At 34.9% G+C, this 144,179-nt stretch overlaps 1 protein-coding gene across 5 annotated transcripts; it reads right to left on the bottom strand.

The window, feature by feature from the left end:
• Positions 1-48,646: 48,646 nt before the first annotated feature.
• LOC149569689 (type I inositol polyphosphate 5-phosphatase 2-like) lies at positions 48,647-130,951 on the bottom strand. Of its 5 annotated transcripts, none has more exons than XM_089822413.1 (12): positions 130,539-130,951; positions 129,072-129,277; positions 128,812-128,965; positions 128,588-128,662; positions 128,100-128,187; positions 127,904-128,008; positions 126,589-127,423; positions 50,963-51,147; positions 49,703-49,811; positions 49,453-49,598; positions 49,159-49,357; positions 48,647-49,050 (listed from the first exon to the last, which is right to left on the bottom strand). In XM_089822413.1, exons 2-12 carry the CDS (start codon positions 129,093-129,095, stop codon positions 49,027-49,029), a joined length of 1,944 nt encoding a protein of 647 aa, XP_089678539.1. In that variant the 5' UTR covers positions 129,096-129,277; positions 130,539-130,951; the 3' UTR covers positions 48,647-49,026. The 5 variants fall into 5 exon arrangements, with proteins under 5 accessions (XP_089678539.1, XP_089678541.1, XP_089678543.1 ...); XM_089822415.1 differs by having other exon boundaries at positions 128,812-128,917; XM_089822417.1 differs by having other exon boundaries at positions 128,812-128,917; positions 129,072-129,234; positions 130,539-130,677.
• Between the last annotated feature and the right edge of the window lie 13,228 nt (positions 130,952-144,179).

The following is a 144,179-nucleotide window of genomic DNA, read 5'->3' as shown; positions in this document are numbered from 1 at the left end:
ATAATCAAACTTGGGAATAATAATCTCTTCATCAAGATTGATATCACTGTAGTGAATTACCTTTTCAGCTTTTGAATAGCTTGATCCTAGCACTAAGATTTGCAATGATATAGCTTATGTTCTCTTCTTCAAAAGAACTTTTGTAGGAGAAGTACTAGATGTTGGTAGAGTTAGTAGTGCCTGGATGGCTTCTTGCTCTATTACCTTAGGTGTTTTCTTGGTTTCTTTAGATTGGCTCTTGTCTAATACAATGACATGAATAACACCTTATCCTTGTTCTTTAGGTACAGAAGAATATGTTTATCCTACATTGTATTTCTCTTCTTCCTGCTTCTTCTCAAGAGTAACAACTTTTACAAGTGTATCAACCTTACTAAGTGTATCTACTTTAGTTTGAATCAAAGGTTGCACTTGAGTAACTAAAGGGATGGTAGAAGGTGGTTCTTGTGGTTTCACCTTGTCCCTTGTGATATCTATTACTACCTTTTGGAGCTCATCTACACTAACCAAAATTGGATTATCACATAACTTTTCTTGTAGTGTAGATTGGTCCAGTCTTTTCTTCAAGTCATTTGCAGTCAGTGGATTGTTGTTCTGAGCTAATGCATTAGGAACATCCTTGCTAATAATAGTTTTTGTTGACATGATTATGTCATGTGAGGGACTAACACTTGGCACTTGTGTGTCTTGCACACTTTTTTTGTCTTGTTGTTGATTATCTATAGCCATGTCATCAGTTTGTTTTTCAGTTTCCTCCCCCATTGTATCATCTTTCTTATCATCTTCTTGTTTTCCATCATCTTATTTTTCATCTTCATCTTTATCAACATCTTTACCCTCAAAAGGGTCAGCTTCTCCTTATTTTATAATGGTCAACCCATAGATTTGTTTCCATATTTGGGTAGATTTCTTAACCACATCTTCAATATTGTTTTGAAGTATGTTGAAGGCTCTATACTTAGGTGTTAACCTAACTCCATATTTCTTAATAGCCTTAGAAATATACCCTTTTGTCAGTTCTAGCATACCTGAGGCCAAAGTAGTTTTCCTTATTTATTTTTCCAAATTTAAACAATAATGCCATTTTTGCTCAACTAAATCATATAACTTCTTGGGTACTAAGTTAGCAAATTCTAATGGTGCAGTCTTAAATTTAGACATCATTGCATATAGGGCTTCTTCAACTAACATCTATTCTTCTATCTCAAGTTTCTCAAAATCAATATGCTTAAATCCAAAAAATCCTATATTATTTATGACATTTTCACACACACATTTTCAATATCAGAATGTGGTTTGTGACTTACCACTTTAAATTGACTTAAATCATCTGATTCAGTCTTTTCTTCATCCAAGTCTGGTTGTGCAACATACTTTCTTCTTTGTTTCTTTTGCACTTGGCCTCCTTGATCTGTAGCCTTAGTCTTCTCCTTGACCTTCTGTGTGTTTACACATGTGTTGGCTCTGGTGGTAGGAGCAGTAGGTTTGGTTGGGTAAGGTTTGACAACTTTCTTTGCCTTAGCCTTTCTCTTCTTTGGCTTGGCTTGCGTGGGTGCTTTCTTAGCTCCTTCTTCCTTGACACCTTCTATTTCTTCTTCTTCCTTGTCCTCTCTCATGCCTTGGGTCAATGCAAGAGGTCCTTGCGTTTGTTCTTTCTCTTCTTCTTCATCTTCTTCCTCTTTTTCCTCACCTGCACCTTCACCAAATTTAGCCTTTAGCTTCTTTACCAGGTTATCTTTCTTCTTAAGTTTGGAGGAAATTTTTAATTCAATTTCAATCTTTGATTTCATCACATCATATTTCCCAAATATTTTTTCAGTCTTGTCAACTTCCTCTGCTAGGAGTGTTGTGATTGTTGTTGATGCTTCACCAACATTAACCTCATATCCAAGTGGTCTTAACCATTTGACCCTTGGTGTGGCAGCCTGTATAAAGGTGTAATCAACATTAACTAGAAAACATATATCATTGTAGTGTTGCTCAACCAATGAAAAAAGTATCCTCATTCTTTGCTTCATTGACCTCTTAAAGTCCTCAAAGTAGCTAGTCATCATTGTTTCAAAATTTTCACCCATTTGTTCAATATACTCATTAATTTGAACTGCAATTCACCTATTGGTCTTCCATCCAACTGTACCAAAAGAGGGAATGTATTTTGTAAATAGAAGAATATGCAAATAAGTATTGCACCAAATTTGCATTGTGCACTTTTGGATTTCCTTATAGCTCCAAGGTTCTACATCAATTGTTGTAGTTGGAGTTCTGCCAGATCATATGTGTGATCTTTCTTCACAATTTTATAACCAACATCTATTGTAATATAAGATACACTATTCAATCTACTAGATTGATAGAATTTGTGTGAGATTACCCTAATAGCCAAGTCCAGTAGTGGATCAGTGATAATATCAATTTTCATTCTTCTCTTGTTCCATTTTGCCCCTGTGTTTTTCTCTATCACCTCCTCGGAGTATTGGGTCAATCTAGGGTTGGGTAGCCAGTAACCCTGTGAATTATCCTCTTTGATATCTTAATCAGTCCACCTTCTAGCCATAAGGATCCATTATGTATTTGGCTTAGCAAAATTTTAATTCACTCAATTTTGAAAATAATAGGAAAATCTAGGGCATAGGTCAAACTCTTTCTCTCAAAAATTTTATATTCTTCTTTCACAACACCATTATCACATAATCTATCATAAGCTTCTCTGATTTCTAGGTCTCCAATGCTACCAATTTTACAATTATAACATTTCCTTACCTCCTGAACAATAATAACATTTGGTAGGATCATTGAAAGTGGGCTAGAAGGATCTTGTTTGCATGTTATGTCAAGGATGGCCTTGAATATGGGTTGTTTGACTTCATTACTTACAAGTTGAATATTTAAAACCTCTCTCCCTTCTACATTCCTCGAACTAAATGTCATTTGTCAAACTAGGGTTTGTGCAAATTAAAATTGCATAGCTCGACTTGTAATAAATACCTTATAAAATATGTATGCTGGTGTGAGATCATTGCTAAAATCTTTGCAAATGATTCAAACAAGTTTTTGAGTTGTCTTCTTCTCTATTTTCTCTTACTTGAATTTGAAATGATGAAGAATGGGTGAAAAATGACCATATACCCTTCAAAACCCTTACATTTAATGCTTGGTGCTTGTACAATTGTAAACTCAGCATCAACTTGATTTTAGAGTCATTCTACATCCATTAATATTACCATCACTTGGTAGCTTCTACAAACTTAGCATCAGCTAGCAGTCTAGTTGTTCGGCATCAACTAAGATTCCACTTGGCATCCATTGCAAACTTTCCATGCTTGGAAACAACATGAAAACTTAATGATTTGATCTTGAATTTTCAACACCATCTTGCATCTTCATTCATGCTAATGTAGTCCTTTTAGTACTAACTTCTTTTGGAACTGATGTATGACATAACACTTAAAATATCAATCCCACATACCTCTTGATTGTTCAGTTTGATGAGGTGTGATCACTTGACCCATTGGGTGAAGTGATCCCTTCTCCATTTGATGTGCTAAAGCTTCTTTCTTTTTGGAGGAAGAGCCAGCATATGATGGGTAACGACCCCCGAATGGGGAACTACCATCACATGGATAACCACCAGGTCCTTGGATAAGAATGGGTTGTCATTGGACTTACTTGTCGGCTAACATTCATGTGCCCAGCTGCTATAGTGAAAGCACCCCTTCTGCATGCACAGTCCTAGGTCGAGAGCTATAAGCACCAGTTTAAGTAGCAACATTAGTACCAGTCCCAGTAGCCTATAGAATTTTAGGGGCATAACCCAATGAACTAGTTGCCTATAGGGGGCAACACCAGTGGAAAAGGCAGGTACAGGGTCAGGTGTTCCATACCCAACATCTAGACTTAGTAGATTCTTATGTTTCTTATGAGTGAATAATCTATTTTAAGGGCTATTCTAAAAAAGGGATCCAGTAGCATCAGTACGATGCATGTAGAGTCAGTCTGTACAGTTCCTGATTCTTATGTTCCAGATCGAGATACAGTAGCAGAGGAAGCAGATGGTGAGTCAGTATAGCGAGATGGAGATTCTGTCTTTCTAGATCGATACCCTGGCAGCCCATCTCTGCATGCACACCTAGGGGTTTCAACCAATATGCAGGGGGGCCAGCAAGCAAGAGCAGTTCCATATGCAGCAGAGCTTCCAATAGTGGACTTAGCTAGCCAGTAGTTGACCTAGTAGTATACGAGTGAACACAAGCATCAAAGGCAAAACCTTTGGCAGCTAAGACAAAGACATAGCTTGTTGGGATAGAGGCAATGGTTTATCCATAGTTCTACTCGGCGGGCAAAGGCAAAGGCAACTTCAGGATAAGAGGTGAGGGCAGTAATTACCACTCTGGATCTAGTTCTAGATAAAGATCGATAAGCACCAACTAGGCCAATAGAGGCAGAGGCATATCTATCTATATACAAGATGTCGTTAATACAATACGGTACCCTATTGCTAAGATGCCTCCTCCATTGGTGGTTCAACATCTCGATCTTGCTCTTGGTTTCGAAACCGAAAGTTTGTTGCTGCTACCATTACCTATGCTTATGTGTCCTATACCGTAACCTCTGTTGGAACAACTGTTGCTTTAACAAGGAAGGTCAAAAGAATAACCCTGTGCATTCAACTCATATGAATACTTGACAATAATCTCCCTACTATTCTAAAGGTAGGGTCGGTGGGCTAACCCTGTCCTGGGTAGTGCCGGGAGGGTTCACCACTAGTTTTGGCCCCTATAGGTGACTGGATTTCGATCTTATACTCTATCTCCATCCCCCTATAGAATTTTAGGCTGGAAGTGGATATGCCTAAGTGGGTGATGGCGCCTCTCCCACTGCTATTGGTGGGTTTGGATATGGCACAGGAGCTGCTGTTTGGACTACTGCAATTATGTATCAATTTGCTGGCTAAAGGTGACTTGTACACTGACTATAACGCTGCTAGCTTAGAAGCTGGTGGATCAACAATGGTTGGTAACTTGAACTGGCGAAGATGCTGGCTTTGTTGGGGGTGAAACTGGCCTAAAGTAAAAAAGCATATTTCTATTTATTGGATTGGTGAAAAGTACAAGTAAACAACTAATTCCCGTAGGGGCAACTCGGTTAGCTTCCTCTGCTTTTGGTGGTGGTCCTGCTACTAGTGCATATTACCTATATTAGTATGGAATGAATGCTAGGCTAGGTCATGTCTCTACAACTAGCTCTGCCTTAGCCACTAGGTAAACAATTGGCAGTTCTTCGATTGTAACTGGAATAGATCTTGGGTGAGGTGGTGGGAAAGCTACTAGTACTAGCACTGGAACCATAAGGGGCACTTATGCTAGCACTTAAGCTATTATAAGCTAGGATGGGTAGGTAGGCCCATAAAATTGTAGGGGGTTTGGAAGGCAGGGTTCATATCATATTATATCTGCCTGGTGTTGATCTACTACCGTTGCGGGTGCTACTATTCTGGCTATTGGTTCTGGTGGTTCGTGCTAATGATGGTGCTTGTCGTCATCACTTCTTCCAAGGCTGGTGCCAAGGTTGTTTCTTGCATAGGGCTAGATATATATAGAGGGGCACTTTTTTTTTTCATTATAGATGATGCATTCTACTCAATCGAATGCCTATGATGCTGGCTACGGCCCATCACCAATCATATTATAGAATCTGGCATCGACTACATCACCAGTTCACCTTTCTTTCATAACTAGTTCCCTACCATTCTATAGATGGGTGGGAGGCCCATAGAGGCCCGGCCCCTAGACCAAAACCCATATTATAGACGTAACATGGTGCAGTGGGAGTGTAGGTCAAACCCCCTCTCCCATCCATTTTTGGCTGGAGGCTTTAGGGCAGGCCAAACGGTTATTGATACGTAATAGGGTTGTATCTTTGGGAGTGTGTTTAGGCAGGTTAAGGTGGGGAGTGTTGAGGTGTAGGGCTAGGGTTGTTGGCAACAAAGAGAAATGGTGGTTGGCATTGCTATGTAGGGGGGTAATTAAGTTAAAGTGTGTTAGTGATAGTGGTTGGTGCATCAGTGGTATCGGTTGTGGGGTTTGTTAAGTTTGCTTCTATCTCTATCTGCGAAAGGTCGGTCAAAAGCCCAATATCATAAAGGGGTGTCTAGGTAGGTGGGTTTGTTTAAACTAGATATGGTATAAGTGTTCGATGGTTGGCGTTGCTATGTAGCTACTAGGAAAGGAGGGGAATTGTAAAGGGTAAGTCCGTGAGTGGTATCGGTGGTTGCGGTGGTGTTCTGGTTCTGGTGGTTTGTGGCAGGTCCTTGGGCTAATCTAGAATAAGATGCCCGTGTTGAACTCGTGTGAATGCACGGCTCATCTCTGATGTGTTCAAAATTTACCTTATCTTTTCCTATATCAGATTCACAACTCAGTGCCTTTGACCTAGTTGGAAAATGCTTACTACTGTGACCAGTCTTCAAACAGCTAAAGCATGTGATTTTACTCAACCATCTTCTATAGTTACCACTAAAGTGTGTCCTAATACAATTTTCAAGAACATGTCCATATTCTTGACAATAGTAACAACTATATATTGTATTGTAATCCCAATTATAAGAGTTTCCATAGCTTCTTACCTTTGTTGGGTTGGTTGATGACCACATAGATTTTGATCTACATTCAAAGGCTCTATGTCCATACTTCTAACAGTTATAGCAATAACCTTCAAATCTTTGTGTGTTCATGGTCTTGATTTCGCATTCATGTGCCTAATTACCTTGTTTTTTTCACTTATGACAATGAACCATGTTCTTAGGCTTGACATTCTTATTTGCATTGTTGCTCCTACACACATTAGTAGTATGTCCTTTCTTTCCACAACTATGACAAGTAGGTTTGGAATTCTTACCTCTATTGTTCCTTTCTTCAGCAACTTTGGATAATTCTCCTTATTCAATGGTTGTGTAGCCCAATCCTGATGTATCTTTGTTAGATCTAGGGGATCTCAATAAATTCTCAAAGTATTTGATGGCATCATTTGGCTTGTTAAGACTTTCAACAAATTCCTTTTCTCTTTTTAGATCATTCTATAATTGTTCATTCTGCAACTTCAATGTGGTTATTTCAATGTCCTTGACATTCAGTTCATAATTGATATTCATCATTTGACTTAGAGTATTTAATTGAATGTTGGAGATCTTGGTTGGCTCTGTTGACTTTCCTCCAATCTGTTTACTAGTATTCTTTTGTCTTCTTCAATCATGGCTTTTTCTTCCATGGCTTTCTTCTTTTGTTCAGTCACCTTACATAGTAGTATAGCTTGTGATTCTTGCTCCAATTTGAGATTTCTAATTTCTTTAGATTGGATTATGTTCTTCTCCATTAGATCTACAATTGTTGCATCGAATTCACTAGAGTTACCATCTGCAAATAGCTTGGCAGGGTCTATCTCTTTGTATAGTGTGGCATTCTCTACAATAGCAATCCCTTTCCTTCTCTTCAAGGATTTTCTTAGTTCCTCTCTTACCTTATTCAGCTAATATAGTATGAGATGTATTTCAATCTCCTATTTCTCAATAGTCTTTCCCAATTTGTAGACTTCCATTTCAAGATCTTTCCTCTAAGTTGCAAATTTTCTCTTTCAGAGAACAAGGCTCTGATACCAATTACTAGAATTACAAGTGGGAAAGGAGTAAACTTCTAGTGGGGGCGGTGTTGAATCAAGAATTTAATCTTGGACCCATAAAACCTTCTCTATTCACAGTGTGGGGGGGTAGGGGGGGTGATGGATTAGGAGTTTAATCTTGTAATTACTGGAATTACAAGTGAGAAACCCTCCAAGTGAGAAGGTAAAATTGTGGTGAGGATGACACCCACAAATATTCACTACTACAGCAATAAACTATATCCAATTAAGGTTACAATGGTTTGACCATGAATCATGATCTGCCATGTTAAAGGCTTACAAAGACTGTTAAGTCCCACCTTGTTAGAGGATTCCAACACCCTATTAGAAGTGTGTCTAGTTAGAGGACTTCAACTTACAATTAATTAAGCACCATGTTAAAGGATTTCATACAACCTATTAAGACTACTCAGTTAATAGATTTAATTGAAATCACCTATCAAAATGTCTCAACATAGATCCTGTAGTTGGCACTTGCTTGCCTGATAATAGATCACCTTTATCCAATCTCTAATTGATCCTTCATGATCTAATGTATCAATTTTGTATCCTCTATCCTTTTTTCTTCACTTAATTGATTCTACAATTCAATCTTACTACTAAGTCACCTTGAATGCTCTGCAAACTATCTTGTTTGCTCCTCCAATTCAATCACTCACCCCTTTGCAATGCTCTCAACATCATTAAAAATTTAAGGCTTCATCCTCCTTAAGAAGACTTAGGTGGCTTAAGGTTAGGTATGAATCTACAGCTAAGATTCATCCATTTTTCCGCTTAAACCTTCCCATTTTTTGATTGGCTGCATGTAATTGCATAGGGAATCTGCATATAGATTCGTCCTTATCTCTAAAATATTGAAATCTATCTTTAGTTGGCTTAAAAATAGTTTACATAGTTGTTTGTTCCATTACAAACAAATATGTCCAATTTGTGTTACTTGGCATATGAAGTCTTTGATGCTCGATAGACACTGTAATTCTGTTCTGACTCGGAACCTGAACTGCTTGGCATCTACTGTTCACTTGGCACTTGAATCACTCAGCATCTATTGTTCACTCAACACTTGAATCACTTGGCATGGTTTATCTGTTTGGCACTTGAGTGACTCGACACATGAGTGACTTGGCACTCATTGCAACTCGACATGGTCTAATATTTACATGTTGTACTCAACATGCATTACTAGTTTGGCATGAACTAAGTAAATGATTTAGGTATGTTAACACTCACTTGTCAAAACCACCTAAAGCCACTTCCAACCATATGGATTAGGCTTTGACCTCCACATGAGGACATCCATTACTAGTAGGGGCCTCCAGGTTTCCCTTCAAATCTCCCTTAGGTGATGGTCCCGCTTCTTTGGTAACTAGTATATTGACTTTACTTTTCCCAACATCAATTTTATAATTTATTTTGTTATTCTTATTAATCTTAGTCCACTAACTTTCCTCAATAATTTCACTCTCAAGAACAAGGTTAGCATCCCAAAGAGAAGAAGGATAATTAGACCTTCAACGGTCTCTACACATCTAGTTTATTTCTTCCATTGAAAGAGATTTAGGGAAAGGAAGAATCACCACAATACCTGAGTCGATGTCTAAAAGGGGAGGACTAATAGCCTTCTCTAAAGAAGGTGAGGAGGAAGAAAGGAGGGATCTAATAGATTCATCCAAAACAAATTGTTGAGCATAAGTGAGAAGAGGGATAGCATTAGGAGGAGAGAGTAAAGCAACTTTAGAACCCTCCACACCCAACAGGATAGAAGGTTCCTTACTACTAGGATGAAGCTCTAAATCCAAAGGAGATATCAAAGGCAAAACCTTGAGCTCTATGACTTCCTTGGGTACCTCCTATGATCTTGGGGGAAAGGAAAAATAAGAAAGGTCAAGATGGCCAAAATGTCTACATTTCACAGAGAAGAGGCCTTCTTCCTCAAAAACCAATGATTGCACATAGGACCCCAACTTTGAGTCTAGCATAATAGACGAAGGAAGATTCTTGTTCACTAAAACACTAACACAAATTCTAGAAAACAAAGAGAGAGAGAGAGAGAGAGAGAGAGAGAGAGAGAGAGAGAGAGAGATATATATATATATATATTTTGTTAGAGTAACTTTATCTACTGACAAACCAGACCCAAAGATTTTCATTACTCCTTTGAAAACCTCAACATTCCAAAATTCTAGAAGAAGCCCTAGCAACCTAACCCATGTTGGCATAGCAGCTCCTAGATCAACAACTAGGTCCAATTTAGCTTTCCATTTACAAATATTAAGAATGTTCTTGTTTGACCCTAGGAACCACAAACCATTAGAAAGAACATATAGAAAATCCTCCTTAATAGTAAAGGAGAAGACAAACAACCCATTAAGAAGAGCATTAAGCTTAGTGCTTCCTTTAAGAGACCAGGAAGATGCTTCCCATTTCCTTAGATAATCAACAGTCAGCCTGAAGAGAAAGAACTAGCCTACTAGGGATAAGACTAGACCTCCCACTAAGTCATCTATAATATCGTTAGGGACTTGGAAAGTACTACCATTAACTGTGCAAGAATTGAAAGATTTAGTAGGCAAAGATCCCCCTACAATAGCACCCAAAAAAAAATTGCAAAGGAGTAGTTGCCAGGTTGAGCCACTAAGGATGAGCTATCCTCACCAACTAAAGAAAGGAGAGGGAAACAATATGGTCAACAAAAGAAACCATACTACCAACAAAGAGAAGTGGAGATACATGGAAACCCCCATGCCCTACCAAGAGAGGCATAAGAACAGGACAAGTTGAGATGGACATGGATGGAGAGGCCAAAGGTAGGATAGGGGCCAATTTTATTTTCTTAGATGCAACAATATGTTAGTAATAACAGTGTTATAAGATGAAATGAAAGTTGTTGTTTTTGTCCTCTTTTTATTGGTGTTACAACAATTGCAGTGGGCCATATTTGTTTGTTGTTCCATACTAGCATATTTCAATTCAATTTTTTCCAACCACATGTCCACTTGTTCATCTTCTTCACTTGGGAAAATTTTGAAGGATTTTACCACATTGTTGTCCATTCCCTTTATCTCCTTCAAATTATTAGCAATCTCTTTCTAGAATAGTTATTCTCTAATAAGTCTCAATTCTTTTTGAATTATTTTCTTTATTTGATTTTCTTTGGCATTCATTGTCTCCATGTCATTAAATAGACTTGATTCTTGCCCATTCATATGATTAACCCAATCATTCACCATTTTTTTTCATATGTTTGACATTTCTGCATACTTTTAATTGTGTTTTTGTTAAACACCTTTTTAGGATCAATGATCACTTCCATAGAAGAAAACTCAAGAGATGGAAATGAATCACCAACAACTGATCGCAAACATGAGGATAAAGATCAAACCTAATATTTTAGTCAATCTTTGGTATTTTTGTTCTTATTTGATAGCTCAACTAAAATAGATGTTAATACCTTAAAGTTACAAACTTTACCTTCACGTGTCAGCTGACCCAGATCCACTTGAGATGCATTCAAATCAGATTCATTGGCCTCATCAACATCCTTTTTTTATAGCATGTGCAACTTCAAAAAATAGGTTAACTACAATAAGGTTCAATGCTAACTTATAATCTACCTTAATTTTCTTCATTTTTGCATCTCTATGCATCAAACTAGCTACGACATCAATGTTTGGTGCTTCCATTTATATGACACTCTTCTTTTTCCTTTCCAAACTCTATTGCAACCAATAGATTTAGAATGTTGATGACATTTCTATTATTGCTAGAGTATTCAAAATCATAGGTTAGGATACTTGATCATTTGTATTTCCTAAGATTGGGACCTTGTGGTAACATCAACTTCATGTGGAGAATGGGTTCTTGTAAGGGAAGTTATAAAATGAAACATTTGGTGTACAAATGATGATGGTAGAGTGTTTATTTTATGGGCTTTATTTATCATCTCTTATATGGGATTCAAGGCCTTTTCTTTGGGCTTATATCTCTTCTTTTTGGTAACAACACTAAGCTCACATGCTAAAGCCAAATCTATTGCCTTGTTGAGATACTCATCATCACCTTCACCTTGTACATTATGTTGTGAGATGATAAAAATTGGTTAAGCATGGGAGGTAGTTGTCCTAGAAGTTATTTCTTGTAAACTATTTCCTCTGGAAGAGCTACCTTTATTTGTTGGCCTAGTGGGTGTGATTTATTTGATTTTTTTTTGTAGCCATCTTTTTTTTTTTTCTCTAGATAACGTAGAAATTTTTTCCCTTAGATTCTTCAATTCTAGTAAGGACCAATTGATAAATGATAACTCCAATAGTTGTATTCTCTCAAAATAAAAAGGTTTAACCAAATCAGATCCATCCTCTTGTATACCTATTACTTTCAACCCTATCTTGAAGTCAACTATCTTTTGGATTGTAAACCTCATTCAGTCATGTTTCTTCACCTCAAAATCATCTTTACAATCTTCCCAATAATCTTCCATATGTAGAAAGTCAAGATATCCAAGCTCGAGTTCCAAGTTATTATCAATGTACCTTTAATTGTCAAAGAGAACTGACTCTCGTAAGAGTAAAAGGTCAACTTCATAATGGACCTTTCAATATTCTATGCATCCATTGAAGAGGTGCAGCTATAATAGCCTAAGCCAACAAGAAAAGGAATAAGGTCCATGCTCTTATTTCTATAGCTTTTTATTTATTTTTTACCAACTTTCTTGCAAACTTCTATAAGTACCAACGTATCATCAGCAAAACAAAGAAGCATAAGTGGACATTCCTAGAATCTCCCAATTCAAATATAAGTGAATGTTACTCCCATGTATAATCATATTGGTAATTGGTGTCTTAAATAATGAAGTGGAATAGAATATGTTAGTCGGTGAGCATAGTAACTGAGCCACTATATTGATCGAGCAATGAAGGAGGAGAAAATTGAGTTTTATAGTTATACCCGAGCTTAATACTTCTAAATGTTTCTATATACACTAAGAAGAATACATCACCAAGCCATATGGAGATCATTGAGTAGAGATACAACCAAGTGATAGCATAAAGTTCAAAAATATTTACTAAGTGAAATAGCAGACATCTAAATGCTTCAATTAGTACATAAAACAATGTGTAATGATCTTACTAAGTGGGAAAGATGATTCCAATAGATCAAGAAAAATATTTGAAAAGATTTCTTGAAGAATGTGATTTGATTTTTTTATAATTTCAAGGCAGAAAAGACCAATGAAAAAGAAGAAAGGAAAATATGGAACTATGGATTATTCTAGATCATTGGTTTCTATCAGGGAAGTATTCTAGAAAGTCCATCAACCCTAATTAGGTTAGAGATCGAAGAGGCAAAGGAAAACTATAAAAGGACCTATAAGGAACCATTTTAAAGTTGTTGATAAAGTGAAAAAGAGGGGTACTATTGCTAATGCTATTGCAAAATTTTTATGATAGAGCGAAGTGTTGAGTATATCAGAAGTCATAGATTCAAATGATGTAAAGAGGAATTGAAGGTCAATCACAAGAGGTGATAAACAGATGAGAAGAAGTGAGATCTAATCAAGAAAAGTAAATTGTTATCATACAAATCATTTGCTACTACTTTCTAATCATTGTAGTGGTCTAAATCCTTGAAGAAGGTAGACCTAATAGTCTTTTATGTAAACCTCTTAACTGAGTACACACTTAGGATAGTGTTGTTAAATCCTTGAAGATGGTAGATCTTAGCATATCTGATTGTGTACTCTGAATAGGGTAATGTTGGAATCACTATGGTTGTTACACCAAAAGATTGAGCTATTAATGAACGTCACAATAGCTAGAGACATGACCCATGGGAGGTGGTTAAGTACATGTCACAAATCCATCAGTCTATGTTGAATGGCACCTTCACCTAGAGGGGATGGAGGCACCAACCTACCAACAATCCCTCCTTAGCATGACATGAGGGATTTGAATCCGTAACCCAATGCTCTAATACCACTTGTTGGAATCACTAATGTCATTACACCAAAATCTCAAGTTGTTAATGAATGTCACAACAACTAGAGATAAGGATCCATAGGAGGCAGTTAAGCACATGTCGCAAATCCATCGGTCTATGTTGAATGGTACCTTCACCTAGGGGGGATGAAGGCACCAACCTCCCAACAAGTAAGTCACCAGAAGTGACAAATACATTGTAGCCCTAACAATGCACCCTCTTACTATAGTAGTGATGAACTTATGAGTATCATCCCCACTGCAGTATCCCCTCTAACCAATGGTTTTTGTGTGACCAAATAGTTGTGTTATGTGTTATGATTTTATGTTTATGGTTTACAAGTTGGTGCAAATTAGAATAGATAAAGCTATTTCATTTACAAAGTATTGTGGTTATTGTTATGAGCTTACTGAGTTGTGAAAAGGATAAAGGCATCACTAAATTTGTTTAAGGTCAAAATTTTTAGAGGATATTGATTCACCCCCCTGCCCTCTCTTACTTATCATCCTACCTTTCCTAATATTCCAATAGTGAAGAAATAAATTGAATAAAATAACCTTCATACTAGCATACCAAGGTAGTTTGTTCATCAGATATATGAAGCCCAATGTTTCTTTTTGGATCCCAAACAATTAGCATTGTGAAGACATCATTTACTCTATGAAAATGCACATAACTTTTTTTTAGTTGCAACTAAGTATAATAATTATAAATTTGATTTATTTTGTAATGCCCCACCCAGAGATCCTTGGAACACAAGGATAAAACATGCATTGAATAATTTTGTTATTAAGAAAAATTATTTAACAACAACATGTAGTAACCGAGTGCAAGAATGAAACATCTATACAAGGTAATATGGGTAGGGAACATGGCAAAACTCAAATGTTCACCTACACCAATAGAAGTCTTACAAACACTTCCAAAGATCCCCAAGCACCAAAAGATAATACAAATCATGAGAATACCCAAATGAACTTTGGATAACATCTACAGATTCAAAGAGGGAATGCGGAACTAACAGTCTCAAACAAGATATTCTTTTTAAGCCCAAAAAACAAGTTCCTAGCATGATTAAACATACAAGTACATTACATTTCCAACTAACCATAGCATAATCAAGAATTATAGGCAGAGACCATCAAACATCCATGCACAAGATGAGGGCTCATGGTTACAACCACTCATCTACTGGAAACCATGCTGAAAGACAAATGTTGAATCCTAAAATCGGCTAAGTCTGGAATCTTGAAGCCCTGAAATCTAAGTCTAAATTCCTAAAGCTCTAAAATCTAACTAAGTCTTAATTCTTGAAGCCCTGAGACTTTCTAGATTCTTTATCTTAACTCAGAGAGGTATGAAACCTATCTAAAATGAATCGTCTCATATATATATATATATATATATATATATATATATATATATCTTAAGTATAAGTGATAGAATGTTTCTTATACTTAAATGATATCTTTTATATATAAGAAGCAAGAACCCCCAAAAGGTTACCCAAATCTCCTTCAAGACCACATCTAACAAGTCGAAAAGTCGTTGCCTGCTCGAGCACATTTTCCCACAAACCTCGCATGATACTTTTTACTAAAACCAAGTAATACTTTTTACCAATCAGATACTTCCTACTATAGTCATGCAATACTCTTACTATAGCCATGCAATACTTTCTACTATGCCCATGCCATACTTTATTAGTATCGTACAATATTATTCACTACTATAGTGCGATACTTATCTAGTATCATCCAATGTTGGACAAATATCACCCAGGTTTTGAACATAAGGCCAATTAGCCATTTAAGAGGCAAAGTAGGGTTAGAACATCCACACTTGGGAGTACTAGAACCACCATAGTCGAGGAGTAAACACTCCAAAGCATAAAGAAGATCAAATAACTCTAGCATCTAATCCATAGCATCTAATGTAATCATGCAGAAAGAAACATCTCAATGAACATACATGTGCATAAATCAACTATCACAAGAAGGAAAACACAAGCAATGAAACCACCAAACTAAAAACAACTGTTCTCATTTCCTCCCAACCATAATGGCATCATGAGACCTCAAAGGCCCTAACCATACCCCCGAGCATGAATCTCAAATTGCCAACAAGATAGTTGGAGTTGTCTCATGAGATAATTCTTACCAATAACCATAAATTAACATCATAGGAACAAGTACATCCAACATGCTAATCTACCAATAGCATCACTAATCCAAGTAGTGGTAAGAAACATCATCTAGCAATATGATACAACATCATGATAAAGGAATGCATCAAGTAATAAACTAACATTATCTAAACATGATATCCATGCATCCAAAGTAAGCATAAATCACAAGGAAACATATTCTGGATACATCAAAGTACCATGTGGACATCTATCACAGGCCTCAAACTAGAAGTAGACCATCTCTATACATTGGTCCCTAGCCGTGGTATAGGTAGCTATGCCTCCCAACCATGTGGTACCCTTAGGCCCACTCTTGTTGTGTTGATGGATATAATGATCTGACCACAAATACACAACAAAATCATCCATGGCTAACATCATGCCAAATAGTACAGAGGACTGAAACCAAGATTGTGAGACAATATAATATACTAGGTCCTCGTCAAATGCTCTATGGGTCCACTTTGTAGGGACTCTAATGGAGAGTAGATCGCTTGGGACTCCCAAGATAAACATCATGCGAAAACTCTCCTTCGGGAGGCCATCACACTGTGTCCTTGGATCAAACAATACAAACACCTTCCCTCAGATGAATTGTACAGGCTTGTGTGCTCAGATCAAACTGTACAGGTACTCACGTTTTAATTATCTTAGTTTTATTACACATTTATTCATTTAGTTATCACTTATTTAGAAACTTCTTCACATCAACCTTGTTGGGAACATGACTTAAGATTACAAGAGAAGCCCCTTCACTTGTCTGCCTACATAGCCATGCTCATCAAATGATGAGTTCCCATAGGAAATGTAGTTTCCCAACCCAACCCTAATGTAACATAGCTCTACCGATATCAACTAGAAGTTCGAGTCTCACAAGAACCTGATAAGTACACGCTCACGTGATCATGTGTGGGCACACCAACTACATGAAGATCAAAAACAACAAGGATTGGATGAGAAACAATTAAAATACCAAGTATAACAAGATCACTCAACTAGCCTATATCTGAGAGTATGGATTCTACATGAATCTGAATGATGCAACAAAACTATACATCATGAACTCACTCAACCTGTGGCCTAAATCTAGGATTATGGATTCTACACAAATCCTAGTGCCCATGAAATAACAACATAACATGCAAGGAAACATGGAATACAATCCATTTCCACCATCGAAGGAGACAATGCCAAAATCCCAACAAAATATTGGTGGCATGCAAATTGAGGCAAGACTAAAAAGCCCAAAACTCAAAGTTCTTGAATAACAATGAAATTGAAACCTCTGTTCAAGAATAGGGTCACAAGACAAAGTGTCCAATAAAGTTCACTAAACAGGCTTAGATTCCCAATCCGAAAAATCCAGCAAAAGACACAAGTCCACAAAATCCACTATGGAAACATGATTTTGGATTGAAAAATAAAATACCCAAGAATGTCCTATAACCATTCTAATTCCACAATCCTCATTGTTAAGGCAAGGGCTAGAAGATCAAATCTCTAAATAAGACAGACAAATAAACGGGTGAAAACTTAGATGGCATGTAAAACGAGAAAATGCCAAAACACCCAAAACTAAAACATGTCAGAATTCGACAAAATCAAAAACCCACTTATCAAATAGTCCCAAACTAAGGAATATCAAATAAAATTTGACTTCCAAGTAACCACATAAAAATTGGCAACATAATAGTGCCTAAACTTGCATTTCTAATTTCTCACAAAATAGAAATGCTCACCCCCATCCAACTAGGTGATATGGATACATAAAAACGGAAGGAAACACTAGTTCTCCACTCTCTAAAATTTAGTAACACGAAACAGAAGCTGAAATGGAGTAAAACCAATAAAACTCAAAAGCTCTACCTCACAGCCAAGAGGGCAAAACAAGAATTATCATTGTAAAGTAATGGGGATGCCCAATTGGATGAGACCATCGGCATAGTGGAGAAATCCTAATGAATCCAATGAGACTGATCTCGCAATGAGCAAAACATTGATTTCTCACAAGAGGGTTTGGAGGAATTTCCCCCAAAACCATAAAATAGCAAAGTGAGAAGTGAGAATAAACTCACTTTTAGCCAATATATGCACTTTTGGAAAGTGGCATATAAACTAGACTATTTAAATTAAATAATTAGAATTGGCTCTCTTAACCCAAATTAAATTAGGTGATTCCAATTGAATTGGAGTCCAACTACAAAAAATTAGCAGACAATAAAAAAAAAGATTAAATCAAATAATTAAACCCTTCAACCCATTAAACAACATTTAATTTAATCTTTTATGTGACCATTACAAAATCCTAAATGCACAGACACACTCACAAGTCTAATCACATAATGCATTATGAATCCAGATTTACCAATTATCGAAGGATTAAAATAACAATAAAAGATACATCGTTCATAGAAGGACGATATTGGCTCAATATGAAAGGTCCAATCACTAACTCCATGTGCCACTACTAGGGATATAAGTCTTGCACAATAAATGAACACAATCAAGTGTAGATGTACAACAATAATAGTAGAAGTGACAATAACGTGAAATCGTGTAATTCAAGCATTTAATCAATTTCATTTAAATAGTCCATTTTGCATAAATTATTGAAATGAACAAGGTAAATATCCTTAGCACATAACCAATGAGCCCAACATGGATAATTCATTTCAAATTATTTAAGTACTTAATAATGGAATTAATAATAGTTGTTCAACAACTTAAATGACAATATGCACATTTAAGTCAACATAGTCAAACACATAAGTAAACACTACTGCAGGAACCTAGTCAAATATAGTAGGACAAATAAAACACAATGCAACCATTATTCACATCTTAGGGTAATTATAGAACAACATCATGATACCAAATCAATCTAGGTAACCATTGGCACAAACCTCAATAACCTCATCTAATACATCATAATCTCATAAATCAACCATAAGCATAATCAATCCAACTAATACAATAACATAAATCCAATCACCCCAAGGTGTTGACCACTCATGGGTCCTAGCACAGTCATTCACAAAGAAAGAGCATCAAGGTTGCACCCATTAGGATGACTTACATAAATCGAATGGAAGAGGCACTACATGTTTCATTATACTTTCCATGGGGTTAAGCCTGGGTCATGCTTGCTAAAATATGAAAACATATGAAACCTTTGGTTAAGGTTAATTGATTATGAACACTATTACTAATAGTTTCGCCCTAGTCAATGAATTGCATATTGGCAATTATAGTGTTGATGTATAAGAACATTCAATTTTGAAAATACTCAGCACTTTCATGCTTGATCAGCCTATGATGCAGGAGCATTCTGGGGTAGTCAAAAATCTTGTATATAGGGGCATCAAGCTCAAATTTGTGGACCCATGGTTTGCACGATTAGGGTTATGCTAGAGACATATTGGACAACCTTGTCCTTAGTGTGCATAATGATTGGAGAAATTGTCTTGAAGTTAGAGCCTTTTTTGGTGGTTGTTGGTAACATGTTCTTGATTTATTGACAAACTATGGAGATTATATTCACGATCTGAAGGAGTTGGCGTTTGTGCTCTTGAATTTCGATAGTTGGTTAGCATGTAGACCTATGTCTTAGTGCATGTGCTTTGATTTTTTCATATAAGTTAGTTATGATTGTAAAGTTGGGGTTTGTCCTAAGTATTTAGTTATTTCATGTATTTAATATTTGTTGCCAAGCCGACTTGTCACTTGAGGGTTTATTTAGTGTAAGGGTTTATTTAATGTAACTTGCTAGGTCGAGTTGTAGCTTGGTTCTTGAGTCATTCAATCATTCACCATGGAGAGTATGGAGTAGATAAGAAGAACGATGTTTGCAGAGCTAGTAGTTGAGTGTGGGCTTGGGAAACAAGAAGGTTGCTTGGTGACTTGCAAGCACAAGTATAGATTCTTCTTAGGGTTTCTACCAGATTGCAAGTTTGGACTAGCTAGAGTTGGGATCTTTGTGAGGTCTTGCAGAACTGCTATTGTCGATATATTTGGTCGTAATTTGGAAGACCTTACAGTCGGGCATGTTGGAGGTAAATATTATGATTCTATTATGAGAATTGGTATTATTTTAGACTTAAATCTCTATGTTATTACTTCTCTTCCACTGTGTGGTTATTTGTTGGGGGCTAGGATATCTCCTTTGGGGATTCTCCTGCCTTGTATTGCATCATCATACTAAGAAGGACTACCATATTTGAGATGTCTTTAATGAAGTGTGTCCTACGAAGTGCCCTTGGTAATTGTGACTAACCACTCTTATGTGTATCTAATCTAACCAACTCTTTGCTCTTGTATTCAAGCGCCTTTTTCTTATTTTGATCAAAATATGCTTCTATACTTTGTTAGATTGTGGTGACTGATCAGGAAAGTACTGTACATACTTCATAAATAGTGGGGTTCGGGGCATCACCCCGAAAAAAAAAAAATTTGGAAATGGCCGACATATGGCCGACATGTTATAACCCTAAAGCGGTTTAATACTTGTATAAAAAGGGCTTAGGGTTGGGTATTTTTTATGGGTGGTGATACGAAATTGGTTCTTGCGGCGGTATTGAGCTGTAAGGGATTACGGATTGTAATTAGGTTGTAATCACTGGATTGTAATAAGATCGGACTTGCTGTTTGGTGGACATAGCCCAGGGATTGGGTGAACCACGTTAAATCTTGGTGCCTTGTGTTCATTTCTGTGTGTTCTATTATTTTTGTTATTGGTTATATTTGCATGTAGTTTTTATTTCTGTCTGTGGTTTATCCTAACAAGTGGTATCCGAGCCAGGTTGTGTTTCAGTTATCCTCTGCAGGAAAGTCTCATGGTTAAGTGGGAGTCTCACAGTTGAGTGGGAGCGATGGCAGATGAGGGTAAGTTGAGGGTTGACAGGTTTAATGGGCAGAACTTCTAGTTATAGAAGATGCAAATGGAAGACTATTTATATCAGAAGGATTTATGGAAGTCGTTGGAAGGAAAAGCCAAGAATCAGGGAACTATGTCAGAGGCTGAATGGGATCTTTTGGACAGAAAGGCACTCGGAAGCATTCGGTTATGCTTGGCACCATCGGTGGCATTTAATATCACAAAAGCAAAGATGACAGAAGATTTGATGAAAACCCTAGCGACACTGTATGAAAAGCCCTCCGCTTCAAATAAGGTATTTCTCATGAAGCGTTTATTTAATATGAAAATGGCAGAAGGTGGATCTGTTGCAGATCATTTAAATGAGTTTAATACTATTACTAGTCAATTATCTTCTGTGGGTATCAATTTTGATGAAGAAATTAGGGCTCTCTTAATTTTGTGTTCTTTACCTGAAAGCTGGAATGGCTTGGTAATGGCAGTGAGTAATTCTGTTCCTGGATCTAGTACCCTAAAATATGATGATGTGATCGGTGTTATTTTAAGTGAGGAAACTCGTAGAAAATCCTCAGGTGGATCTACATCAGGAAGTGCTTTAAATGCACAAAGCAGGGGCAGAACGACTGAAAGAGGAAATAACTCTGGAAATCATGGGAAATCAAGAGGAAAGTCAAAGGGGAGGAGGTCTCAATTGAGAGGACCAAATGATTGCTGGTACTGTGGGAAACCAGGGCACAAAAAGAAAGATTGCTGGACTCGAAAGAAAAATGAAGGAGATAAATCAGATGGAGACAAAGAGGCAAATGTGGTAAGTAACAAATCCGAAGAGGATGCTTTGCTTCTGTCTTTAGAGAGTGTTGATGATTCATGGGTTTTAGATTCTGGTGCTTCTTTTCATGCTACACCTCATAGAGGTTATTTCATTGATTATGTCCAAGGGGATTTTGGGCTTGTTTATTTGGGGGATAATGAACCCTGTCAGATTGTTGGAAAGGGAAAAATTAAGATTAAGTTGCAGAATGGAATCATTGGCTACTACATGAGGTAAGACATGTTCCAAAGCTGAGTAGGAATTTAATTTCAGCAGGGCAACTCGGTGATGAGGGTTGTGTAATTACTTTTAATAATAAAAATTGGAAGGTTTCAAAAGGTTCCCTTGTAGTAGCAAAAGGTGTGAAAGTAGGCACCTTATATCTTTGTACAGGTCATATTGTTCCTTCTACTTTGATTGTTTCAGAGAAAAATGAATATTCAGGAACAATTACTGCAGTTGAGCAGGGAGAACAAATAGCTGCTGTAGATTCTGATACAGCGATGTGGCACAATAGACTTGGGCACATGAGTGAGAAAGGTATGAAAGTACTTCATTCAAGGAAAGTTTTACCAGGTCTAAAATGTGTGAATATGGATTTCTGTGAAAGTTGTGTGTATGGAAAACAAAAGAGAGTGAGTTTTGTAAAGACAGGGAAGGAAAACAAAAAGGAGAAATTAGAGCTTGTGCATACAGATGTATGGGGACCGGCTCAGGTATCTTCCCTTGGTGGCTCTCATTATTATGTTACATTTATTGATGACGCAACTAGAAAAGTATGGGTTTATTTCCTTAGACAGAAATCTGATGTATTTCAAACTTTTAAGAAATGGAAATGCTTGGTTGAAAATGAGACTGGTAAGAAATTAAAATGTCTCAGATCTGATAATGGTGGTGAGTATTGCAGTCATGAATTTGAAGATTATTGCTCCACTAATGGTATTCGTAGACAAAAAACTGTTCCAAGGACTCCATAGGAAAATGGAGTGGCTGAACGCATGAACAGGACTATAATGGAGCGCGCAAGGAGCATGAGGTTGCATGTTGGGTTGCCCTTACACATGTGGGCGGAGGCTGTCAATACTGCAGTATATTTGATTAATAGAGGTCCCTCTACTCCTTTGGGCTATGGTATTCCAGAGGAAGCATGGACTGGTAAGAAGGTGAGTTATTCTTTTCTCAAGACCTTCGGTTGTGAAGCTTTTGCTCATATAGACTCTGAAAATAGAACCAAGCTAGAAGCAAAATCAAAGAAATGTGTCTTTGTTGGATATGGCATTAATGAATTTGGCTATAGGCTTTGGGATTTTGAAAATCATAAAATTATAAGAAGTCGGGATGTCATATTCAATGAAAAAGTGTTGTACAAAGATCTGTTGCAGCAACATGAGAAGAAAGAAGATGATTATGTAGTGTTGGATGATACTCCAAAAGTTGATGTTCCAGCCATTCCTCATGATGTGCAACAACTACAATAACAAATACCACACACACCAGTGAATGTTAGACGGTCAACAAGGCCAATTAGACCTCCACAAAGGTTTTCTCCCTCTTTGTATTCTATTTTACTTACTGATGCTGGTGAACCTGAAAGTTATGATGAAGCTGTGCAGGTGGATACTAAGATTCAGTGGGAGTCTGCAATGAAAGATGAAATGGACTCTTTGCTGAAAAATAAGACATGGGATTTGTGCAAGTTGCCTGCAGGTAAAAAAGCTTTACAGAATAAATGGGTTTACAGGTTGAAAGAAGAGGAAGGAGGTAAGAAAAGATTTAAGGCCAGGTTAGTTGTAAAAGGATTTGCACAGAAAAAGGGAATTGATTTTGATGAGATATTTTCTCTTGTTGTTAAAATGACTTCTATTCGTACTGTTTTAAGTCTTGTGGCTACTGAAGATTTGCATTTAGAGCAGATAGATGTTAAAACAGCCTTTCTTCATGGTGATTTGGATGAAGAAATATATATGGCTCAGCCACAGAGTTTTGAGGTCAAAGGTAAGGAGAACTTAGTGTGCAAATTGAAGAAAAGTTTATATGGCCTGAAGCAAGCACCTCGGCAATGGTATCTGAAATTTGACAGTTTTATGCATGAGCATGGATATAACAGGTGTCATTCAGATTACTGTGTTTATTTTAAGAGGTTGGATGATGATAGCTACATTATTTTATGTCTATATGTTGATGATATGCTTATAGTTGGGTCTAACATGCATCATATTAAGGGGCTAAAATGCCAGTTAGCACATGCATTTGCTATGAAGGATTTGGGGGCAGCAAAACAAATCCTTGGTATGAAGATTTGCAGAGATAGGAAGAACAGAACATTGACGCTATCTCAAGCTGATTATATTGAGAAGGTGTTGCAACGTTTCTCTATGGAGAATGCTAAAGCTGTCAGCACACCTTTACCTGGTCATTTGAAATTGACTAAGGAGATGTGTCCCAAGACACAGGAAGAGGAGGATAAGATGTCCAAGGTACCCTATGCTTTAGCTGTAGGAAGTTTGATGTATGCTATGGTATGCACTAGGCCAGATATTGCACATGCAGTGGGAGTCGTTAGCAGGTATATGAGTCATCCAGGTTTTGAGCATTGGAATGTTGTCAAGTGGATTCTCAGATATTTGAGAGGAACATCCAATAAGTGTTTACACTTTTGGGGCTCTACTATTGATTTACAGGGCTATGTTGACTCAGATTTGGCTGGGGATATTGATACCAGGCGGAGTACTACAGGTTATGTCTTTACTGTTGGTGGGGCAGCCGTGAGCTGGGTTTCTAGGCTACAGAAGATTAATGCTCTCTCCACTACAGAGGCAGAGTATGTTGCTGCTACAGAGGCAGCCAAAGAGATGATATGGCTTCAGTTCTTCTTGGAAGAATTGGGACATCCTCAGAAAGATAATTATTTGTTCACAGATAGTCAGAGTGCCATTCATCTTGCTAAGAATTCAGCTCTGCATTCTAAGACCAAACACATACAGTTGCGGTACCATTTCATTCGGTCAGTTTTGGAGGATGGACAGTTAAAGCTGGAGAAGATACATACCAATGAAAATCCAGCAGATATGTTGACAAAGGTTGTCACAAGGGAGAAGCTGAACTCCTCTTCAGCTTTAGTTGGTCTTTTAGACTAAATGTGAATAAAAGAACAGTAGAGTCTAGGTTGGTTTGATCCAGTGGGAGACCCATGCGGTAGTTGTATTGCTACAGGATCAGTCTCCAAGTGGGAGATTGTTGTTTAGTGTGGAGCCTGATCAGTCCCCAAGTGGGAGATTGTTAGATTGTGGTGACTGATCAGGAAAGTACTGTACATACTTCATAAATAGTGGAAAAAAAAAAAATTGGAAATGGCCGACATATGGCCGACATGTTATAACCCTAAAGCGGTTTAATACTTGTATAAAAAGGGCTTAGGGTTGGGTATTTTTTATGGGTGGTGATACGAAATTGGTTCTTGCGGCGGTATTGAGCTGTAAGGGATTACGGATTGTAATCAGGTTGTAATCACTGGATTGTAATAAGATCGGACTTGCTGTTTGGTGGATGTAGCCCAGGGATTGGGTGAACCACTTTAAATCTTGGTGCCTTGTGTTCATTTCTGTGTGTTCTATTATTTTTGTTATTGGTTATATTTGCATGTAATTTTTATTTCTGTCCGTGGTTTATCCTAACATACTTTCCTTATAGATGCTTGTGAATTCATTTCTCATTGATAATCTGAATGAGAGAGAAATAGATATGGGATCAAGCCTTGCTACAATGTTACTTCCAGCTGTCTTGATCTCTTTTGTTGCAGGGTTATATGCCTTCATGCATTCTAAAATTAACTTTGTACGCTAAACAACCATGGATTCCCTATAGCGCATGCCAAACCACTTTCTAATATTCGATGCATCAATGGGGGTTTATATCCTTTACTCGTTGATTTCTAGAAATTTGTAATACCTATGTGACCAAGTTTTGTGTATTTCAGGAAGAGAACATCTGGGAATGGAAGCTAGCTCCCATCCGTAGCAATTGAATTTCATGACTTCCACTTTTTATTTCTTTACCAATGTAGTGGCAAGAATACGGACTAAATACTACCCCAAAGGAACCTTTGAACATATTCATTTATATGTATTGTTGCCTTAAATTGACCCTACTGCAAAGCTAAGCACTTATTTGGCTTATCTTTGGGTTCGCCATTATAGCATGTTCATACATGGCAATTTCCAACTTAATGCTGATCACCAAACTTGTCATCAACATCTTTTATCCCCATCAATGATAGCTCTTGATCATCTATGGCTTCAACTAAAGAAAAAGATCTGCTCATGTTATTTGAAATGATACAAAATCTTGAAATAAACAATTTCGACCTTAACCAGGGAATAAAGTTAACACGCCTCTGCAGATATCTTGAATCATCATTTTTCTTCCAGTGGAAAGCTTATGAGAACGTCCTCCAATTTTCAACCTTTACTGAGTTTTTCCATAAATTGAGCAATATTGTCAGCTTTATAACTCGGGAAAAATGGGATATTTTGGTCTATTCTTCAAATATTTGCTTACAATTAATAAATATATGAATTTTCTCGATGATTACCACCAGGCTGCACCTACTGCACTTTTCAATTCTCCTGTGTTTGGGCCTTGGATGACATTTCGATGGGGCATTTTGTCAAATAGTTTTCATGCCTTCCCTGTGCTTCCAAATTTTCTATTTATACCAACATGGGCAGTCACAAATTCAAAGTTTCACAGCTACGTCCACTTTAAAAATTTCAAGATTTAGTAAACAAGCCTGTTCTTGATACATTTAACAATAAAAAGTTTCAAGATTTAGTAAACAAGCCTGTTCTTGATGCATCCAACAACCAAAGTAATCCATGAAATCTTATTTCACTACATTTGTGCCAAGTAAATTTGCACCTTGGTCGGCGTTCCACATTCCAGCGTCCATTTACTGAGAGACTTTGTCAAATGGTTTGACACATCACGTAAGAATTCACGTTTACATGTTTAACAACAGCATTTGATCGAGCCTTTGATTAAACGACGAGTGCACACATATTGCACTACTGTCATTGCATTGCATGAGAACATAGCACGGGTTAGGGGTTAGCAAATGAACATCACATGCTAAAAAAGAAATTAAGTTTACAAAATAAGTCAGTTTTGACTATTTAACACTTTTAGCTTAAGAATTAAATCTTAATATGGGATGTTTAAGCTGTTTTACATAGATGCTATGATGTTTCACTGTAACCTTGGACACTTTTTTTTTTCATTTAATGATACTTACTATTAGTTAGTTGAACATGTCAATGATTAACTTGATTCCGTATAACACATGAACAAGTTTATAATTCCAATTTTAACTTGTTAGAAAGTTAAGAATTTTAAAACCTTAAAAATCTAATATTTAAAATATTTAAAAAATACTAACTCTCGGATTTTAAATAAGCATAAGTTTTGATTTATAACTCCATTTTAAAAAAATTGAAGTGTAGGACAAAGTTAAGAACAAGTTAGAGAGTTTGGAAACATGAAACTACCCATAATTGGAAGAATGATTGACCATTTTAAAACTTGAAATGTACTATTCTTTTGGCCATTTTGATGTAAAAAAATGGTGAAATTTTAGAAAACTGACTAATGCAAAGCATGGGAAATGCAAGCAATTATGCAGGGACAGTGAATAGACATGTGACCTCACTTGACGTGATGAAAATTTTTAAAAACTTGGTGAGGGAGAATATTATGGCAACATAAAGTAAAATTGTGCATGATAAGGAGGCCTAATAGGCCAACATTGGGGCAAATAATTAAGAAATAATTAACAATTTATGATGAAATTCAGCTTGGTCTATTCGTGTCAATCCAAGAGCGTAAGCTTGTGAAAGGTGTATGAGCAATATGCCATCAAGGAATGTTGGTTATGAGATGAAGGATTATGAATGCATCTAGAAAACACAAGAATAAATCTGCAACAAACTAAAATAATTATGGCGATAGGAGCTGTCACTTCCTGGTGACAGGAACTATAATTTTCTAGCAATAACAGTTTTAATAGATCTAATAATCTAAAAACAAAACTCTCAAATACAAATCAAACTGATCTACAAACCATGAACGTGCATAAGATATGGATGGTTAATCTGGTAAAATAATTCCTTAATGCACAATTCTTTCTCTTCTAATTCTGTGATTAAAATTCTATAAGAACTACAATACAGAAATGCAACAGGAACTACAGTACAGAAATTAAGACAGATTATAATAGAAATCAAATCTAAAAGCTATATCAACTAAATCTGCAACATTGAAATAAAAATAGATTATTAACACTCATTGAATATAGAAATATAATATTAACTAACAAAAATTATTAAACTATCAAACATAACAATATAAAACATAATAAACAAATGTCAAAACACACTAGAATAAATTATTTACAGTCTATCAGTTGCTGGAGAGTGGGCGCCCTTCCTCCCATCAGATGATAGAGATAAAACTTACAAAACTATGATGGAAACAATCAACACAATGATTTTATTTCTTAACAAGTTGATACCAATGAATTACATTCAATGTTTACATATGTTGCTTATATTATTGTAGCTTGTAAAAAATAATAGTAAAATAGGTAATTTGTTTTTGAACATGGCCAACAAATTGAAAATAATTGGTTTATGTAATATTATTTGTTGGCCACATAATAAAACAACTTTATTATAATTGTGCCTAGAAATAAGAAAAGATGTCATAATAATCTATACAAAATCTTGGATACTAGCCACCTATTAAAGCAAATAATAATAGGATACTATAATATTTGGAGATCCTCCTTAAAGCCAATAAATGCATTCTTTTCCGTAATCCTCAACAAAGTTGTTGAAATAATTGGGTAATCAAACAACATGCATGACAATATACGAAATGTTGAAGTGGATAATCAAATAAATCCACGTGGAAAATGATAGGAACAATCATTTAGATAACAGATTCTGGTGAAGAAGGTGACAAGAAGACCAAAAAGCTCCTATAACAGAAAGTTCCTATAATTTGTATGTTGCAAGCTTGGTTTTCTAAAGGCTTAGGATTATAATATTTATTAGTAAAAACAATCAATAATATATTTTCTATATTTTAATCCCAAAACTATAATAAATACTACTTATATATATTAAATCATATGCAATGTAAAATAGGAAAATGGAACAAAATGGGATGGAAATGGAATAGGGAAGTACGTATGAAACTCAATGAAATGGATTAAAATATGGCATAGAATGGGTCATAAATGGCTCTCATCATTCTCCCCAACTTAGCATATTGCACGCCCTCATGCAACTAATATTATCAAGGGATCTCTGGTTTGAACTAGAAGTACTTTGGATTTATCGTTTTGGCTTTGTCTCCACGCCGAACCATGATAACCCATATATAAACACAAATCTCTTTCTTTTTTTCACATGATGAGTTTTTTTATTTCTTTCTTCTTCAAATAAGGATATCTCTTTTAATTTTTTATAAGTTGTTTCTCTTTTCTCTTTTCTTTTTATTTTTTATAGCATCATGGTTCAAAAGCTTACATATAGGGGAAATTTATTTCAATTTGCACAAGAGGAGTTTAAATGGGTGAAATAGAAGAGATGAGAGACAAAATAAAGGTTAAATTGTATGATGGATATAATGGATAGCATGATGGAATTATTAAGGGAGATGGATGGAAGATAATAGGATGACATTCCTCCCCCCAACTTAAAGGTTGACCATCCATGAGAAACAAGGAGAGGATAGGGAAGGGTGTTGCATAGTGATTAACATAGTAAGTAATATAAATAAAGTTAAGAGATAAAATGATGAAAAACAAAATTGATTGTTTTACCAACATGCATGTGCAGAGAAACCAAGGGTGGAACATAGAGAAACTCAACTACCGGTGCCTCCAAAATGGATGAACCAACAACAAGGAACAAAGAGAGGCATCCAGAACTACAATACCACAAAAGACCACCATCGACTTGAAATCACCAAAGAGTATACCATTGGAAGGAACCAAAAATTTAGATAGAGAATGCAACTGTAGGAGCCACAACCATCAAACTGGAGTAGTGTAGAACAAATAGTGGTTAAACCATTCCACTAAAACATCTTAATTGAGTAGGTAGCACATACTATAGGTGATCAAAGTGTTAATGACCACACTAAAGAAGAAATTCAAGAGGGAACGACATTATGTCCCAAGAGCTAAAGAACCACAAAATCCATTGAGTGTTCCTAAAAATAATGATTAGCAGAAAAATCAAGAACACCAATTATTGCATTTTTTTATTTTCATTTATTTTCAATATTTTTTCTTTTTTTTTCTTTTTTGTATTTTTCTTTTGTTTCAAATTTAGATAACGACAAGAGATTGCTAGCAAGCCAGTTTTCAATTACTCACCGCTTAATGGTGTTGTAAAAATAGTTTTCACCACTAAGAATTTATTTTGCAATAATATCTGCTAGAAACTAATTTTCAGATATTAATTGGCCAACAACACCCAAAGGTTTCCATTGTTGGATCTGTTATTGTTTTCTCTTTTTTCCCCTTTTTTCCTATTTTTTCATTGTTTTTCATTTTTTCATTTTTTTCTTTTTCAATAACTGCATAGAATGACCAATGAACAAGAAATGCTTACATGGATGATAAAAAATGATACCATCCAAAACTTGAATTTTGTCTATAACCTCACAGAAGACACTGTTGAAACTTAATTGCATAATAAACTTGGAATGATGACTACAAATAATTTTCACAAACTTGGGAATACTGAAACACTTCACAAATAAACCTTGATCTATGTATCTCACAACACCGAATCTAAAATTTGTTTGGAGAAATTGGAACACACTAGCACGTTGAGGTAAGAGAATCACGATGATAGAATGAGATGACATTTCCTTCATTACCAAAGACATGAATATGGAGTGAAAACCAATAGTAGTCACCAATGTGTCTGTAAAACATCAGAGAAGAGGAGACACATCTTGAGGATGAAGTGTGGCAGTGGGCAATATGTTCAACATTATTGTACTTGTCATCAAAGAGTTTTTCAGATGTGTAGCACAATAAAATAGTAGTGCATTGTGCATGGATCTCATAGACTAAGTTGCACATTATCCTATACTTTACCAAGCACCAAATAAATCTCATCTCAAGACGGTGAACACCTTATACCAAAATATGCATGTGAGCTCCAATAGTAAAGCACAACCAAAACTTATATGTGCCAGATAGCTAGAAAGCCCACTCAATGTTAACAAAGCTAACATAGTGTGTTATATGATTCTGGTGTAGAGAAGCATCACCAACTGGCATTGGTACTAAGATTTTCGAACTACAACAAGAAAGTTGTAACCATATTATCAAAACCAAGCATATCAAGTATAGTAAAGCAATATTTATCCAATTAATAACCCTATCATTAAGTGAGTAATGCATTTATACAAATGGTAGGTAGAGTCATTAATATAAATAAACACTTGATAAAAACTAAAGAATGTCATTACAATGATTATACCAATGTCAATCAACATAAGAATACATACCTAGAATTGTTGAGATGTCACATGGGTGAAGTTTGCTAAAAAGGACCAATGAAACAATCAATGAATCCTGATCGAAAATCATCCTAGCACCACAAAGTTAGAAGGATTCCACCCCCCCACCCCCAACTTAACTTCATGCCACAAGGTCACAAAATCATTTGGATAACCAAACAAATTAGGTAGCCCATAGAGAGTAATACATCTTTAGAATTTTGCGAGCCTTTTTGAATGATAGATAAATCAAATATTCAATAATTCAATGGATGTACTCCCAAATTAGCTATAGGATATAAAAGCATAGGGAGGTAGAATTATCCAAGGAATCAAGAAATGGATTTAGTATTTGTTATCAATGAATGATCATCTAGATATACAAGAACCAAGAATGAAGAATATATGGATATTAATACTTTGATCCTTGTTAAATAAATGAATCATCCATAGTTTATTTGGCCATCTTAGGACAATGGAAAGAATCAACAATGAGAAATAACAATAATCTAGTTTTAACATTTTGGCCATTAATGCATAGAATCCCTTATAATTGTGCTTAATTAATTATTGGTCCTAAATCAACAAGTATGTGAGGGATGCACATTTTAACCATAGGCTTCCAAATATCAATATGTACAAGTACAAAAAGAAAATATAGATCTTGGAGGATTTGGCAACACATTTGTGGAATGAGGAATGCATATGGTTTAATATTACTTAGTGTATGAGTAATGTTTACACACATATTTATGAGTCCAAAAATTAGAATTGGTGCAATTTGAAGTATGGGCTCATTTGTGGGCATTTGGAATTCACTAAGTGGAAAAGAATAACAAAGTTGATTATAATTCAATAAATGATATTGTTGTTCTAATTTAATTAAACCAAAATCACATCCCTTATATGCATCAATGCATTCCAATGTTGATTTATCAATTTCAAGCACATTATTAGATTGTAAAGAGATATGTGACAGTTTATATGTTCTATTAACCACCTTATTATGAAGTGTTGTATGAGGAAATGTAGTTTCCTTTGGTGGATATGGTAGAGTGGATATAATATGATGTGAATGAGATAATGAATATGGTAAGAATTTTGAAGGAGATAAAGTAGATGGGAATAAGTAGGATGGATGGAATGAAGATGGTAAAGATGGGTATAGTGTTTGTTGTGAGTATTCTTGATTCCATTTATCATGCTTATTATGTAAAGAACTATGTTTTGAAGAAACATGTTGGCTTTGTAATGAAGTAGAGTGACAATACATATTACCAACATAATTCATACCTTGATCTTTGTGAGTTGGCATTTGAAATGGTTCATAAGTTACAAGGAACACTTGTTCACTTCCACTCTCATGGTAAGGATCACAAATATATTGTACCTCATTCACCGTGTGCTCTTGGTTGTCCAAGCATATGCATTGGTCATCTTTCCTGTAGCAATTATAACAACAAATGGTTAAATTTTCATCCTCAAAATCACATTTCTCTAAGAATTCATCAATTATTTTCTCATGTTCAAACATAGAGATAGAATTCTTGTATACCTATGATAATGAAAGATCAAGATCATTTAAGTTTCATTCATTAGGTAAAGAGGATGTAAAAATATCACCTTTGGTCGGTGCAATTTCCCCACCAATTTCTTCTTTTGTTTTTAAATTTGAAGCCATGGGTTTGGGGGTGGCAACCACCACTATGGTCAAGGGGCAATGTCCCTTGCGAGATCCTGGGGCAGTACCCATGCACATTTTTCCTCTTGTGTTCCCTTCAAATTTTGCATTTTTGAAACAATTTTCACCCAAAATTGATGTACTTGAACAACCCTGGAAATATATCATTTTTAACATATTTTCTTCAAAATAGCTTCTTTTCTTTACCAATAACTCACAACTAGTGATAATGTAAAATTGAATTTAATTTCTAAAGTAACTAATGAATCTAATTTCTACAGCCTTCTTGCAAACTCTAAAACAAAACTCTAAACCAATGCATATATATGATTTAAGCAATGCAAATTAAGATTAATGACTTAAGCAAAGCTAGCAATTGCAAATGCTTTCATCCTAACGCATTGTTCCTAACTCAATTCATCAAGCTAATATGCCTTTCACACCTTTCCCCGACAACGGTGCCAAAATAATAGGCTAACACTGGGGCAAAGAATTAAGAAATAATTAACAATTTATGATGAAATTCAACTTGGTCTATTCGTGTCAATCCGAGAGCATAAGCTTGTGAAAGGTGTCTGAGCAATATGCCATCAAGGGATGTTGGTTATGAGATGAGGGATTATGAATGCATCTAAAACACACAAGAATAAATCTGCAACAAACTAAAATAATTTTGGTGATAGGAGCTGTCACTTCTTGACAACAAGAACTGTAATTTTCTAGCAATAACAGTTTCAATAGATTTAATAATCTAAAAACAAAACTTTCAAATACAAATCAAACTGATCTATAGACCATAAACGTGCATAAGATATGGATGGTTAATCTGATAAAATAATTCCTTAATGCACGATTCTTTCTCTTCTAATTCTGTGATTAAAATTCCATAGGAACTACTATACAGAAATGTGATAGGAACTACAGTATAGAAATTAAGACAGATTATAATAGAAATCAAATCCGAAAGCCATATCAACTAGATCTTCAACATTGAAATAAAAATAGATTATTAACACTCATTGAATATAGAAATATAATATTAACTAACAAAAATTATTAAACTATCAAACATAACAATATAAAACATAATAAACAAATGTCAAAATACACTAGAATAAATTATTTACAGTCTATCAGCTACTGGAGAGTGGGTGTCCTTCCTCCCATTAGATGACAAAGATAAAGCTTACAAAACTATGATGGAAACAATCAGCTCAATGATTTTATTTCTTAACAATTTGATACCAATGAATTACATTCAATGTTTACATATGTTGTTTATATTATTGTAGCTTGTAACAAATGATATTAAAATAGGTAATTTGTTTTTGAACATGGCCAACAAATTGAAAATAATTGGTTTATGTAATATTATTTGTTGGCCACATAATAAAACAAATTTTTTATAACTATGGCTAGAAATAATGATGGGGACACAACCCAAGCACAGAATGGACACAACAAGAAAGGGAAAATTTTATTCACTGTGTAAATATGCTAATACATTCAGTACAGAGAAAATAGACTTCAAATCATGCCCTAACGGCTTACAATATCATAAATCTAAGAATAAATTCTTCTCCCAGTACCTTCTCTCAAACTCCACTCCGAACTGCCTTTTACAATGCCAGAAATGTTCTTATATAGACTCTGGAGGGTTAAGGATTAGGAATACATTATAAAAAGTGCTAGTTGGCATCCACCAACCAAATAGAAGGCTCTAGAAGTCGCATTAGAAGTCGTCACAAAATTAGAAGAACCCAAAAACAGTAACCGAACTTTCGGGAGGCATAACTTTTGAACCGTAGCTCTGATTGACGAACCTTTTACATTTTCGAAAAGCTCTCGAAGCGCTCTATAGCCCTCTGGACAAGCCTCACTTGTCCCCCATTTTTGGCCCTATTCGAGTTCATTTAATGCCCCTAACTTGACTTTGAAGCATTCTTAGGAGGTCTCCAAAAATCAAAAAATTGCAATAACTTTCAAACCATGGGGCCTTTCGACCTGATTCTTTTTCTGGAATGCTCTAAATTATAATTATAATTTTTTGACCAATTTACACCTTCTAGTTCACCAAAATGATGGCTCAATTACATACTCCTATTTTTTTGGCATTTACACGTATCCCAAGTGTTCAAATACTCTATCCTAGAACACTAATAGTGGAACTGTGAGAGTTGGAACCTTTATTTGACGCAAATGGGTATCCAAAAATGAAAACACATGAAACAGAAACTAAGTCTAAGTACATTTTTTTTTGTTGACACAGGATTGCCCTTATACCTCTAGATGCTCCTGCATCAAATAAGAAAAGATGTCATAATAATCTATACAAAATCTTGGACACTAGCCACCTATTAAAGAAAATAATAATAGGATATTATAATATTTGGAGATCCTCCTTAAAGCCAATAAATACATTATTTTCTGTAATCCTCAACAAAGCTGTTGAAATAATTGGGTAATCAAACAACATGCATGACAATATACAAAATGCTGAAGTGGATAATCAAATAAATCCATGTGGGAAATGAAAGGAACAATCATTTAGATAGCAAATTCTGGTGAAGAAGGTAACAGGAAGACCAAAAAGCTCCTGTAGCAGAAAGTTCATGTAATTTGTATGCTACAAGCTTGGTTTTCTAAAGGCTTAGGATTATAATTTTTATTAGTAAAAATAATCAATAATATATTTTCTATATTTTAATCCAAAAATATAATAAATACTACTTATATATATTAAATCATATGCAACGTAAAATAGGAAAATGGAACAAAATGAGATGGAAATGGAATAGGGAAGTAAGTATGAAACTCAATGAAATGGATTAAAATATGGCATAGAATGGGTTGTAAATGGCTCTCATCAAGTCCCACCAATGCATAAGGAAGGGGTTGATTAAGATAGTCATGTCATCCTAAATTCACTTGAGTTGATATCCTGCTTCTAGGAGCATGTTTATAGAAATCTCATACTTGCCAATGCTATTCTTCAAAATGCACATGTCATCATTTTCTAGGCTTGTCCTATCTACAATAATCTTAGGGGCTACCATGAAATGGAGGTTACCAATAGTAACTTGTCATTTCATCCAAGAATTAGTAAAACTAGAGGTTTGTTTGGCATCATTATAACCCTACATGATATGAGAGAATGTCATTAAGCCAACTCTCACAATAGGGTTCCACAAATCCACATTTTATTATACAGTAACAATTAACTAGCTCAAATCACTTTCATGGCCACATATACTCTCTATTCTGCAATACTTAGACTTACTCTCCTAGAGATTATTAGAGGCTATTTTGATTTTTTCACATAGTAGATTGAAAGCTCTTTCATATATTAAACGCTAAAAGGAAAAGATTCTTACAACCTATGACTTATCTTGGACACGACTAGTATAATGGCATTAATATTTCTCCTTTATGTTTCAGGATTTTATGTACTAGTACTTCTTTGTATCTTTCTATTATTATAAATTGTATACTCATTTACCCTTTCAATATATCTAATTGTCCATGTGTGAGAAATGACAAGTTGAGTTTTCAAGCATTTGTTACCCTCTCTCTCTCTCTCTCTCTCTCTCTCTCTCTCTCTCTCTCTCTGTGTGTGTGTGTGTGTGTGTGTGAGAGAGAGAGAGAGAGAGAGAGAGAGAGAGAGTATAAGCCTCTATATCTATGTCTGTTCATCTTTGGACTAAAGAAATCCCTAAATCATTCTCTTATTGTGTTCCATTAAGTCTCTAATTACCCAAGGCCCATTAACACAAGGGGTGGTAGAAGGCATAAGTGGAATAGACTCAACTTAAACCTACTAACACCCTGCTAGAGTACACACAGAAGCCAAACATAGAATTACAACAAAGAGACCATAGAATTCATAGATTATTGATAAACATCAAACATGTCCGACTATGATCTTCTAGCTTGTGGCCTTATACAAAGAATTACAACATCAAAATCCAAATGTGAAATCTTATATACCATTGTACTTGATCAATACTACTTTCCTATAGAAAATCCATTTTCTTATATAGCCATTTGAGCCACAAGTTGGCTAGTCAGACATTTTATTATAATATAGGTCCAATCTTGGAGATAGAAACCATAACCCAAGCAATTGGCATCAATTTTTCATGCACTCTTAAGGATAGTTCCAAACACAAGCTAGGAGTTAGCTCCCAGCTGTAAAAGATGCCATGTCATAATAGGAAAATGCACCAAAAGAAACAACTACACAATGAATAGAAAACAAGAAATGTTTTTGGGTCATGCAAGATTTCTCTTTGACAGAAGATGCTCCTACATCAGACACTTGGGGTAAGTATCCCTTTGTTTTCTCTCTGTTTATATCCAAGGTTACTATCCTCTAGATTCTTTCTTACTTCATCATGCAAATTCCTCTTATTCAACACTTATTTTCATCTTATTAGTCAAATCCCTTAATTCTATAGTCCCTTTAGGATTCAATCCATTACCAATCTCCAATGATGTCTTCTTGGTGCTTCTATTCACACACTTGTTATATGTGAACTCTACTTGTGCTAGAATGAAATCCCAATTACCAGGTTTATTCCCAACCAAACATCTCAACAAGTTACCCAAACTTTTATTCACAACCTCAATCTTTCCATCAATCTACGGATGGAATGTAGAACTAGGCTTCAACTCTATACCCATTTTCCTCCAAAGTGTTCTCCAAAAATGACTAGTAAACTTAGTATCTCTATTTGAAATAGTAGTCTTAGGTAATCAATGAAATCTCACTATCTTCTTGAAGAATAATTCAGCCACATGAACTGCATCAAATTTCTTCTTACAAGGTATGAATGAACCATTTTAAAAAATCTATCCACTACTACCAAAATGGAATCATTACCTCTCTGAGTTCTCAGTAAACCAAGAAAAATGTCCATACTAATATCTTCCCAAGGTTTATTAGGTACAAGAAATGGTGAATACAATCCCAAATTTTGACTAAGTCTTATCATTGTTTGACAAAATCTACAACTTCTAACCATCTTGTGTACATCCCTATAAATCGAAGGCCAAAGGTACATATCGAAAATACACTTCACTGTCTTATCAATTCCAAAATGTCCAACAACTCCACCACTATGTTTCTCCTCCATGATATTATCTCTCATAGATCCTCTAGGTATGCATAATTGACTTCCTTTAAACAACATGTCTTCCTAAATGAAATAATCAGCCAATTTATTCTTCTCACTCATCAACTGGTTCATACAAGCTTTCCAAGGTTATGCAAAATCAAGATTAACTTCATACAAATGTTTCAAATCATCAAGACCAAGTACCTTATCTCTCATTTATGTCAATAAATTTATTATTCTACTCAAAGCATCAGCAATATTATTTGACTATCCACTTTTATGTTTCAGTACAAAGGAAAAGTTTTGCAAGTACTCAACCCAGTTCATATGTCTTTGATTCAACTTATTCTGACTTCCCAAATACTACAAATATTTATGGTCAATGAACAACACAAAATTTTTAGGCATCAAATAATGTACCCTCTTTTTCAAAGCTTGAATAATGGCATAGAATTCTTGATCATAAATTGAATATCTTTTCTTAGCATCATTCAACTTCTCACTATAGAAAGCTACAGGTCTTCCTTCCTGAATCAAAACAACTCCAATGACACTTCCACTAGCATCACAATCAACTTGAAAAACTTTATTGAAATCAAGCAAAGCAAGTGTAGGCAATTCTACTACTCTTAGTTTCAATGTTTCAAAACTCTTATGTGCTCCATGTGTCCATGTGAATCTTTTTTATCACCCCTCATAGTTTATGTGATAGCATTGCATAGTGAACTGAGATTCCTTATAAACTTCATGTAGAAACTTTCCAATCCATGAAATGATCTAATTTCTCCTACATTCTTCGATGTAGGCCAATCAAGAATAACTTTTACCTTTTCAGGATCCATCTTCAAATTGTCATATGAAATAACAAAGCCAAGATACAAAATCTCCTCATTTATGAATGAACATTTCTTCAAGTTAATCAATAACTTTTCTTCCTTCAATCTCTACAATACTTGTCTGATATGCTCAACGTGTTCTTCTTTAGTCTTACTAAATATCATAATGTCATCAAGATACACAATCACAAACTTACGCAAGAATTTCTTCAAAACTTTGTTCATCATCCTAACGAAAGTACTACGTGCGTTAGTTAAACCAAAAGGCATAACCAACCATTCATACAAACCTTCATTTTTCTTAAAAGGAGTTCTCCATTCATCTCCTTCTCTAAATTTGATTTGATGATAGCCACTTTTCAAATCAATCTCTGTAAAATACTTTGCTCCACTCAAACAACCCATTATGTCATCCATCCTAGGCAAGGGAAAACTATACTTCATTGTGATCTTATTAATAGCTCTAGATTGAATACACATTCTCCAGTCCCCATTCTCCTTAGGTGCCAATACAATAGGTACAACACAAGGGCTCAAAATTTCTCTAATCACACCCTTTACAAGAAATTCTTGCACTTGTATATTCAATTCAACATTTTCAGCAGGTGTTAATCAATGTGGTGCTTTATTAGATAAACTAATTCGATGTATTAAATCCATACAGTGACTAATACTTCTCATAAGAGGTAAACCATTAGGTACATTATGAGAAATAATGTCTTGAAACTTCACCAACAAAGATTCAATCTCAAGTGCATGTTCAAGTTCATCTTGTTTCTTAGTCTTTCTAGCAATCAAAGAAAAACAAACATTTTGTTCATTTACATCTTTAGCAAACTATTTTCCTTCAACTAAACATACTCTAACTATGGTATAGTGATTCTCATCAGGATTTTTCACCCAAATGAAATAAAATTGGTTTCTTCCCATCAACCCAAATAGTATACTGATTCAATATATCCATCATACAAAGCTTGTCTATCATACTATTAAGGTCTACCCAAAAGAATATGAAAAAAATCCATAGGCATAATATCACATAAGAATTCATCATGATAGTTTTTGATTTTGAACTTAACAAGACATTGCTCACTTGAAAGTAATTTATGCTCCTTCTAGATCCAAGAAACATGATATGGTTTAGGATGTCTTAATCTCTACAACTATAAATTTTTAACCTTCTCATTAAATGTCAAATTATCATAACTTCCATTATCAATGATTACCTTGCAACATTTTCCAAAGATCTTACACTTGGTCTTGAACAAACTTCTTCTCAAAAAAGGTTCTTCATCAACTTCCTCATTCCACAAAACTCTTCTTACCATCAACGTCTTACCATGCTCGATTTCATTAGGTTTGTCAACAACTTCTTCACAAGCCAATGTATTTCTACTGCCACCTCCAATCTTCTTATCATAATTATTGTATTTGAAAGTTCTATGTCCTCCACATTTGAAACAAGTGCATTTAAACCAAGATCTCTCTTCTCTCTTACCACCATTATTATTCCTAGAATAACCAGTATAGTTACCTCTAGTGTAGTTACCTCTTTTTTCTATGAAGTTCTTCTTTCCATTTTGTTGTTCCTTTATCTTGTATTGCATTGTTAGATCTACTACTTTCTCCAAAGGTTCTGCCTCTGATTCTTTGAAATCTGCTACATCTACCTCTTTGTCTTTGATCATGTTTCTTCATTAATATTTCTTCAGCTTTCAAGCCATACTAATATTCTTCTTCCACAATTTCCATTTTAACATAATTGATCTCATCTTGAATTGATGTCCTTAAACCATTCAGGTATCTAGCCACATATTAAACTTCATCATCCACATGTCTAGATCTAATATTCAATTAATAAAATTCCTCAATATATTCCTTCACACTCATGTCCTTTTGTCTCAAGTTCTACATTCTTCTCAACAAATTAACTTGGTAATCTATAGGAAGGAACTTCTTCATTTTGTCAATCATATTTACCCATGTTTGATCTTTTCTTTTCATCTTTTATGTCTTTCAGTTTGCAGTGATCCCACCAAAGTGAAGCATGACCCTTCAACTGTGTGACTACTATCTTCACCTTCTTGTTATCAAGAGTTCTTTCATACTCAAAGTATTTATCCATTTCATAGATCCAATCCAATATTGCATTAGTCTCAAGTCTTCCATCATAACAAGCAACTTCAATGGCAAGTCTAGAATTTTCCCTAGATAAGACATTAAGAAGTCTTTCCTTGTCTTGTTCCCCCTTAGGTTCAGGGTTAGGATTAGGTATTGCTTCTTCGTCATCACTAACATCCTCAAGATGTACACCTCTTCTCTGGGTTGTCTCAACAGCTTCAAGCCTCATTGCAGTCTATCTTAACATGTCCATTATAAAATTATTTGCATTTCCTCTCCTTGAACCATTTTGGAAATAATTCCTACAAGAATGTAACATTCTGTAAGCTATAGGTCAAATTTTAGATCTTCCACCCTACAACCAATCCAATTAAGGTTTTGCATGACCCAATTCACCAGAAAGAACTCAAGCTTTGATACCACCTGACGTAGGGGATGGTTGGAGGCATAAGTGGAATAGACTCAACTTAAACCTACTAATACCCTATTATAGTAGAAACAAAATCCAAACACGAAATTGCAACAAAAAGACCATAAAATTCATAGATTATTGATAAACATCAAACATGCCTAACTATGTGGCCTTCCAAGTTGCAGCCTTATACAAAGAATTGCAACATCAAATTCAAAATGCACAGTCTTACCTACCATTCTACTTACTCCTTGCCACTTTCCTAAATCAAATCCAAGTGTTTATATAGCCAACTAAGCTACGAGTCGGCCAATTAGGTATTTAATTACAATATAGGTCCAGTCTTGGATATGTGAACCATAACCCAAGCAATGTGGCATCAATTTTTCATGCATTCTTAAGGATAGTTCCAAACACAAGTTATCAATCAGCTCTCAACTAGGCAAGGCACCATGTCATCATAGTAAACTACACCAAAAGATATAACATGCCTCATAGGATGAAACAACAAGAAAAAAAGACCAGAAGCAATGACACAAAACTTGAGCAATATGAAACCTCAATACTTGCGCTCCTAGGGTAAGGATTGAATATAGGTCCTTAACAACATGCTAAATGTGCATAGCACAAAACTCAAGGTAGCAATGGCTACACCACAAACATCAAACAAGTATAGAAAATAAGAAGTGTTTTTAGGTGATGCAAGATTTCTGATTAACCTAAGATGCTCCTGCATCACCCATTTTCCACTCCATTGAGAGAGAGAGAGAGAGAGAGAGAGAGAGAGAGAGAGAGAGAGAGAGAGAGAGAGAGACTTTGGACATAACAAGTCTTTGAATCATTATTTTACTATGGTCCATTGAATCTTTAACTACCCAAGGCCCATTTACCACTTCATTCAACATTTTTTTTTTTGTGTGTGGAACTTTAGACTAAAGAAAGCTTTAAATCATTCTTTTACTATGTTCCATTAAATCTCTAGTTACGCATGACCCATTTTCCACTCTATTTAAAGTGTCAATTATAAATTTAGGATCACCTCCAATCATAACTTTGGGGAGTCCGAACTCTTGCATCCTTCTAATTCTCATCTAAGTCATCCTGGCTTTAATTTTATGGTTGGTTTCCTTTCCATAACTTTTACCATAACTATAAATTAAATTCCCCTTATGTTCTCCTAAAATTTGTCTTCCACCAACTAAACCAAGGTTTCCTTTGGAAAAACGATTAAAGTTTTATTTGATCTAGCCTATATGAGGAGGAGACTGTACAATATTCTTTTACAGTCTTCTTCAACCAATTAAATTTTGTTAAGGCCTATTTTAGTCCCCGTAATTATTTTGCTTATGTGATCTTAACAAGTAGGTAGGTCCTTTGATTAGCCATAGCTACTGCCATTGTATTTTCTTGAATTTTTTGGTATAATGACATAAACACTTGTGTTATTCCTTTTATGGTTTCTAAAAAAAATTATACCTTCTTCCACAAACCCTATATAATAAAATGAGTATTTACATCCATAAATTAACTATAAATTTGTGTTTATAAGTATAATTGTTCCATCTTTCGATGAATTATAAGATGGACTTAGAAAAACCCTTTTCAACTTAGAGAATGGAAAGGGTAAGGGTCACGCTTCTTGGGAAAACACTTGGTGAGAGAATAAGTGATAAACAATTACCATAATCTCAAAGCATGGAGAACACCAAGTGAGGAATTTGAAGCCCCTTCTATTGAGCTTGTCATTAGTAAGGATATTATTATGAGCAACGGTCCATCAAAAAGAGTTAACTTTTGAGATAAGTTTAGAATGTCAAACCTTATTCCTCTATCTCTTTATATCTTGAGTTAGTCCCCATTTGCAACTCACTTTTTTTTTTGTAGCTCTTGCTCTCTCATCCTGATGATGAATCACATAGTAGTGTGATTCAAAATGTTGATGGTAAAAAAATCAACACAGTCTAATCCATAAACCTTACCAAAAGTTCTAATGGATTTTGGAAATTTGATCTCTCTAATAAACCTTATTACAATCAAAATCTTATTGTTTAATAAGAGGATTTTCATATATGGACTAGACATACTTGGTCAAGAGATCACCATATGATATAAAGGACCAATAAAAGTAAAGGGGTGAAGTATAAATCCTTGGATTAATAAATTGCATTGCTTCTTTACTATGTTAGTTCATTTCTTACTAAACATACTTTCATCCAGTTATACCTATTTTGTAATACAAAATAAATTGACTTGAGTATAAACCTTTATTTCTTTCTTAAGAGGATGTATTTGCTTCTCATTTGGATGAGAGCACTCATTGAAAGTCATTAACAAGACCTAAAAGTAAAACAACATGAGATATAATAATATAACTATATTTTTAAACAAATAAGCAATTGAGTCGTAATCCATTGTGTATTCTAACACTTTGTGATGGTTAGGTACCAAATGAAATGAGGGGGGCTTCCTTTCTATGAAGTTGAAGAACAAAATAATTGACAAATTAATATAAAAAGGAGAATCAATAAACAAAAAAATCAAGAATATATTGTTGTGGCAAGTCTAATTAGACAAATTTAATATTGGATTGGATTTCATTATAAGGAGTCATTTTTTATTTCAATAGATATGTCTTGTCATAGAATTTCTTTGATTATGATTGAGAAAAATGAAAACATAAACAAATCATAATTATATAACCTTCTAGTGAAATATTGATCCAAGAGCATTAGAGTTCATGATCAATCATTTATCAAGTAGAAATCTTTTTAGTTTTTCTCTCAATTAGTTCAATTTTGTTGTGTTTCTCTTGATTTTTGGTAGTTGCTTCAAGATGATTTTCTAATTCAACTAGTCAAGGACATTACCTATTAGAGTAATTATTTGTTTGCACTTATTAATTAAATCGCTTTGATTTAATTAATTAAGTTGCCTATTACTCTAGTTTGCTTAAGCTATCTTGTAGGTGCATATAATTAATATTTTATTAATTATATTGTGCAACCTAGCTTTTTTAGGCTTTAGGTTACCCTTTTCGGGTTTCGATCTCCTTTTATAAGGATTGATCTCTTTGTATTTTTCATTATGAAGATCCATTGAATAATATTTTCTTCATCTGAGTTTTTTAGATCAAACCCTTGCCTCTTCTTGTCCTTTTCTTCTCCGTGACAGGTTTTTTGCATGCAGGTTTTCTTGGGCTTCGTGGATTTGTTATGCACTTTTGCTCAAATCCTACATTACCTTGTACAAGATCTTAATGGGTATAAGTGTGATTTCAATTTGGTAAACAATGGGTAAATTTTGATTAAGGGATGAGAAAGTGAGGTGTTAATCTATAATTTTAAAAATGCAGTTGGTTCCAAGTTATTTTCTTACCATTAGTTTTGAATAGGTTTTATGCATTAACTACTTTGTGGGAACATCATGTGTAAATTGGATTTCCAAAACCTCATTAACAAATTGGACGTGTAGAGCATTTTTTGTGGCTTCAGCTAGGTGTTTATGGAATCTCATAAATAAATTATACATATGAAGTGTCTTGCCTGAACCAAATATTTGGAGTTTCTTGATTGAACTAGATATTTGGGACCTAGTTATCAAATTGGTCATGTTGAGTTTCCTACTTAAGCTAGACATTTGTGTAATAACTACCTTCAACAAACTAGACACATGTTAAGCTTCCTATTTGAAATGGATGTTTGCAAAATTTCAATTAGCAAATTGAACATGTAAGATTATTTTTAACTAGATTTTCTTGTTACAATGATTCAATTACTTGTAATTGTTGATCTAGAATGATTTGACTCCCTTTAGGCATGAAGAATCTTAAAAAGTTGTTGTAAAGGGGCTTTTTGAAGTTCTTAAAAGTGAATTCTATATAAATTGGCATTTTATGATATTCATTGGGATTGTTGCAAAGATTTAGTTTTGAGATTTGAAATAAACTCTAAATAATGGAAATTTGAAATAAACTCCAAATATATTTTTCTTGTGTGAAAGTCTAGTTGGATTTGGATCGCCTGACAAGAAACCCAAATCTAAACTATGTTTGAGAGAAGAGTTTTAATAAATTTGTTGTGGGGATATAAAAAGAGACAATCTTGCAATCATAGGGGATTCAAGTGGAAGCATTGCACAGAGGATGAGGAATCCCTACATCGCCATGAACATTTTATAGATGTTGCAAGATATCATAACATGATTGGATACAATGGAAGTAGCACAAAGGAAAGGAGTACATGTAGAAGATGTCAGTGAGAATTAAAATAAAGAGAGACAAAATTCTAATAGAAGATGAAATGGATGCTCTAGAAAGAGATTTTGGAAGTAATGTCTAAGATCAATGGGGAAGGGAGGTTGGACCTACTTAGTTACAATGATAGTTTAAATTTAAGACTTTTATAGACTAGATTTATGAAATAGAACAATATTTTTATTTTGAAACAATTTGATGATGTACATTGTTGAAGGCACATGTATCTCTATGGTAGGATTAATTATAGTGAGAGGGAGAGATGGGAGGGGGCGTTGGGGGGACAGAGGGAGAATCATGGAAGAGAATGGTAATGACATTAAAGGCCTTTTTTTGGGAACAAACCATCAAATTAGCCTACTTAGAAAATTTTAAAAGTAGAAAGAAATGAATGTCAAGGAATATATAAAAGAATTCAGCAAATTAAGTATTCAAGTTGGGCAATGTTAAAAGATTATAACGAAAGCATAACAATATACATTAATGTCTTGTGAGTCCTCAATTTAAATAAAATCAGGGTGGTTAACATAAGAAATTATAAGTGCCTATTATTATGCTTTGCAGGTGGAATAAAAAGTGACAAGAAAGAAACAAAATAGATCATAATAAGAACAATTAAATATGCTTATAATTATGCTTTCAAGGTGGAATAAAAAGTGGGAAGAAAGCAACAAAATAACGCAAGAGCTAGGGCAAGATACTCTCACAATATACAATATATCATCTTACAAGAGAGGACAGTCTAGTAGTGGAAGTGGATATCAAATAAAAATTAGGTTAAGCTAACACTTCTCAAACATGTACTTACTCCATAGGCAAATGGCATTTTAGAAGAGGAAGTGATTCACAAGTATAGGCTACTAATGTGTAGAGATTGTCAAAGAGAATTTGAATGTCCTCAAGTGCATTAAATTAATGCAAACAAAACTGAAATCATATTGCACATGAAGAAGAGAGAATCAACCTTACATAAGAATGGAGAAGCACCTAAAGGAAGCAAAGGTTGTGGTGTTAAAAAATATTGATTTGTTTAAGCCTAAAAAAGAAACTATTCAAAGGAAAAATAATTTAGAACTAAGTGTAAGGAAAGTGTAAAGTGTTGTAAGGTAGTTGTGGATAGTGGAAGTGGTGACAATCTACTGTCAAAAGTGATAGTGGAAAATCCAAAGTTGGAAAAGATGAAACTTCCAGACCCCTCCAAAATTATTGATTTCAAAAAGGACAAGTTCTATAAGGATGAAATACTTTGTGATGTATTATCTATTGAGGCATGCCCTTTCTTATTAGGTAGACCTTGAAAATACGGCATTAAAGTTTTGTATGATGGTAGGATAAATGTCTACAAGATAATGCAAGATACAAATGAATATATTCTAAATCCACTGTATAGAGGAAGAAGTGCAAAGCAATGCAAGGGTAGGTTTGATTTTCAGAATATATTTTTTAATGGGCTAGAGAGACAAGTTTTTATTTCACTCCTTGTCATGTAGAGGATAGGAAAGGCAAGAAGAATGATATTTCAATGAAAAATATTTTTCCTTGGATGAATACGGAAAAATATTTACTATAAGAAGTCATTGTATGGAAAGACTGAAATTTCAATGATAAATCTTTTTCCTTGGATGAATATGGAAAAATATTTCCTATAAGAAATCATTTTATGGACTTGATATTCAAGGCTAGTTTCCAAATAAAGCACCATAGAGAATGATATGTGGCAAATGAAGAGATAAATAAACATGTGCAGGAAGGGAAACTTTGAGCCCATCTATTTCCTTCGACACCTAAAAAGGATGGAAAACAGTGAATGCCTAAAAAAGATAGCTGTAAGTTATAGATTTACATTAGTTTGAATAAATGGCATGATAAATTGTCTCGAGTGGTGCCAAATACTAAAATATATTTCTAGTGTGTATATTAGTAGATAAATATTGAAGAACGAGGTTATTGGAAACAATATTTGAGATTGGATGGTTTGAGTGAGTAGTTGATAATGCAATTTAGATTGACAAACACACACTAACTTTTAATTATGCTTATGAATGAAGTGTTAGAAACCATTCTTCAGGTTTGTTGTTTCCACACAAGGATTGTAAGGGCCCTAAAAATGTTGAGACAATTATAGATTGGTGTTCAACCAGGAGTATATTTGTGACATTTAACTCCTTTGCACGAAATTCATGTCCAGCTGGGATTGCGAAATTTTGTCAATGAACTAGACATTTGTGGAATCTCATCAGCAAGTTGTACGTGCATAGCATCTTTCTTGAAATGTACATTTGCGAAATCCCATCAACAGCCTGGACAAGTGAGGTTTCCTGCTCAAACTGGATATCTGCCAAATCTTGTCAGCAAACTAGACATGCAGACTCCAGATTTTCTTATGTGAACTAAATTCTCTTTTTTGTGCAACAATTAAGTTACCTGTAATTAGCATTATCAGATTTCCACAATCCATTTGTCATGAAATTTTTGCTTCAGGATTCGATTGTGTGTTTTTAGCATCAACATTCGAATCCCAGAATTTCATTACCTGTCATTGTCAATCTTGCAATGATTTAACTTCCTCTGAATTCAAAGTATTTAAAAAAAGGGCTCTTGAAAGTTCTTATAGAATATTTCTATTAAAGTTGGTATTCAATTATATGCTTCAACATTACAGACAAGACTATTAGTTTTCAGATTTGAAAATAAATCCCAAGTAAATTTGTTGTGTGAAAAATTGTTGGGTGTTATATCTAGACTGCACCATTTATGTTGAACTAACAAAACAAATTGCAACATCTATGTGCTTGTCCACTTCACTATTGCCAATCCTAGCCTACTGAGAATTGAGATCCTTTCAATTATTGAAACTACTAGTTTTGAATAATGCAAAGCATGTAAGAGATTATATTGTAAATCCTACCAACCTACTCACAACGTCATTTTAAACTTGTTCTAGAATAACAATGCATCTCTTCTAGCTTCGCTGCCTACCCAAGTTATATAAACAAATTTCATCCACCTTGGAGAGCAAATCGTACGTGCAAACCTGTAGCTTTTATTATCATTTAAATATGAATTCTACCTGATTTTTAACCAAGCAAGGCCCAATTCCATACCGTGTATCACATTAGAAAAGCAAGATAGAAAAAAAAAAATTCATTTAATACTAGTACAAATAGTATACAAATATTGACTTTTGGAACACTCTCCAAGAAAAGAAAAATTAATGAAGAAAATTACCCTGAAAGGGACAAAGAAGGATTGACAAGAAAGAAACTCTCTCTGCTCAATTAAGCAGGGATTTGATGGAAGCATTATTCATAACTCGCTATTGGAAAGGAAATGTAATGTTAAATATAAGGATACAAAGGAAATATCAAAGAACCATCAAGATATCAACCATTCAGATTGCCTGCAAAGGCTATACAAAACAGTAACTTCTTCAATAAAGGGTACACTGAACCAAGACTTCTATCTCGCACCAATTACAGGTATTCAAGGCATACAGTGCTAGAACATTCCTATTGTTGCAACATCGGAAATTCCTGTAATCAGACACAATCAACCAATTAATAATTTGGAAGTTAAATTATTGTTTCTCAATCAAAATAACAAAACTTGTTAAGTCACTGAACATGTAGCCCAACTACAACCTCTATTTCAATTGGTAACTCTTCTGCCTCCAACTCTGCATCTGTGAATGTCAAAGCCCTTTGAAGCTTCCGCCGACAAAATATTTCAACTTCAACTAAGAAAGTTGCATTCACTGGCCTATGATCTGACAGCTTTTGTTCAACTCTCTTATATGAAAGTTGCTTTATTCCCTTTCCAAATGAAAGGATACGATCACACCTGTAGATTTGACTATTGATAATAAGTTCATATATTTCAGAAAAGAAATATACAACTAACGCAAGCTTGAACACAGGCACTGCACAAAAGCTTACCATGCAGGGGTTCGTCTTTTCTCTCCTTTTAAATTTTCACCAAAGTATTTGTTGGAATTAAATTCATATTTGTAAGTTGGGGCAAAATTTATCAATCCTTCAAACCATCCATCAAAGACAAACCCCTTCCGTATCTGCTTTCTTAGCTGCCATACAAAAGATCCCAATACCAAATTAAGCAGATTTACTAGCATTTATGTAAGGTGGATATCTTTAAGAGCAGAAGGATCCAATCCATGGTAGTGGTTACCTGATCATGGCTACCAAGCTCTTCCCAATCTTGCTTGGCAATAAGTTCTCGTGTCTTATCATCTGACATATTGAGGCGATAGTTCAAGTCTCCAAACCAGATTACTCGGCTGCAAAAAAAATACAGAATCAGTCTAGCAAGATGTCTACTGACTAGGAAATAAAGCAATGCATGAGCTCCCTTTTGTCCTATGATGCATGAATGATAGTATCGATACTGAAATGAATACAAAATTTGAGAGGACTCCCTGAATCTGCTTCTTGACATATTGCTAGCTATGATCCATAAGTATCATTTGAGAAGACAACATATTTAAAAGGAATTTCATTCTACTTCCTCTCTTAAAGAAATGAACAAATGAACAATGATAAAAAGAAAATCATTTTGGAGAATTAAATTTCATTATTTCTGGTGATGACAACATGAGTGACTCCAATTTGAAACACAAATTACAAACAGAATTATGAATTGTCCATGCTTATATAGACTTTATCCATATGGAGCTAAGGCAGAAGAGATGTAACATTTTGAGTAACGAGACGTTACATTCTGGAACATGTGTAAGGATTGCATTGAGGGATACCATCACTGCATTTTGTAGAATAAATTGAAACTGGGTAAAGTTACAATTGCAGATATCTTCTTGTATGGAATCAATGCATTTTGAAGAATTAATAATTCAAACTAAAGAGGTTTTATATTTTAATTTTATTTACAATTGCAAGCTACTTCTTATGTACAGGGAAGAAGACACCAAGTTAACAGTATTAATGTATTATTAAATTTTAAAGCAGTATTTTCCTGGAAACAAAATCTCTGCATTTAAGGCCATAAATTTTTAACTGGTTAAGGATTGCTTTTACTGTACATTCTCTATAAAGGTTAGAAAAGAGTGGGTTTTTCTTCAACACTTTCACTTTTAAAGAATACAAATGGAGTGGATTTTATTTTTAAGGACAAGCAGCACCTTTCCACAAAATGCACATGGATGAAAGGAATACTGATGGAGTGTGACACTAGTTTAACTTCTTACAGATTAGGAAAAAAAAATATTTTCATATTCTTCACATTGATGAAAAGCTTTGCTTAATGCAACTAATTAAAACAAGAAAAGTAACATCCATTGCATTTTTGTTTAACCTCCAATCAAAAAAAATCAAAAGAGAGGTCTTTAGTTTCTCCCGCTGTACCAAAGTGTTAAAATTCTGATATCATGTGTACTTTAATGTAAAGTGTAAAGACCTATTCTGTAGCACTTACTCATGATCAAGAATTGTCTGAGGAAGTTTAATTCCAGAAACAGAAGGGAAATGCGTCCTACGCAATATTTCTAATACATCAGAATTTCTTCTTAACACATCTCCTGTCCTCTCACCAGACGTTAAGTGTGAACATACAAAGCAAAAGCTTGTCTGGTAAATGGACAAGCTAACTGATATAGATCCCTGCATCATAAATCCACAAAAGTATTGATCAATAAATCATCATATTAAAATGACAAAGATATAATGTGAATTTTTTATAATGTTGTGCATAAGTTCACTAGACAATTATAATTTAAGGGACTGTTAAAAAAATGTGACGTGTGATCATCTCAGCAACTACTGAGAAAGCTGCTTCTAAGTGATATTTATAGTTTGTCAAGGTTCCCAACAATTTGAACCTGTAAAACTAAAACTACAAAGTTATCTTAGTAATTAATACATTTAATTAAGTTAAAGGATAGGTACGCACAATTCTCAAAATCTTTTCCATCTCTGCCAAATTTCAAAACTTAGCTTTATTGTTGAGAACAATCTGAACATTACAGATTATTTTGAATTGGAGTAGAACAAACAAACAGTGTAGTAATTATTCTTTGGTCAAAATGGCATGTAATTGACCATTTTCATTTTAAAGCCTAGAAAAGAAACAGGAAATTAAAAGGAGGCTTTGAGTTTCATTCAGCAAATCGGCTTGATCCAAGGGTGTCAAGACAGGAACACAAGAGATGGTGCATAATTGGTTGATAACAGCACACACTAAACAATTTTTATTTGAAAGTTTATAGAAGAAATGTGAAATCATACAATCTCCCAAGGACTTCAATTTATCAAATGAGTTAACTTGATCCACAGGCTTTAGAATAGGAACAGTAAAGATGGTGCATAGTTGGATGGAAAATCAGATTCCATGCATTCAGAGAACAAGCAGAGACTGAGGATGTAAGAACTCAGGGGATGCATTTCCCTTGTTTGGCTTGTTTGGGTCTGTTGACATCTCCCTACCATCCACAAAAAAATTGGGTTAGCTTGATGCAAGAGCATCTTGGGTGTAAGGGCAATCTTTGCATCACCCAAAAATATTTTATTTTCAGTCTTTTCTATTTTAATAAGGACTAGTAGACAAGGTGGTTACTATTTATGGGAACTTGCTATGTTTAGTAAGTTTGTCATATGAGCTCAGAATGTTCTCATTTTCTACAGGAAGGTTCATTTTAGAGATATAAGTCTACTATAAAAATCTCATTGCTCTAGCTTAAGTATTGGGGAAGTTATTGCAGATTTTCGGTGGAACAATTTGCAGAAAAATCTTCAAACTCACCGTTGGAGGCTTTAGAGTGCCCGGATGAGGTCCAAAAACTAGCTGGCATTTCCGAAAAGTGGTTATAATAGCCAATCGGAGCAACGGTTCGTGAGTTATGGCCTTCCGAAGTTGGGCTACCAGAAACTTCTAAAATAATTGTCAAAAATGTATTTGGCCAACTCTATATGTTTTGTTAGGGTCTGTCAGCCCTAGGTATTAAGTTTGAGCATCTAGAACCTTCTTGAGTGGCATATAACTGCCTATTTAAGAAAGGCCCGAACATTGTCTAGGACAGCTCTAGGTGATAGTTCGCAGCTTGTCTTGCAATTTATTGTACTGAAGGTGCCCATGTGGGTTAACATATTGTACTTATGAATTCTGTAATTCCGTATTTGCGGCGCAAATAATAAGTCCATATTTTGTTCTCACATTTGCTATTGTTTTTTTGTTTCTGTTATGAGTTTATGGTATTAAGGGGAGCACCCTGCATCATAATCACTACATCAAATGCATAAATTTCAGTTTAAAAACATTTCTACAACAAATTAATGCCTGAAAGGTAGGCCCAACAAGGCCTCCCAACCCAAAATATAGCTTTTGTAGCTCATGACCATTATTTTTGCATTCAACAAAAGTTTTAAGTACAAATGGGAAGAGAAAGAGTAACAATTTCCAAAAAAAATCAGATGGCGACTTTGATTACCAAGCTTCTTGCTCGATGTACCTATGTCACTATACATGACACAAGAAGTCTTTTTTTCCCCTCTCTCAAATGAAACCATGTTTCATACTAAGTTATTAGCTTGGTTTTAGGCTCAAGTTTGGGTACATCAGTCTAGAAAAAACAATTTCTGAGGGTAGGCTGATTTTAGGTATGTTTATGCATGCATGCATATGTACATCCCTACATATATATATCTTTGAAAAAAGAACTAAGTTATAAACATGCATATTGAAAACAAAACTACAATAAAATAAAAAATACTACTCAATGTCAATTTGATCCATTGTTCAATGTTAAATAATAAAAAGTTCGCATATATCACACTAGTTTTTGTATTGTAGTGTTGTAAATTGCACACCCTTGCAACTTCACATTGCATAATGTCCTTTCTTTAGCCCATGATGCAAAATGCTTTACATGTAAAATGTTAGCACTAGAATATCACCTAGCAATTTTATAATACTTTTGGCTTTCGGAGTCTGAATCTTCCAGAGGGGAGTGTTGCACATAGACTTCTGTACAGTGCACAAAAATCTTTGGTCCTAATAGCCATTGGAACATTACCTTTCTGCAAATATTCTGGAAGTAATGCCTCTACATGCAATCAGGTTGAACAAAACCAAACCAACTTGCAATTTTGAGGGAACTTCAGATTTTTCACCCTCATGCTCACACTCACAGTCTCACATACGATACTCTAAAACTTCATGAAGAAGCCATTGAATTTTAAATGCATAGCAAGCTCTCTGGTCTACTGCATGTAACCTTTTGGAAGTGGGATTGAGAAGTATGACATTATGGTAAGTCTCAATATTCCCTTTGGAGGTTCTTTGCAACTTCCTGATGATCAAGTTTCATTTTGTCTCCTTCCTGCTCTTATGTGATTCTCTATGCTAGAATATTGACATATCTGAAGACTGATGTTAGCATAATGCAATTAAACAATTTTTTATCATTGGAAACATTTATTTGTTTTGGTGCAATCATCTATCATTTTTACAGTATAAATCTTGGCTGTCTGGAGTTATAAATACCAAGACAGAAGTTTGACTGAAGCAAGCCCCTTAAAAACCAAACCCAAATATTTTATTTCTGTGTGCAGGTTTTTATTCAAACGAAAATGGCGACTTTTGGTAATATCTATCACCTTTTCATTATCTTATTTGATTTTGTTAGTTAAGGTTTTCTCTATTCCTGTCATTTTAAATATATTTTGTACACAACAAGTTCATGATACTTGTTTTGATACTTGTTTTGTACGTGTAAGCAAAAATCTTAGAACATTCCCTACTCTCTATTCCATGTCTGTGTTGGATGACAATGTGGCAAGAGGACGTCCATAATATGTGTTGGTGTAAAGAATAATGGGATACACCCTTCCTTCAAATGGTAGGGGCCTGATTATGTTTGCAACATGCCAATGCTTCCTATTCTCCCCAAACAGATATATGAATGGTATGAGAGACTAGGATGGTACAATGAATGTTTCTCGGGAATTGGTGGACCAAGGAATTGAATCAATAGGCACCTGGACCAGCTGATTGATAATTAAGCGGCCCTACTCTATATTGGGGCTCACTAAATAGGTAGGGGTCTCCCTTGGTGATAGGCACGTGTCTAATCCCAACCTTGAGTCAAGATAGCGGTGAACCCTGTTTCCCCTGAGCTTCACAAAGAACTCGTATGCTTGCCTCAAGAAAGTCATAAAATCATCTCTGATACCTATACTTCTCATTTCTAGATATATTAGTCTGTAATTGTTGTAATGAAGAAAGATAATTTTACTGGTTTACTACAAGATCTACTGAATTGTAATCAAATTTATTCTATATATATTAAATTTTCAGCTATATAAATATATATATATTGTGAAAATGATTGATTAAGCAGTGGCTAGAAGGCTAGAACTATTGATTTAGTCATGTAATGTAGGATGCTAGTTCTTAAGGAATCAATTTAATTCCTTGGTAACAGCACATTATAGTGAACCCATCTTCTTGAACATAGAACCTTTCTATTGCAAACACTTGAGGAACTTTAAAAGAATCTTTTTCTCTCATTATTTGAATGAAAAGTAGATTGTGACTTCTAAAGCCTCTTATGAAATTTACAACCCAATTTCTTCATTCAGGTAACATAATGAGGAGAAGCAATCAAACATATAGAAAAACATTCTGGACAATTCAAGACACATATTTGGACTGGTCTAAACATTTCTAAAATGCAGTTCACTAAGGAAATGCCTGATGCCCCTCCCATAGCACTTGATCCATGTTCCCCATCTTAGACATCTTATCCTTTTGATGGTGGATTTGATCACTAGGCCTCCTTGCAAGTTCCCTTTACACATATTCAATTGTTAGATGAAAACTTGATCAATCTTTGAAATTTTTAGCTAACTACAATATTAAACAAGCAGCACCAATTGTTGATACAATACATAGCATGTTAGTTTCAAATTCTAAAACAGCTGAATTTCTTAGAGGATTGGGGCACATTGTACAAAAAAAATTAATTTCTATTATGATTAACCTGATGAAAGTATTGTCATTGATGCCAAAGATCTTCAGAATGACATTGTTGGGAGTTGTCATTGATGCCATAGAAGTTATACTTAGTTGTCCATGAGAATGTTAGTTCTTGATGTTAAAATAATTTTCCAAGATGCAAAAGGACCTAAAAAGAAGTCACGTTTATATTCTCAGTTAAAGAAAGAGGAATCAATAAATGTGCATCGCATTTATACAAATCAAATACAAATATATGCAATGGGCAAAGAAGAGTATATCAGTAATGAATAAATTATAGAAGAGTATTTACAGATGTTAAAAAAAGATATAGAAGAATATATATAAAAGGGGAGGATAAGAAGTAAATGAAATGAAAATGCAATGCTTGCAATAGAAGTTGGGAGTTGTCATTGATGCCATAGAAGTTATACTTAGTTGTCCATGAGAATGTTAGTTCTTGATGTTAAAATAATTTTCCAAGATGCAAAAGGACCTAAAAAGAAGTCACGTTTATATTCTCAGTTAAAGAAAGAGGAATCAATAAATGTGCATTGCATTTATACAAATCAAATACAATATATGCAATGGGCAAAGAAGAGTACATCAGTAATGAATAAATTATAGAAGAGTATTTACAGATGTTAAAAAAAGATATAGAAGAATATATATAAAAGAGGAGCATAAGAAGTAAATGAAATGAAAATGCAATGCTTGAAAAGGACCAAGATCAAGTTATCAAATGTTGCCTCCATTGAATTCATTGCATATAAGAAAATCAGAAATCAACAGCAATAATAATGGTGTAAAGATTAAAGAGGGCAGAAATTATAATGGCACATGTTTATATAAACAAATATGAAAGAAAATCTGCATGTTAATGAATCATACTTAGTGATGAATACAGAGACATAGAGAGAGAACGATAAGGCATGAGTGAGAAGGAGAACTTTCACATAGATTGGTCCCAATGATCAGCATTTCAAAGCAGCCAACATGGTCAAAAATAAGGAAACTAGAGTAAGCGTTTGTTGGAAAATCTAGTGGAGAGTTGACAGAAATGGAGATATTATATAAATCATATGAAATATGTAAAACTGATAATTCATAAAAAGATATATTTTCAGCAGCGACCATATTTTAATGGAGAGATGTTGTTTTTGATAACTATGTGTATCAAGTAAATCAAATAGAATGCCACATATGAAGAATGTCATGTGAGCCAGCAGCCACATATGAAGAATGTCATGTGAGCCAGCAATAAACAATATGAAGAAATTAAGGAGTATATATCTGTCTTACATCTCCAGGGATATACCAGTCCACGTCATATGGAGTGCACAGTTGTGTGCCTAATGCAAACAACGATGGAAATCTCAATGTAAGGGTGTGAAGGTCAGCCATACCAGAACGTATATTCAGCAAAGAAGACATTATATTTATTGCAAGGAATGGAAAATTCCAGTAATTAATTTATTAACTTACGAGGAATGGTGGAAATAAAATGATGAAGTTGAAACTCCATTTTGTGAGGAAATATTGATTTAATAAAATTGCAGTACACTAACAAACATAGACCTATAGAACAGCAAAAATAAAAGCCACGATGATTAATTAAGTATTTATAAAGATGCTAAATGATACGATATATATCAGAGCAGAACTCATCAAAATATTCATTATTAAATAAAGGGTGTGATCCCAGTGCAAAGACTGCAGTCAAATATTAAATCATTAAGTGTAATTGATACTATAGTGGGCCAGTCAACAACAGAAGTTATGGAATACAAAAACAGGGTTCTCAAATTTAATATTTTTTATGAAGTCGACTATATCCAGAGGTGTGTCTCAAGGTGTATATCACCAGTGCAAACATAGAGAATGGAACATACTATGCAGATGGCACGAGTAGCCACAATATGCCAAATGGGAAAGAAATTATAAAGCCGCAATTATAATTTTTGAAGCCAACAATTATCGGTGATTCATTAAACAGAGAATAAGATTAAAGAAAGGATGCGTCTTTTGGTCAATAGACATACCATTTTATTTGAATAGAAAGATATAAATAAAGATAATATACATCATTTGCAATATCAAGGAAGTGTGATATAAAAAAATGAATAGATAAAAGGAGAAGAAAAGAAAGTGTGTACACTGGGAAAGAAAATATCTAATCAAAATATTTTATATATAAGTGAGAGATAGATACGTGGAGAAATATATTAAAGAAAGAAGTTAGTAGTTGAGAGGAGATAGAAGAACAGAGATATAAGTGGAATGAATAAAGGATAAGAAAGTATGCAGTTTTATTGAAAATATAAAAGAAGAATTTGTGCAGAGATAAATGACAAGTTTTACAGATATAAATATCAGATTGAAGAAGATGAATTAATTTTCTGTCATGAGTTGAGTAAGCAAAGTAGTCTAGGTGGAAAAGAAGTTTGTGTGCAATGGGTTGGTACTCATGAAGACAGCAGTGGAGGTTAGTGCTTCTAATAGGTCAGTGCCTATGAAGTGTGGGAGTTGGAGCTTCCAGTGAATTGACGCTCATAAACATAGGGGTTGGAGCCTCTAGGAGGTTGTAGCCAACAAATCTTTGTAAAAGATCAAGTTTATATAAAAAACAATTTTTTCCATGGTTTTCTCCCGTATTGAGTTTCCATGCAAATCTTGTGTCATTGTGTTCATGTGCATAATTATTGATTTCAGCATTTAAAGTAATTATTTGGATAAAACGTTTTAAATTGGCAAAGTTGTTATTATATTGATTCACCACCCCCCCCCCCCCCCTCAATATAATCATGTGCTCTTCATAACCTACTTGATTCACAGAACTATTGCTGGCACACAAATTTCTTGGTTGATGCCAATGCTCACTGTATGCATGGTGAGTACTGCACCCATGGCTACAATGTGTGTTCCTGCTAGTGGCTTATCTTCCAGTCTCTTCAGAACAAACTCCAGGACCACTCAACCTCAGATTTCTATTGCATTTACATCTGCTGGCCCTCAAAACTTTACTATTCACACACATATTGCAGAACCAGTTCTAAATCAGCTCATGCATAATGTTGGCCATTTGTAAACCCAAGCTACTAACCTAACTAGCAGATCCTCCAACAATTAATCATGCCATATAATAGACACCATCCTCCATCCGTACATATTCTTGCTACATTCCTCCCTTTGGACTTCAAGGTGTCTACATTTGCAAAATATAATGGTAAAGGAGACCATCAAAGTTATGATTCTGCTTTGACTGGTTTATACAGTGATTTCTTATTTCAGGATGCCCTGTTAGCGAAATTATTACTGTGGTCTTTGAAAGCTACCACATTGGCTTGATTTTGCTTGCTTCCTGATCATTCAATAAATACATTTTAGATGATCAATCACTTTCTCTAGTACTTTCAGGCAAACATTGGACTGCACCGTAACCAAGAGCCTATTCAGAGGTTTACTGATTTTATCTTTCAATGTCAATCATTATTAATTTATTTTCAAAAAGCCCCTGCACTTCTTGACTTGCTGTGCAACAAGTGTTCATAGGAAACTAGCAGCCACTAAGGGATAAAATATAACTAATAAAATATAATTCATTCACTCATCTGTGCAATACATTTTGTGAACTCGCTGATAACCAACTGCGGTGCATCTTCTTCAGGAAATTATAAAAGGAAAAAAAAAATCCAACAAGCAAACGAGTGAGTGAGTGCATCAAAAAATTCTAATGTTGCAGCTATAGCAGCTCAGAAGCACAAACAATTTACAAAATTGTCTGAGACCTTGTACAACATAATGCAAAAGCCCCTCAGAGATAATCTAATCATGCTTCCTCCTATTAGACTGCTTCCAACTGATCAGCCTTTTTCAGCTTTGTATGACCCAGAATCCTTTTGTAAATTTCATTGCATTCTTGGCCATGATTATGAATAGTGTGTGTGTCTTTGCCACTAAGTGCAAGACGCCAACAACAAAAGATCCATTCAAATACAACATAGAAAAGAAAGCACTAACAAGTCAAATGGAAAAGCCAAATCAAAATTTCACATTTACATAGACCCTTTCCCATCACATCCTACTAATATGATTTCAGCTAATACTTCTTGATCAACCTTTGCTAAGTCTGCATCTGATGACATCACAAACATGGTCAATGCTTTCCCCCAATTACCTCACATGTATGACATCACTATGCCTACCATATAGTTTTTTTCCAATAACTTACCAATTGACATAGAAGATGGGCCTCTTTACATACATGTCCATCTCAAGAAAGGACCATTAGCGATGTTCTCATTGACCCTTCTAAAAAGGTCAATGCTATAATAGAAGAAACCATCTTTATAAATGGATTCCAAAAAGATATAGATGATAGCATTCATTAAACTATTCAAATACATGATGGTCTTTCTCTTCCTCCAATTGGTTCCACTACTTCGATGATCTAGGTTGGACCCATGTATAAGGAAACTACATATGTTGTTATTTTTAGCATGAATGTTGATGGTATTCCTTTGGGGGAGTATCCTAAGCATTGGAGAGCATGTAGCATGCTTGACATGTTGCATTCATGATTGTATTTGTCATTGATGACAACATAGTATGGTTTCTGTGAAGACTGACAAAATAGCAAACAAAGATTGTGGTCGTACGGACAGAGGTTTGAGGTTCAGGTAAAGAGCGGTTAAGGACATGTTCTATACTATGTCCTGATGACAAGGTTAAGTGCGCATGACATAAGTCGAAGACATATAGAAGATATGTTTGATTTAAAAAAGCAGTACAAAGACAGAGTACCTAATAAGTAGATTCTGATGATTGGATTGTATCTCCTAACAGAGATAGAATCAGGATGTGTGAAGCTATACAATGATAGAGGACAGTCTGATGATGATGTCAGCAAGTGCGCAAAGTCTATAGTCGCATGTGTGAGAAGTTGTTAAGACTATGAGCCAACAGTGTTATGTGATTGCAAAATAATTAATTATCTTATTGTGGTCCTATTATAATTAATTGGGAAAGCCTCAAGGCCGACTCAAGTAATTGTTTTGAGGACATGGTATAAAGGAAAGGTGTTTTCCTTGTTTGATATAGGAATGAAGTGTGAAGTGTGCGAACAAGAGTTGAGTGTTTGGTAAATGCGAGTAAGTGATCCAAGGGATTATTGGATGCGAAGTTAGTGATTTGGTATCGAGATTAGGAGCAGAAGTCTGGTTGACAAGACAAAGGAAGAGGAAGTACAAGTACAGTTCAATTCTATTATTTTGCAAGGAATAATACAAAGATCATTTGGATAATGGGTTCATTGGTCTTGCCCCTGAAGTTGTTTGGACGATGGGTCCATCTGCCTTCTACAACTCCTAATAGGGTTGGCACAGCTCCTAACATGTTGGAATCTCCTAACAAGGATTCAAAGTCTCTTAATAAGGACTGATATGTACTGAATGTAGTTCATAGACTCTTAACAGGGTCCATCCTCTAACAATGAATATTTGTATTCGTACATCATTTTGTGGGTACCATCCCCACCAAGGTTTTCCATCTGATCAAGGGTTTCCCTAGTTAACATATCTGGTGTTATTGTGCATGAGTTTCTTGCTATGGTTACTGATTAAATTGCTCATATGGTTAACGATTAATAAGGATGATAATTATGATAATAGTTGGATAACTGATTCACCCCCCCCCCCGACAATTATATTGGTGTACTATATATTCTAACAGTTTTCCTAGATTTAACTTGTTCAGGGCGAATTTAGGCATTCCATGTAACTTTCATGAATGCAATTACTTCCCTAGTATACAACTATTTCAAATTTCCTCCTGATGGCATAGTGCATTCCTTTAGCATATTAGATATAAACCACTTGTGTCTTGTGAGGTATTCTCTCATGATTATTTCTAGCCTACATTTATCGAGCCTTGACAACCTAGTGAATACTTGTCCTCTAAAGCATATTTTAAGTTTAAAGTAGGTTGTTCAACATCCCCTTCTTTATCTACATCTAAGTCCTTTATGGTGGTTGCTACCCCTAATCATTCGATTGCAATGTCTCCATCCCTATGCCTACCTCTTTAGTGGCTAAGGATAAGAGTGTTGCATTGGGTAGACCTCTCACCCTACATCTCCTAGCCTTCAACAATGTCTTTTGTCCCTCCTATCACTACCACATTTATAGGAAAGGTATATGTTTTGTCTAGATCCTCTTCCCAAGTTTTACATCCCATAGTGGCTCTTGATATTCCTAAGCCTACGCTACTTGTAGAAAAGGGAGAGAAAGTTTCTGGGTGGAAATCCTCTTGCGCCTAGCCTACACCTCATCCCCTAGTGGTACCTTTAATTCCTCTAACTCCATGACATAAAGAGGAAAGACACCCATGATGCAAGCTAAATCATGAGCACCTTATGCCTCTCAACCTCCACCCACTATGCATATTCCTCCTCTCATTAAAAAAATTAAGACAACCTCATAATGGAAGCAAAAATGCTCGTGTTCCTACTCCCACAATTATACCTAATGCTCATGATTAATGAAATAACTTGTGCATGAAGGAAAGCATTCTTGTCGTGCATTGGCTGGTGAACAAGATGCTATGGAGATTCTTGATACTAAGCATCCTCCTCCAATGTAGCCACCTCCAACTCCCATTTCTCTTCTGGATTCTGACAAACCTCACCTAAACATGTGCAAGTGTTTCTAGCACCTTTGATGGAATCAACTCTAATTCTATATCTCCCTAATATTTCACCACATTCTCTAAGCAATTGGATATGCCCAATACAAAGGTGATCCCTAATAGCACTCTTGTTGAATTCCCTCTATCCTAGTACACTCGCCATCAGTTTTTTCTAGATATCATTTTCCATACCACCATCAACATAATCATGCCTAAAATAAAATGTAAGCACCTTCCAACCCCTCCAAATAGGGAAAAAAAACTAAATCTGCCTTCTTTGCCTCTTGCCCCTCTAAACAAATCTATATTTTTTTTCTTTTATAGAATAAGTTCCAACTTCTTTTCTCCCTATAAATGCGCCCATTGACGGAATTAGCAGTGATAGTCCTCTTGTAAAATATTTTTCTACTGATTCACCAAACTCCTCCACGAAAAGAGTCTGCTGAAACCCTTTAAAGATATTATGGCATTGTCTACGATCTTCATAGGATCATTGACAATAGCCTCCCAAGATGTTCAAGATGATGCTATAATTGCAGTTATTTCTTCATCTCTTTCTTCAAGAGAGACACCTCATACTGCTTTAATCATATTCTTTGCAAGATAAATCTCCTCTTATGACAAGATTGGGAGGCCAATGAACACTTTGGCCATGATCTCTAAAAGGGTGACTTTTTATTTGTAGAATTTAGATATTTGAATGATTGTTCTATGTCCTACATGCTTGTAAGTATTGTTTGTTGGGTGGTAATTTTGCAACTAATTGTGACCACAAATTACAAAACCATGTATAGTTGCAACTAATACTTTTTAAGAGTCAATTGCAAAACAATGGCTCTAGCCACATCATGTGATAAAAAGTCTATCCTACTTCTCAAGGAAGGATCCCCTCTCTTCTTGCTACTGGAATCAACAAAACACTTAACTACTTATTTACAGCAAGCTAAATCAAGGCGAGACATTCACCCTATTCTCTTATTTCAAAATAGATATTACTATCTTAAAGAAATAGTATATTTCACTTACAAAGCATTTATTGGAGTAGTCATTCTGATAAACAAATGATCAAGTGTAAGAATAACCTTCATCGCACCCACATTTTATGTAACCAAGAAACTCATGAAAAATGAAAGTCTTCCCATGACTCCTTATAAGATTTTAAGATTAAGAATGAAGCGCATGTGTAGCTTAAAGTCTCCAACATGTGTTTCACCTTGTATGCACAAATGAAGAAAACAAAACAGCACAAGTTTTGCAAGCTATTCCCTTCCTGGAGTGTCCTATGTTAATTTCAGGCTTGATAGACAGCCCAAAGTCTTCAAGGTCAAACTTGAAACCACACTATATTTCTAAACACAATATCTAGCTCAAAGTCTGCAAGATTGAGTTCAAACCCCTCTTGATCAAAGCAAAAAAAAAAAACTCATGATCAACTCAATAAAATGTCACCACATAACAGTTTGAATTGACACAGTCTCAAAATAAAGTATAAAGTCTTAGAATGCACATATAGACTAGTAGAGCTTTCTTGCATTGCCATAGGAAGAAAATTACAATGAGTACCCTCCTTTATTTATAGGTGAGGGGTCGAGAAAAAGGTAGAGAAAGAAGGGGATGCCCTTAACTACATTTGACTTATTCAAGACTACTAAGCCCAATCCATTTGTAGTTTAATTACATGTTACAACATTGCACATGATACTATCACATGCAGTTACAACTTGTTACCCAAGTACATGTAATTTGTCAACAAAGCTACACCGATTTATAAAGCATTTGAAAATGACTAAGTGTCTGACACGACACAACTTCTACTATATTATCCTTTTTCGGTCTTCATGTTACTACATGCTCTATGTTTAAAATGTTCAAGTTCGGGATCATCTTGAATTGGATGAGAACCTGCATCCTTGATTATCTTGCATCATAATGGATGTTACTAGGAAATTACCTTTTCATGACAATTCCAGACTTGAAAGCATTCTATGCTCTGATCATTCCATTGCTCATCTCTTTCTTTGAATGGCTCCATCACGTTGTCATTCTTTAGCTACTAGAAAATCCATAACATGATCTTTCTAGAACATTATAGATATGGAAGAGGATGCATATAGGATATGCCCGGAAGGTGTTTGCGCAACATCAGGGGCAAAAAAGTGAATGAAACCAGCTATTTAGATGGGAGAAAAGCTGAAAAGTAGGGTTTTCTGGGAGTACTGCATATGAATGGATGACAAGCTTTGAGCAAGGAAATGAGGTGCATATGTGTATATATACAAATGGGAAGGTTATTTACTCATAAGTGGGGTTTTTATGTCTCGTTACAAGTATTGTGAAAGGTGCTTGCTGCATGCAGAAGGTTTTTTAAAGCTCACTTGCATGTTGGAAAGAGACTTCATTTTGTGTTTGGAAGACACAAGCAAAGTCCACTTGTAGGTAAGGGAAAATATTCTCTCTTTTTGGCAAAATTCTTGCAAACAGGGTTTTTAGTTTCGTTTGCAAGTGGCGAACATATGCACTCTTGAAGTTTCCTCTTTGTGGGAAGAAAATGCATTTCAACTTGTATTCTTTCTCTTGTTGAGAACCAAAATGTGAAGAAAAAGATGCTTTAACTTTAAAGAAAAACTCCAAATCTTTGCTGGTTCGAATTTGGGAAAAGATCCCAAAGTTTTAGCCATATAGGCAACCAAATTTGACCAAATATTTGCAAGAATGAATGCAAAAGTCGGTCTTCTTTGAATCCTTGATAAATGGCCATGAATGAGAGGAAAAATGCTTGAGAATAGCTTCCTTGTGACTGGTTCAATATTTTAATACGGACTTTTGTTTGAAGATGCAAGACAATACAAATAGATGCTAAAAACGGTGCCCTAAGTGGAAAAACACTGGTTTTGGTGAAGAAAGAAAACTGCAAATCCAACCATTTACCTTGGGACAGTACTTGGACTTACTATAGCAATTTAAAACAATTCCCTCCTAATGCCCTAGACAGGCTTTGGATTTAAAGCTGCAAGTTTAGACTGTGTATGTGGCTCATAAAACTCACATTTTTGCTCTAGACGGACTTTTAAGAAGATGCTTCAAGTATTGGGAATGAGAACTCATAACAATAATGCATTTTGATGCCTCATAACGGGCTTTAGAAGCCATGATGCAAGTCCAAAAAATGCCAAGGCAGTGACAGGTTTCTAAAACAAGTTCGCTTATGTTAAAATCCCCTATCAAACCAATAATGGGTTTTTGTGTGCCTTGCACAAAGACATCAGAATAGCGTTTTCAATACAAACATATTTTTACATGCCTTTTGCAAGTCAATTTCTTATTTAAACCAAAGTAACAAGAATCGGAATCAGCAAGGCCGAATTGAATTGCGAATCGGCAATGGATCGGAATCGAATCAACCACAAATCGGCAAATTAAAAAAACCCTTGAAATTTAGAGATTTTAACAATTTAAAACTTATTTCATACACCCTTTATTGAATATAACTTAAACACACTATAATATCATCAAACAGAAGTTAACATACATAAATGTGGAGCATAAATGATAAATTCATCACATACGTAACTATGTTACACGTAAAATGTAAATTGTAGGTTGTAGTTGAAGTAAATAGAAATCATAGGATCATAATGATTCAAATCATAGAATGTATGTAAGATGAAGATCTATAAGACATCAAATCATAAATGTATGTAAGAATCTAAGATGAAGATCCATAAGACATCAAATCATAAATGTATGTAAAAATTTAAGTTGAAGATCCTCCCTTCTACTCATGCTAAACAATTAGAGGGCCCTTTAAGGTTAACACAAAGAGGGAAAAAAACCATGTGTTTTTATTAAAAAATGTCTTCACTTTTGGCTACCTGCATCGATTCATCAGGCCGATTCATGCGATTCTTTGCATGAATTGGTGATTCATGCTATTCATGACAAAAAAATGGTGATTCGATTCACCGGCTCCAAAAAAATCGCTTGGCATGAATTGAATCGCCAAACCGGCGATTCTGGTGATTTTAGGGCGATTCTCGAAACTATGATTTAAACAGCCTTATTAGCATGTTTTACATTAAAAAATTGCTACTTTTATCTGTTAAAGCCAACCATGGGATTCTCATCTCGATTTGCAAGGCATTAGATGATTAAAGACTAGCTTTTTAGCATGTATTGCAAGTAAAAAAGACATTACTGCTCTTTATAGCTGCCAATAAGCTTTAGCATTAATGCAGCAAGTCCTTTGGTGATTAAAAATGGGTTTCTATATATGCATTACTTAAAAAACGACGTCTTTATCCAGTGATGGGAACTACCTTTGCTTTAGCAAGTCAAAAATATGTTTAAAAAGAGTAGGGAAATCCTTTTGAACATATACATGGGTTTTAGAAGATGCAATGTGAATAAAAAATGCCACCATATCTTTCTAAAGCAAAATGATGAGCTTTTTGAATTGATTTGCAATTGAAACATGATTCCATTTTAAAACAAAAATAACACTTGCAAATACGCTTAAAAAGCATAGTAAACAAGTGCTTATTTAATTAAAAATATCATTTGTTTTTAAAAAGGTTTCTCATGCACATTTCCACGCATTTAAACCTTTTAAAGAGATGATATGCAGTAAGGCTTAAAAAGTCCACTTGCATATGAAAATCTTTTTAAAAGTTCACATATTCTCTTGCAAATGCATACGGTGGAGATTTAATTCTAGATTACATGCAAATCATACCCAACATGTCATGTAAAGACCAACAAAAAGTCTACTTTTGCAAGATTTTAAGAAGGAATGAAGACATGCAGTCAGGCTTAAAAACCCACCTACAATATACATAATTCCTCATTATATCTTGAATACAGCTCCAATTGAGGCCAACAATAGCTCAAAACAATTTCAAATGAACATAGCACAATTCTATGGAAAAATCAAACAAAACAACTAAGAAAATGCCTTGAAGAGCTTATCCTACTAGATTTTCCATAGGTTGCCCCAATTTTGTGAATACAAAATTGTGGACAACAATTGGCTTTAACTAGGGAATGTAGCTTGTTTGTTCTTAGAAATAACAAGGAATGTAGAATCCAGAATTTCCAAGAGCCTTAGTATCCATTGGGCTACAAAAGTCAAGAATTAAAGCACAAAATGACAAAAAGGATGACACAACCGACACAAAGAAATCCTAGTTAAAAATCAAATGAACATGTGCATCCACACTTATTGAAAACAAATAATTAAAACTAGCCAACAATGCAACTTTTCAGATGAGACCATTTACCAGCTCAGCAAAATAACTACCTTTTTCAGCAGCTTGCAGTACCTTACATGCTCACAGGCAACTTTTTAGATGAAACACGAACAGTTGAAGCAATGATGTCACTGCTTGATGTAACACCTCCTGGAAGAGATGAACAAATTCACTTTCTTGAGATGAATCATATGTATTTCTGCCCCAAAGTAGGTCTAGAAACTCAGGCTGTTCCTGCTGAATGGAAAATGCATGTTTAACCACTTCTTCAATTGTATCTTCATGCTTAGGTACAAGTGGAGCATATGCATTTCCGTTGGCTCCAACCAAGAGAGAGGTCTTATGGGACATCCTCTTCATCAAACAAATACAAATATTTTCTTGCCACCTAATTGGGAAAGCACTTCTCATGTGATTCAGGTGATAAGATGACTGATCTGCATACCTTAGTATGTTGTTCACAAAATCTAAACTTGGGAAAGTCTTGATTGTTTATGAGAAGTTCCTTTTTGAGCTCTAGGGTAGGATATTCATGCAAATTACATTCAAGCTCATGACCTTGAGACACAAGTGCATCATTTTCACCTTGACTAGGACTTGCTTGCATGTCCGTCTTTTCATGTCTTTTGACACGATTGTTATCATTCGCTTGAACATTAGAAGAATGATTTTCATCAATGTCTTTCAGAGACTGTGTGGACCAGAAACAAGAGTTGGCAGCTATGTCTGCTCCCTTCTCGAGGAAAAGAATAGAAAAAGCACAATCTTTGGATCCAGCCTACTACATAAGTATAACAGACCTACAATTCCCCACCATAAATGCAAGCCCTCTACTATGCTTCTGCAACTTGGACACAATAAATAATACATCAGTACAGTCCATTCCACCAAGTTCCAAGAGTTTTCATTGGTCGAATGGTGATTCATGCATTTTATTTGATCCTTGGATGCCCTGTGTAGGGTTTGTACCTGCCTAGAAGACATGTTCATTTCTCAGTGAATACTTAATGAAATCAGGTGTCACCAGATGTAAATGAAAGGTGATTCAATTTAGCTTCAGTCTCAAACACTTGCAAGGCATTATCAATCCATACAAATGCATGCTAAATAGAGAAACAGCAGTGTTACAGGAGAAATCTGGGAGTGGCAGTCTCCAATTTAATCATAACTTTCATGAAACATAATGAAATCAACCAAACCAAGTGTAAATGAAAGCTAACTCAATCTTCTATCACACCCAATCATGTACAGGTTGAGATGAGTCTTGATAGGAACATGAGTTTCAAGAAAACAACAACCTACATGTTTGGATTTGCAAAAGTAGTGAATTTGTTGATTGTTTTTCCACCTCCAAATCTCTGATCAACCTTCAACAACCTTTTTGGTCGTGGGTACAAGGAATTCTTTCTGTATTACAATCAGTTTTTAACTTCCAACCACCCCAAACCAGCTCTTTAACAACTTTTGAAAAGTTGAAAGTTGTCATGCAACATTGACAACAAAGTAATGATTTTTACATCTTTTCATTGAATGACCCGAAAACTTCAAAAATGGTCTTGTTTGGTCAATAATGGTCAAATATGACATTAATTACATCAAATAAATCAAAACAAGGAAAAAAATTAAAATGAAATATATTTCCCAACCCAATCTACAATGATTTGAGAAATGCTATTCCAAAGTTTTCAGGGAATGGAGTGGAATCTGTTGAACAACATGTGATTAACTTAAAAAATACAATTGAAGACCTTGAAAAGGATCATGAGGATGTACTCATGAATCTCTTCATGCAATCATTAACTGAGGACGCTACATAATGGTATAGAAGTCTACCGGATTGATCTATAACTGGATGGTGTGATTTTGCTGATCAGTTCATTGAACAATTTGGAGATTACAATGATATGTCCTTTGCTTCACATGAATTGACAAGTATCAAGGAGAATGCCAATGAGTCAGTATCAGAGTTAAATAAAATATTTAACAAAGTTTTAAACACAATTTTGAGAGAGACCAGACTAGTAGATTCCTTCTTGATTGATTTCTACTTGAGTGGATTCAACAGTAAAACTCATTATGAGATAAGATCTCAAAGGCCCTCATCACTACCACAAGCTTTCAAAGTTGCTACAAGAATTGAAAATGATAGGAAAGCGGAGGTAGAGTTATCAAACAAGATGAATCAAAGTTGTACAATCCTAAAACCCCCAAGAAAGATGAGTTAAAAGAGATTATGGACATGCTCAAAGATATAAAGATGAAACAGAATAGGAATGAGAGGTCACCATTCCTAAGAAATGAGAGACCGAGACTTTAGGACATGCCATACACTACAAATTGTTAAGATGGAAAACCAGAAAAACCGAATCGTGTCAAGGATAACCCGGATCCTTTAAAGAAAATCAACATGATCGATGATGGGCCATGGTGTGATATATGTAGACTTCCTCATGATCCTGAACATTGTATTGTTGTACAATCTGCCCTTGAGGAAGAGAACCAAGAAAGAGAAGAACAACATGTTGTTAACGCTATATCATCGGAACCACTGTGGGGTAGAGATGATGATGACTCTTCAGAAGAAGATCAAAATTCTGATTATTACTCAAGGAGAGTAAATCAGCAACGTTATGTCCAACAAGTGCTTTCAGATGAGGAAGAGACACCTATCTTGCGGAGATTGACAGCTAAGGAAAGGAAGGCCAATACTATTGCAGCAGTAGAACAAGCTAAACATACTTACCAGCGGAGAAACAGAGCTATAGGTGCAGATCAAGGTAATATTGCTAGCATGTTTGCAAACAATCTGCAATAGGGAGAAACATCTAAAAAGGGTGGTAATCAAATTCAGGCTAAAAAAGGTAGAAACTAACCAGCCTCCAAAATTAACCAAACAGCCAGTCAAGCATAATAATGGTAAGAAAGTATTTGATTGTCATACTTTCATTAGTCATGCATTATCTCAATTGAAAAATGTTGTTTCACTAATGGAGATGATGAAATTTCCTAATTACAGGGAGGAAACTGTGAAGATCTTGTCTAGCATAGAAGATGTTAATAATGAAAATGATGAAAGGAATAATGAAGATCCACCTATTGTATATTTAGGGACAACATTAAATAAGAATTCAAGTCAAGTAGACCAATTTTATTTAACTTTATTAAATAACAAGTTGGTGAAAAATTGTATGATTGATTCTGGTGCAGCAGTTAATATCAGGTATGCTGATGTTATGAAAGAAATTGGTCTTAAAGTAGATACTCCTTATGGAAAATGTTATGCTATGGATAATAGATTTGTTCCAGTACTAGGCATTATTAAAAATGTTGAATTTTGTTTTCCTGCATTTCCTCAAATATCATATAGGATCGACATTACTGTGGTTGAGATTTCAGCGAGTTATGGCATGTTATTATCTCGACAATGGTCAAATTTGGTCGTGGCCATGTGCAACTAGATTTATCCTACACTACTATACCACTAGGAGGCAAAGAAATCAGGATTGAAAGAGAACCCTGATCAAACTACCTTATCGAAGATTACAATCCGGATTCTGAAGTTAACTTCTGCCAGTTTGACATAGATAGATTTTAGGTAAGTATAACCAAACCTACTTTAGAAGTCATTGACCCTATTTCAATACATGCACAGGAAAATTGTGATAACATTTGGCGAATGTACTTTGATGGTGCTTGTAGTAAGGAAGGAAATGGGGCCAATGTCACATTCATTTCACCATTAGGTAAAACATTTAAACATTCATTTCTATTGAACTTTGAGTGTACTAACAATATTGTGAATATGAAGCTTTGATTATTGGTCCTGATATTGCTAAGGCTTATGGGATTAAATTACTCAGACTTGATTGTATCCCAATTTAGGCATAAGTTTTCGACTAGGAAGCCAAGATTGAAGCAATATCGAAACTATGTGTGAGATTTGATTGAGTATTTTGATGTCTTTTCTATTAAATGGATAAATAGGTCAAATAACTATTTGGTTGATGACCAACTTTTCTATTTGACAAACTGATTTCCCACTCAACAAGGTCCTTCAAGTAGAGATGAAAAACGGACCTTCAATACCGGATAATGTGCAAGACTGGCAAGTCTTTGAAGATGATAAAGACCTTATTAGGTTTTTGACTTGCGAGGAGGATTATGAAAATCAAATCATTGATTGGAATGGATGTGTAGAAGAAAAAGATGGTAAGGAAACATTATTTGGAAAAGAAATAGTTCAATTAAAGATGAATAAAATACCTAAGGGTCTTGTAGCCTTAGAAAGAATCTTCGACGAGAGAGAAAGTGCGAGGCCTAGCAAGTCGACTAAGATCCAAAACGACATCGAGAAAATAAACCTAGGAAACGGAAATTCTCCTAAAAATGTTTATATAGGAAAGAAATTGTCATCCAAGATTAGGACTTTGATTTGCCTATTAAGGAAATATAGACATGTTTTTGCTTGGAGTTACGATGAGTTGAAAGCTTATAGGGAAGACTTATTCCAACATGAGATACCCTTGAAGCCTAATGCTAAACATTTTAGGCAAAAACAAAGACCAATCAATCCAACTCTAGCCCCAAAAATGAAGGATGAATTAATTAAACTAAGAGATGCTGGAATCATCAAACTCATTAGGCACTCAACCTGGGTTTCAAACTTAGTTCCAGTTAGAAAAGAGAACAGTGATATCAGATTATGTGTAGATTTTAGAAATTTAATCATATCCTCTCTAAAAGATAACTACGCATTACCTAATATGGAGATTTTGTTACAGAAGGTGACTGGAAATGAACTATTATCTATAATGGATGGATTATTGAGGTATATTCAAGTTAAAGTCAGTGACTCCAAAAAATATAAGACAACATTCACAACTCCTTGGGGTACTTACGTCTATGCTAGGATGTCTTTTGGGTTAACCAATGCAAGAGCTACTTTTCAAAGAGCAATGGCTGTCACTTTTGATGGATTATTGATCTAATTATGGTAGTTTATCAAGACAATCTTACCACTTATTCTAAAAGAGCAGACGATCATTGCAAACACTTGGAGAAATTTTTTATCAGAGCTCTCGATTATGGGATTTCCCTTAATCCTAAAAAGTGTCATTTCAGAGTCACTAAAGGGAAGTTTTTAGGGCACATTGTCTCTTAAAAAGGGGTAAGGATAGATCCGGAAAGAGTAGTTGCCATTGACAACATTCAAATTCCTAAAATGGTTAAGGGCATCCAGTCATTTTTTAGTCAGATTAATTTTCTGAGGAGATTTATTTCTAACTTCACTAAGATTATTAAGCCTATCATTAAAATGCTTAAGAAGGGAGCAAAGATAGCATGGGATAATGAAGTTATAGGAGCATTTGCTAAATAAAGAAAGCTATAAAGGAAGCTCCAATTCTCAAATCCCCTGATTTTAAGAAACCTTTCCAAATCTATTTGTTCACCTCTTATCATACCAGAGTTGTCGTGATGTTACAAAAGAATGATGAAGGCCATGAGAAACCGATTGCATTCTTTAATAAAATCTTACAAGTTGCTGAGCTTAATTATGATATCAACGAAAAGCAGGCTTATGACCTTGTTAAAGCAGTTAAGTCTTTCAGACCATATTTGGTTGGAGCCGAGAGCATTGCCTATGTGCCTAATGTTGCTATTATAAATATATTTAGACAATCTGAGACCACTGGACGAAGATGTCGATGCATAAATCAAATTCAAGAATTCAATATAGATATTCAGATCACCAAATTAGTCAAAGGGCAAGGATTGGCTAAGCTCCGTAATTCTCATTAGCTATCATCTTCTCCTCAACATGCTTGTGCTAGAAGAAATTATGATACTCTTTTCCTCCTACAAAAAGAAATTAGTCTTTCCTTCCTCTTATGGTAGAATGTCATGACCCCTGATTGGTACAAATCTATCCAAAGTTATATATGTCACTTAAATATTACTCTAACAATAAAATAGAGACATTCTTACTTAATCCATTATAAATCACTTATTCTTGATTATATCGAATATAATTGTAATAAATGTTAATAATTAATCATCTATAAATAAATAAGAAATAAGCTCTAAATAATTGGCTTCATAATGACTAACATATTATTATAAATAATTGATAAACAATTTCTTATGATCACAAACAAATAGCATAATAACTAATAATAATTAAAGATTTTCTTACAAGAAATTAGTACAAAATAATCTATTTTGTATATACTCTTATAATATCTTGTACTACTCTTGATATTCACCTATATATATGAACTCTTAATATATGAAACCAAACAAAACTAAATAATTAATAACTATACCAAATAACCCCATGATACATCCTATCATATGACGCGACTGATCAAACAAATATCTCATACTATAAGTAAGGCACAGAAAATGGTCTACTACGAAGGAAAAACATCCAACTCATTATCGAATGAAGGGACTGCTAATATTTAATACATGAGATTGTTGCACAGTTTGATGAGTTTAAGCCCCACCATCAATTACAAAGGAAATATTAAAAAGGGACGGTTAGTAAGATGACACACCGAATATTACATGTCAAGATACAAAAAAAACATTGCCCTAAGGAACTCCAATTGCAGCCACAAATGGAAAATGAGAAAATTAAATATGAAGTAAAATGAGGGAGAACTAGTAGATAAGGCATTTTCCATATTAAGGATGTCATATGTGGATTCTATATTATATTCACACCTTGACTCTAAAAAAGTGGGATATAAAGGATGAAACCCGAAATTATAGGAAGTCAAATATAGCAGGTATGCAATGTAAAGGTAAGTGTTTATTTAATTAGAAAAGTAGTTTTTGGTAAAGATATTTATTATATGATTTTCTTTTATATTCATTATATTATAAATATAAGCATATTTATGGGTGGGAATTTATTTAAATGTTGGAACAATAATTTTCAATTCAAGAATATAATTAAATATTTGATTTATCAAATAGATCTTATACATATATTCTAATTAAGACTTAGTTGAGTTTATTAAGATGTTGGGCATTTCTAACATGTTATAAGGTTATGATTAATGAATGAAATCAATTATTTGTTATAAGCATTTCCACTATTTTAAATATAAATAATTCTATGTATATAGATGTATTAAGATATTATTTGTATGGAAAAATAATGGAAACTAAATAATAATGTATTAATCTATTAGGAGAATTATAAGACTTGAAGCATGGGGGTAGCCAGGTATTAACACCTTGAACTGACCACCATGGCCGAGAATTCTCCGTGATGCCAGAATATTTTGATGTTGTCAAACATATGCATATGTCGTTGGCCTTGGATAGAGGATGCCCATCCAAGAAGAATCTTAAGGAGTGCACTCCCGAGATGACGGCGAAGTAGCTATGAGCTATGAAGCCCAATTTGGAGATGTCCTTAAGATTGGGGTTAACTTGGAAGGTAGAATAATATAGTTAGTTTTATTATTATTGTGATTCTAACATTTATTTTTGCAGGTATTACTGGTCCCTAACTAACCCTATTAGTGGGGACATTACATAGAAGCAAATTTGGAAGTTGTGCAAGTTAATCAAAACACTAATGAACACACTGAGATTAGTCTAGAAAGGTGTCCTTGGTATAGTGATATTGTTTATTATCTAAGGCATACGAGACACAAAGATAATCTAAATGACATCAAAAAAGGACCATTAAGTTACAAGCTGCTAAATATGTTCTAGTTCAAGGAGATTTGTATTGGAATAACCAAGATGGTATTCTACTTTTCTATTTAGATATAGCTCAGTCTAAAGTCATTCTAAAAGAAATGCATGAAAGAGTATGTGGTGGTTATTTTTCAGTAATAACCACGGCACATAATTTTGCGAGCAGGTTATTATTGGCCCCAACTTTTTAAGGATTGTCATGCATATATACAAAAATGTGAAGCATGCCAAAAAAATTCAGGCAAACTAAAGTATGACGGCGCCCTTCCCTTAAGAACACTATGTTAAGTAACTTGGATCTTTTCTGCAAATGTAATAATATTGTCATTGTTATAGATATGTTCCAAATGCAGATCCCAATGTCTTATAAATATAAGAGTAGGAGATATGTCTCATGAAGAGACATGTCTCTATGATTAATCATTATTAGTTAACATATATTAACAATATAAATCACAATATATCATATGTATTATATATAATATATATGTATAATATAATATATATTTATAATATTATATATATGTGTGTGTATGTAGTATAATTATAATTTATATATATATATATATATCAACATTGCATCTTAAGATTTAATCAATCCAGCTGTAGCTATAATCTTAACTCTCTCTTAGCTAGGGAGGATTTGTTATGGAACACAATATGCTCTCAAGCATATGGAGATATATCATCTCAATGTGATATTCCTAGAATGGCATATTTATGAATATCAACATAAATTCATTAACACACAAACATATATATATATATATATACTAATATATATTACATATGGAATTTGCTTCAATTCAATACAAGGCTAAATTTCTCAACACTCCCCTTTTAACAAAGAGAGAATTAAAACAATTATAATACAAGATTTGAACACCACCTTAAGTGTGGTCTATGATAGATTTAAGTTATGGTGTCTAAAAAGATCTGGTTTGAAGAACCATGATGAGTTGATTATCAAGCTGTCCAGCACAATTCGGCCCAAAGAACAATGATAAGTTGATTATCAAGCTGTCCAGCAAAATCCGGCCCGAAGAACCATGATAACACTTGCCCCAACACATTTTGGTGTTAGGAGATGGATTAGCTATTGATAAAGTTGTAACCTTACAATACTTACCTTCTATTCATTATCATGACTTCCAACACTCTAGGACAACAATCTAATGAAGTCTGTCATAATAACAGGTCTACCATTTATAAGATCGTTACCATACAATGGTTACCTTCTATTTATCTATGTCAATGAAAAATCATCACCTTTCATTACATATCATATGTTAAATAGTAACCACCATGAACCAAGTCAAAAGGTGGTATAAAGTCTTTCACCTCAATTCTATCTCAAAAAGAAGAATATATTACAATAAATTTTACTTAGAACTTCTCCTCATAGAGAAGATATCATTTACAAAGGATTGCACCTCAAAATTCTCCCTCTGTACATCAATCCTGGGAAGTCAGGTTCTCTACTTCTTCCTTAGAAGCTCTCTTCACCCAAGGATGCCTATCGAACTCACTCTGAATCTTATATCAATCTTTTGATTTTCTAGTGATAAGTCAATACATCCTCATGATGCACTCAAGAGTAGGCCCATCAAAATCATGCAGTCACACACATGTATTTATAGACTCCCTCTGAGTATCAATCTTCTAAGCTCTTGTATTGCCTTCGAAGAAGTGTCATACTCCCTTTTAATGTAGAAGAATCTCATTATCTCAATCATCAAAGATGTTTGCTTCAAGAGCCTCATTTTATCCATCTTGATCACTAGGGTCTTTGGAGCTACTATCATTAAGTTGAGTCTGCACAATATCTAATAGCATGTGTAAAGTACCAACTTTCTTTTCCTGTAAGAACACCCTCAAACATAAAGGAAAAGATCAAGGCAAATAACCTTTATAGTATGTATAGAAATTACAATTAAGAGAGATAAAATGTAAAAAATAAGAATACTAATCTGCACATCAATATTCAAAATTGTCTTCTTAGATTATTTGAGAATGGAACATCTCCCTCTAAAAGTGGGAATGGAACATTGACTATTATTCCCCCCACAATGTGAAGTATGGAAAACTTCATTCTGTCCTTGTTTGTAAAGAGTCATTCTTGAGGTCAAGGAAAAGAACAAGAGCATAATAATAAAGAAAGTGTCTAATGATCATCATGAGATGCACTGTGAACCCCTTAATGAATGCCTTCAATTAAGAAGTTGTTGCTCCCACCAAACTGAATTGATCTCAAAAGGAAGACATCCTCCAATGTTCCAATATAAGTAATTTTGTCTATCATCATTTCATTTTTGGTCTCTACAATCCTGAGACGTTATATCTAATTTGCTAATACACATTTGTGTTTTGTATTTGATATAAAATGTTTCCAGTGGGCATGTCTATTCCTACTTCCATCTCTTCTCAAAGGATCACATCCCTTTATAATATAATATTGGCTATTTAAGCAATATATCTTATATTAAGATGAGTTAGCCTTAAGAGACTTCATCGATATCCTAAAGTAATCGATCTTCTCAGTTATAAATAGAAGCATGAGAGTATTCTTCATAGACATCTTCCTTAGTATTCCTTATGCCAATCTTCATTGTGAGTTTGTGTTGACCCTCTCCTTAGCCGTGTTCCCTTTATTAATTATTATGGATCCCACACTCGTAACATTCTGTCCATGACTGAAAGAATGTACAATAGCCTTCCAATCTACAATTGCCCCAATATTGTGTGCTATCATTTTAAGATTGCTCAGATGATTTTCTGAAGAAGATTCACATCTAGTGTTTTCAATCATCTTTCTTTATAGTGGATGACACTCAAGAGCATATAGGAAGAAATAAATAAATAAGGAGAGGTTGAATGTATTATTTTATTTTATTTTTCTGAAAGTCTCCTTCCTTGTATCGCCCTTGGGACATCCTTCTCCATCATTTTCTTTCATAAGGCATTGTAATTAGTTTATCGTAACTCCTTACTGGCTTTAAGAGTGTTATTGATTCTCTCTTATCAGCTCTTTTTTGAGAATTGACTCCTCATTATCTTTTCCTGATTCTATATCTAGTGTATGCAGCATCTTTGTGAGAAGTCTTTTCTAAGTGGTGATTAAGATGAGTATGATTACGTGTGGACTATATTGTCAGATCTGTTGAAGCAATGTCCACGATAAGGCTGTCAGAATATTGTTGTATGTCAATCCAATGATGGCATCAAATGTTCGTAAGATCATAGAAACCAAATGGCGGGATATGAGAGTTGCTAAATAATATTCACCAACTTTTCGGATATCGAAGAGCTGCAACTGATGGCAGTACATTTGACAAGAGCCACATTTGAATTGGAAAGTTGGTGAAAGGGCATTGAGTCTTCCATAGACACTTTATTGGAGTTGTATGGTCAAGATCATCTACAGAATATCAGCAAGCCCTTTAGAAGATCGATCACTTCTTACATGATTTGTTTTATACTCTCTTTCTATATAATATAACTCTTTAAATCACTTATTTTATAGTGCCAATTGTACACGTCTTCTCACTTTAATGCCCCTTCTTGAATCATGCGAGGTTGCAGACTTGCATCATTGTATCATCAATTCTCCTTACCAATTTACACTTTATTAGCCTCGTGTATCTTTTCCCCACCTGATACTCTCTACTCCTTGGGTGTGGGTGGTTCCCCCTTTGCTAGCTCGTTTTGTGTTTAAAATCTATAAACTCTCTTTGGGTCCTCTTATAGAAAGGACACAACAACCTGAAGAAAAGTTACAGTGAAATATATGTTAAGAGACATGCAAAGATGAAGAACCCAGTTGCAGGAGTTATGGAGGCAAGAGCTCATTAGAATTAAATCATTTCAGTCGGACTCAGCAGGTTAGTGATTTGTCTTCACTGAGAGAATCATTGTCCGATAATGTTATTGCAGATATTTCCTTGTTACTCTTTGTTAGCAGTGTAGATTCTATAGGAAAGTAATGGCTCAGTTTAATGACCTGATTTCCTTTTTAACTTCTTCCAAGTCTTGTCAATTGTGAGGTATCCTATTACGGTCTTATCTAATTTCAAGCTTCCTACTTTACCCTTCCTCTCATCATTGGTTCATTTTTATTCTTCATTTCCCTTGAGGGATATTACCTTTAACAATATAATTATGAGGCGAAGACCAAATCTTTCCTAGGGATATCTAGCAACCCTGGCACGATCTCGATGGGAGTGCCTGCCTACATATACAGCTGACACAATGTCTGTAGTACAGTCAATGTCTCCTTGTATCATATGTATTTTACTTTAACCTGATCACGATTGGTGGTAAACCCTTCTCATTTGATAATCGTTGCTCGATTTCCTCCCTTCTTCATTTCACAAGGATCGCTTCGAATTTGTAGCTTTTTGATGTAATTGAAACGCTTTGTTTGTGGCTTGTTAAAAAAAATCTATTGTGTTCCAATCTCCGAAGACCCTAGCCATTGAAAGTGCAGCAATTTGCAAGATTTCATCAACACTGCTTGGACTTCGAATCTAATCTTGTTATGGAACTTTTGTTTCAATTAGAAGCTTTTGTTGTCTTATAAACTTTATCAACCTTATCGTTGATTGATGTCTGATATGAAAAAACACTAATTTAATCTTATTGCCTTTTGAGGTATATCACTTATGTTTAGCTATGACACATCTCTGATTATATGTGTGTTTTCTTACTTCCCGCCTCTCACTACAAGGACATTTTAGATCTTAAGTACATATTCTTAAATACTTCATTTGGTTTCAAGAATCAGGATGCATCTCCTCTCTATAATCTATGTATATAACTTGTCTTTTACAAATACTTTCTTCAAGATGTTCAAACAATTATAATTTCCGTCATTTTTATTTTATTTTCTACATTTGTAGCATGGCTCTGATACCATGTTAAGTAACTTGGATATTTTCTGCAAATGTAATAATATCACCATTGTTATAGATATGTTCCAAATGCAGATCCCAATCTCTTATAAATATAAGAGTAGGAGACATGTCTCTATGATTAATCATTACTAGTTAATATATATTAACAATATAAATCGCAATATAACATATGTATTATATATAATATAATATATATTTATAATATTATATATGTAGTATAATTATAATATTATATATATATATATATATATATATATCAACATTGCATCTTAAGATTAAATCAATCTGACTGCAGCAATAATCTTAACACATTACAAGCAGATGAACCTTTTCAGATGTGGGGAATAGATTTCATCGAAGAAATTAGCAAAAAGTCAAGTGGAGGTCACAACTGGATCCTGGTTACAACTGATTATTTCACCAAATGGGTGGAGGCTATACCTACCCAACAGTCTACAAGAAAAGTTGTAATTAAGTTCCTCACAGATAACATCTTGACTAGGTTTGGAGTTCCACGAAAGATCATAGTAGATAATGGTATGTGTTTTTTATCTAACGAGTTTGCTGACTTTTGTATGGTATAATTGTGTCATATTCATCACCTTATCATCCTCAGGGCAACGGACAAGCTAAGTCCAGTAAAAAAAATATTCTGAAGATTATTAGAAGAATGTTGGACAACAATAGGCACGCTTGGGATTCAAAGCTAAACTTGGCATTATGGGCAAATAGAATCACTGTGAAGAGGTCTACTGGTTTTTCTCCTTTTAATTTAGTTTACAACAAGGAAGCAAGACTTTCTCTAAACAATTTACTTCTGGTTTATAAGTTTATTACTGAAGAACAATTGGATGATATTGATTTTATAGAAGATAGAATGAATGTGTTGGTTGAGCTCGACGAAATCGAGAGGCTTGTGCAAGAAAATAAATGATAAGTAGCAACAAGTCAAGTCTCTTCATGATAAAAGAGCTCAAAACAAGTCTTTTGAAATAGGTGATTGGGTTCTTAAATGGAACATGGTATGGCAGCCCATTAGGCAGTTTTGAGAAATTTATTATTGTGCCCAATCGAGGACTCTGTAACTTCCATAGCCGCTTAATCTTGGAGTTTATTCCTTATTAATCTGTATTTAATGCTTCTTTAAAACGTGTTGCAGGAACGCACATGAAGCCAGTATGAGCGTAAACGGTGACACTAGATGGATGTGGCTCCTCCTAATATGTTGCATATCTTGGTTGGAAAAATTTTCAACCCTTTGCAAGAAATTGGCCATGTCAACACGACCAATCTCCGTATCCGAGATTTGATCAAGGGTAGATGAAACATGTGACAAAGTTGCGTGGGCTAGCTCCTTATCAAATTGGTACTTCATTTTTCCTTTGGCCTTTGGAGGTGTGGACATATCTCACGCTGCAACATGGAAATTTCAAAAAGTAAATACATCATTTGAAGGGATTGGATCCATGAAGGCTTTGAAATTTGAGTTGTAATGGAGGATCTATGAAGAATAGGTGTTTGAAGCATGGATTATATACTTATTGAACTCATTTGATGGCTGGAAATGAATGGGATTGCATGTATTTTGGACTAAAAAGGCTGAAAATAGGTTTAGAATGATAGATTGCATGTAGGTAAAGTAGGGCTTTTGTTTTAAATGGCCAAGAATACAAGTTGGATGTATATGGATATGTACAAAATGATAATTTTGGTATTTAAAAGTGTGACGTTTCACCGAATCAGGTTTATGAGAGGTGATTACTTGTGGTAAAAATTCATCATTTTTTATTGAGGTAAAAATGCAATCAGGTTTGGAAGATACAATTGCATATGTAGAAAGATGGAGTTGGAATGTATTTGGAAAATGGAATGAGAATGAAAGATGAAAGCATGGATATGCACTTGTACTCTTTGGTAAAAATCTTCAACTTTTTTCCAAAAATAAACCAAAACAAGCAACAAGATATATACAAAAACTTAAAAACAAAAAGAAAGACATATCTCTTGCTTTGACTCAAAACTTTGACAACTCCAAAATTTCACTTTCCATGCAATTTCGTTTTTGAGATGAAAGAGCTTTGCATTTGCAACAAAGATAAAGATTTCAAGCTTATTTAATAACTTAATGCAAAAAACTAGGGCTGCAGTGGAAAAAACGGATAGCAATGAGCCAAAGAATGCAGCAAATTAGCAAAACAATCAAGAAATACAAGCAAAATCAAATCCTTGCACTTACTTAGAGATCAATGAGAAAAATGTGGAAGAAAGAGAAGTTAGGATGAACTTGTTTTCTCCAAAGTTGGGTTCTCCAAGTGCGTTTGCATATGGTAACCAAATATCTTTGAAAAATTCAAAGATTAGCATCAAATCATGGTCTCCAAGGGCAAACACATATGCAAGTATTTGGGCAAATGTAGATGCAAGTCCCCCCTTCCCTCAAACATTTCATGTGAAGTCAGGTTTAGAAGGCCCTAAGACATGTTTTTACCTTTGGAAAGGCAAATCATGGTCTTTGGAGTTGAAAAGCATTATTCTTGGCAAATCGGGTTCTTGGAAGCCCTTTACATGCCATGTATTTACCTCTAGTGAAAAAATAGGTTCTCAAAAAATGCAATAAACCTAAGCGTTTTTCCTTGGAGAGCAAAAAGGGAACTCTTAAGAGGTATTTTGCATGCCATGCATTTGCCTTTAGAAGGAAATCACACCCCCAAGAGGCATTTGCATAACATGTTTTTGCTGGAAATGCATGCCTTCCATGTAAATCGGTTTCTCCAAGCCTCTTGAAATGTTTTAAAATGTGCTTATGTTTTGTCCAAGTCCAAACGTTTTCACTTGAAGAGCAAAATCGGGGTCTTGAGATGCAATCGCATGTTTCAAAAATGCAATATCAATGCATGTTGACCACTTAAAGAGCAAATCGGGGACTTGAGGAGACATTACTTGCCATACATGTGCCCCTTTAGAGAGAAAACGAACTCTTGAGAGGTATTTGCAAGTTTTAAAATGTGCTTTGCCTTTACATGCATTTGGGCATCCAAGCAAAAATCTCACTTTGTAAAGGCATTTGCATATTTTGGTCTCTAGATGCATTTGCATGTAAGAAGAAAACCAAGTTCTCTAGATGCATTTGCATGTAACCTTTTTCAAAAAAGAACATACAATGGAGCTATATCACTTAAGTTTTCTATTTAGCACATGTCCGATTGAGAAAATATCACTCAAAGGTGTCAAATACAATATTTACACTATATAGTTTACATATTATGAGTAGATATATTCAAAAAGTAACATTTCATTTAAATATTTTAAAATAAAACATTAAATTAGATTATATGGTACATAAAGTCACTTATGTGAAAAATCAAAAAGCAACCCAACATTAAACTATAACATAAAGTCATTTTAAGTTATATTTTACAAAAAGTGCAACTCAACATTAGAATATAAGGCCAATATTTTAAATATGCAATTGGTCTAGGAGAACCCACTTTTTAGGCACTTATAAGTTAAAACTTTGATATCTTTTGACTGATAACTCTGATTAAGCCCCACAAGATATCTGTAATGTTCCCACTTGGGATAGTTTTTATTGAATTCTTATTTTTATATTTGTATAGATAATTCAAGTAAATATTTTTTATATTTCCTCCAATTGAAATATAAGAAACTATTTCTCAAATACGTCAATTCTTTCCTTCTATTCTTTCATTTCATCTTTCCTTATTTTTTAATTTCTCTTGCCCAATATGTCTAAAATCACTTTATTTTATATGCTTCTTGCTATTATTTTCTTTTATTAAAATTAGATTCATTATTAATTTGAATTCTCATCTAAATCTCTTTATATAGTAATAATAATTTCACCCAAATCACCTTATATAATAATTTTGTGTCTTTAGCACCTCTTATTTGGTTTCCACTTTATTCTCCTACACTCTAGAGATATCCCTATTAGTTAGGCTACTTTTTAGTTGTCCTCTTCTTACTTTATTATTCAAATAGAAAAATGACATTTTGTATTTTTCTAAATTATTTTTTTGTTACTTTTTAATCCTCCAACTCCTATATCCTTTCTTATTAATGGGACTATTTTCCTTTTTTTTTTATTCCATTCCACGTATCCAAAATGAGAAATGTGCTTTTGTTCCTTCTTCCAATAGTAAACTACTAATAATTTGGTATCTGCCAATGCTATTCGATGCACTATACCATGTAATGAATGAATGTTTATCCTTTTTCAAGATTGATTTTTTTAGATATTTTTCCCATGTCTCAGTAACTCCCGCCTGGCCCACTTAAATAGGGTGGGCTTTCCATGTTAGAAGGTTGCGTCTAGTTGCCATTCCTTTAATTATTTATTTTCATTAAGGGTGTTAGCTCTTTTATTAACATTTATGATGCTAGTTATTTTGAAGATTATATATTTATTTAGTCTACCCTCATGAGATTGATTTTAATATTTAACAATTTGTAGCGGTCATATTATTTATGCTTAGTAGTATTAATTGTGTTTTCCATTTATACAAGAAATGATATCATTTGTTAGGTATATTAACTTCTTATTATAACTTATCATTCCATTACCTTTATATGTTTAATATTTATTTATCTAGTAATCAATATACATCTTTTAGTTAATTACGAATATCAATATCAATATTAGATTATGTATTTAGAGGGGATATTACAATATCAAATTGAAGGAAAAATTGAAAGAAAGAGATTGAAGGAAACCAAAAGATTAAAACAATCTAAACAAACACTCAAAAACGCAAAAACAAAAAACCTTTAAGGCTTCAAAAATCACATAGGTTAAAAAAACTGAAAAAATGCAAAAAAGAATTAATGATAGTGTTCAATAAAAGGAATCATTACATCAATTGGGAACGACTGGTTGATCAATCTTGGCCAACTAAATAATGAATTATCTTGGAGAAATGCAAAACTCTATTGGAAAAGATTCATATTGTTACCTACATTTTGTAGTAACAAAATGCAGGACAACAAAATGAAGCTCAGCAATTGCATTCAATTTGCGTATTTTGTACTTAGAATTAGGTAAATGTGTTTGTTTTTGAGTCATCAGTTGTTTTAAGGCAATTTTTTGGTTTAGGATTATTCTATTATGTTGACCAATCAATTTGAATGCTCAAAAAAGAAAAGAAAAATGTTTAATAACTTGATTTTAGTGACTAGTTTTGTTCGAGTGCCCAAGGAAGGAATCTATAGAAACAAGAAGCCCATGCTACAACCTCGATAGGCCATGTATTGAACCCTATTGTCCTCAATTTTGTATTCAAAATACAAAATTGGGCAACCCTACGGAAATTTTCGTAGGGATTATCTAAGGCATTTTCTTAGTTGTTTTACCTAGTCGGGTGCTTGGTTTTATGTTTTCTTTTTGTCCTAGATTGATGGAATTTTGAATTCTACTCTTTCGAGCTATCTTAGGCCTCAAATAGAGTTGTCTAGCCAGAGCTATTAAGGAATTAAGCGTTCTAAAAGTGAGATTTTTTGGCCTGGCTGCATATCCTTGTTCCTTAATTAAAATCTCTCATGGGTGAGATTTTTATTGATATTTGCACAAAATAAAAAATGTCATTTATATATAAGATGGATTTAGAACCTCATTTTAAAATTTCACATCATTTCGATGAGATTTAAATATAGTCCAATAACATATCTCTCTATTAAAACTATAATTAGATGTAAATTTAATACATGAGATCATTTTTGTGCAATAGAGTGGGGTTTTTATTTAATATTGCATGTCATCATGCATGCAAGTCATTCCTAAAACTTCACTATCAATATTTTTAACTCAAAAATAGAGGGGAATTTTAAAATTCAAATAAATGCACTAAAATCAAAGTTGTGAACAGATGAAAAAGGATCAAAACAGCCCATCAGCACTTAGGAGGCCTGTTTAAACATGATTGCATATGTTAAAATACTTTGATATGCATATGTATTCAGTCTAGAAGCACATTACGACTTCTCACATATGTAAAAGACATTAAAAACCATATAAAGTGTCCAAATTGTATTTTACATTCCTAGACACAAAGGTGGCAATTTATTGTAGGATTACATGTGTAATGATGTTTTATAAACATATGTATTCTCATCTTAAAATCCCATTATGACTCCAGAAGCATGTTATAAGAGCATTTTTAATTTATGCGTAGCTCATTAAAAGAACATTTTTAACATTTTAACTTGAATCCAAGTCTTGGGCAACAATTTTTAGGCCCATTAAATGTTTTAAAAACACATGGAATCTCCTTTCACAAGCTCATTTAAGAGCTCTATCTGCATCGTTTTTATCTTCCAAGTTGGGGCAATCATTTTAGCTTTATTTGCATGCTTTTTATACATGTGTATTGTTCTAAACAGCCAGTTTAGGGCATCATATGAGTGAAAATGGCTTTGAAGAAGCTTTTTACAAGAATTTCATACCTTCATTTTGGATTTGGAAGCGTGTCTACAACACATTCTGTGGAAAAACGAGATTTAGTGAAGTTATTGCAAGCATTTAAACTTTGAAGTTTGATATGCATCTAGGTCATAAAAATGGTTATTACAGCTTGTGATCATCATCAAAAACCATGTTGTTATCTCTAAGGGCACCATTTTTCTTTTCTATTGCATCTTGCATTAAACTCAAATATTTTCAGGTATGAAGCTTTTAGTCTTATTGCTAAATTTATGTATAAATTTATTTCTATATCATCTACATTTGTCAAGCATTCAATCTTGACTTCAATATGCATTCATTCCTCAACATGATTGAGTCAGTCTTTGTTTGTATAAAATTTTTGTGAGGGTCTTTCTCTCAATCCGAAAATCATTAGGATTTATTTTCAGATTTTCTCCAAGATTTTGAGAACTTTTCTCTTGTTTTTCCAAAGGAGGTAAATTTTCTTGTACAATTTTTTGGGCTTTTCTTGTGTATATTTTTGTTCATGTATATAAATGCAAGTCTTTCATTTCTTTTTCAGATTTGCATGCTTTTTATTTGGTTGTTGATTCTTCTAATTCTGTCTAAATTCTTCAATTTGCATATGCAAGAGCTTCATATTCTTCTAATTCTGTCTAAATTCTTCAATTTGCATATGCAAGAGCTTCATCTCACTTGCATATAATGTTGGAATTGAAAACCCCATTCTAAGATTGTGAAGTATTCCAAGGAAGCAAGTTATTTTCCTATTATGCAAATGCAAGCTAAAAACCCACTTTTTGAGTGTTTTGCATGCACTTTTCCCATCTTTGTCAAGGTTGCAAATGGACTTAAAAATCATGTTTATATGCATCAAGTGTAATGTCCCCACTATTAGGGTTAGCACAAATCTGCAAAATATTTGTTAGAATCATAATAATAACAAATCTCACTATACTATTGTACCCTCTATCTTAACCCCAACCTTAAGGGTGTCTCCAGATTGGGTGTCCTAACCCTTTAGTTATTCGACTATCTTCTCTAGAGTGCACCCCTTAAGGTTCTTCTAGGATGGGATATTCTCTACCCAAGGCCAATCAAATATGCATGTGTTGATGTAATTAGAATATTCTGGTCATTATCTATTTCTCATCTTGTCATTCATACAAAGTTACTAATCTCTCACACTAGCACAAAAGGTATTCATACGAGGATCTAACCTCCTCTATTGGCAGTATGAGATTCCATTTATTACTCATCTAGCTATTCATACGGGATTGTACTAATCTCTTGCACTAGCACAATAGGCATTCATATGAGGATTGCACTACTAACCTCTTGCATTGGCACTACGAAATTCCAACTATTACTCATCTAGCCATTCATATGGGGTTGTACTAATCTCTCGCACTGGCATGATAGCCATTCATATGAGGATTGCACTAACCTCTTGCACTAGCACTATGAGATTACATCTAGCCATTCATATAGAGACGACCTCAAACTCTACATTGGCACGTAGCCATTTGGTTAGAGATGAGTGCGGACTCTTACAGGCACTATGGAAGTTGATCAATCATTTTCCCATGAGAAATTATATTGATTTATTATAACATATGTCAATTAACTCTATATGTCTAATGAACATGTCATCCTTATTGAATTAATGAAAGTTTATATATATGAATAAATAACTTGTATGGATAAGCCCACATAATTTATTTCTTAACATAATGATACAGTTAGTTTATTTATTAATCATAAACTAATTTCCATATTATTTATTCGCTTAAAACCTATTCTCATCCATCTATTTAATTCTCTTGTTTTACTAATTCTTTATATCACATTTATTATTAATTAATGTAGACAAGTTATACTTATCTCCCTTTACCTTTATCATGTGTCGACTATTCTGATTGGGCAGTTCATCACCTTCACACTTGACCAATCACAATATGTATTTCAGTCCCCTTTTGATTTTAATATACTGTTCAATCTTTACTTTACCTCTATCATGAATGCCCTATGATTCTCTTATTCATTCATGAACACGGTTCGAAGATTCTCCTCTTATCAATGCTAGCACACTTGACCCAACTATTATGAATGGAACGTGATGCGTGATTTGGTTTGGTCATTGTTTATGTCTAACTCATATGTTTGCATGTAACTTCAAATCTGATTCCCCCTCTGTGCTAGCCAATTCAATTTCCATGCATGTACTTCCCTTATTGCGAATGGTGACACTTGCAGTTAATAATTGGTTCGGTCTTATGGAGTGAAGTAAAGAAGGTATCAAATTAAGTTGTACGTTGGTAATAATGCTCACTTTGCTTGCTAATACCAATGAGAATTTTTAATAAGGTTTTTTCCTTTTTTCGCTTCCAATTATTCATGTTCCCATTCTATGGGTTGTGGGTCCTTTGACTTGTTGTCCTGCATTTTCGTCATCACAAAATGTTGGTAACAGCACGAAGCTTTTTCAAACTAGTTTTGCGTATCTCTAAGTTTGAATTTGATATTCAATTGTTTAATGTTGATCGATCAATCAACTTCAATTCATCTATCAAATTGTTTTACTACATACTTTCGTCAAATCTTTTTCATTTTGCTTGTTGTTGAGCATTTGCTTGATTTTTGAGGCCTTCATCGTCCTATTCCTTGCTTTTGAGTTTGTGTTTGTTGGTGTTTAATCTTTTGGTTTCGCTCATGTCATGGCTTTTGGTTTTCCCTTCAATTTGGTCTAACATAGAGTGTGATCGGAGTTGTCAGTCAAGAGTTATGGTCGTTTTAGTGTCTCAAAAGTGGACCTTTTTGACGCAACAACACGAATTAAAAATATCATGTTATATTTTTAATTTGACATTCACTTTTTGAAAACTATAACTTAATTCACTTTATGTTATGTTTTTAAGTTACTTTATCATTTAAATTTTCACCTAAAGTAACTATAGTGCACTTTATGTTAAAATTTTTAGTTCAATTACTTTTGATTTTTCACTTAAAGTCACTATATAAACCATATTGTTTCAGTTTAATTTTTTATCTTTAAATCAAATGCTCATTTAAATGTTACTTTTTAAATGATATTTATGTGTTATAATTTTAATATGATATATAAATATTGCTTATGTCCCATTAAAGTAACATTTTAATGAAATTAAATTTATATATGTTCGTTAAATGACTTTAAGTTATCAAAAGTTGACATTTTATATGCAATTACATATAAAATCCATCAAAAATGGACATTTTACATATCACTGCATATAAAGTTCAACTTAAAAGTATAAGACTATCAAAAGTGGACCTTTTTGGTGTCATTACATCAAAAGTGAGTTTTATATGTCAGTACATCAAAAACATGAGATTTTCCTTAAAATATGCAGCCCTTCCTGAAAGGTCCGATTTTGATCAAATGCATGTTTTAAGATGTGTTATGCACTCTAAAAGGTTCGATTTACCTTGTTGAGAGTTTTTAAAATGTGCATTTCACCCCAAAAGGTCTGATTTTGACTAAAAGCATATTTTGAAATATGTTGTGCCTCCTAAAAGGTCCGATTTTGGAAGAACACATGCATTTGCTCTCCAAGAACCCGATTTTTCTCATTGTGAGAGATTTTCTTGATGTTTTTGCATGAGATTTTCTCCAATAGAGTCGTTTTTGCTTGGCAATGAATTTTCTAGCATCAAAAATGGATTCATCTTGCTGAAAATCATTTTCCTAAGCTCTCTCCTAGGGCATGTTTTTGAGAAAAACTTCATAATGCATCATTTTTTATCAACGTTCTTGCTCCAGAAAGAATCGATTTGGTCTTATTTGGTGATTACATTGCATATTGGTAAATATTTTGGTGTTTAAACACCAAATTGATTTGATCTCTTGTCTTGGTGAAAAACATTTTTCACCAAAAACAGCAAAAATGTTGGATCATGGAGCGAGTTTAGGGCACGTTTTGGCATCTTCCAAAAACACTTTGTTTGCTGCCCTCTCCCATTTGAATTTGCAAAGTTGGAAAAAGTCTAAGTGTTTTTGAAGACATTTTCAACATTAGAGCATCTTTTTCCTTCATTTTTGGCACTTAATCTTCATGTAAGTGGACTTATTCTTTCTTGCTATTTAATTTGCGCTTATCTTGCTGATTTTATACACATTATTGCTTGATGATTGTCGTTTGTCGAAATCATTGCCATGGAAAGTGCATTTTTCCTTTAAAAATAACGAAATTGTTCATTTTCATGTTTTTGGTTTTTCCCCAATTTCCAAATTTGAATTTGTGTGTTGAAATTTTTTGCATCTTGACATGTTTGAGTCACTTCCCAAAGGTATGTTTTTCTTTTGAGTTTTTGTGGTTTGTGCTTGCTTGTCGGTTTTCTCCACTTTGGAAAAGTCACAAGTTCTTTCCCAAGAACTTGTTGTTTCACTTCGTGCAAAAGCATCATCACATTTCACTTCCATCTTCCATGTCACAACACTTCGCATCTCATCCAACAAATGCAATTACATGTTTTCCATCTCCTTCACTATTCACACATGCATGTAATCCCATTTTTCGCTTCCATTTTCACTAATCTCACTTTTTGCATTCACTCGCATGGCACGATTACACGAAAAGCCTTATGTGTACTAGTATCTCAAAACTTCGATTTTGACTAAAAGTCACTTTTTGAAAAGTTAAAAAGATGTCATTTTCATCTTCCATGTACTTTGACTTCACCTTTTCACCAAAGATGACTATAAAGCTCATTATCCCTCTTCCATTTTCCATTTCTATCTCTCCATATGCATTTGCACCTTCGTAAGCAAATACATGTCTCCACATCTTTCCATGCTTTGGACCTCATCCTCCATTCGCACTTGCATGTAAAGTGCATCCTCCATCCGCATTTGCATCTCGTCTCATCTTTCATCTCCTGTTACATGTTGCACTTACATGTACTCATTTTTCATGCAATAATGCCTTGAAAACCCTAAGTCACGTTCGAAATCAGCAATCTTCATTCGCATGCATTTCCATGCATTCCACCTTCATACATTTTTATTTCATTTCATTTCTTTCCATCTTCCATTTTCCACCTTCATAACACTTCATTCCGCATTTCGTTCATTTCATCTTCATTTACTGCATATGCATGATGATTTCTTTTTGAGATCATTTCATTGGATCTACAAAGTCTCCAATCCGTTTTCAAACCTTCGTTGCTGATTGCAAATCAACTTGTATAGTGATTCCTTCTGATGATGTGTTTATGTTTTGAGATTTTTGTCTTGCAACGCAAACACAAGAGATGCCCTCATCATCAAAATCCCAAAGAAAGATGAAATATCAATGTGATAAAAAGTTGGCTCATGCAACTCCATCATCAATTGCATTTGTTCTTGATAATGTAATGGACACAATGATTGGTCATATGGACGTGTCTAATTTTCTACGAAGAGTTGAAAATCTTGTTGGTCATGAGATGAAGTGCATCAAAATAAGTAACATTCACTTGGTGTCTGCATTTCCTATGGCAGCCATAGAACCTAATTTTTTTCTTGGATGTGCACAGCATTTTAGTCCAAAATCAAAGACTATCAAGGACGTTGATGGCAAGGTTGTCATTAGCCTTGATCCAAAGGTCACTGAGCAGATCTTTAAAGTGCCACATAAAGCAGAGTGTGCAGATCTAACCAAGGAATCATCTTTGGTATGTTGGAATGGGCGGAAAGGTGATTATCAAAAGTATGTCAAACAATACTGGTTAGACAATAGAAGGAACAACTTCTCAAGATGGCCAAAGACCGTTCATTGGTCTAACTTTAAACAAGAGTACAAGGATCTCATCATCCTTCTCAACAGAGTTTGCAGTCTCAAAGATTCTACTGATTTTAAGCCATAGATGTACAAGTTCATCTTTCAAATCATGGAAAACAAAGAACACATCTTTTAGGGAGAGCTGATCAGCACTGCACTTTGCCAGCAGTTAGTTAATGTGGGAACATCAACACACTTCTACATGAACTCATATTTTGTCTACATTGCTTCTGCCATGGGATCTTTGAACTCATATCTTGTCTACATTGTTGTCGCCATGGGATCTTTCTTTGGTCTCTCAACCAAGGGAGATCGTCTTCAAATTTTTGTTTGGGATTACTCTGACCAAATCACTCTAGCAAATAGTATTTCTTCTTTGGGTATTTCTAGTGCTTGTTCGATAGACAATTATCTGTCAAGAGGGTATCTGATGTAGCATTGGAAAAGGTGAATCAATATGGCTGTATTTTCATTCAATTTCCAACTTTTACATATTTAAGAGTTCGGTATTTCAAAGGCGAACCATATACCTTACCTAAATATGGTATAGATCGAATAATCTTGATGGAGCTAGCTTGACAGCTTATGGATGTGTAAAGTGATCAGCATGCTATGCATAGGCCTGGTTTCAGGGTTACTTCAACCAAATCCCTAGCGATTGGCAACTATTCAGTCAATTCTGTGTCCAAAGCAAAGAACATGGAAGCAGAGTTGTAGTTGATCACCTTGAAGAGGTTCAAGGCTAGATTTGACTTTGATTACCCAGAGATGAATTCTCAAATGAAAAGAGCTTACACTCACCTTCATCGCATCGAGGATATTTGGATTGATAAGAGAACAGAGCTTGACATCATGAAGATGGACTACTGCAGATTAACCCTACAGTAGATAATCGATCTCAACATGTTGGACGTCCCTTCAGATTTCCAAGTTGAAAATGACAGCAACATCCTTAATCTGGAGTTTGATCAAGCTGACTTTGATAAAAAGTGCCCTTTTCCTATTCAATGGCAACAAAAGGAAAGTACATCTATCACGGATAGATTTCAATCCATCTTGCTAAACACTAACAAATGACTGAAAAATAAAAGCCTTAAAAGAGTTAATCCTTAGATGGGTTTGGATTGTGGAAGCTTTGGCCCTCCTGACAAGAAGTCATAGCTGGAAATTACAAGGAAAGATAGTGCCTCATCTTTTGATGCTAAGGGTTCCCTCAAATGCAAATTGAAGGGTGGAAAAGGCTCTAAGTCTTCTCAAATCTCTAACCCAATTCAATAATCAAAGAAAGAATTGCAGGAGGAATTGGAGACAGAATCGGATAAAGAAAATACAGACGAAGAAGGGGAAGTCGTGATCATATCTCCCCCAAAGCCTATACAAACTCGTGCACCGTCGATACATGAAGCACCTTTTCTAGATGAGGTAGATGACGATGTGGATTCATTCTCCATGGTTTTCAGTCTTATTCTAGTCTCGAAAGTTAATACAATGGCCCTTCCTATTTCTTCCATTGCTCCTCTTATTCCCGCAAATGAACAATATGACCATTTGGCAAATGTATTTGAGGATTTTCCAACTCTTACAAGTGGTCAAGTTTCCCAACTTGATACCACTTTAACAGGTTTTGAGCTTTTCATGATAGAATCCTTTCAGCATGCTCCTATGCCTTCAATTGTGTAGATTGAATCTTGCTCAGTCATGACAGAAATACAATCTAGATCAATGCCAATGGTTTCCACTGCACCTGCTTCTACGGATGAAGGTTTAAGCTTGCCTACATGGTTGAGTAGAATCACAACAAAGAGAAGAAAAGTGGTTGTACCACCGAATAATCTCCCTGTCAAGAAGACCAAATCCAAATCTTTGAAGGATAAGATTGTTTCAAGAATTTTGGTTGATTCAAATAAGATCAAGTTTGTTGAAGTTGTTGAGCCCTTGGTGGACAAACCTGCAGAAGAACTTACTCGTTCTTATTACAAGTTCGCTAAGGTTGAAATCGGAAAACAGTCACGTCTGAGTTCTTTACAAGATTGTAATGTCCCCAATTTAGCAAGTCTCCGGAGTGTGGGTTTGTCAGATCATTATTGCAACCCTTGTGAGCTGATGTTTGGTTTTGGGGATCTTTGTCGTGAGATTGCTATTTTTGGACTTACTATTTTTAGTAAGTCACTCTTGGTCAGTTACTATTTTTGGATTCAGCAATTCAGGTAGAATGGTCCTCTAGTTCTAGATATTTGATCTTTCTCTGGGATTTCTTTATTAAAAGTGTTTATTGGTGAGCTTGTTGGCTTAATGATTATTTAATTCGCATTTAATAAGCATAGTACTTTATATTATAAAGTCTCATAACTTTATATTATAAAGTTGCCTTTTAAGCAGAAAGTGTGAGAGTGAAGTTGGATGGCTCAATTAGTGTTATAAATGCAGCTTTTTGTTGAGGAGAGATCATCTCGAATTTATATATTTAATTTTCTCATATTGCCTGGCTGAGGGTTTGAAGAATTTCTATGATTTTTCTAGATAATTGTGCTAAGGTAAACAATTATCGACTTTCTCCTACTGTGGCTTGGAGATACTGGATAGTTGAAGTGACATTTCCTACTGAGAAGCTACTTTGTCTTGCTAATTAAATCTCGTGAGGTCTGCGTTTTTATTCCAATTGATACAAGCAATTGTGATTGGAGAGTATAGGCAGATTCCTTTAAGGAATTGGACAGCAGCACATTGGTGATTCTTAATAATACCCAGGACTGCGTTTGAGGGCGGACGGCTATTGAGAAGCCAACATTGGTCATAACTGGGGACTGCTTTTCATATTTCCAGTTGGGATGATTGTGTGAAGCCAAATCTTTGCACTTACCATCTTGCATGTGATTACCCACAGCAACAGCAAAGGAGACAATTATCTATTGTGTTTGGGCAAGGTTATAAGGAGGCTGCCATGAGCAACAGAAGGCTGATTTGGGAGGCATCGTTGGTTGAATTGATGAACTCCAAGGTTCTCAATTTATTTTTATGTATTTCTGAATTCCCAATAAATGCAATGACGTCTATTTAGTTTAAATCTATTTGTTTCATGAAACTGTTGATTCTCTATACATGGGAAAAAAGCAAAAAAATTTAGAAAATTCTAAAAACTATTGATAAACATACATAGTCCAATTTTTAACTGAGGGCCAGTAAGGATCTTTATAGTGGTATCAAACCGGTTTCGTGCTAGCCTACAAGAATTGGGCTTAGAATTTTCAAAGGCATATTTTTGTTATTTTGCATCTTGAGATATGGATGGTGATTGTAGGTTTGTGCCAGGCATGCACTACACCTAACGGAATCAGAATGTACCTCCCGAAGAGGGCGAGTCGGAGATTCAGTTTGGCTCAGTGGGTAGTCCGAGTGGTTCTAGTGGAAGCAGGAAACGTGCTACAGATGCTCAGGTTGATAGAGATGCCTTGCAGGCATTTAGGAATATCACAATCGGGCAACAACAGATGACAGGTGTTCTCTAATAGTTGTCTAACACATTGCAGCAGTTAGCTTTGCCTCGAGATCGGGGTAGAGAGAGAGATCGAGATGTTTCCGTTGGTTCCCATAGGTCATGTGTGGATACGAGGCCTAGGGCTGATGACAGGCACAAGATCGAGGATCATGTCAGGATGGATGAAAAGGTGGACAGGACAAGGTATATTGTTGCTCAGGACAGGCCACATAGACCCACTTTTCTGAGACCTGAATTAGATGCAGTTAGCACTACTTCCGACACTGCTCCATTTGTTGATGATGTATTGACTCATTTTCATGAGTGAGATGCTCTTCCTTAGGCATTAAAGGATAGCTTGAGTTTTGATAGATATCTAACACAGAAGCGTGTGCATTCCAAGGGTAGGCTTGCTACTGATAGATAGCGGCCAAGGTATACTGAGCTCCAACAAGCAGCTGATAAGATGACATTGGCTCATTTTGATGGGAACGGTAGAGTGACTGCTAGAGCTTGGGTCCACAAGCTCAACACCTACCTTGCTTTGCGTCCTATGATTGAAGAGGACGACACCAAGTTTGTTGTGCTACACTTTGATGGAGTTGCGCACGATTGGTAGTATCATGGTTTAGTATCTTTCCATCATGATCAGATCATATTACAATAAGTGTTTTGCTTTGATTTTTCGCTTTCTCTAGAATCAAAATGTTTCTATTATTTACGATTGTTTCCTAAGGAAACATCATTTCATTCTTTTGTATAAATTGACCTTCTGGTCTGTCTTAATAACAAGCAAGTATTTACCAATTACTTACGTAATAGATCATATCATATCAGGAGTTTGTGGACAGGTTGATAGAACGTTTTGACAAGAAGGATCCTGAGGTATATTTTAGGGAGTTGGCTTAGTTACGACAGACAGTTGGTTTGGAGGCATTCATCGGTAAGTTTTAGAGGTTGTCAGTGATGGTGTATGATATATCTGAGCAGAGGAGGGTTATGCTTTTCATTGAAGGTCTTGCTGAGCCACTCAGAGGGTGGGTTAAGTCACTAGATCCCCCTTCATTGCAGGAGTTAATGAAAAAAGCTCATAACTTAGAGGCTTCTGCACCTAGAGGCAAGTTTGTCTCGAAGCCTGCTATGTCCTCCTATGATAGGACACCACCCCAAAGAGAGAAGACGGTGGGTAAGCGTCCTGCTGCAGCACCTTTGGACTGGGAAACCATTAATGATCTGAGAAGGAGGAAGTTGTGTTTCTACTGCAGGGGTCCTTATGATGTTGAACATGACTATCCTATGAAGCCCAAGGGTAAAAATAGGATGATGGAGGGGTTCTACGATGATGATGGCACTACTGATTTTCAGGAGTAGTCTAGGGATTATGATCTGGATCAGCATAGGAGTGATGATGTTGATCATGAGGTGGATGACTCCAACCTCAAGGTAGCTTACTTATTTAGTATGAGGAAGGAGGGAGCTTTAAGGATGCGTGAGGTCATTGCTGGACAGGGTATTGTTGCTTTATTTGATATTGGAGCTACTCATAATTTTATTAATACATGTTTGGTTACCAGGAGAGGTATGCAGACTAAGGATTTTGAGAGCCTACAGGTACAGGTAGCTGATGGTTACACTTTACAGTGTAACAAGATGATTACAGATCTTCCTGTGAAACTTAATACATATACTTTCTCTGCTGATTTTTATGTGGTAGACATGGGGGGAACATATATAGTCCTTGGTATGGCCTGGTTAGTTACACACACTTAAGGATATTTACTTAAGTACGGAGAAGATGGAGATGAGATATATAAAAAATTGGCAGCCTCAGGTTCTTAAAGCAATCCATAATGATGAGTTGAAGCAGATCTCCCTTAGGCGCATGCAACATTTGGTTCGACATGAGGATATTATTGATTGGGCAATGGAGTGCAAGATTATGCCTACTCAAAATAATATTGAGGAGACAAAATATCATCTAGATATCCAGGAGTTGAGAATTAAACACTCTAAAATGTTTAATGATTTATCCCCTGGTAGGCCACTAAATCATGGGGTTGAGCATATTATTGAGTTGGAGGAGGGCACTAAGTGTTACATCTCAATTTTTGACCTAATTTAAAATTTTCATATAGCCGTTGAGGTTCAGATGAAGTCAATTGACAGTTAAATTTGTTATAATCCTATGAAATGGTAAGATGGTTAGTCGTTATAATTTCATATGAGGATAACATGCTAGTTGATTAGTTATCATGAATTCATGAAACTGAAAAGGTGGTTAGCCATTATGATTATTTATGATTAAATAACTTGTTATGGTAATATGATTTAACTGTGGAGAATTTCCTTGTAGGAAGCATGTCGAAGAGGTGGAAGCATTGTCAGACAAGAATTGGGCACAGGAGCATCACCATCACTAGGCAAATGGGTATGAATCATGAATCACCATGGTTGAGGACTTCGCGACTTGAACATCAAGAATACAACAATGGAATTGCATGAGCTATTAAATAAATAATGTAAAACAAAAAAATAATTTAATTAAAATATAATATATACCTCAAAGGATTTTGAATAATCTTTTACCATATTACTTTAATATATGATCACCGACAACAATATATACCTATGTACATACACAAATATAAATATAAAGTGACACCATAATATTATTTTCTTATAATAAAATGATGTCACCTCACAAATATATATGTGTACGTAGATAAATATAAACCATAATATTTTTCTTTGAATTATAATCTTCAAATCTTCTTCCAACCTTTATTCTTTCTTTTTCTTTTAAAAACCGATTTAACACTTGGCATTTAGTTGGCATTCAAAGAGCCAAGATAATTCTTTAAGTTACGGAAGCCAAAGGGTCCTTTTAGTCCTTGTTATATCATGAGTCCAAGGAGACAAAAGGAGGAGGAGAACGCATTCCCAATTTCTATTTTACTATCGCATTTGCCTTGCTCATTCCGGCTGCCTTAAACATCTTCGACTCCATTATTTTTGTTTTTCTCTATTCATACTTCCGGCTACCATTTCCATTCGAATCCCTGCAAGTTCTCTGCAAATTGTAGTGCTGCCATCCTTGTTACAAGCTGCCGAATATCACTCTACCTTGCTGGAATTAAGGTTGTCTTTGCCTACTACGGTTACACCAATAAATTAATTTGAAGAACATATGTTCGAACATCTATCAAAACTCCAGACATTTCGGATCATACCAGAGGTTCTGTTGTTATCAAATTCGTTCAAGATCTTCACAGTCGAAAGGGAGGCAAGTTGTTGAGCATCCAGCAAGACCCATTCCTTTCCACATTATCCTAGGTTATGTGGATATCCAAAATCCAAACATTAAAATATGATTTTCTTATTCATTTGTTACACCAAATCTGATTTACATAGCAGTAAGCTACAACTTATATCATGATGCAAAATATCTTGCTTGATATCATAGGTTAGATCTTCTCTAAGTTAGCATTGTTTATGGCAAATAAATGTCAAGTAAACATATTATGAAATCATGATTTATTATGCCATTGGAGATTAGAATTCAAATGATATTCTCTGTAAATCTTAAAGAATACATTCATCAAATCACAAATTGTGATAAGCTAGAAACTATATTATTCATGAAAAGTTGAGAATCAATAGAAAGCGCTGGTTGTTCTAAGATTCAAACACTTGGGACTCACCCTGTTGCATAGCCATGTCAAAGGGTGAAGAGGTGAGAGAAAAGAATCTGCAATAACATGAAACAGAATCAGATGTGACATAACAATGTTTATCATTTTAAAAAAAAGAATCAATTAATAATTCATGCATGATCTTGTTTATTGTATTATCTTGCTATCAAGTCGAGTGGTGTGATTAGATACCAGGATCTCAGTGAATGACACGGTGTTCCATGTCTATTCCGAGTAGGGAGGGTTTCACTCATTAGAGATTGTGTGGGGATAAGTTTTGGTCCAAGGTTGGGTGGTTAAGCCTCTAACAATGTTTCCCCTCTCCACGAGATGTCAGGACGTCCATCTGATAACGATAAGTTGAACATTCAAACATTTATTGGTAACAGGTATTATTACTTTTAGGATATTTATACAAGTAGAAGGTATGATGGATTAATTTATATCGTTGAATTCAAATATTTCTTTTGATGTAAGCAACCTTTCTCGTCAATGTAATTGGTGACCAATAAATCAGAAGATCTTCCAATTGAATATGGAACATATCTATAGGATTGTTATTTCAATCTTTCATTTATATGAATAATGAATATGAGCATATCTTCTAATCTTATGTTATTGCTACAACTAGCAATGAGAAGAAAAGAAATGATACAGCGGTATCTGATGCCCTAAATGACACAATGGTATCTGAAGCTCTAAACAATACAATATCTAATGCCCTGAATGATCCAATGGTAATTGATGCCCTTATTGATACAGTGGAATGTGATGCCCTAAATGATATAGTGGTATTTGATGGTAATCGTCATTTGATATTGATATAGTGGTATTTGATGATAATCGTTATTTGATTTCGATATAGTGGTATTTGATGGTAATTGTCACTTGATCCTAAGTGATATTTGTGCACTAATCTAGGTGATTGCAAAAGCATCCCTACATTGATTTTTCGGTTCAAATTTCATGGTATGTAGATTTTAATTTCCATAGTAAATTTATTGATGGTGTTTTCAGATGTTAGTTATGAGTTTTCTGTTTAAGTAACTATAACTATTAATCTCATTCACATGAACATAACTGATATAACTATCTTCCTATGAAAATGAAGTAATAACTATATTTCTTTGATATGTTAGTTGTTAATTTAGAACCGGAAAAAACTATATGTTACAATAAGCCTATTATAATTACTCCCTATCACCATCTGAAGAGGCTCAAAGATGAGATTGAGAAAACCATACAGGAGCTACTTGATCAGGGACATATTAGGCCAAGAAAGTCCCCATTCGCTTCTTTTGTTGTTTTGGTGAAGAAGAAGGATGACATCCTCTGGATGTGCATTGATTACCAGATGTTGAATAAGAGAACTATTAAAAATTGGTATCCCATTCCATGGATTGATGAGCTCATTGATGAATTGTATGAGGCAAGGTATTTTTCGAAAATTGATTTGAGGTTCGGCTATCATTAGATCTAGGTTAGAGAACAAGATATAGAGAAAACAACATTTAGGTGTCACTGTGGGCATTTTGAGTTTTTAGTCATGCCTTTTGGTCTTACTAATGCTTCTGCCACCTTTCAGTCTACTATGAACAAGGTGTTCCACAGTCAGCTCCGCAGGTTTATGCTAGTCTTCTTTGATGACATTTTGATTTATAGCAAGACTTGGGATGATTATGTTGTTCATTTGGATACAGTTTTGGGTATTTTGGATAGGGCTTCCTTGTATGCCAAGGAGTCCAAATGTGCTCTCGGTATGACAAAGTTGTTTTACTTGGGGCATATCATTAGTACTGATGGAAATCACATGGACCCAGATAAAATCCGTGCTGTTGTAGAATGGCCTACACTTGAGACCTTGACACAATTGAAAGGGTTTATTGGACTCTGTGCTTTTTACCAGAGGTTTGTGGCTGCTTTCTCATGACACACTGCTTCCTTACAGATTTGATCCGTAAGGGCACTTTCCAATGGTCAACTCAGGCACAGGAATGTTTTGAGAAGTTTACGACTATTATGACTTCATGTCTAGTATTGGCTTTACCTAACTTTTCTAGGTCCTTCAATTTGCATTGTGACACTTCCGGAGAGGGTATTGGTGTCGTTTTATCCCAGGATCGACATCCCATAGTTTTTGAGAGCAGGAAATTGCGGGGTCTTGAGAGGACTTTCAACGTTTATGATAAGGAAATGTTAGCTATCATGCATGCTTTGGCTAAATTCAGGTGGTATTTGGTGGGCAGCAAGTTTTGCATTAAGACTGATCATAATAGCCTAAGACATTTCCTGGGATAGAGGGATTTGAATGAAAGGCAGCAGAAATGGGTCATCAAGCTACAATCTTATGATTTTGATATCTCCTACATCAAGGGGACTCAAAATGTAGTTGCGGATTCTCTTTCGAGGAGACCTCATCTTTGTGTAGTTTCTAATATTTTAGAAGATTGGAGGCATTTAATTATAGCTGAATACGCCATGGATCAGTGGGCGAAAGGTATTGTGGATGGTAGTATTTAGGATGACAGATATTCGTTTTCAGGGGAGTTGATTATCTACAAAGGGAGAAATTATTTGATTCCAAGGTCAGTTGTGCATAAGACTATTTTACGGGCATTCCATGATTCTCCTATGGCTGGTCATCCAGGGTTTTTCAAGACTTATAGACAGGTTCGGGAGAGATTTACATGGAAGGGGTTGAAGGATGATGTTCATCACTATGTCCAAGCGTATTCAGTTTTTCAACAGAATAAACACGAACACACATATCCTACTGGTTTATTACAGCCACTTCTTATACCTAAGAGGAAGTGGGAAGGAATTTCCATGGACTTCATTGTGGGTTTACCCAAAGCCCAAGGGCGGGATTGTATATATGTGGTGGTAGATAGGCTCACGAAGTATGCTCATCTCTTTCCTATTACCACTACCTATTCAGCGGCACAGTTGGCTGAATTATTTTTCAGAGAGATCATCAGGTTACATGGTTTACCTAAAACTATTGTGAGTGACCGTGGCAGTAGATTTATAAGTCATTTTCGGCAGGAGATTTTTAGATTGTGTGGGACTGAGTTAACTCCTAGCACCAGCTACCATCCGCAAATTGATGGTCAGATGGAAATAGTAAATAAGTGGATAAAGGGATATCTACGGAATTATGTCTCTTCTCAACAGAAGGCTTAGGTAAAGTGGATTCACTTATGTGAATATTGTTACAATTCCACTCATCACACGACTATACAGAAGTCGCCTTGCAGAGCTCTATATGGATATGATCCACCTAATTTTGTAGACTTTTTATGTGGTGATAGCACAGTACCAAGTGTCGGAGAGTTGTTGCAGGACAGCCAGGATGTAGTGAGGACCTTGAAAGATAATATACAAAGAGCACAAAATCAGCAAAAGTAGTATGTTGATCAGAAGAGAAAGCTTGAACTTTTCAAGTAGGGTACATGGTCTACTTGATGTTGCAGCCATATCGGCAGTCTTCGATCAAGAAGAGTGGAGTTGAGAAACTTAAGTTGTGATATTATGGACCCTTTCGGATTGTGCTGTAGGTTGGTGAGGTGGCATATGAGTTGCAGTTGCCTAATGATAGAAAAGTTCATAATGTGTTTAACATTTCATGCCTCAAAGGGGCTTTGGGTCATCATGTGAGACTTTCTCCTATTTTGCCTCCGTTGGATGACAAAGGGAGATTGGAGTTGATTCTAGAAGCAATACTTGATACTAGAGAAAGGCAATTGTGACTGAAGACCATACGTGATTTTTTGGTTAAGTGGCAGAATCTTCCACATGAGGATGCTACCTAAGAGCCTGAAGATATTCTACAGCATTCTAGACTTCGATTGCTTGAGGACAAGCAATCTTGCGGAGGGAGGACTATAATATCCCCGATTTAGCAAGTCTCTGGAGTGTGCGTTTGTCAACTCATTATCACGACCCTCATGAGCTAATGTCTGGCTTTGGGGGTCTTTGTCGTGAGATTGCTATTTTTGGACTTACTATTTTTAGTAAGTCACTCTTGGTCAGTTGTTATTTTTGGATTGAGCAGTTCAGGTAGGATGGTCCTCTGGTTCTAGATATTTGATCTCACTCTAGGATTTCTTTATTAAAAGTGTTTATCAGTGAGCTTGTTGGCTTAATGATTATTTAATTCACATTTAATAAGCATAGTACTTTATATTATAAAATGTCATAACTTTATATTATAAAGTTGTCTTTTAAGCGAAAAGTGTGAGAGTGAAGTTGGATGGCTCAATTAGTGTTATAAATGCAGTTTTTTGTTGAGGAGAGATCACCTCAAATTTATATATTTAATTTGCTCATATTGCCTAGCTAAGGGTTTGAAGAATTTCTGTGATTTTTCAGGATAATTGTGCTGAGGTAAACAATTATCGAATTTCTCCTACTGTGGCTTGGAGATTCTAGATAGTTCAAGTGACATTTCCTACTGAGAAGTTACTTTGTCTTGCTGATTAAATCTTGTGAGACTCTGCATTTTTTTTCCAATTGATACAAGCAAATGTGATTCGAGAGTATAGGTGGATTCCTTTAAGGAATTGACGGTAGCACATTGGTGATTCTTAATAATACCCAAAATTGCGTTTGAGGGTGGATGGCTACTAATGTAATGTCCCCTTTCTAGCATTCATAGCATGATGTTGTCGTTAGCCTATTTCCCCACGATCTCGTAGGCTAACCAAGACATTAAAGGGACTTAGAGGCCATTTGGTCTAGATAGTTTCAGTTGCAGGTCTTTCTGAGGGGTTTTGAAGCAACTTTGGGCATACTTACTATTTATAGTAAGTCATCTTGGATATGGTCGGACATCCAGTGGCAGCGGTATGTCGATGGTAATTGTTTAAAATCGACAAAAAGACTTGTTTATCATTGATAAGATTTGTTATGCATTGATAAAGCTATTTTATAAAGTTAAGTTTAAATATTTAACTTTATTAATGCATAGACTATAGTTTGTGAGAAATATTTAAATTAAAAGAGTCCCCTTTATTTTATAACACATTGGAGACATAAATTACATAAAGGGAGTTATGTTTTATCCCACATTGAGAAAACGAAGGATTGAGCTCTTGTGAGAACACTATAAAAGAAAGTGAAGAGCTTCTTTTCAGTATGCTTGGAAATATCAAAGAAATTGGAAAATTTTCTGGAGATTATGTCTTAATAGTTTGGAAGACGAAATCCCTTCAAGCTGAAAATCTTGACGCCATTGAAAGATATGGTCTTGAGATTCAACATAGTAGCAGTCCAAAAAAGCAGAACCGAAAAAGCAGGCTGAAAAAGCGGGTACGAAAAAGCAATCCGAAAAAAGTGGAACCGAAAAAGCAAGCGGAAAAAGCGGGTACGAAAAAGCAATCCAAAAAAGCAGAACCGAAAAAAGCAAGCCGAAAAAGCAAATCGGAAAAGCAAAGTAGAAGGGGCAGCATTGAAGGAAATTATTACAGTCATCTACAACCAAGTTCTTTTGTTAGTATTGCTTTTTAGGGTGTTATAAGCTTTCAGCTGTAAGTGTGCATTATACGAGCATTGTCATTTTGTAATCCATGTAAATGCCAAAGTCTTGGTCATATTTCATGAGCATTGTATTAGAAATTTCATTGCAAATTAATAAGATAATAGTTGCTGGTGTCATTTAAGCAATACAATATCATTATTTATCAGCTAGTTAGTTTGCATACCAACTGTTTGTAAAAATGTCAGTTGGCTATAGGTGTTCATTTCTCATGCTTAGATCATATATATGCATTGAATATTGTCAAAATTAGTAGCACACTCATGTTAGGTCATTGTGTAGTCCATTTTGAGTCTTCTAGCACAAGATTCTCATTGATGCAAATTGAAGAAAGAGTCATTTAAAGCAAGCTGAAATACTATATCAGTCATATGTCCCTTGCATGTGAATTGTTTGACAAAATTCTTTGAGCCTTCAATCAGCATCTTTGAGAGCAGATTTGAGGAGGGTTATTACAGTGGTATCAGAGCTATAAGTCCTGCCATCCTCTGGAGGTCTTATAGGGAATTTGGAATAGCCAGATAGAGAGAAAAATGTTTGACAAAATGAATGTCAGTCCAGATCAGGGAAAGGAAAGATTCTTACAATTATTGGACACTTTAGCACAGGGACAGCGATCAGCAGAGCAAAGAGCACAGGAACAGAGTCAGAGATTTGAGCTTATGATGCAGATGATGGCTTGTCAAATGGGGTTGAATGCTAATGTGGGTGGAGGAAATAATCAGAATGGTAATAATCAAGATGGGACACATAATGGAGGCGAACAAGTTGGGAACAATTCCGGTCATGCACCCTAGCAAACTAGGACAGTGAGTTCGAGGCCCATTATTCCCACATTTCCTCCTAGAGCTCCAGAGTAGCCCATACCAGAGCCCCAAATCACTGATATACAGGACCAGCTGAGAAGAGATTGGGAAGCCGGAGGTCCAGATTTTACTGCTGCAATTACCTTTAGGGAGTATATAGATGTGCGGATGAAGCATATGCCTCGTGGACATGACAAGAACCAGAGCTATAAGCTACGAAAGAAAGTAGGGAAACTTCAATTACCATATTATGATGGCTCGGGGAAGTCTACAACAAGAGCTTGGGTTCAAAGGCTTGACACATACTTTTCAAATGAACCCTATGCCCGAGGAAGAAGCTATTAAGTATGCAGCAATTCACCTGGATGGGTTAGCACACGAGTGGTGGCATCATGATATGGTCACTATGGGTCATGCACACATTACCTCATATGTGGAGTTTAAGGAGAGACTAATTGAACGTTTTGATAGGCCTAAGGATCGTACCTTCCCTATGACAAGCAAAAACTTGTATGAGGAGTTTAACAGACATGTTGATTCGATACAGGGAGACATTAGCATATCTTCAGGTAATGGTTTATCTACATCATCTTCACAGGTAGAAAGGGTTACAGACGTTGTGCAGGTTGAGCCAGAAGGTGATATCACAGGCACACCGGATTGTGCGATTGACACAGATAGTGATTCTAGTACAGTTGGGCTGGATGAAGTTACAGCAGTTGAGGATACTGTCATGTTTGAGCATAGTACAGTTGATCACAAAGTGAGCATTCAAGACTTTGCAGAAAGTGAGTATCAGGCACAATTGGATGCTTCTTCACATGAGATAGAGGCTAGTAGCTCTTTACTTGGTTTGGCATACCAGCTAAAGACAAGGGACAAGAATATTGTCATGGCTTTATCTCATCATGATAAGATTCATGGATTGATTGAGAATCACATTTGGATGATTCAACTGCAGGAGAGACAGAAAGGAGTCACAACAGGTTCTTCTTGTGACGACTTACAACAGATCAAGGAAGGCATGGAGGCAATGAAGTTGGCTCTCCAGGATTCTGAGAGACATGTGGACGAGCGTTGTCTTGAGGTGAGTTCAGTTCGAGAGTTAGCGCATATAGCAGGGACTCAGTTTCCTTTTACAGTCGGGTCACATGTTGATGATGATATGAGTATGTCTAGCATTCACACTCCGGATTCAGAGACTGTAGACAGGTTCGTGAAGTCAGTTGGTATTGTTCACATTACTCAGGTGAGAAGTTTACTTGAATTGCCAGTTGGTTTCCGTTCATGGATTAGATGTTGGGATCCTTATCTTAGTACTTGGGATCGTTTTGACCGGATATATTTATCATTCTTTGGTAGTAGTATCTGTTGCACCATCATGGACTTGATTAGTAGTTTGTCAGGTGTAGTTCTTCCATGCCAGCAGCTTGTTTGATGCTGGAATTAGTTTTTACACACCTTTGTTGGGCATTGTTCATGTATCCAGTCGACCATTCTTGTTGGAATGGGTTGATGATCTCTCAGATATGACAAAGTTTACATAAGAGTCCCAGGATCTGATTATTACAGATGACACCCAGGGGGATGTTGTGGACAGTTTTGAGGACTTAGTCTCCTCAACAGTTTCCTTTGATACGGAGGTTTATGTTGATGCTTCAGTCACTCCGTTTGATGATACAAGTTCAGCAATTGGACTACAGAATTTGGATGGCAGTATTACAGACGATAGCTATCATGAGGTTACTCCTTTGGACAGTATACCAGGGGTAGAGTATAGGAGTTTGACCAGCCAGCACAATCATGTGTCTAGTCAGCTGAGAGTTAGTGAGCAAGACATTGCTATCGTTTGCGAGCATTTCGATGCTACTCGTCAATTGTTAGCAGTTTATGGATGGGGTTCTCCTACTAGTAATGAGCAGGGAGGCAATTATCTTTCCTTGACGGAGATCCACTCTTTATGGGAGGCTATTCAGATTTTGAGACAGAATTATATGCAGTTGGTAGCTGACAGAGATTATCTTATGGAATGGGGGAGTACAGCATAAGAAGCATTATTGGCCAAGGAAGATGAGGTGAGTGAGCTTACTCAGCAACTCGAGGTGACTTCTGAGATTCTTGAGAATACACAGTTGGCTTTTGAGGAGTCACAGTTTCATTTGGCTAAGGTGACCATGGAGTTAGAGCAAATGCAGTCTTTACCAAATTCTGTACAGTCACAAGTTGTGGTGTCTGGTGATCCGAGGATGTCCATGGTCGAGATTGTCAGAGACAGTGGAGATGGGGATGCATCCATCCTTGATACTAACATTGGCATATCGGGTTCGTTCTCACTAGAGTCAGATTTAGTTGAGTTGGGTGTTGCAACAGATTGTTGTGGTATGCCTGACATGGTGGTGGCCTCTAGTACTGATGGCACGGAGACTAGAGATGTTGTATCAAAGATTATGTGTGATGTTGGTGAGCCGGCAGTTGGCATGGTTCCTGCTAGTGATACTACTCCCTTGGCGATGTTTTCGGAGGTAGTAGTCAGTTCTAGCTTGGTTAGTGATCGATTGCAGTTAGTTTCATCTGGATTGCAGTCTGAGCCACTGACTAAGATTGGCGCATTCTATCGGCATTACACTGTGAGGTATGCTCACTAATTTACCTTTGATGACCATGTTGATGAGATGATGATACAAAGATATACTTTGATTCCTAGTGCTTGTCATCAGTTATGGGATGGTTTGACACCACAGGATGAGAGTTGTGATGGGCATGACATGGCGATAGGTTTTGCGGTTGACAGCTTGATAATACATGACTTAGAGCAGGATTTTGGGAGTGATGCTTCAGCGGTTGTTGTTATTGATTCTACTCCTTTGGCTATGACATCTCCTGACTTAGCTGGTGATCAGTCACAGTGGGTTGTATCACTTGTTCATGGTGAGCTGTTGACTGAGGTTGGTTCTTTTTATCAGCATTATACTGTAGGGTATGTACATCAGTTAGCATTTGATCCTTGTGTTGAGGAGTTGATGGCAGGCAAATTTGGTTTGGGTTCCATTTCTTGCTGTTTATCTTGTGATGTCTTTTCACCATCAGCGGTGCATGGGAGTTATGGTTATGAGACAGTGGTCGGTGATCTGCAGAGTTGTGTTGACTGCAGGAGTTGTACAGTGTGTGGATTCTCCATACTTGGTACAGTTTCATTCGGGAGAGTTCACCATTGTTGCAGAGTTGGATTATCCGTATAGGCCAGTGGGATGCGTTGATGGTATTTATTGTGTTGGCAGCTTGATTTGCCCACTTTACTTGGGTTCTGATGTTCTAAGAGTTTGTCTCGTGGGTTTCTGACTATGGCAGTTGTGATTTTGGAGTTTGGTTGAGCTGTAATTGTCAATTTGATTATGGATTCTTCTTGGTTAATTTTCAGAGGTTGTTGCAGGAGCCTATGTTGACTAACAGCAGTATAGTTCATGACTACATTTGGGATCCAGGTGGATTGACTGGGTTGTTGTTCGACCATTGCTTGGGGACAAGCAATTTTGGGAAGGGCGGACTGTAATGTCCCCTTTCTAGCATTCATAGCATGATGTTGTCGTTAGCCTATTTCCCCACGGTCTTGTAGGCTAACCAGAACATTAAAGGGACTTAGAGGCCATTTGGTCTAGATAGTTTCAGTTGCAGGTCTTTCTGAGGGGTTTTGAGGCAACTTTGGGCATACTTACTATTTATAGTAAGTCATCTTAGATATGGTCAGACATCCAGTGGTAGCAGTATGTCGATGGTAATTGTTTAAAATCGACAAAAAGACTTGTTTATCATTGATAAGATTTGTTATGCATTGATAAAGCTATTTTATAAAGTTAAGTTTAAATATTTAACTTTATTAATGCATATACTATAGTTTGTGAGAAATATTTAAATTAAAAGAGTCCCCTTTATTTTATAACACATTGGAGACATAAGTTACATAAAGGGAGTTATGTTTTATCTCACATTGAGAAAACGAAGGATTGAGCTCTTGTGAGAACACTATAAAAGAAAGTGAAGAGCTTCTTTTCAGTATGCTTGAAAATATCAAAGAAATTGGAAAATTTTCTGAAGATTATGTCTCAATAGTTTGGAGGACGAAATCCCTTCAAGCTGAAAATCTTGATGCCATTGAAAGATATGGTCTTGAGATTCAACATAGTAGCAGTCCAAAAAAGCGGAACCGAAAAAACAAGCTGAAAAAGCGGGTATGAAAAAGCAATCCGGAAAAAGCTAAACCGATAAAGCAGGCAGAAAAAGCGAGTACGAAAAAGCAATCCGAAAAAGCAGAACCGAAAAAAGCAGGCCGAAAAAGCAAATCGGAAAAGCAAAGTAGAAGGGGCAGCATTGAAGGAAATTATTACAGCCATCTACAACCAGGTTCTTTTGTTAGTATTGCTTTTTAGGGTGTTATAAGCTTTCAACTATAAGTGTGCATTATACCAGCATTGTCATTTTGTAATCCATGTAAATGCCAAAGTCTTGGTCATATTTCATGAGCATTGTATTAGAAATTTCATTGCAAATTAATAAGATAATAGTTGCTGGTGTCATTTAAGCAATACAATATCATTATTTATCAGCTAGTTAGTTTGCATACCAACTGTTTGTAAAAATGCCAGTTGGCTGTAAGTGTTCATTTCTCATGCTTAGATCATATATATGCATTGAATATTGTCAAAATTAGTAGCACACTCATGTTAGGTCATTGTGTAGTCCATTTTGAGTCTTCTAGCACAAGATTCTCATTGATGCAAATTGAAGAAAGAGTCATTTAAAGCAAGCTGAAATACTATATCAGTCATATGTCCCTTGCATGTGAATTGTTTGACAAAATTCTTTGAGCCTTCAATCAGCATCTTTGAGAGCAGATTTGAGGAGGGTTATTAAAACTAAGGAGCCAAGATTGGTCATAACTGGCGACTGTGTTTCATATTTCCAGCTGGGATGATTGTGTGTAGTCACATCTCTGCATTCACCATCTTGCACATGATTACCCACGGCAACAACAAAGGAGACAATTATCTACTATGTTTGGGCAAGGTTATAAGGATGCTGCCATGAGCAACAGGAGGTTGATTTGGGAGGCATCATTGGATGAATTGATGAACCCCAGGTTTTCAATTTATTGTTATGTATTTCTGAATTCCCAATAAATGCAATGACGTCTATTTAGTTTAAATCTATTTGTTTCATGAGACTATTGATTCTCCATGCTTGGGAAAAAAGCAAAAAATTTAGAAAATTCTAAAAACTATTGATAAACATTCATACTCCAATTTTTAAGTGAGGGCCAGTAAGGATCTTTATAAAGATGCTCAAGATGCGTTGGCTAATGTATCAAAGAGCAATCATGAGCTATGGGAGAAGAAAAATCAACTAAAACAGGGGGTCTCTCACCTGAATGAGGTCATTCGACAACAATCTTCTCAGAGTGTTGTTGCTATGTCTCAGACATCCAAGGAGAGAGCTGATTGAAACTGCCAAGTCTTGGATAGGAGAAATCAGCTCTGAAGGAGTCTAAGCCATCACGAAGACATTTGCAGTTCTTAGGTGTGTCAAAGACATGAATGAAATGGAACGAAATTTGATCTCTTCTTTGACTTGAGAAGCGGATAATTTGAAGGAAATCCTCAATGATTAGGATGAAATGGCAAAATCTGATCTAGATGCCTTGGTCTCATGTGACATTCTTCCGTCATGTGAAATGTTCTTCAAATTTCAAGGACTTATTGATTACAAAGAGGAAACATTGAGGAAGTTGATAACAAAGTTGCAGGCAATACTTGGAGATTGTCAAGTAGTTGAAACAAGTGTTACTTGTGATTTGGAGCAAATGCGATGCCATGTTATTGATGAATCTGGTAATCTCATTGCTGTTGAAAGGGTAAGCTCAAAATATACAATCAGAATCAATGCTGATGTACATTCTAAAGACTTTGGTTCACACACAATGAACAAGTTTGTCTTGTACAAATCCTCAACAAAACACTTGTTAGATTCTATGATAGCAAATTCTAAAGTTGTACAATTCGCATATGCAAATGCAGTGAGAATTGAAGCCATATCAAAGACCATGGAAATTGTTGATCTTCCTACAGTGCATGATATCATTGTCAAATTCAAGGCACTAAGAAACAATATTTAAGATTGTTGTTTTTGTTTATATTTCATGTTTGTAGGTTTAAGAGGATGCATTACATGAAAAGGTGTAATTACATGTAATGCGAGTTACATGTATGTAAAAGGATGTAATGCAAGTTGCATGTAACCCTATATTTTCTCTTTTAGTTAGACGAGGTCAAAGTTGGTTGAGTTACTCCACCTTTTGCAAGAGAGCTCTGGAGAAATTGTGCCAACAGAACTCTGTTTGTGTAGCACTATTTTGAGAGAAAGTGAATACAAAGGAGCATTTGAGACTTAACTTTGATTAAGTGAGATTGTTACTTGTGTGAGATATAAGCTTTGTCTATAATTCATCTAAGTTATCTTTGATTCATGTTATCTTGTGAATTGAATATAAAAGAGTTAAGAAGCAATTGGAGCCAGAGCTTTAACCAAGAGCAATTGTGGAAGTGTACAACTAGAAACTTTGTCTATAGCTTATACTTCTTTCTTAATTTGCAAAATAATTAAGTTATTCTTACTTTTAGAGTCTTTGTGCCCTAATTGTAGAGCTTTTCATATAGAAGTATGACCAAACTTAGAGCCAAACCGGTACATTTTCAACTAGCCTTTGAGTTAGTGAAGGTTTATCGATATCACTGTTTCCAGCTCTTGATAGAAGTGTAGTTAGAGATTCACCCTGCCCATTACTCGCTCCATGAGTAAGTGGATTTGAAAGGATATTGCTAACACCCACTTTACAAAATCTCTCGACTTCTTGCTTACCTTGAGTTGATCCAAAGAATGGTGAGAAGGGAAAGCCTTCCCTTTAAGGTAGGAGAGACTTTGTCTCACAAGTTGTGGCTGGTCATCCTATTTTGCGACTGGGATTTTACCCAAAACTATTGGTTGCAAAATATCCACCCAACATGACTCACAATTCATAGTTATTTTATACTAATGTAATTATTAATAAAATTAATTAATATTTATCATTTATAAATGAGTTGGGTTAATATGAAAATAAATATTACATTTGAAGATTGTTATTTGGACTAGTTAATAATATTATATGAGATTATTTAATGATTAGATTAACATTATTAGTTTGATTATAGATATTAATCATTCTCATTGTTAATTAATATTGTTAATATTAATATAATCAAGGAGTTAATAAATGTGACTTTATATTTATTATTATCCATAATCTATAATGTAAAGATTAATTAATTAATATATTATGATAGAGATTCAAGTATCTAGAGCGATACTATATATATATATATAGTTCATACATTAGTTAGGCTCTTGTCAATCTACCCTTCCCAATTTTGCTTGTCCTCAAGCAATAATACTCTTTAGAATGATTTTGATTCAATGATTCCTTCTTTTTAGAATGTTTCATTAATTCAAAAAGGACTATTCCCATTCTCTTGAGTAGTGATAATTAATGTCCCATGTCTTGTTCTCTATATCTTGCCTCTTTGTTGGGAGTCTCTTCATATGTTTCTTCCATCCTATTAATTTGTCCTCTTTACACCAATGTCCATTCCTCCAATGTTCCTTACATCTAAAGCATAGGTTGCTCTTGACTAACTCCTCTCTTTTTTGACATAGATGTTCCTTGCTCCAAGATTCTTTGCACATGTAGCATGATATTTCTTGGTGATTCCTTATTGGCCCTTCATTCAGATAAGATTCTTTGTATGTGGAATTCTTGGGTTTTTCATTAGGTGTATTAGACTCAACCTTATTTTCCTTTCTAATGGCTTACTCCAAGTTCTCGTGTTCGATGGGTTTCACCGGGGTTTTAATGGAATCTTTAAGTCCTACGAACATAAGAGTGAGTTGCCTGTGGGATAGATTTAGAACCATAACAAATAGGTCTTGAAATTGATTGACAAATTTTTCCAATGTTCTTGTCTGCTTGAGGTGAATTAGCCCTTGGAAGTACCAATCAGGATTCCTTTGGTCAAACCTACTAATTAGTTTTTGAGTAAACTCATTATAGGTGGTAATTTTTTGTGGCCTAGGAGACCATGAGACCACCATTTGTGGGATGAGCCTCTTAAGTGAAGTATGGCAAACTTAATGGCACCTTCTCTGGTCATAGGGCTAAGTGATAGATATGTATTTAATATTTGGACCCGTGATTAAGCGATCTCCTCCACTGACCCATCAAAACATGGTAGTGATATTTTATTTAGTTTCTTGTTAAGTTGTTTGTCAACATGAGTTTTCTTTCTACTTTCTATGGTTTTCATTTCATAATATGCTATAAGTTGTTGAATGTTTGGATCCAAGTTTGCATACATTTGTGCAAAATCTTCCACACTATTTTGTGGTTGTTTCTTCTTCTCTAACATGTTCTTCTCTTAGAATGAATGAAGGAAAGGTATCACGGGAAATTAAACTTTGTGATGAGGCCTCATTTTCCTCATGATTAGAATGCAAATCCCTTTATAGATATGGGTTAGGTCTTTCATTATGACTGTTGTTGCTTAATTTTTGTATAGCTTCAAGTTATATTTTATTGGAGCTCCCAAATTTCCCGTTGGTTCTTTCAAAACTCTCCTTAGTCTATTCCATGAAGCTTCTCAACTCTTGGGCTAGTTGTTTTGCCATAGTTCTCTAGATATGTTGATGTGAACTAACAAAATTCCACAGGATGGCAGGATTATGCTCTGATACCACTGTAATGTCCTTGCTATTAGGGTTAGCAAAAATTTCCAAAGTAATTGTTAGAATCATAATAATAACAAATCTCACTATACTATTCTACCCTCTATCTTAACCCCAACCTTAACGATGTCCCTAGATTGGGTTTCCTAACCCGTTAATTATTCAAGCATCTTCTTTGAACTGCACCCCTTAAAGTTCTACTTGGATGGGATACCTCTATCCAAGGCCAATCACATATGCATATGTTGACATCCTCAAAATATGAACTAGGTTCTAACCATTATCTATTTCTCATCTAGCCATTCACACAGGGTTAGTAATCTCTCGCACCAATACAATAGTTATTCATATGAGGATCTAACCCCCTACATTGGCACCATGAGATTTCATTTATTACTCATCTAGCCATTCATATGAGATTGTACTAATCTCTTGCACTGACATGATAGGCATTCATACGAGCATTGTACTAACCTCTCGCACTGGCATTATGAGATTCTATCTATTACTCATCTAGCCATTCATAAAGGGTTGTACTAATCTCTCGCACTAGTACGATAGCCATTCATATGATGATTGCACTAACCTCTCGCACTGGCACTATGAGATTCCATCTAGTGATTCATATAGAAACGACCTCGAACTCTACATTGGCATGTAGCCATTCATATAGAAATGAACGTGGACTCTACATTGGCACTATGGAAGTTGATCAATTATTTTCCCATTAGAGATTATATATACTTATTATAACATACGTCAATTAACAAAAAACTAATTTCAATATTATCTATTTGCTTAAAACCTATTCTAAGCTACCTATTTAATTCAATTGTTTTACCAATTCTTTAAGTACATTTGCTATTATTAATTAAAGTAGATGAGTTATACTTATCCCCCTTTTCCTTTACCGCGTGTTGACTATTATAATTGGGCAATTCATCACCTTCACACTTGACCAATCAAGATGTGCATTTCAGTCTCCTTTTGGTTTTAATATAGTGTTTAATCTTTACTTTACCTCGATTGTGAATGTCCTATGAATCCCTTACTCATTCCTACATGCAATTCGAAGATTTTCCTCTTGTTGATGCTAGCACACTTGACTAAATTGTTATGCATGCCATCTGGTGGGTGATTTGGTTTGGTCATTGTTTATGTTTGACTCAATTGCCTACGTGTAATTTCCATCCGAATTCCCCCTCTGTGCTAACCAACTCAATTTCAATGCATGTACTTCCCTTATTGCAAATGGTAACACTTGCTCGTTGTCTAAACCTATAGTTAATAATGAGCTTGGTTTTATGGAGTAAAGTAGAGAGGGTGTCAAATTAAATTTTTCTATTGGGAAAAATAATCACTTTGCTTGCTAATGCCAATGAGAATTTTTAATATGTTTTTTTTTTTTCACTTCGAATTATTTATATGCCCATTCTATGGGTTGTGGTTTGACCTTTGACTCGGAGTTCACAGTGATTTTATATTGATGCAGTTTATTACTAAAGACAATTAATATTTATCATGTATAAATGAGTTGGGTTAATATGAACATTTATATTGAAATTTGAATGATTATTACTTGGAATAGTTAATAATATTACATGAGAGTATTTATTGATTTGATTACCATTAATATATTAGATTGATTATAGTTATTAATCATTCTCTTTATTAATTAATATTGTCAATGGTAATATAATCAAGGAGTTAATTCTTGATAAATATGACTATCTCTCATTCATAATCTACAATGTATAGATTAATTCATTAATACATTGTGATAGAGATTTGAGCATTTAAAGTGATACTAAAGTAATACACATACACACATATATATATGTAACATATATTATGTTGTTCATACATTAGTTAGGCTCTTGACATCAAGTGTCTTCCGCATAGCTTGTAAGGGGACATAAAAACCCCACTTATAAATAAATAACCTTCCCATTTGCATATACATGCATATGCACCTTATTTCCTTTCTCAAAGCTTGTTGTCCATTCATATGCAGTGCTTTTAGAAAATCTCATTTTTTAGTCTTTCCCTCATTTGAAGTGCTAGTTTTTCATAAAATCCTTCACCCTTTGTTGCTCAAAGGCCTTCCACTTATATCCTATACGTATACTCTTCTAGATCTGCAAAGTTTGAGCTTGAACGACCATGTGATGGCTTTTCCTGGTAACTAAAGAATGGCAACATGCAAAGAAAAGGATGAAAGACGGAATGATTACAAGCAAAGAATGCTTTCAAGACGAAGATGAAAGAAACAAAGGTACTTTCCAAGGAACAACCAATATGATACAAGACAACCGAGGATGCAAGTTCCTATTCCATATCAAGATGTTTTTAATAAACCAGAACATATCAACCATCGGGCATCCTGTAGTAGCATGTAGACCAATAAAAGACGATGTTATAGAAGTCGTATCTTGTCAAGCACTTAGAATATTTTCATCGTGTATTTGTAATTTGTATTTGATAGATTACATGTCATTGCATGTGATAGTATCATGTGCAAAGTTGTTTCATGTAATCATATTAGAAGTGCTTTAAGTCTTGTAGCATTGAATAAGTCAAAGCTAGCTAGTTAGTTAGTTAGTTAGTTAAATAGAGAGTAAGTCAAGGTGGTTAAGGGTTTTCCCCTTCTTTATCCACTTTTTTCCTATATAAAGGAGGAATCTCATTTGGAATAATCAACTTTTGGCAATGCAAGAAAGTTATGCTAGTTTGTATATGCACTCTAAGACTTTAAGCTTAGATGTAAATCAATTGCTTTCAATAAATGAGGAAAGTTGTTTTGTGACTTTGTGCTAATTCAAGTCGTTATGTGACCACATTTTCTTTCGTTGGTTCTAAGAATTCAATTGTGCAGACTTTGAACTACCTAGTGTACTCAAAGTCAATTTGAACTTTTGAAGGCTTGTGTTACAAGATAACAAATTGTTATAATTGATAGTGACATCAAATGCTTAGGGCTAATAGACTTTGTGCTTCAGTGTTAAGTAGTTTCACAGAATTTAGTGAGCATCCAGTAAGAGACTTTGTGCCTTACTGTTTGTTCAAATTGTTGAATCCTTATTTGGAAAAATTGCAAGAGGCTTTGGGTTCTTGTACTTATTCCACAAAATATAAAAGTAGATTATTGTCATTGGAGTTGTTCTTATGTCAACCCCCAAGCCACCAGTATTATCATAGAAATAGGACCTTTTCGTTAAGTTGAGAGTTTCATTTACTTGCAAATCATTCCTAGAAAAAGAAGAATTCATTAGGAGAACCACCTTTTTTGAGATTTCTAGTTAAGTTCCATAGAAGTGACCTTCGGTAGGAAGGGAGCCTCCCCTATTTCTAAGAGGAGAGAAAAATCTTGCAATAAGTTGCCTAAAGTCACAATTTTGTATGTTGTGGTCACGATGACTTACAAGACTTTAAGCCAACAGACCCAAAACTAGGTTAATTGTCAAATTGAAGCATTGACATTGGTTCTATATATTTTTTATCGATAAAAGGCATTTGTATAATAGCAGCAATTTACACATTATATTTCTTTTTACAAGAAAATATCTATCTTTCTTCATCTCCCACCTTTGGTTCAAATTTTGCTTCCAAAAAAATAAAAGCTACTCAAAACATATATAGATGTTTAGACAAAAAACTTTTTAAAAAAACCTGCAATTTTGTTTTTTTTCCCCTTCTCCTTCCCCTAATATTGGTCCCAATACTCTTCTTCCAATAAATTCCACTTCTTGCTCCAAATTTCCTCATCCAATGCCCCTAAACAACATGCTCCTTCCCATTCCTGAGTGCCTTGATAAATTCCTGTACCTTCCTTTCTCAGTTCTTTGAACTCTACAAAACTCCAAAGAAGGATTGTAATGGTGGTGCACATTCTGCAACATACAACCATGTCCCACTACATGTCTTGAAACCTTGACTTGAAATGGCCACTACAATGAAAACATTCGATTTGTAGCATCATTCATCCTCGACATAACAAAAAAATTCTTCTAGTATTTTCTTCCTCTCCCAATTCAAGTCACCAACCTAGTACTTCAACTCTAAATTCGTGTATTCTTCTCCAAAACAACATTTTAACCTTGTAAAAGAACATTGGATCATCCACCTTGAAGATTTTCTTCAAAAATTCATTAGTAATTTTTCCACAAAAAGCCAGTTGTTATCTTTGGGTTTGCAAATAAAATTGGCCTCCATTCTTATATCGTGCTCAATTCCTTAAGTCATTCATAGCTTCCAACAATCCCTCTTGATGCTTGTTTCCCATTACCTACAAACCAAAAGTCTGCAAAAAATGTTCATGAAATTGCCAATTTAATGGAGTTTTCCATCCCTTCTCAATAGACATTGGTTTTATAGTATGCTTATGATTTTTTGTCTAGTAGTTGGATTATAAAATGAAATGTTAGCATAAGAATTTAACCTTCTCTTACTTTGTTTATGTTATTTTTTAGTACTTTTTTATTTAATTGTATTTGAAATATTCAAGTATTGATGTTAAGCTGTCAATTTTAATTATAAATTAACTTAATAGGCCATCTCATACAGAAAATATCCTACCTCCCCTAAACCTAGAAAACCACTAAAATTATTTTATCAACATTTTATTGCACACTCATCTGCTTGTTAGTTCCCCAGAAGCTATCTAACACTAATAGTTCTCTTGGTCATTCATGACTCCATTAAATCACTATGCGGGAAAGATTTTATTAGACCTTTATCAATAGTCCATTTGGTCCTTCAAGACTCCAATGAATAGCATAAAAGGTAGGGGTAAAAGCAACATACAGTAAAAGAATCTCAAATTTTAGAATAAATTCATAGGTCATCAAACAAGCCATTATATCCATCCAAATGTCACTTTTGGCCAGACAATCCATTATATGCACATACATATATACAGTTTTGATAATCTAGTGCAGATATGGAAAATATTTTACAATCTAGCATATGCATATGAATATACAAAACATACTGGTATATATGCCAAAGATACTAAAATAGGAAAACAATTAAGTTCAAAAATCTAATAAAATGTTTTAAGTCTATCATTTATTCAATTTGATGCCTTATCTTAAATATGTTTTAGGTTGGGATTGAGGATACTGCTAATTCTAAGTAATTGGTTTTAATCTACGTTGCCCGCAGGTGTGTCCTCAAGTCTAAAAACCTTGTCCCTGTCCTATGGACATCCAAAGACATGGGGATGTCCCCTAGCATCCTTGATTTGCATACTTTTGCCGAAACCATCCTGGAAACTTAACGACGATGCTATTTATGCCGCGGACATCCGGCCATCCCCAAGACCATTAGGGGACATCTAGGACATCCTCTGCCATCCTTGGGATGGCCAGAAATCTTAGCCAGGCAGCCATTGTAAGAAAAAATCACCTAAATTAAGAAAAAAACAGATTTTCTTTATGAGCACTGACAATGAATTCTATTAGCCTGCATATAATAGTAAAATAAGCAGGTCAGCTGTAAAATGAACCATAGTGTGACTGCCATCCATAGAAATATTACATGTCAAGGTTCTATAATGTATATATGCACATTTTATCCATGTTTCCATATAAACATTTGAAATTTTCTTATATATTTTAAATTTTCCCTGTATTTATATAACGGTTAACCATCCCAAAAATTGGCAGAAAAAACAGTGTGCTACAAGCCCATCCCCTTGCCATCAACGTTCAGGAAACTTGGGATAACTTTGGTATTTATTTGACATGCCATTTCCTCAAAAGGTTACTCCATTTAAAAGGTTTCTGAAGATTAAGTTTGCATATTGCCAACAATATTATAGGAATATTGTCTCTTCTTTCAACAATTCAAGGGCTGGAGATGCATAGCCATGAATCAGAGGTAACTTTCCTTCATTTTTTTACAGTTCTGCATTTCTGGAAGATGGTCCCTCAAAGCAGCATTGCTTTCATATTTTGTATATTCAATATTTTTGGCCTCACACCATCATCTAAAAGTTAGAGCTTGTCCTCACTATAGGTATGTTGACATCTTGGATTGAATAAATCATTGTTTTGAATAAAAGTTTTCTGTAGGTTAAGATTGTAAATGTTATTCAGTTATTGTAACTTTGTGTGTTCTCATTGAATATTGATGATTGTTGATCTCTGGTAAAATTGTCCCTTTTCAATATATTATTAACATAACAAGAGGTGTCAAAGCTGCAATACAGACTTATCTGGGAGTTGTTATTTTTACAGATCTAGGACTGCTGTTCTGTGAGTTTTCAAAATAGCACACTTGAACATGCAGAGGGTGCCATATTTACACCATAGAAGCATTAACTGTAAGTGCATATGGAATCCAATTATTTGGGTTTTGAACGGGAAAACTCATGAGGAAAATTTCAAAATAGTCAAATATTCATAAAAATGGAAAAACTGCTTTTATTATTTCACAACAAATATAGCGCATAGAAAGAGAAACGGAGTTCAAACATAAGATAAATAAAGATTCAGTGTTGCCAATTACTCTCAATTCTTTGTAAGCATCAAACTCTCAACAAAGTGTGTTGTACCCATTAGTATTACACTAAAATGTTGGTGTACAAAAAATACTGACTTTTATTGGGCAGCTCAAAACAAAATTTATTTTTCTTTACTTTTATAAAAAAGACTAAGGATTTTGGTGAAGCAGCACTTGGCAAAGTCAAGGGGCAATGTTCTGGTATAGACCCTGTTGCAATATAGGGCAATGTGAAGACTCGTAGCCCCTGCTACAAAGCCCAAATCAAAAACTCGGTGTCTACAGCCTACATCACAATTTTACTGATTTCAACCAAACTCCAAATTCCTTTAAAAATACACATTTAGAATTAGGGTTGGTCAAGTTGTTTTAACTTTTGAAAATTAGTAAAAAGAATGTGAACAGATAGAAAACAAACAATGCCAGATGTCAGTGTTAATTTATCGATCAGACTCATCTATTCAGCTTTATTCTAAAATTCTGTAAATTTTAATTCCTGGGGCTTTAAGTGTAATGTCCCCCCCACTAGGACTATACTTGATTCATCTTAAAATTCCAAACTTGGGTCTGGATTATGCTTGGAAATAGAAATTCCCAATGTTTCCTACTAGCTACTAGGAGGCTGCCAATTTCCAACGATTAACATACATCACTGTGCATTTAAATCAGATGAAATTAAGAAACAAACATTACCTCATAAAATACTTAAGCCCTCATTCCTTCTCTCTTAAACGATAACTTTAAGAAGGATGGGGATTTACTTGCCCTTAGAACACTTGGAAACCAACTCACAAGTAGACTCCCTCAAGTTTTTGTGGAGCACATATGCATAACTATCTTGGAACTTCTCCCTCAAGGATTTGCATCTTGAGAGTTTCATCCTATACATTGTCAGGTATTACTCCATCTTTCCCTGACAAAACCAACCTATCCTCTTAACAGTATAAGTGAGTGACTAAGGAATAGGCTGTGTGTGTATCATAACTAACGTATAATTCTAATTTCATTATTATTAACAGATTATATATATATATATGAGCCCATCACCCTTGATAAAGTTCAGATATAATATTCTGTCATCAGTATTTAACTCATAGATGCTTGCCAACAATATATATATATATATCTTCCTGTGAAAAGTATCATATATATTTTAATATTCTCTGATTTTCTCATCAGTAATAAATGATTATTTTCTGATCCTTTGGATCATCTCAATCCATGATTCCATTTCCTTATTCATTCTTCCATGTTTTCTTAAATAGGATTACACGACTTCTTATATCCTAACAATTGGAGTGATGTATCATGTCCGCAAAAGACATATCTAATAATGACTATTCATAATTGCTTACCTTAATACTAAAGGTACCACTTGAGACAAAACTGATTGATCTTATTAACATCAATTAGTTTTCTCTTCACTTAAAAGTTGCCTCGTCTAATAATGACTATTCATAATTGCTTACCTTAATACTTAAGGTACCACTTGAGACAAAACTGATTGATCTTATTAGCATCAATTAGTTTCCTCTTCACTTAAAAGTTGCCTTTGATTATAATATTAGTGTGATGTCATTGACGACAAGGCTGGTCATCAGCAATGTCATGTCCCCTTTCCTAAAGAGAGTTTAATAAATAAGTAATATTATTAAATTAAAATATAAATAATAAATAAAAAGCATAATGGAACTACAAGACATTTAAGTCTCTAAAAAGCAAAAATTACTAAACGAATAGTCAAATTATATAAATAAAAAACATAATGCCAATAATAAAAATAGGATTCATACCAAATGATCTCAAGTTAATACAGTGATTACTATAGCTGGTGGCCATGATGGTATAAGTGGCAGCCATAAAATGACAACACAGGGACTCAAACAAATGGCCATAGATTTGTCAACGGTGATATTAAATATCACAGCTTGATATCAATATAGGAGATGAACATAGAAATATCGATTCCAGGGATGATGGTTCATCATATAATAATAAACCGCTGTTATGAATCTTCAAGGATCCCACAAGATAATATATCATTGCTATGTAAGATCATTTGAGATTGGGCATTGGTCATCATAGATAACACCGATTAAGGATAAAAGAGTTGCTACAGGTTGACAATAAAGACAATTCATTAACATTGCTAATAAAAGTTATAGGAATTTCAATAAACTGATTATATCTTAAGGGATATGATTTGAAAAATTACATATCTCAGGGACATACAAGAGACACAAACTTTGAGATTGGTATGATATATAAGGGGCATCCAGTCCACTTTAAAAACCATCAGGCAAGAAGGAAGTCATGATATCTGAGCACTGTTTGACATTGCAGTATCTCATCTGAAGACAATTTCCTGGACAAAAGATTTATTAATGTTTGGTTATTCAATCACAGATCAATACTATTAATATGCGTGTTGGTAGCTGAGAGTATGGTTGTATCATGTAAATGATAATGAAATGCTGAGCACGATTTAAAAATCTCAATATAGAAGTATATTGAAGAAAAACATTGGGTCAACTTGCTTTTCATAGTTTGGCCACAGTGTTGAGGAACATATTGTCCTCCCTTTGAAGTTTGGAGAGACTAAGCTTGGCATAAACAGAAAATCACCTCACATGGGAAGAGAATGAGGGTCAATTTAGCTATCTAAGCCAGTTGTCATCAATTTTACTGTCCACTGGTGTTCGCTTACCTTCATCTGCTGGCTACAAATTTTTATGTAGTGTGGACATAAAGATGCATAAGAATGGATATACCAAATGAGGATTATCCATAAGGCCTTATGAGAGATTAATCGTAATAAAATGGTAGAATAGCTAAGGACCATTCTAGTTTTACCATGAGGCAACTAGAGCCCCTGGAGGTCCACCTTAGAGAGCTAGGAACCTGATTGTGAACTCTCCCTAAGGATTAAGTAGGAATTAGCACGGAACTTAGGTATATGTTTCTTTCATTTATGAATATATATGCATATTTTGTATGGGATCTACTAAAACGTGCAGGTTTATTCATCAAATATTGAAGTAATATTCAACACTGGAAGAGGGGACATTACAGTCAACTTCCTGTGATAATAATAGATGGCCAATATGATGGTCTTTGATACCAATTCTATTGCAGCAATAAGTCAGGGTATTTAGACATGATTAATAACCATTGACATCTTACCTCTGATTCTATCCCTTTGTTTAAATTGCTGTCATCTGCCTTTCCGAAATCACCAACTCCATTCAATAATTATAATCACTGCCCATTACTAGTCATCAATTAATAGGCTTTATATAATTAAGGTACATTGATCTTTGTTCAATATAAAAGTCCCTGTTATTTGTTGAACATTAATCACAGCTTGACTATCTAAACCGTTAATGTTAATTACATTTTAGCCTTTCCAAGACAGCAGATACACAAGATTTAGCTTAACTCTTTTAATTTGCATCTCCTATGTTATGGTGATTCTATTTGCCTATTGGTATATACTTGTCTGGTCGTTTTTAATCTCCATGATCAAGTCACTTGGGATCTCATAGATGGGACCATGATTATGCAGATGATCCTCATGAACTTTGATACTGATCATCTTACTCCATAATTGGTGTTGCATAGAGATCACTTTTGTCAACAGAGATGCTTCTTATATTAGTGAATCAGTGGTATGCAATTTACTTCAGCGATCAAGACAAGTTAATTATTCAATATATTATAATATTTTATTTGTTATTGTCGACTTATCTTTAGTAATTTTGTCTTCAGAGACTTCACCAAATTAAAATACTTAGATGTCTTGTAGAATATAATGTTTGGCATCTTTTCAATTAACAGGGAAAGGAAAAAATCTGGCCAGCAAGTTCAAACTGGCATGGCTTAAATGCCTGTCTGTGGTTAACCATGGATTTTATCATTTTTTGCTCCTATGTTTCAAACAAGTACTGCTTCATGAGAAAATATAGTTGGATAACTTTCTGGAAAGTAATGCAATCAAAATTCTAGCTATTTTGGAGTAGAGATATATCAAACTTTCAGGCCTGGTATTTCCTAGCTACAGCTTGGACAGAAAATATCGAAGCCTTTGTAATTGCAAATCTAGCCAAGCAAAATCTTGTGCTGGTTTCACATTTTTAAAAACTACTCTGTCCTATTGGCCCAACATGGTTTTCATTTTTCAGATTAGAGATAGAGAGCCATTAAAGGCGTGTCTTCTAGAAAAGCTACCTTTTATTTAGAGTCGGTTTCATGGAGATTCTGAAATTTTCCAGTAATGTTTGATATTAATTGCTAGAGATGGTATTTAGTTAAGAAACAACATTATCATAGTAAGATGTATCTTTTGAGGGACTTAAACATTCGTATATTTTAACCCTCATGACCAATTTCCATAAGTAATGATTATTCCAGCAAACTTCACTCATCTATGTTGTGACAATCACAAGGCATGCACCTCTGAACATCTGTCAGAGGAAGGAACAGTCATCATTGGAAAATCCACTGCTCCGGAATTTTGACTTCTAGCCTCACTCCTAGTCAGAGAAGCTTAAAGTTGGATGCATTAATTTGGAGGTCAGCAATATGAAAACTACAGGCACATACTATAACCATTCATTTGGTGATCAAATGCAAGTCGAGAATGGATAAAAACTGGATGTATTGAGTTGGATGTCAGGTGCACACATTCTAGTAGAATGAATACACACTGGATGTGTCGCTTGGAGGTCAGGTGCACACAACTCGGTATCAATACAAATCAATCACCACCATAAAAATACAATTACATGGTCAGGACTTATCTAAGTTGACAAAGCACTTTTGAGAGTTTAGCTATGCATTATCTTCTTTGTAGCACAATATTGTTTAAAATTTTAATAGGGAATTTACTAGCCTTATTACTAAATCATCTTTCTGTTCCATTGAATTATAATAAACCAGAAAGATGATTCAGAAATTATGTTAATAACTTACCTATAAAATTCAATTTCAGTTTGTATTAGTAGAAGGCTCTGGGAAATGAATACAGACTTTTCTACCTAAAAATACTTGTACACAGTTTTCCTAAAAGCCTTTTAATATTGTTATGAACTGTGGAATTTGTAGATCTTTAATTTAGCTTGTATTATTTGACAAAAGACTTGGATCAAATATGAAGTAAAAAAATTGGTAATTTATATGCTGTTATAAAATAAATAAATGAGTATCAAGAAACTAATATGTCTTAACATTCATCCAAGCCAACTAAAATACATTAGAAAAATCTAAAACATTTATGATGGTATTATATTTATCAACATCAAAACCTCCATTATATACATAAACATGTTTTAGACAATATGACGTTAACAAAAATATCTACTTAACACTGATCTCTAGCACTCAAAGATCATTTAGAAAAATGACTTTTAAAGCATGATCAAATTACATATGAAGTTCATTGTATCGGATCCATCAGGTTATCGAGACTCACCTTGTTACCAATGTAGCCCATCACACCAACTCCAACAGGAGACACTTTTAAGTTGTTGATATGCCTCCTGAGTGATCGACGAACCCAGACAGATACAAATATTCCAACCATCTGCTTGCTAACTATTCGCACATAGCCTGCCCTGGCACCTTTTAGATTTTTAGATTTTGCACTAGCATCTGCCACAGAAAATGTCTCCAGGCGATTCCTTAGCTCTTTATTGAGATCAATCTTTTTTAAGGAGCTAATATTGGGCAGTGAATCTTCTGTTTCCAAGTCTAGTGGCTGTTCTGGCCAGCTCAAACTAATCTTTTCAGACATGCTATAAATCCTCCTCAATTTAGCTCGAGATGGTAAAGCTTGTGTCTCTGAATTCAATTGATGCTCTGTGCGATCTGATCTGATCCGTTCAGACTCACTGCAGACCCTTCTCAAATAAACATTGGATTCTGAATGGTGCTGTTCTGAGTTTAATAATTCCTCGGGCCAGGTTGCTTGTTTTCTCCCTAGATTGCTGGAGAGTTTCTTGGGAACATTGTATAGATTACTAGGATATATAGGATCATTATCTATATCAACAGGGATATCTCCTTGATGGGGTGATATGCTAACATCTTCATTAGTTACATCATTTTCAGATAATATTTCATCTACAATGAGGTCAGATGCATTAACCCTTGATGGGGAAGAAGGAGCACTATAGCATTTACAATTGGATTTAGTAGGTTGGGTTTTGTTCAATGTGCTGCGAAGTCGATCTTCCCATTTGAAGACAGGGATATTATCCTCTGCACCAAAAATGTTGCCAGCATTCAAAGGAACCACCTCTTGGAAGCTGCAATAATTGACATCTTTGTCTATGAGAGCTGGAGACCTTGGTTTCAGTATTGGAATAATTCAGCTAAAAGCATTGCCTCATGTATTTCAACTCTGTGGTACTAAATAAAGAGCCAAGAAAGTTGGACAAAAAAAGTTACAATTAATTTTATTCTCCATGCAAATTTAATAAGCATACAAATCATACAAGAACAGTTGCATTATGCATTTTACTTATTCAGGCTTTCACTTCAATAGAATTCATAACAGAATTTTTCAGGATAATTTAGTTCACAAGTTAAAATGGGTAGATTATGCAACCTCAATATGTTTTCAGTTGTACCTCAATGTTCTATCTTAAGCTGGTTTTTTTCATTCACGTGATCATAACATAATTGCAGGAATAATAGCTGCATGTAGAAGATATCCAATATTCTACAAATAAAACAGGGCGGTCATGTACATGACCCCAGAAAAGTAACTACAATCAGAAAATTACCCGAGCACATACACATCTGCTGGATCTTTTGCATCTAGCCATTCCTCAATATCCAAATCATCTGGCGGAAGCCTTCCTCCAACATTCCAGGTACCTACTAATATCCTGCCAAATGTCATGAAAACAGGTTAGAAATTCAAATCAATAAGATCTGACTTTAGAGTTTGGATGGAAGACCAATTTGAAATTGACTAACTTTATTTCCTTTGTATCTATGTACTGGGACCGCATTGTCACTGATTTTCCTCTTTTTAGTCTCCACAAAAAACGTTCAGATGGAGTTCCTACAATGAAAGTGAAGCCATATAAAAAATGTGAGAAGCTTGCCATCAACCAAATCATTATGTCATTGATATGTTGATTATGATACAGACACACCAAAGAGACTTACTCTCTAAGCAAAGCAAAGAAGGCTTTCCTACAACAAAGAAGAAATACAGTGGCAGATACATTCAACAAAATGTGTAAAACCCTTGAATGAAAGAAACTGTAAAATATAGCAGTCCTTCAATGTGTACCAAAATGAAAGCAGAAAGTTTGGACATGTACGTTGTCCATCCTTAAGGCTGATTTTAAGTTCATTAAGAATCCGAACTTTAAGAATCTTATCTAAAAGGCATCACACAAAATTCATCTCTCCTACCATACATCAAATGAACATTGAAAAGGTTCTTAGTGTCTTACCAGTAGCTTGAAAACGTGAAACAGTGTGGTTTCCTCCATTATTACTAACTGTTTCCCTCTCAACAGGACTTGTTTCTGTAAACATTATACAGAGTAGATTGCATTAGGATTTCTACAGTCATTATGATTCAACAAAGTGAAGCATTCCATTTTCTTTATATATTTGTATTGAAGTTTTCCTTCATAGTTGATAAATAACAAATGCTACAAACACAAGAGCATACCTTCATCATCAAACTCACTTTCAGTATCTTTTTCATCAGCACTAAACTCATACTCCCTTGGCTTGATATTGAGCCATTTCTTCATTACAATAGCTGGCCAAAAGAGCTGCAGACATGTACATTTGAGAAAATAGATTTCAAGCCAACTGCCCGTCTGCATTTGTCAAATTAAGAGATCCAAATGGTGCAGAATGAGCTCTTAATCACTGCATTGAGAAAGCTTTCATTTGTGCAACCTGATTGCATGCAACAAGAATTACCTCTCTTTTTTTTCGTCCTTTCATGTTGATAAATACTCCTTAGTCGCTCTCCTTAACCTGATCAGTCTCCACTGCTAGCATAATTTGCCACTTGCGCAAAATTAAAATTGTTTTCTCTGACGTCAAGTACAGGTCAAAGGGAGACCCCAGTTTTTAAAATTACCTTGCAAGATTGTAAATTCAAAGAAGGCCGATGCTGTTATACTCTGCCAAAATGCAAGAGTCCATTTCTTTTTAGCATGTCAAAATCCAAGAATCCATTTTTTCTTATACTATCAGAATGCAGGAATTCATTTCTTTTCAGATAAGTTATCCATTGATGACAGCATTTTCTGCTCGTGAGCCCCTTTATTTCTTACGAATAAACAATATTACGTAAGGGGTAACCATGAAGAATTAGAAAATTATAGAAGATACTGAATAGATTGTTTGAAAATAAAAAATTTTAACAGATTCAAAAAATAGCTCAATAGTGAACATGTTTTACTCTCACTAACTCCAGGGAAATTAAAGACTTCAAGAACCGCAACCTGGAAAGCAGGAATATGCTTGAAATCAATGTGGACCACATGTTAAAATTCCACCAATATAATGCCCGGCCAGATATTTCGTGTCCATTTACTGCGAGACCACAGCTAATTTTACACCAATTGCTACAGTTACTTTGCTAGGCAATTCACATTTGGTAACCAGAATTAAACAAAATCCAATTCTTCTCCGATAAGTTGACCGTTGATATATGTTTTTATCCATCCAGAAGAAACTGGTGTATGTGGAGTAAGTGTGGATTAGGAAACAAAGGGTACACTGAGAATCAACTCTAGTTCAGAAGTCATAAATTTAAATCCTTCAACAGCAGGACCACAGCCCAACAAAGAAGTGATTATGACACAGTAAGTAAGGTGAAAGGTACTCTTGTCACCACAAACAAGAACATCCAAGTTTTGTGCTGCCTAGATTAGAATCTAAAAACTTACCTAGGCTATTTTCCTAATTTACCTGACAATCAATAGAAAGCAATTCCGTTGGCTCGGCGGAATTTCTCTTGAATCTTAAATTTGATTTTTAAAATACCAGCTAACTTCAAATCAATAAAACAGTAATTCAATTATTCAAATCCTGTAGCTCTTTCCTATAACTGTTGTGTGCATGGGGTACTGACCATTAAGACTGGATAATTTCATCAGCTTGCTAAAGGCTACAATCTCACGACACGGATGCAAATAGAAAACATTCACACAAATCAAAGTCTCGTATGTTCGCCACTTCTGCAAATTTTACAATTTTTATTCAATCTAGACTCGCAGGATTCACAGCACGCTTAGTCCTTGAAAATGGAAGCCTCTTTCGAAACTCAACCGACTAAATCATCACATAGCCAGAGAGGGGCATTTAACTATGCAAGTGTAGCAATTTAACTATATAAAATTGACCAAATATTTGAAACGGGTATGATTCTTTTTGTACCTTGAAAAGTTCAATAGAAAGCTCTAATGGAGGAATCCCGACCAAATGGCAACCAGGTGGACGTGCCGTGAAATTTTGAGAGAAGTCGACAACTTAAATGTGGACAGATATGACAAATAGACCTGCTGTGAGACCAAACCGTGAACTAAAACAGGAACTCGGTAACCTCGAATCATGTAAGACCGCGCGTAAGGTGAATTTTCTACAGTACCGTAGAAAATTCGTTCTAACTGTGCTACGTGTCGCCTGAAGGCTGCGATTGACTCATTAAATCTCATGTCCATTCTGACGGGAAAGGGAGATCAGCCAGGGACGGAAACGCCGTCACGAGTTCATACCCACTTGCTCCATCCCATCATTGGTTATTTCATGATTTGTTCAGAAAGTTTTCTGTGTACTGTTCATTGAAAGTGGGATATTTTAAGACTGGAATAGACTATAAAGTGTTTAACATCCGTAAGGTTCAAGATTAGTATTTATGATTTTATATACTATTAAAAGATAGTTAAATGTGTAACTTAAGATTTATAATAATAATAAGATGTAGTGGTTGGTATTTATATGTAAAAGGGAAAATATTCAACTTTTATGCACTTTGGGATTTTGGATTTGTTGGATATTTTTGTTTCTTAGTGTAGTGGGCTATTATTGGATTATATGTTTTCTTGAAAAGTAGGTTATATGTTTGGTTCAGCCAATATTTAATAGGGAATTCGCAGACCCCAAAATTTATGTTTAAAATAAATAAAAGTGGAATAGGAATACGTATTCCAATGACACTTATTTGGGTGGAATTGCAAAATGCTATTTTTGGGCCAAAATTGGAATACGTATTCTTATTTTACTTCGTATTTCAATTCCCATTTGGTGCATCCAAACGAAGAATTCAAAATTTTAAGAATTTACATATGCCTATTCCGCTTGTATTCTCGTTGCCAAACGGGCCCTAAGATGGTCTTAAGTCTGCTTTAACATCTATTGTATTGTGTTTAAGCTTTTTTTTTTAATTTATTTTTAATCATATGTTCAAGTAGACTAGATTATAACAAATCATTTTTATTTTTTATCGATAATAGGTTTATATTTTATTGATATGATATGATTTACATAGGTAACAAAAAGGTCCATATTTTCTATCTTTGAGGACCATCATTTACAATATGCCTTATTCCTCCTGTACTACCATTACATTGGCGCCTCTTACTCAGGCTTATAAACTTTTAAAATGTACATCCAAAAACTATAAGACTACTACTACTACTATCTTTGTCATGATGACCTCAGCATAGTCGAAGTTGACATTCTTTCACAATCCAAAAAACAAAAAATGTTTTTGTTGACTGCATTTTCCTTCTCAAAATTTTGAACCATAATCGTTGTCATTCAACCTCCCTTTGTTCTGCCTTCCACATCACAGGTCCTTTCAAAAAACATGGCATCATTCTTTACACTACCTTCCATCACTGCCAGCTGAAAACCCCACTATACTTCATTATGCAAAATGGGGCTTCATTATCTTCAACAACAAAAAGGAGTGCCCTCCATTGCTTTAAAATCTGCGAGATTTCCTTGCAAACCTCTTTTTCTTTGGAAAACCAATTGGGAAAGTGGTATTTTGTTGTTGTTCATAATGAAGTTGAATAGCATTTTTCAGATTTTCCCATGCCTGATGGTGTTCATTGATGTAAGCCTCTCTGTCCATCTGCCCCTTGGCCAGTTCACAAAGGGAAAAATCCTTTTCTCCCTCCCCTCATCATCATCTTCATATCCTTCGCTAAAATCAAAGGCCTGCCTAGGGTGTGCCCACTCCAGAAGTGACTCCATTTTCGGAATTAAGGCTTTTTCAAAAAGAGCCTCCATTACCTAAGCCACATTTTGTTCATGGTCGCCCACTTGTAGTCCCCACACCATCAACATTGCCGCTATGTCCACCTGCACTTTCCATCAATGGTCTACCTCTTGGAAGAGGGGACCCAAGGTCGCCTACATTGCACGGATGACTTCTTTTGATGGGCATTTAACCATTTGTTTGAGATGTCTATCCGCCACCCTTCCAAATAGGGCTTTCTTTTGCTTCTCTATTTTGAAGGTAAATGTCAGCTCCATTGATACTTCACACTCACTCTTTCTTGATTTAGAATTGTGCATTGAGATGCCCACCCTTCTAATTTAAAGAGTTTTTCCCACACTTTGCTAATGCAACTCTATCATGATTAAATGCATCAACGTTTGATTTCTGAAACCCGCCTCTGTTTTCTCACATTTTTCATTGCTTACACAAGACAAAGGACCAAATAAAATCTACTTTCATCACACTTTTTTGATTGACTCGTCCTTTGGGGGCATTTTCATTTAATGTTTCCTACATTTCATAATCATTTACATAGGCGATTCAAATCTACCCAAAATGTTGAATACTCAATCTGCACCACTTCATCATTAAATGATATTGCCCTTTTTGATAGTGTGTTTGCCTCTATGTTTCCTTCACATTTAATATGAGTGATCTTAAAATCTTCAAAATTACTAATTTCTTGCACAATTAGTTTAATTACCATTTGGAGGTGCCATGCGCTAATTTGCATTTTTTATATTGCCTACACTACTATGAGAGAGTCACCTTCTAAATGTAGCTTTTTGATACCCTCTTTTCTGGCTAGCCTTACTGCTAACAGAGTTGCTTCACACTCTATTGTGTTATTGGTGCCTATGGGTAGCTTTTTTGCTCATTTCAATAAAATGTGGCCAACACTATCTCTCAAAACAACCCCAACACTCGAAGCTCCCGGGTTTCCACTCACTGCTCTATCAAAATTAGCTTTAACCCATCCTTCCATTGGGGCTCTCCATTCTATCCTATCAGGCTTTAATTTTATCTTTTTGGTTACCAGTGCTCTCAAGCGAGATTTAAATCTTATCCCTAGCCATGAGGCTTGTAACACATTGTCCTCCTTTGTATAAGGTATCTTCATCACTTGCTTTTTTGTGGCCAAGGCACTTACTGTCTCCTTAATAGCATTAATAATCATATTTAAACATCTTCTCAGAGTCTCCTTTTCTCCTTGAAAAATTCTTCTATTATGTTCCTTCCATAATTCCCATACAATCAGTGAAGGAGCAACTGACCATATGCTTGAGAGGGTTGATTTGCTTTGCTCCCTTGGTCATCCATCGAAGACCTCCTTTACATTTTGGGCTCTCGATCCCTGTCATCTCAATTTAAATTGAACCAAATCCCAACATTTTCTTGCATATTTACATTGAACCAAAAGGTGATCTAAAGTTTCTTCATTCCTTTCACACATAGGACATCTTGATGGTCCTATTATGCCTATTTTCCTTAGCCTTTCCACAGTTAAAATTCTCCCATTATAAGCCAACCATGCAAAAGCTCTTGCCTTGGGTAGTATATCCTTATTCCAACAAATGAAAGCTTCACTATTTGTTTCCACCATAATATTATAGCCTAGTTTGACTGAATAATTGCCTGAAAGGGATCCACACCAAATAATTTTATCTTTCTTTGAGCTCAAAAGCATTCTTCTTTCCTCTAAGATGCTCCTCATTTGTAGCTTCTACCATTCTATCAGCTCCTCCCTTGAGAAATCCTTCCAACACCATTCCTTTCCTTCCAAACTATTGGTGTAAATACATATTTACTATTTACACTTACTTAAGTTTACTTATGTTAATGTATTACTTTATTATTTTGCATTATTTTATTATTTTATTTTGTGAGACACTTAAGAGTTTGTGCACCTTTTAGAGTTGTCATGTTGACAACACAAAAGTATGCAACTCTATTTTAGCACATGGTGTCTACAACACTAATTTGTGTGTCACACTCTTATAGGCTTATCCTCTTATCATCGCACTTACTTCTATGCTTAATGGAGGATAACCCATATCTGGTGGATATGTGCCTGCTGTATGACTTATCATGTAGCTAATTTTGAGACACTCTAGATGTATCTCAGAGGCCTTTATATACAAGCACTCCTAGTGTACTCTTTGCATGACATATTGAATGAATATATCGTCATTCTGATCATATTCTCACTTTCTAGTCTACAATTGTGCTTGTGTTTGAGTTCTTAGTTCCTAGGTGAATTTTTCCCTTAGGCAAATTCTTGCATGGTATCAGAGCTTGGAGATTTTCTCATCACATAGCCATTCGAGACCATTGTTGCTTCAACACCTTAGCCCAAATCTGGAGTACTGCAGATTTTTTGGGAGTGTTTGGAACCAGATCTGACCTCGCCATTGCGTCCAGAATGCTGATTCGGTGAAGATCGACTATAAACTCAGCTACCTTGGCCCAAAGTTGACCATGAGGCAAAAAAAAATTACAAATTGGCACATAAAGGCCCCGATTTGCAGTTCGAGTATGGTCACTTTTTGTAGATTTAATTAATCTATTTGGATCTACATTTTTTTTTCTCTGTTATTTTTTACTATTTTTTCAAAAAAAAAATTTCCCTTCAGGCACCCATAGAGAAATTTTTTTTTAGCAAAACCGAGTGATGACACCCTGGCTCTGCAATTTGGAGGTTGCACTTGTTTATTTGCAGAGAATTTATTTCAAGTAGACAACATTTAAATCGATGAGCATATTCATCACAATATTAAATTTGTGGCCGTACACAAATTGCAGTGGGCACCTCCTTACAAATTTGGCATCAAATCGATAGCCAAGCATTTAACTGGCGAGTAACTCTTGGCGGGCTGCCTTTTTGTTATATTGCTTTCACTGGCTTTTTCTTTTATATTGCGTAGAGTTCCTCACTCCCATGCATGTAGGACTAAACCCACACAATTCCAGTGAAGTTATTTATAAATCTGGCGCAACTTTTGATCTTCTGGTCCTACGACTACCTTTTTTGGTATCATCTGTTTCAACATTCCCACCGCTGCTAAAGACTTCATTCCCCATAGTATATTCTAGCACGTAGAGGAAGATTCTGATCGCAAGTTTTGCTCCAACAACGTCAAGGCATATTCCCATTGCGTGAAGTATATTCCAACCATCATGTTGAAGTTTTTGGCGATCACTGCATCTTCTTCTAACGAAGGTTTATTCTCCGGGCACCTGCACTTTTGTGATGCACGTTGCTCCCACATGCACCAGGAGCCACCATGCGGTGATTTTTAATTGGTTCAGTACCTGCCTGTCCCACCTGCTATGCAAATGAACCAATATTCACCATGTGTACAAACCTGTAAACATGTTAGCCTACTGCGGTGGACTGTCATGTCATACAACCGTATGCCGCATGTCATGATACGTCAACAACTTCACACATCATCCTCGACAACTCAGCATACATGTCATTGTAGAGTTTTTTGCCACATCATCATCTGTACAGTACAAATGCCCAATCAACCTAACATTTCAGTTGGGGGCCTATTTTTTGTTGATGTCTGCATAGTACTATGTTAAATTTGATGGTGTCTGACCGTAAAAAATGGGCATTTTATAACTGTTATGACAGCCCTTTGACCATCAAATTTAAGCACGCATTTTTCTTGCTAGAGCCCTCTCCTGATTGCTTTTCGATTTGGTAGCCTAACTTTGCAAGCCAATAACTTGGACATCCGGACTCTGATTTAGGTGTGATTTTTTTTGAAATTGGGTAGAATTTCCTAGATTTTTCAGTGGTGGTGTTTTTTTTGGTTTTGGTGCAAGGATTTTTTAGAAATTGTATTTTTTGGTGACTATACCTGCATAATCTTGCATTTTGCAACTTCAAACACTCCATACAGGCACATCTGGTCACTTTTTCAGGTTCTATTTTTTTTAAAGTGCATTTTTTTGTCTACTTTATAGATTTGTAGTCAGATTCTGGGTTGTGTGTATAGAATTCTCACTTTCAGAACTAGGGCTTTTTCTACATTGTAAAGCTTTCAATTCTTTTTAGAATTGTTGTACATCTGAGCTACAATGCTTAGTGAGAGATTTTGGCCTCAAAAGGCAATTGTAAAAGCAAAATCAAAAAGTCCACTTTGTTCATTTTGACAAGTGGCACATTGTACATGCACTACTTATAAAGTGCCAAAAGCATCTTTTTTTGGGGGGGTCTTTTGATTGAGTGAAAAGGGGAGGAGTGATTGTACTGTATTTTTTGTGTCTCTCTTTTGTGCTCTTTTCATTTCTGCATTTTGTGTTTCATCTAAATGTCCACCTCTAACTTCACACAATTATTCTACATGGAAAGATATTGCATGGAGTGGATTAATGGAAAAAGGATATAGTATTTATGTTGATGGTACAATTACGAAACCTATTGATGCTAAAGAACTCATTAATTGGAAAGCTCAAGACTGACAGGCTTTAGGAGTTATCAGGAATTGTGTTCATAGAGATCTCTTGTTTCACATTGTGTAACGCCCCGCTCGGGAACCCAAGAGAAATAAACCTAACATGTTACAATGTTTACTGAACTATTTTTTTTTAAAAGTTTAAACAACATCAAGATAACATTAATGCGGAAGCAACATGAACGTACACATCAAATACACATAATCAATTACAGATATAGTTTCAATCCCTCAAGGGTTCCTTTACGTTGAGTCACATTTAATAGTTTTTAAATTAATTAGTTTAAGTTTCAAGTACAATGTCACATGATCATAAAGAAATACCAAATACATATTCGCATAAGCAAATACATAATTATAAACAATACAATGAAAGTACATTCAATTAATAACATCCACTGCACATGTCGCAGGGTATGTGAAAATAGATACAATAAATTAGAATACATGATAACATAGATACATCATCTGAAAAGAAGTCTCTGAGATAAGAAATAAGAAAGATAAAGGTACATCTTCTGCAACGAACATCCAAGAGCTAGCAATGTGAAGGGGGACCCAAATGGTAAGAAGGCACTACCTCCTGACCGCGTGGTTACCTAGTCAGGCTTCCACTCCCACCGTGTAGGAAGATAATGAACGATCCTCATACGACAAATCAAACATAAAACATTCCTAGGCAAGGTACCCCTAATAGCCAAAACTACCTCAAAAGGTAACACATGCTACTCAAGAAGATAAAATAGTCCAAAAGTAAGAACACTCACTCCAATACCGACACCACATAATCAAACATCATACATGAACCAAGTATAAACCAAATACCAAGGTCATAAGATAAAGTCAACAAAAGATAATCACCTCAAGTCAAAAGCCACACGTCAAAAGTACAACATCATGAAACACCAATCATCATCAATGAAAGTAAGTAACCACAATAAACACATCCAACAATAGATACACCACCAGAGGTACACAAAATCTACAGAGGAGACTCAGGCTACATACTAGGGAGTGTCATCACATGGCTGCTTGAGTTACCCTGGACTGATCTCTTAATAGACCCCGGACCCTCAAGCGTTGAGTTACCCTGGATTGGTTACTCTGAACCCCGGACCCTCAACATCACACATGTGGAAACTAGAAAGCCCTCTCTAGAAGACGAGGCACTCATCCCATTCCCATCCTTAGTCTATACAAGCACTCAAGGCCTGGGTGGATCAAATATCTCTAACTTATCTTTTTTTAGTGTGTTTCCCCCCAAAAGTTTTAATTACTAGATTATCACTTATTACATAACTTGCATTAGGTTACCCTGGCACTGACCACTTTGGGTCCTAGACCCCTATGCAAGCCACTCCCAAAGTCATGTACCTAGAAAACCTCTCCTAAGCAAATAAATCCATAGTTGTGTCCCATACCACAACACTCATTAAGATCAAACTTGGTTCCTTAATAGGCAACCTGATAATAAGATGGTTCTCCCATCCAAGAACACATAAAAGCTCCACAAGATAAACCTCATAAATATAATCTCCAATATGAATCACAAAACACATCATGACATCCAGCCACATAAATGGTATAAAAGAAATCTGACAAAGCCTCTGGTGTACATCCTAGACTGGTCAAACTAGGTCAACCCCAAAATCCACAAGTAAAGACAATACATAGAAAACAGTACAATTTCATAGTTTGGGTTTGATTTGAAAAGACACAATAGGGTTATAGGTAAAGTTTTAGTTTACGTTTTAATGTATGTTTCAAGTTATAAGATTCTTAGTTTATTCCATCCAATAACTCATCTATTATTCAATTCAAATACATATAAAGTTATCCTCATTATAAAAATCAATTTCTAAAAAGAATAATCAGAGGATAGTCATTTATTTAAAATAATATTTAATTATCGTCAATTAAAACCATTAATAATTCAATAACTATATAATCCATTAATTAATTAACCTTAATTAAAATTGTATTTAATTAAATAATCAAAAATTATTTAATTAATCTTCCTAATAAATCCTTAATTTCTATTTCACCCAATTCACCATTAATTAAATTTAATCAAACTAATTTTTGATTAAAAATTAATTAAATAAATTTCGACTAAATATTTATATCAATCTCTCAAGTTGTAAATAAAAATGGTCATTAATTTTATTAATTAAAAGTTAACCATACTAAATGCATTATTAAAATTAATAATGATTATTAAAATTCATAAATATAATACTGAAATCTTATTAATAAATATTATTAATTAACAATAATAATAAAAATATTAATTAAAATAATAATTAAAAATTAATATTATAAAACATTTACAAAGATAATCCTCCAAAACCTTTTTCATAAAACTATACGCTTTTCCCAAATATGGGTCACCATTTTAAATAAGCCGCAGGCTTTTAATCCAGCCGTGTGGTTTGTACTACGCGTGGCAGTATTAAAAGGTGCGCCCCCTCCCCATTCGCAGGCAGGTACACTGCGATAGGCAGGTACCCTGCGAATGTGGCCGACGGAGACAGGTAAGTGGGTAAGTTTGTTTGTTTTATTTTATTTTTTTATTTTTTTATTTTATTTCATTTAAAATTTAATACGAATTTTATTAAAACAAATTTAAAATTATTATATATGAAAGATAAGAATTGTTTTATAATTTTATAATTTTTATTTAATAAAATTCATTATATCCATTTCAACAATTTCTACAATCTATATATATAATCTTTACATTATTAATCTGATACGGAAACTAAGTTTAATCATGCAAATTTCTAATTCCAAAATCTTCTTTTTAAATCTCAAATCCTCCCCAAATTAAATTTCTAGCTTCCAATTTTAATTCAAACCCAAATCTCGATTTAATACTAATTTCTTTCAATTGTAGAAACAAGGTTTTCTAAATAGTTGTTTCAATTCGGGATTCACAGATGAAATCGAATAGTAAAAGATCTAGAATGAAGGATGGCAAGATTCAGACAACAAAATTTGAGAAACAATTTTCAACAAGCACGAAGAAGACAGAGATCCAAAAGTATTTCTACAATGGTTCACAAACCCTACCTTGATCTGATGCTAACAATCTAGTGAAATCCTTGCTAATCCAAGCCCTTCAAAGCTTTCAAAGATTTCTTTGTTTCCCTTCCAAAAGTGTGTTCCCTAAAACCTGTGTGTTCCATAATCACCTGAAAACCCTCTATTATAAAACTAAGTACATTTTAGGGTTTCTGTCACCACCAGTCTAAAATTATAATTATTTTATTTAATTAATTCTTTCATGCACAATTAATTCTCTTTTAATTAAAATATTATTTTATTTTTCCTTCATGCACGTCAAAGGAATTATTTAATTACTTTATTTTATTTTCCCACTTGTCTTCATTTTAAGTTAATTTATTAACTTTTAAATCTAATGTTCACATTATTAAAATATCTTTATTAAGTTCACATATTTTATCTTTTTAATTAATTTTCTATATTTAAAACTCATTCATGCGAACTTAAATCTTTTTTTCATAATTAAATATCTTTTAACTTCTTTTAATATATATTTGAACGTTTAATTTGATAAATAATTATTCACTTAAATAACAATAATATTTAGCATTTATTTAAAAATGAACTCTAAATATATTATTATTAAATTAAATAAATATTATCACGTTCTAAATTTATTCTTTAAACTTTTATCTTCAAATTCAGTTCTTTTTATTTAATTAATTTCTCAATTAATTAAATATAATTAAATATTAAAAGTCATAATAATTTTCCATTAAATTAAATCATTAATTTAATCTTTTAGTTAGACTTAATTAATAGAAAATTCATCAAAGACTCACAAAACAGCATACGCACAAAATACTCACGGGTTTAAAAAGGGTAGACAGTCTGTTACGAGTCCTCCTTGTAGGAAAAGTATTTTAGGCTATGGCTAGGATTGGACCTGATCATTATCTTCCCATTCTCACCATTTGAGTATATGTAATAGGACATGCTCATCCTGGCAATTTAGGGAAGTCGATGCCCGGTACCTGCATCTTGCATAAAATACGAGCATGTACATGTATATAATATATATCTAATCTAAACAGGCAATGGCGGGGAGTGGTTCATCGTGTAGATCCCGACTAGTAGGTGACTACGACTCCCTCCCTTAACCACATCAAACACGTCAGGTAGAAAGATAAAATAAACACGCACACCATACACATGCAAGTATGGGGTAAGTATCGTAAAAATCACACAAGTCTAACATCAAATGCGTACATATAATAATGCATCTCTATCAATACAACATAATCATCATTAAAGACATCATGTTAACATTTTTATGAAAGAAACCACACTTACTAACTAGGAATCATCATTAACATCATGTGAAATGAAATCAACTAAACAATTATAACCGATATATTTGTAATCAAAGTCATGAAATAATAGCATAGTATTGTAAATCCAATATCTCTAAACTAATCAATGCACAAAATCAACCTAAAGAAAATTGACAATGATAACAGAAATGCGAACTAGGGGCAGGCACTACACATTGCCAGTTGTACAGAATCGAAACCAACTTGGGATAAACTTGCAACATTATATGGTAAGGTGGATGAAGAAAAGGGATTTCAGATTGAGGACGATCTACTTCTCTTGGATCCAAAGAATTTTGACACAATTCAGGATTACATCAACAAAGCCAATGAGTATAGGGCACTTCTTAAAGATTGTGGAAATCCCATGAAGGATGAAAAGTTGATTCATCACATCCTGAAGAGGCTACCTTCAGAGTATGTTTCCTTTGTTTCGAGTTTTAATACTCACAAGTTGACCATGGGATATGCTTACCAGAAGCCTTCATTTGATGCATTCATATAAATGTTGATTGTTGAACAATCTCACTTGATGGATTTAGGACTTCTTAAGTGATCAAAGACCAAAGCCTTGGTGGCTAGTGATGAGCACCAATCAAGTCAAGGAGGGAAAAGCAACAACAAGAAGTAGTGGAAGTAGAAATCACAATTTGAGACACAAGAATCCTCCTCACAACAAGGTGGTTCTTCTTCCAACAAGAAGGGAAATAATGAAAAGAAGGACAAAAATTTTTGTGCATACTGCAAAAAGCAAAATCATGATGAGCATCATTGCAAGACAAAAAGAATCGATGAGTTGGAAAACCTACTTAGGAAGAACAAGATTCAAGTTACAGGTACTTCCAAGGATTCAACTCCAACTTCTTTGAAGGGTAAAGGGAAAGCACTTATGGCAAACACAAGTTCTTCTTCGGAATGGATACTTGACTCAGGTGCCTCTTACCACATGGGTTCTTCAAAGTGAGACTTTTCTTCATTGAAGCAGTCAAAGGTACCACACATCTTCATGGGAGATGATACTAAAATGGAAGTTGAAGGGAAAGGACATGTGGAAATGGAAAATGGGGAATTCAAAGATGTTCTCTACGTTCCAAACCTTAGCTCCAATATCCTCTCAGTTTACCAAATCAGTCACCTTGGAGATGGTCATAAAGTTGAGTTCCTTCTAGATTTAGTGATGGTGTGCAGTCTTCGAGATGATTCATTGGTTGCAATGGGGAAAGTCAATGATGACAAGAGGCTTTATTCTTTCTCCCACTTTGTGCCTAAGTCTCCTTCTCATGCCTTGTCAACTCACTCTACTTCACAAATCAACCTATGGAATGAGCGGTTTGGTCATCTTGTGTTTCGCTCTCTTTAGCAACTTTGCTCAAAACACATGGTCAAAGGTCTACCTAACATCAACTTTTCTAAGGGAGAGTGTTCATCATGTTCAATGGATATGCATCTCGAGGAGAAGCATGATAAAAGGAAGTCTTCATGAGCACCAGTTGCTCTCCAGTTGGTTCACATGGTTTTAGTAGGACCCTTTGCAGTGACTTCAGTCAGCCAAGGTCGCTACATCCTAACTTTTGTTGATGACTTTTCAAGATTCACTTGGGTCTACTTCCTTCATCACAAGAATGAAGTGGTTCATAAGCTTCAAGCCTTCAAGAATCATTGTTAGAAGTTGTAATCTTTCCTTGGTGTGTTTATAAACCAAGGTTAGACCTCCTTTCTTTATTGTTATAATATATTAGGATATAAGCCAAGGTATCCTAATATATTTCTTTTTTGTCCTTTTTCCACTACATCTTATTTTGTCCTCTAGTGGAATATGTGAGGACAAATATTTATTGTAATTTGTAATTTAGATTATTTCTCCTTAACAGGAATCTCACACTTGGCCTCACACACTTATGAATGGTGGCATTCATAGACACGAGAGTTACATTCTAACTCCTCTCTCTCATCTCTATTTAAGAGATGACCCTCCTTCTCATTTCTTATGAGGTTTCTTCCTCTTCTCAATTATTGTATGAGTGATTGCTCTCTCTCTCTCTCTCTCTCTCTCTCTCTCTTCTTAGGCTTTTCATGCCTCATTCATAATGTCACAAGGGGTTTTCTTTGCTTTCCCCTTTTCAAATATCTTGTCTCATGGTGTTGGATCTTGAAGCTTTGATGCAGGAGCATCCAGAGATATAAGGGCAATCCTGTGTCACCCAAAAAATGTACTTAGACTTAGTTTCTGTTTTATGTCTTTACATTTTTGGATACCCATTTGGCTCAAATAAAGGTTCCAACTCTCATAATTCAACTATCAGTGCATTTGAAAATCCCAAAAAAATAGGAGCATGCAATTTGACCATCATTTTGGTGACCTAGAAGGTGCAACTTGGCCAGATGAATGTAATTGAGATTTAGAGCATTCCAGAAAAAGAATCAGGTCAAAAGGCCCCACGGTTGAAAGTTATTACAGTTTTTCGAGTTTTGGAGACCTCCTAAGAATGCTTCAAAGTTAGGTTTGGGGCATTAAATGACCGCGAAAAGGGCCGAAAAATGGGGGATGAGAAAAGCTTGTCCATAGGGCTATAGAGCGCTTCGAGAGCTTTTCGAAAATGTAAACGGTTCGTCAATCGGAGCTACGGTTCAAAAGTTATGCCTCCCGAAAGTTCAGTTACCGTTTTTGGATTCTTCTAGATTTGCACTGACTTCTAACGCAGCTTTTGGAACCTTCTATTTTGTTGGTGGATGCCTACTAGCACTTTCTAGAATGTACTCCTAGTCCTTAACCCTTCGGGGTCTATTTAAGGAGATTTCTGGCATTGTAAAAGGCAGTTCGGACTGGAACCTGAGAGGAGGTGCTAAAAGGAGAAATATTCTCCAGAGTTATGCTATTGTAAGCCCGTAGGGCATGTTTTGAAGTTTATTTTCTCTGCACTGTTTGTACTAGCTTATTTTCTCA

This window comes from Cupressus sempervirens, chromosome 3 (assembly GCF_028749045.1).
Source record: "Cupressus sempervirens isolate cs-2001-9-10 chromosome 3, ASM2874904v1, whole genome shotgun sequence".
Classification (NCBI taxonomy): Eukaryota; Viridiplantae; Streptophyta; class Pinopsida; order Cupressales; family Cupressaceae; genus Cupressus; species Cupressus sempervirens.
The sequence above is the reverse complement of the archived record's forward strand: the minus strand, read 5'-3'. Positions and strand labels throughout refer to the sequence as shown.

Coding starts and splice junctions, on each gene's coding strand:
- LOC149569689 (XM_089822413.1), bottom strand. CDS start 129,095: ATGAAAGGACGAAAAAAAAGAGAG. Junction 49,599..49,702: donor AGCTTGGTAGCCATGATCAG/GTAACCACTACC, acceptor TTTGTATGGCAG/CTAAGAAAGCAGATACGGAA. Junction 49,051..49,158: donor AGTTACCAATTGAAATAGAG/GTTGTAGTTGGG, acceptor GTCTGATTACAG/GAATTTCCGATGTTGCAACA.